We start from the raw sequence: 108,057 nt of genomic DNA on the forward strand, positions 1-108,057 counted from the left end.
TAACTCTAAACAAAACCTGTGCATTTACGTGAGCAGAAATGTGTGCTTTTTGCTTGCTCTCTGGGCTGGCTGCGAGGGGGTGGCCAACACACTCACATATAAGGCTCTGAACTTCCTCCTCTGCCAGTAGTTTTTTACACGTGCCAAAACCAAGCGTAAAAGGTCCAGGGTTGTCCCTACAGCCGCGTCCCACTGCCAAAGGAGACACGCAAGCTGCTGAGCAAAGGGAGTTGCTTTTCAATAACTCTGCCTGGTGCCAGCAATACGTGAAGCAAAATATGTACAAGTCATAACAGCTGTAGGTGATCCAATCCACTGATCAGGAATAATAAACACAGGACACATAACTGGGGCAGAAAAAGAGAGTGATTTAATAAAGGAATGTGACACATTACTGGCAATGGTAGCCTGGGTTTGTTTCTGCTGAAGATTAAGAGAATCGGCATAACAGGAAATTGTTTTCTGCTACAAAAGGAAATCAATTGTCTTTAAGCACATAGTGGTGTAATTAGCAAATCTTACTAATTGCCACAAAACAGAAACACAAGTGTGCGTTGCTGGGCTGGTTAAGCCAAGGAAGTATTGTGAAAAAGATCTGTAGAAGCTCTTAGAAGAGAATATTTTTGTTAAGTACGTCTCCATCCCTGGAGAGCCCCATCGCTGGATGAAATAGCAAGAGTACAACAAAAACATATAATTCCCAATTTTCCCATGTGAAAGAGCATTTAAAAACATCTGTTAGTCAGAGAGCTTCTCCTAGGACATGCACAGAAGAACAGAGTGGATGCACTGACTGCATCTGGCAAATCCACTCGAAGTCCACTGAGCCACGTGAGGCCGATGACTGATGGCAGGATGTCGTCTGACCTGTGGAGTGCTTCCAGCCCAGCATTACTGGAGGCCACGTATGTTGGTTAAAAAGGTCACGGTGCTGTTTGTGTTAATGCACTGATAAAGAGGCAGGGAAACAGAGCTGGAAAATTCTCCAGGCAAGCTCTTGTTCTGATAAAAGGCTCTTTTCAGTAGAAAATGGAGAAAACAAACTATTCCACATTCTTTTGAGCAGGGGTAGGAAAACCAACAGAGCTGTCTGCATCGGTGCAAATCTGCAGCCACTGAAAGGAAGTGTTCTGGCCTGTGCAGTGACAGCAAAGGGAGACCAGTGACTCCAACATTACTGATGGCACCTGTAGAAACTGAGGAGAGGAAGGTGAAGGTTCTTGTCTGCCCCAGAGCAGTAGCTGAGTGCCTGGCACCCAGCTCTGGCCTTCCTCTCAGAGACCGAGCTGCTGCAGCTCCGGGATCTGCAGCTTCTCTCTCTGCTGCTTCCTGGGTTCCTGTTTGGATCTCACTGATTCCCCATGGCTCCTCTAACCTTCCGAAAGTGTGGCCTGCCAGGTAACCCTCCCTGCCTCACTTTACCCACCTGTAGGCAGAGCCCACAGCATCCCAAATGAACTGATGCTGCAGGTGCAGCTATTTAAGAAGGAGCTGCCTCTCCTGAAAGGCAGTGTGGAAAGGTGTCCCTGTACTGCCCTGGCCTTTCTCTCCCATTAGTGTTAATTAATACTCCTAGCATAATTCTCTGCCAGAGATAATACCCTGTGGTAGACACTTGTAGCAGAGCAGGGGTCATCCTGCTCTGGATCCATCCAAAACATCCAAGTCTGGATCCATTTCTGCCCTGATCCCAGGGGCATGGGATGCACCGACCCAGGCTGCATGGTGAGCACCTGGGCTGCCCCCAGTCCCCAGGCTGCCCCTGCAGCTTGGGGTTCAGTGTGCAGGCAGGGCTGGCAGAGCCCTGCAGCAAGGCAGGCTGCAGGCAGGACTGGCGGAGCCGGCTGCAGGCAGGGCAGGCCTCCTGGAGGAATGCCGGGGCCCCTGGGGCAGCCATGAGGAGGAACAACATGTCCCTGCCCTGCCCTGCCACCTTCCTGAAAACCTTTGGGAAGGCAGAGGGTGAGGTTTGGCGTCCCCACCTCTGCAGCGTCCCATCCTGCAGTCCGGCCCCTGGCTTGAGCCCAACCTTCCCACCCACAGAAGCCCCCAGACTCACCTCTGCAGTCACCTTGCTTCATCCCTCCCTCCTCCTCCTCCACCCTCTGATTTGCCCTGCAGTGCTGTGCATCATCTTCCTAGTATAAAGCATCTGGCAGGTGCAGATAAATGGCACATTTAATGAAAACCTCTATTAGAAAGCTGCAAGGAAAGTCCATCATTTCCCCCTGCTATTCAGTCAAGAGTTCAGAGATGCTGTGGCACTGCCTTGCTAGAAGCTGAGAAACACATTTGCTCCTGCAAGAACCAAGCTAGGCTCTATCCTGGAAATACTTCTGCCTTATAAATTGCTCGCTCTGTTTATACTCTAGCACTGAAGCCTTTATTACTTTCTTGCTAAAACACACCAGAGCACGTATCTCAGACCCTGCAGAGTGGTGTGTGTAGTCCTGCAGGAAATGACCTGCCTGGGACAGCCACAGCCCTCTAGAGACAAAGGTACTGGGACCAGCCCTGCACATGTCCACAGACAACCTGGTGGGCTGCCAGCCACTGGCTCCCCACACTCGTTTAGTTGCAAATAGGCAGTGTGAGCATGCAATAGTTACTTTTGGAGAGAGATCTGGCTATAAATTGGCACCCAGACTCCTCCTAATCATGTTTTTCCATATACTATACAGCCGCAGGCTGTTGTCATGCTTTAAAATATGAGGGCGTTTTCTCCCAGATCGAAAAAAGATCAGGGAGGGGGGAGGGCCGGTGAGAGAAACTTGTGAACTTGTAGTGGAGAATATCTTCACATTTTCTCCATCTCTCTGCAATGTGAGCCCAGACACCAACGTGGCAGCGAGAAACAAAGACAGATGATCCCCTTCCTGCTCTCATTGGCGACTTCCCTGTTTAGCCAGGCAGGCAGAGCTGTGCCCCAGCCCGCCGGCCCTGGAGGGCCGTGCTGCCCCAGCACAAGGATGCGGTGACGTGCCCAGCGTTCCCACCGAGGTGGAGCCAAAAGCTGGGAACGCCACTCGGGGCTGCTTCTCCCCAGATCACTGCCTCCCTCCGCCCCACGGGCAGCTGAGATTGCCACGTGGAGCGGGGCTGAGTTACAAGCTGTCAGCATTATTTTGCATGAATAAATGCAGTGTGTAAGCCTTGCCCACAGGAACAAAAACAGATTAAATGAGCAATGTTTTGGTTTGTTGGTTGTTGGTTTTTTTTTTTTTTCTCTTCAAGGGGTAGGGTTTAGAATAAATTAATTCAAATTGGCACATAGATTTTGGTCCTGTGCAACAACAGCAATCGTGGACCCCTTAATTTCTTAATAGGCGTGGGCTGTAAAAGTCACAGGAACTATAAACATGTGGGACCGTATCTAATCACAGCAGAAGGGTCTGCAAGTCAGTGTAGTATTACATCTCCAGTCTAGTAGAAAGTTCAAGTTAATCATCTACTCACTTAAGAATACCCCTAGCCCAAATCTCACAGAAAGAATAAATCCAAGCAGGAAACTTCAAAGGTATTTTGCTGCCTAATGTTCACTGAAAGCGTTGCAAATTTAGCTCCAAAATGCCGTTGAATCGCTTGGCGGTGATCCCCCCTGGAAGGTGCTCGCCATCAAAGTGTCTGCTCATGCATGCGGAGCCTGGAAGGAGGCCAAGCCCAGTGCGAGGGGTTCCCTATCCAAAGGGCTTCAGCAGCCTTTTCCACGTCCTCCGCGTAAGCATTGTTCTGCAGACAGCTGATTTGATCCTCTGGCATAGGAAGGAAATGTACTTTACATAGCTGGTGAAGGTCAGCAGCATCCAGAGCGGCCATTTGGCAAGAAGACTGCTTCCCCCCACTCCTTCCCCCTGCAAAGTGGTGAGCTCCTGCAGGTCGGACTGTAAAAGGACTTACAAATGTTAGATAAAAAGAAACGGCAGAAAATGCATGCATGACCCTAAAAAGAAGGAAAAAAAAAAATACATGATCTGATGGAAGTTAGATTCTTCCTTCGTTTCTGTGATGAAAGCTGAAAATAGAGATATCTATGCCCAAATCCTTCTGCTCTACCAAAGAGTTTGTTTTTTAGAGGGATGGAAGAGCCTCATCTCAGTGTGTTGGAATAAAAAAACTCCAGTAGACACAAGTCTGAGTCTCAGATGTGCTGGATAAGAGCACGGCCTCCCCTGATTAACTTCACATCCTTTGGGGAGAAGGAGGCAAGAAGGTGCACGATGTGTAATTTCCTTCCCAAATGCTCTTTGTCCATATTGCATATTCCTCCGGCAAGTAAAGCAGTGCTGGGGCTCACGCTCCCATCCTTATCTGCCTGATGCTCTGTTTCCTTTCTGTCATTCTCCATACAAATATGAACTCAATATGTGCTTCAGTACCAACTTTGTTGTCACTTACTGTTTTAACATTGAAGCTTGCCCATTTTCATGCTGAAAGCTAAGGATCTCAGCGAAGCCCGTCTCCAAAAGCATTCTGAAGCCAGCGATGAGGAGGAGGCATCCCATGCCTTAGTCACTTGCTGTGGTTCTGCTGGTCAGCCCAGGGTGTTGACAAAAACAGACTTCCAGGAGCCCTTTCTGAAGATGCTCTTTAGACACTGAAACTGTTTTGGCTTTCATTGCCCCAGCTGAGCTTTACCTCAAACTTGACAGTTTTGGTCAAGACCCACAAAAGAGGTAGTCACTCTCACTCTTGGTAACTGGTGGCCTGAGCCTACACCTGATGAAGCTGATGGGAGCCACTGTGGCCTCTCCCAGACACAAAAATGGGAGGCAAACCCCTTCCATTCCAGCCAAAAGAGCCTTGGCACAGGCAGGGGTTTTTTGTCTTTGCACAATGGACATCCAGATGGAGGCTAAACCCTCCTCCTGAACTTGTGGGGCTTGTGCAAAGTGGGGTTTAGCCCCCAGGCACTCAGCTTCTCCCAAAGTGAAACAGGGCTTATGGGGATCAGCCTGAGAGAGCTGTGAGACCCCTCCTTCCCTCATCCCCACAGCAGAGGACAGCTTGGAAAGGTCTGATAGATGCGATTCTTTGATAGTTGGGATGTTTCCCTGATATTGTGAAAAGCTCCAGCATTATCAATCTCTTTTAAAAGTGTCAGGCCATGGTTAGTAGCAATATGTGTTGGGGTGCCACTTCTACAGATCCTGAGGACTGGAACTCCACTGCTGTGCTTCGCTCTGTGCTGGGATTCCCATCCACCTGTCTTCCCTAGAAACCATAAACCCCCTTATCTAAAGCTGTGCTATGGCTGGGCCAACTTTTGTGAGTCCAAGGTTCATAATTTATCAGCTCAAGCTCCAGCCTAAGGCTGTTGCTGCAGGGACAATCCTCCAGCCTCTAAGTCCTGCTCAGGGCCTCTTCGGAGACACTGCAGCAGTTCCAAGTTTGCCTTTTCCAGGGGCTCACAGTGCCATTTTTAAGCACACTGGGCCAAATCTCCCAGGAAGAGGCAGGATATTTTAGGTCTGGCCTCAGCTGCTCAGGACTGTTTTTGTAAGGGAACGGGTCAAAGAGGGGAGGGTTGTTGTTTTTTGTTTTTTTTTTTTTTATTTCTGACATGTTTTGGTCACAGCCCAATTCACCATTATTAAAGGCAGAGAATTTCCACATTCCTTAACATTTGGCCCTCCCTCCTGGAGCCTGGGGGAGAATTACAATAACAAGTTAAGGGAATGCCGGACACGTGCCTGGGCCCGCAGGATCAACCGCACCAGTAAGTTTACTAAGAGGTTCCACAGCTCCCTACCAACCAGCCTCCCACGAGCCCAGCAGAATTCCCACTGCAGCCCTCCAACCTATGGGCAGCCCCAGGCTGTGTTTTGCCGTGAAAATTTTGCAACTGGCCCAGGCTGACAGAGGAGGGAGGCTGGGATGTAAAGCGTAGATCCACATGGGTTAGCCTTTAATCGTGGGCATGAAGTGTCCCAATCACGTTGGGGCATGCTGAATGCAGTTTTACACACAGCTCCTATACCCTTTAAGCATTGGGGAACAACATCATTCACCCAATCCCTATGTATCACACATATGCTACCGAATTCCAAAACAACAATAATTTTAACACATCATGATCCATCTTTCCTGATCAAAATGTCTCTGGAGTTGGTCTTGCTGCAGTTACATGTATGATGCTGGATAATGGGGTGGGGGGTTCCCAAAGGTGTCCAAAAGGCTGGGATGCTGAGGTTATCTTGGGCATCCCGATGTATCCTTTATTCTTCAGGCATGGGGTCATCTTCCTGTGATGATCCAGGGTCCTTTAGTCATGTTTACTTAAGCGAGACTATCCAGCATAGAATGTCTATCTACACTAAGAAAATTCATACAATTTCCTACTATACAGACTAATTGCCCCGGTAGTTATGGAATGAGATTTTCCTCGCAGTTTTTCATGGGGGAGTTTTTGAGGGCTGGTTTTTGGGTTTTTTTTTTCCCCGACGGGCGTCAGTGATTTTTCACAAGGCTTTTACAGGAAGGTTTCCAGGCTGCAGGGTGAAAAAGAGGAATATTACCCAGCGGGGAGACGAGGCAAAACCACCTTCCTTGCATCACCCGGGTGACTTTGACCACCGTGCGCACCCCCTTCCCAGCTCCAGTGCCTGACCCGAACCCTTCCCGAGACTGTTCGGACACCGCGGGACGGCTCCGGAATCGCACGCCACCTTTCCGGACAGATCGCGCGCGCGCCCACTACGGAGCGGGGGCGAGCAGCGCGCGCTGGGCGGGGTGGGCGTGGCTTGAGGCGGGGTCAGCGGGGATAGTATGGGCGTGATTAACTTGGCCACGCCCCCTTCCCGCGCCCGCTGCCACGCCCTCGGGGGGACGGGCGCGGCGGGAGCGCGGCGGGACGGAGCGGCTGCCGCTGCCGGCTTTGCCTTGATCCCGGCGGGAAGGAGGAGAGGAGGAGGAGGAACAACAAGAAAAAGAAGAAGAAGAAGGCAGGGGTCGTCTTCCCGCTAAGCCGGTCAGGATGGACAAGTACGACGATCTGGGTCTGGAAGCCAGCAAGTTCATCGAGGACCTCAACATGTACGAGGCCTCTAAGGACGGTCTCTTTCGGGTGGACAAAGCTGCCGGCAACAACCCCGAGTTCGAGGAGACCAGGCGGGTGTTCGCCACCAAGATGGCCAAGATCCACCTCCAGCAGCAGCAGCAGCAGGAGGAGATGCTGATGGCCGCGATGAACGGAGGGGCTGCCGCCTTCCACCCACCCCGTCCCAGCCCGCCGGTGGCGCGGGGTTCGAAGCCGCCCCCCGCCGCCGAGGGGCCGCGAGCGAGGCCCTGCGAGGGAGGGGAGCGGGACTTCGGAAAGAGCGGCGCACGTGCCGAGGCCCCGGGGAGCCAGGCCGGGCGCCGGGGCTGGGAAGCGGAACCCGGCAGGATCCCTCGAGTGGGGGGCACACAGCTTGGCGTGGGGCGCGGGGAGCAGCAGGATGGGAGCCCCGGCGACCCCCAGCCCTGCCGCGGCGGGCAGGAGAACGGCGGCGAGGGCAGGCGAGGTGTCGGGGGCCGTGACCCGATGCCAGCCGGACAGAGGTCCTCCTCCTTCTCAAACGCCGGGACCCCCTCGGCACCTTCGGTGGGGCCAGAGGAGCCTCCGCTACAGCAGAGGCCCTCATCCTTCTCGGCACCCTCAGCGCAGCCCAGTCGAGGGTTTTCAGGCTCCGCTGAGACCTGCGGTCCCAAAGCCGGAGGAGATGGCAGCCAGCCGTGGTACCAGGGTGTCTCGCTGTCCTTCCCGCCAGGCTCCGCACCTGCTGCTCCCAGTGTGGAATACCAGCACGCCACTGCGTACCCCAGCCCAGCCGGTCACTTCGTGGCCCACGGTCAGAACCACAGGCCTGCCAGCGGCAGCGGGAACCCTGAGCAGGACTCCTCACGCCTGGCCTCGCGAGGAATGGTGGCTCCCAATGCCCAGCAGATGCTTTTCCCGGAGGGCGTGAGCGGGCCGCGGTCAGACTCTGGGCACCTGGATGGCTCCAGCACAGCAAAGGTGAAGCTGCCCTGCCAGACCCTCCTTCCGCAGCCAGAGCAAGGGCCATCGGCGGCTGAGCTGAAGCTGGAGGCGCTGACCCAGCGCCTGGAGCAGGAGATGGATGCTCGGCCAAAGGCCGATTACTTTGGTAAGGAGGCAGTCCGCCCGTGGGCACGAGGAGGGCTCATTGCAAAGTGTCACGGCAGGGTTCAGACCTGCGGGATTGCATTTGCCTGTACATCGCCTTGGTTGTGCTCCGTCAGTTGCCCAGAGCAGGGTTTTTTTTTATTTAACTTTTATTTATCACAGGGATTAGAAGCTCTTCCTCCTGCGACACCTCTTTCTTTAATCCCACCTCTCTAATTTTAAAGCAAAGGTAGTTTAGCAGCTTTGAGGGGGGGTAGTGCTGGGAAGAAGCTGGAACAGCGTATTTTGAAGTGCCCTTCATTGCCAGCAGGGAGGCACTTAACTTTTCTTGACAATGCTCCTGGTTCTGTGTGTCTTACAAGGATGCGTCCCGACCACGTGTGGGTGGGAAGGCAACCATCCAGCCTGCGGAGGAGTCGTGCCTGCATCGGCTGCCGTCATGGAGAAGGGCGCGGGGTTCAGGGAAGAGAGAAGTAGCTTGGAGATGGGGAGGGCGGTGGTTTCCCAAAGTTGCCAGGATTTTCCTCTGCCCCCAGGTGCTGGTTCCCATCAGCAGTGAAATGATCGGTGCATCCTGAAGATGGCAGGAGAGCAGTCAGTCGGCACCTTCTTCCCTTAATCTGGGGTCTGTGACGAGTCCAGACCACCACCAGAGGTTATCACTGGCACTTGGCAGTGGAAAGGAACCACTTACATGTGAGGACTCCCCGTGAGAGTATTGAATGTCCTTCTGGATTAAATTGATTTGCTATCCCAGGATGGCAGGAGGTCAGGGTCAAATTGCGTGTTTCCGCTCCCTGCTGTGCCACTTCACAATTTAACAGCAGATAAGGTAGCTCAGCTTTTGGGAGAGGGAAACCCAGAGTTAGTTGCTGGGAAGGCTGGAAACTCCATGGTTAACTTAAGAAACGATGGGAGCAGGGCAGGTGTATGGATTTTCCTCATGATTTTAGACTTGCAGTCACAGAATTAGAACACGGACAGATTAAACTCTTCAACCTGGTGCTGAAGAAGGGTTTGCATCTCAGTTTGCACAGTTGCTGTTGCAGAGGGTCTTGTGTGGAGGGGTCGGTGGGTGGCTCAGTGGTGCTCTGAGCCACACAAGAGCTTCACACTGAGCTTTGGGGGGACCACCGAGCGCTCAGCTGCAGATTGCATAACTAAATGTGTTTCTTGGCAGCAGGCAGGGGGACTTGCCCGCCGAGGTCTGTGCCGGGGTTGTTTATCTTGGTATCCGAGACTGGATTAAGCCCTGTGGCAGGGCAGGGGCATTTTTTATCCTGTCACAGAAAAGTGATGTGTTCAGCTGCTCTGCTCCCAGTGTTTTGACCTGGAAACAAGTTTTGGCACTTTCCGTCTGGTGCAGGAAGCGCGCGGTTTGAATGAGCACAGGGAGCCTCCTTGGGGGGGTCTGAATGCCGTGACAATGAGCTGATGATAATGGAGATGGGGTTGGGACAGCAGGCTCCTGGGAGATGGTGCTCGAAAATGGGAATGTTTTTCTGGAGGTGACATTCAGCTCCGCTGGAAAGGTGTCAGGGGTTTCTCCAACTGACCCTGCTGTGTCTGCTCCTCGTGGTGTATGTGAACTGGCTGGATCATACCTCATCCAAAGTGTGCCTGGGAATGGGCTTAGGAGACAGAGGGACCCAGTTAATGGCTAGATTACTTTTACATTTTTGTCACAAAATAAGGATGCCAGACAGGATGAGGCTTTTGTCCCATGGGAGATTTATAGTGAAGCAGGAGCATTTTTGGCAGCATGGAGAGCCCGGCTGGTCAGGTGGCTGAGTGAGCCCTAGGGAGGGAGGAGACGGTGAGGTGTTCTGACATCCTCCTGAGTGGAGATTTTGCACCAGGATGTGATGTCTGAGAAATATGGGAAAGAGGAGAGTGAGAGGAAAAAAAAGAAATTATTATTGGCAGAGGGAAAAGTAAAGTTTTGTGGAGCCTCAGTTCAGCAGACAAAGGTTCACCAGATCTGCCCTGCTGAGGATCAAGGAACAGGAAGGAGCAAATGTCGAGGTATTTCAATTCTGGGCCTCCTCCTCCCCCTCCCTTTCTCACTTTTATTTTCATTTTTTGCACAGTTACCTTACTTCCTCTGAAGGAACAAATGACACAGCTGGCCTTCTCAACTATTTTTTGCTATGCCCTACTCTCAAGCTACCAAACTTTAGGATGTAAAATAAACACTTTTATGCAATAGTGATAAAAAGGATCAATAGTTTGTTTGGTTGCAGATTTCTTCCCCAGTGAAGGGAAGTCTGTTGCAGCAGTTTTGAAGTTCATCAGAGCCAGGAAATGAAACCAGGACTAAAGTACAAATGGCCAAAGTATTTTATAAAGAATATTTTCAGTTCTCCTAATTTTGTGTGCTGCTTTTGTAACAAGAGGATGTTTTTGAAGATGGGTCTGTCTGTCAAGTTAACATTCTGTCCTTCAGTCTCAGTCAGGACCAGATGTTTATAAAGAATAATTAATTCTGATCACAGTAAAGGAGCTGCTTTCTTCTTCACTATGTGAAAATGTGTGCTTGTAAGTGAATGCCTCATAAAGGATAAGCCAGGGACTAGGTAAAATACAGGTAGGATGCTGTGCTGAGGAGCAGCAGTCTGATTATCTGTCAGCACCCACTTGCTGTGTAAAATGCTTTTGTTTGCTCAGAGCAGGTATAACAAGTGAAAAGAAAGAAATACACAAAGCCAAGAATTTGCTCTGGGTTTTTTTCCTTTTGTTTTTTTGGAGGTAATGACCTACGTGTGAGCTGCATGGGCTGCACATGTCTCTGGAGGAATTTCAGTTCTCCAAGAGGGCTTTTGAAGTGGTGATTTGATTTATGTGGGCTGTCAAGGAGGACATAGAGAGTCTCAGGTATCACCCAGGTCTTTTGCTTGGGGAAGGAAAAGCTGCAGTTGCTCAGAGAGCAACTGGTTGCTCTCTAGGGAAACTAATTCCCAGGAGAGAAAGTGGTTCTCATGCAGCAGAGAAGGGCCTCCATGTCCCTGGGAGGTGTCGCTGGAAGCCAGCTTAGGATGTATTTAGGTTTTGGTGTATTATTTCCAGAGAACATTTAGGAGTGAGGTGTCCAGATCCCACTGATTTCCCATAGAGTTCCTTTGGGTGCATCAGCCTTCATCTCCTCTTGGTGACAGAAGATTAAATAGGAGTGATCAGAGGAGTTGCAAATCCTTAGGTAGCACCACCCAGATGTTTAGGGTTAGGTGAAGTGACACCATCCTAAAGACTGAAGGTGCCTGATGAGTTTTCAGTTGAGACAGATGCACAACCAAACCAAGCACCTGCCTGCACTGCTTGGGAGTGACTTGGTAGAGGAGGGGCTTGGCTGAAGTGTGCTGGGGTCTTCAGGGAGGTTTGACTATTTGTTTTAGCATGCAGTGCCTTGGTCTGCAGGCACAGATGGGTGCTTCTAGAGGTGTAACATGTAGCATCACATTTTTACCAGTGCTTTTTTCATACAACTAGATGGGAATCTCCATCTGATGAGGATTATCTACACTCTTACCAAGAGCTTTTTATAAAACCATTTTTATGAATGGTTTTCGTCTTATAAATATTTGTTAAGTGTTGTATCCTGGCTTCCTTGTTATTTACAGCAGAGCTTATGAGCTGTGGGTGATTTAGGAGGGCCCTGGGCATCTTGTTTTGCAGTTAAAAGTTGGGATGCTTCCCAGCAGTCAGGCAGAGAATATATCCTAGCACAGTGTGTAGATTTTTTTTCCCCTTGGCATAAGCAGAGCAGTAGGTGAGTCGCTGAGCCCTGTGGAGACCTGGGAGCCCAGCACCTTTGAATGGGTGTGAACAGCTCAAAGGCCAGCAGTGCTCTTTGGCAGTGTAGTGCACTGTGAAATTAGTGTTTCACCACTGCTGGAACCACAATTTAACTTTGGGGCTGTACTCACCCAGGCACTCTACTGAACCCTGCTGATGCTGGGGCACCAGGACACTTTGTGTGCAGCAAAGGTAATCTCAGGGCTGACACGAGGAGAATTTCTGATTAAAATGAAAATTCTTCTGAGTCTGTATTCTCTGTGGGTGATGATGACAGTGCCATTTCCACTGGGAATAAGCAGAGGCATCCTTTACTGCCTTCTCTTGGGAGAGTACCAAAGTTGAAAGGAGACACCTGCCTGCAGCAGAGAGGACGGGGAGACAGGGAGAGACAGGTCCTGGTAGAAGAAGGAAAGCTAGAAGGATCACTTGGAGTAGTGGGTGTGTACAGATTGCAAAGCTTATCTCATTGCAAGAAACCAAGCAAATAAGTATTGGCCTGGAATATGGCTCTTCAAGATTACCACAGTATGTGCTTCTCCTCCCTTCCTCTTGGGAGCTCAGCTGGGTTTACAAGCTAAGGAAAAATCTACCGAAAGCAAAGAAAAAGCAAAGAGTTGAGGCAGAGGAGCAATCAGTGTTTCAGGCAGAATACAGTAAGAGTGGGACTGAAAGAAATAAGAAGCTTCATTCATGTGGCATGGGAGTTATCATAATCTCTGATGTCACTATAAGGTACTTAAAATGTCACTGACGTGAGTTTGATGGCATTTTCGTCCTTCACTGGCAGTGTGTACGTGAAGGTCTGCAGCAAGGTCGGGGGTCAAGATTGTGGCCTGAAAAAGGGAACAGAAAACTTGTGTTTACCAACTCTGTGGTTCTCTGGGCAGGGAGTACTTGTCCATTTTTGTACAGACAACCCAGTCACTCTGTGATGAATAGAACCAATCTGCCAGGTTTTCCAGGGACTCAGTCTCACCCGGGCCTCCAAATCTCCTTGAAATCACCTCTCCAGCAAGAGTTACTGCTCAGTAATGGATAAGCAGCATAGCAAGGCATGCAATCTGTATAATTTAGAGTTTGATGTAGGAATTACTTGGTTAAAGGTGAGCCATAGGAAGGTGGGTGGGTTCAAGTTCCAGAGAAATTCTAAAGTAAAACCAGGAGAACTGAGCGTCACATTGTGTATGACAGGGTGAAGACTTTTCTCAGCAGACAGTCTTTGAAACACGTGTGTGCAAATGGAGGGCTTGGTTCTCCTGGGATAAATGGGTGGGTTGGAGATATGGCAGCTGCATCTGCACAGGGTCCTCCCTGTCAGAGTGAGTGTCAAGCAGAATTCTGATGGGGTGGACCCTTGTGAAGGTACAACTTCAGCCAAGAGGCATCATGATCTACTGTGTGCATGTGTGGACAGATGGGAATGATGTTACCAGAGGTGCAAAGTCTCTGTGGGGAGTGGTTCTTCTAAGTTCATCTGGGGGTTCTTCAGCATAAATCCAGCCTCCTGTAAATAGGGGGCAAAAACCAGTTACATCTGATGGAGAAGAGTCAATCTGATGGTAGAAATGTACAGAGTATGTGGAAGGAGTAGGACAGACTTGCTGTTTCTGGATTAGCAGATGAGCAGACCCACACCACCGGAATCATCCTGCCCCTGCATTCCTCTTACCTGGGACTAAATTGGCATGGCAAAGAAATCTCACCTCTGAAGCGCTGTCACATTAGGCCCTTCAAAGTGAAGTGACAATATTAGTAAGCCCAGCCAGGAGCATGTGTAGGAAAGCTTGGCTGTGCTGTGTGTTGCTGAGAAGGGAGGTGAAGGTAGAGATGAAGGCTGCTGAAAAGAAGAGGGATGCTGTTGGAAGAACTGTGGTCTTGGTCTGTAGATTGATGTTGTCTGAAATGTGGAAATAAGTCTTAGTCCCAGAAAACGCTGCTGTTCAGCATGGCTTGTGTTGAATTTTTAGTGAGTGGGATACAGTTAGTAACTAAACTCTTTCTGGTGAGTGTGAAATAGCAACACTTGGAAGAAAAAAATGTCTCCAGGGGCTTTGAGTTGGGTGGTAAATGGAAATGGACTTGTTGAATTTTGAGGTTGGGAGTGACATTTGAGCATCGGGGTCGCTTTCATTTCTCACAGCCCTTGAGGTCTTTGTCCAGCCTCTAGGATCATGTGAGCCAAGGCTGATCCTGGTGAGAGCCCTCCTGGTCTGCAGTGCTGAGATGGAGTGTGGCAAGTGCTGGGAAGTGGCTTACAGGGCATGTTTTCGGTCCCAGCTCTGTTCCAAAGGTCCCTTTGTTCAGACTCTCAGCTGTAGCGCGGGCGGTTGCTTGCTGCGTGATGCGAAAGGGAACAGAGATTTCTTTGTTGTCCAGGGACGGCTGCCCTGCCGGCAGAAATTGAACCAAAATCAGCAATTTCCATCCCTTTTCCTTCCCAAGTCTGGCTGCCATTCTGCCTGTGCACTCAGGCATGAATTTAGTGGTGCTGTGCATGTGTGGTTTGTCATCCTGGTGGTAAAGGGAAACCTGTCATTTCTTCTTAATAACATTGTCTAAGGTTAAAAACCGTAATTTCGGAGGGGATGTCTGCTGGGATTGGTGCTTGCATAAACGCTTGTTAGGAGCAGCAAAGTTACTGAGCGCCGGAATCGGGGATCTTGCTGAACTGTGGCTGCTGCTTCACGCTGAGGACAAAAGTTTTTGCTAAAAGCCACTCTATGCCAAGAAAATTACCCAGAACTGCTGACTAGTGTCAGTGGCATGTGAGGCTGGAGTGATGCTGCTGACATTTTAACACCAGCAGCAAGCACAGTCAGCACTGTTTCGGGAAATAGCCGTCGGAGCTGGTGTGGAGCAGGGCGTGGAGCCCGTTCTGCAGCAGGATGGGGATGGAGGTGGCCCCGGTTACGCTGGCTTTGCACACACGCTGCCGTGCTCAGTGACTGGCTGCCGTCTGCAGCAGCTTTTTCCTTGCTTTTTCCTTGCTTAGCCTAAGCCAAAGGATCAGGATCATTGTGACAGCAGGGAGTGAATGGGGAAAAAAAAAGGTGGAAAGGAAAAATCAATAAAAATCACTTTCCCCCATCCCCCCTCTTTCAGGCCAGGTGTGCTGAGTGTCAGAGATGAAGGTTCAAGTATGTTGGTTAAAATACTTCAGAATATTATGTCTGGAAAGAGCAAAGACTTATTTAGAGAGTAATTTCACTTGCTACTGAGATGTAATAGGCTTTCAAGTAAGATTTAGCAGATACCTGTAAGAACATAAACTAGATTCAGATGTGCCATAATGCCATTTTTCAATTGTCAGCCTTGGCACAGGATATGTATGAATATTTATAGCATGTCTGGTTATGACATAGTTGAGTAATTTAGCATATTACAGTTTTTACAAAAAACTTTGTCAATATATTTTAAAAGCCCTTTCACTCCATTACTTTATTTTTCATTTTTAGGGGCATAAATATCAAAAAAAGTGGGTGAAAGGGTTAATCAGGGGGTGAAATGGAGTATGGACTGAAAGGAAGGTGGAAGGGTGGTTGGGAAGTTTGAAGGGTGGAAGGATTTTTTTTGGTACAGATGCAAGAGCCTTGACAGCTCCTGCAGGATCTGTCCTGTTGGGAAGCAAGAGGGGCAGTGCCTGTGCTATGAAGCGTAATGGGATAGACAGAAGATGGCAGAGGCAATTTCTGCCCTCCATAGGGTTTGCTTTAGCCTACTTAATAGTGGCTTATGCCTGCCAGCATCTTTACTGGGCATTGTGCCTGCACTCAGCTGCTGTGCCTTCTGCCTCCTGCTTCTTCTTGCTGCTCATCCACAGTCAGTGTCACCCGGCTGCTTTGTGGAAAGGAGGAAATCGGAGCATGCTGGTGAGATTTTCTGGAGCAGCCATTCATTGGCAGGGGGAAGGGGAAAATGCAGCACTTGCAGTGCAATAAATACGTTGGCTCTGTGGAAAGCTTGGTGGGTGTCATGGAAAATTGGCAGGTTTTCTGCTCTCTAAACTTTCTGCTTGGCATTGCTGTACTCAAGAGGGAATTTTGAGTCGTTAGTTCTTGTGTCAGATCATCGCACAGAAATTCAGGCTGCTGCTGAATGTGTGCATTCCTGGGAGAGCACATCCATTTGAAAAGCCAATTTTTTCTTATCTTTGCCTTGACTTTTTTTTTTTTTTATCCTTTTTCTAATGCCTGTACGATTTATCTTTCTTTAAGTGTTTCTTTCAATAAATGAGATAAACCTGCTCAGTTCAAAAAGAACCAGAAAGTTTTGCTCGCTTGGTGCCAGCCTGAGTGCTGGGATGGGCCCGCAGCCAAGTGAGCATTTCAGTTCGTGTAGCATTTGGACAAAACAGAGTAAGTAATTATTCTTTGCAGCCTTCTCTGCAGGTTTGTGTCAGTGTGGACTCTGGCTCTGAGTGCAGTGGGGCTTGGCGCAGCACTAGGACTTTCAGCGTGCTGGTTGAATGCACGCAGGCAGCTGCAGCATAGAGAGCCAGGTCTGCTCTGCAAAAACCTGGTAAAATCAAGTATCTGCTTTTCAGCAGCCATGTGTGTGCTACTGCAAAGGACTCCTGAGTGGTTTTATCCCTCTAGTGTGGAAACTAACCACCAGGGCTATTGGCTGCAGAAAGAAATTGTTACTCACCCTGGCAGTGCAAGCTTGGTGCTGCCAGAATTGAGTTACTTTTCAGCACTGTTGTAAGCTCAATGGACTTCTTCCTAACTTTCTCCAGACTTTTTCAATTACTCTGTAACTTTCAATGCCCCAAAAGAACTGAAATTTTGTTTACCGTCCTTAGCATAACTAAGGATCTCCAGCAAGATGATGCCATTCCTCCTCCTGGGCCAGTAGGAGTGATGTGTGACTCACAGTCCCAGGGATTTTAAGAGACAGGATTAATAGGTCTGGGTCATGGTGCAAGGTGAAGTCACATCAGAGTCACTACAGACCAGAGACAGAAACACTCTTTTTCCTTCACACTGCCCCTTATTATTCTCTTTGCTTAAACAGAGATACAAGTTTCTCAGAGGTAGTTAAAGGGTGGTGCTGCTTTAAAAACAGCCTGTCACAGTCACTGGGTAGTGCTTGAAGTAAGTAAAACTGGCTTGATGTCCCATTTCTTTGTTAAGAGAGGTAGGTGTCAGGTGGTCTATCTCTGTTTTGTTGAGGAATCATTAGGGCCTTCAGCAGGCACAACTGGGGTCTGGAATGGATGATTTAAAGGAGGTAAGTGAAGAGCTGTGTTTTCCTCACATCAGTTTTGACCAACAAGCGTATCTTATACAATAATTGCCAGAAGCTATTGTCTATGAAGAGCTCTGAGCACCACTTACTGATGATACTCACTGCGTTTGTGAGGGTCCTTAAGCAGGTTTGATGTATATAAAGGTTGTCAGGAAGGATGGGAGAAGGAAGGAGATGTCACTGTACCTGGACAGGACTGTTGTTGTGCAGTGTATTTTTTTGTGAAAGTCTTTCACTGTGGAGGTTTGATGACTGTCATGACTCCTGTTAACAGCATGTCTCAGAGCAGGTGACCATGCTGTCACCTACATGTTGTGGCTTCAGTGAACCACATGGTCCTAAGCTGTTCAGCCACCATGATGAGCTAAATGTGTTGCCACCCAGCCAGTGTCCCCAGCCACCCTGTTGGATCCCACTTATGACCTCTCTTCTCTCCCCCAGGTACCTGCGTGAAGTGCAGCAAGGGCGTTTATGGGGCAAACCAAGCTTGCCAAGCCATGGGCAACCTCTACCATGACAGCTGCTTCACCTGTGGAGCCTGCAGTGAGTATCCCTGGCCTGGTCTGATCCTGGTGCCAGACCCTGCAGCAAACTCTTCAGGCTTAACATTTTTCTGGTGTAAAGGGAGGAGAAAATAAAGCAGTTATTAAACTATCTCCCAGCTGTATTCTGCTGCAGCTCCATGACTTGGAGGTGGTGGTGCTGCTTGTTGTTTGTTTTGAATGGACTGTTGCAAGGAATGTAGAAATGATATTTTGGATTGTGCCAGGCTTCTGCCTTCTGGTATGGGGGATGATTGTTTTCATTCCTCTGCCTCTCTGTTATAGCCACATTTTCTTACAAGAGTATTTTTTCAAAGTGGCAGCGAATATGCCTTAGCTGGCAAGTTTTTTGTCTCAGCAGGCTTTACTTTTCAGATGGAGCTGCTGCAGGGTAAATCCATCCACTGGCAGCGTTTTCTCTGTGTGCATTATCTTCTACTTGCTAAAATCATTTTGCACCTCTGAAATACCTCCAGTTAAAGCATGTAAGTGCATGAATGTCCCAGGATACACATCTTGCTTTCTCTTTCTCCAGGGAAATGCAGCCATGCCCTGAGATAAGGGGCATGTCTCTGCCAGCTTGGTTTATGATTTTTCCAGGGAGGGAACTGGTTACTCTGCAGAGGTGTCGGGCTGGAAGCAGTGCTGATGGGGCCCTATGAAATCACCACAAGAAGCAGAGTTAATAGTTCAGCTGGCCCTGCTGAGCTCCCTGTGGGTCACTTTGTCAGACCCACATCTGGAGTTTGCTGGGGTATACAACAATGTATAGACCCTCCTGAGCAGCTTTTCCAGGAGGTCTGTGATGGAGCTGGAATGAAGAACTGGCCACTTGATTTTAAACTGTGGCTGTGTTTGTAAGACAGTGGTTTTTCTGTTTTGTTGTGTTTAACTCCAGCAGTAGTAGCATATTTTTAGAACTGTAGTTGTATATGTGGTGGCAGAAAAAATAATAATCTTCTGCTGCTTTTGTATATATGAGTTTGGTTTTCCCAGATGAGAGTGAGGGTTTTTCCTCCTGAGTTGTATTTAGAGTTATAAACTCATCAGGACTGCATGTGTTTTATTTGGAGCTGTAAAGTTGGAATAAATATAGAAAGATGTGTATGCTTTTTAATAATAGCTGAGCCTTGAACTATGCCCATTTCCCAGCTGTCCTACACCAGCTGCCCTGCCTCACCTATGTTTTTAGTAGAGTATTTCACCATCATCTGACCGAAAATAGGAAAACTGAAAAGAGAAAGTGGTTTTTGCATGTAATGGCAGTTTCCTAGAGGCTCAGAAGTCAGCTGCTCACTCTTCTGTCCTTTCTTATACATTAATTTGAAATTACTTTATCTTCTCCCATGGAGAAGTTTCCTGGCTGCCGCCAAGGATTTGCTTCAGTTACCTCTCACCCTCTAGGGCGAGGCAGTCTCTGAACTGCCCTTGCGCCCAAAGCTTCTGTTAAAAATAATCCAGCAGCAGGTTTGAGCTGTCTTAAATTTCTAAAATTACTACCATGCAACTGGTGCTTTAGAAAGAAACACTTTTGATCCTCCTTTTAAAATGAATTATACAATCTTTATTTGGAGACCAGTGCTAGAAAAGTAGTTGTGGTTGCAGAAGTATCCGTGGTTACATCTGTTTGTTTGTCTGTGTTTGGTTAAAAATTAACTTAATCCCATTTCTAATGAGGTGGGTTGGTGAGGGTTGAAAGAATAGCTATTTGCTGCTTATTTTAAAAGTCAACCCTTTCCAAACATTTCCAGTGCAAGATGAAAAGGTGTGGATGTCAGGTGAGACTTAAAAGGATGGAAAGAAGCCAAGTTTAGCAAAGTGAAGCCCATTTTCTCTCTTACCCAGGCTGTAACTGAGAAATGTGCTAAGTAGATGTGCTGGGGCAAAGGGTTTCAAACTGAAAGTAAAATTAAAAAACAAGGCTAGTGAAAATTATGGGGAGGCGGGGAAAGAAAGGGATGTGGGAGCAATAATGATATTTCCCTACATAGAAAAGACTGTATTCAAAACAAGATAGAAAAGGAGAATGCAAGTCATAGGCATATAAGTGAGAGTCTAATTCAGCTTGTTATATTTAGGAGAGTAGTCATGAAAGATGAAGCCCTTCCCATTGTGGCAGTGGCCATACTGAAATGGAAACTGAGGCAGTGGCAGCTGGCAGGATGGCATGGATGAATGGAGGGGAAGGTGTGTGGTGGCATGGGATTCCCAGCATTTCAAAAAGAGTGGTGCAAGAGGGAGGCCCCCACAGTGGAGGGTGTTTTCCCTCATGTGCACAGACCTCTACAAGCAGCAAGGTTTGCAAGAAACCCTTCAGTGCAGGGGGTGGTTTCCTGCATTGCCCCTGCTCGCTTGCTCTGGGGCTTTGTGGCCTTACCTGCTGACTTTCTGCTTCATCAAACCTCTGCATTGTGGCTGCCTGGGGAGGTACAGGACATCCTGCCCTGCACTCAGGGAGGAAACCTACTCGAGAGGAATCCCAGCCCCAAAGACCATCAGTTGCTGTGAGGACAAAGGGCACACACTCTGTCATTCATTCAGAGAGGACACAAGCCCTCCTGCAGGCTTTCTGTCACCTGTGTCACTGCAGGAAATGTGATGAGGCCATTTTTGTCTGCCAGAAAAATAAATACTTATTTGGTGTTGTCTTTCTAGTTGCAAAGCACATCCTGAGCAGCCTGTGTGGAAACTCTGGTTTCTAATTGAAAAGTAAGTAGTGCTTTTAAGGTCAAGTGGAGTTCATCTTGGACACCATCCAGTACAAACTTGACTTTGAGAAGTCAAGGTTGCTCCTGATTTCAATCCTAAAATTTCTTCTCTGGTGGAACACTGAATATTCCCCACTCCAATAAATAAAATATACAAAATTACCTATTAACGTAAAGCATATTGTCCTCCAGATATTTATAACCACTGTCCCGCTGTTTTCATTTGAGCAAGGATTTCTAATTTTGCTCCTAGCTGGATTTGTGTCCAAATGTGCATTGGTTTTCCCAACACAGAAAATCAAGAGGGTATAAGAAGCAAGGGGTCAGGTGGGGGGGGGGGTGATACCCCATATAGTGCCAAATTTCCTTCACCCTCAGCTTCCCAATACACATTTGTTCAGAGATAAATGATAGAGCAGTTTGTTGAACAGGGCTGTGCATACACTACAGGGTTCAGTTGGCAGGAAAAAAATGTACTGTCTTATCTGAGCCAGTGGCATGTAATGCAGAAAATTTGGCTTAGAGGTCAAAACAACAGATTTAGAATTATTACTTTGGCATAAATGTCTCGTTTATCTTCTTGTTTGTTACAGGGCAGAGGTACAAACAAGGCAGTCTTTTGCAGAGAGGGAGAGGAAAAATACTTCTGGCTCTTTCTGCAAGATTAGTAATAAATGATATTTGCTTTACAGGAGGGCTATGAAAGTAGGTTAAAAAAAAAAAAAAGGCTTCCAAATGCCTTGAACTGTTTCCTGCAATCTCAAGGTGTCTGTTTCTGCCTTGGGGTTCGGGGTTTTTTTTTGCAGCTTGTTGGACAAAAAGTTGTGGCTATCAAATGGTTTGTTACACATTAACCATTTAAATTAAATCACTAATTTATACCTCCTCAGAAGTATAAAAAATATGTGTCTCCAGATGTTGATATTTACAATTTAGGCAGTAAAGAGACCTTATAAATGATACACTTTTAGCTTGGCTGTATCACTCTAACCCTCTGTGTTAAGTTTTAGTATTTTCTCTTGGATTCAGCCAGGCTTATATCCAAATGCCACAGGTTGCCTGGAAAACAGACCTTTTTGCTCTGCTGGAAATGTAGTTCAGAGCAGAAGAGTCTTGCACTTGAACCACTTGCTCCTCAAGAGGAAATCTGAAAGCTAAAAAAGTGCAAGGGAAATGTTGTAGATGGCTGGGAAGGAAATCAGTAGGCAAGGAAGGAAGTCAGAAAGAAAGAAAGAACTGATTGCAAGGTGATTTGAAGGAGTGTTTGATGTTGAACTACAACACAAGGGCCAAAGTGAGGACCAGATTTTGACTCCTTACTGCAAAGAGTTGGAAGCTTTGCACAGATTACAGAAAATGGTTGCATGGATTACAGAAAAAAATGGCTGGAAGCCCTTACTCGATTACAGAATTCAGTCTTTGACATGTCTACATCACTTCATTACTTGATTTTTCTTTTCTATTTTTGCAAGCTCAGATTAATATTGATGTCAGTGCAGGGGTTAATAGGCTGCTGTTCCAGTGACAGACTCTGAAATCACACAAGCTGGCTGCCTCTTGCCCCCCTCTGACTGTATATATTTTATATTTAATATTTCACAACATAGTTACATGTAGAGGTATCAAGGGTCATTTACTAAACTAGGTAGCTAAGCTATCAAAGCAGTGTTTTCTGCAAGCATAACCCTCTGCTTGGGCTAATTAGTCTTGCTGCAGTGATTATGAAACATGGCTGCTTAGAGCAACACAGCTCTTGGTGTCTTTGGGCTAATTATGTGGAATAAACATGTCCTGTATTGGTATGTAACTCCTAGAAAAAGAAGGCCATGGTTTTTATTGGCACATTTAAATAACTTTACAAGCAGAAAGTCCCCTTTTTCTGCCCATGTCACTTAATCCCAGACAGCAGGACAGTAAGCCTTGCCAAGTGGATTTCTCCTCGGCCACGTGTATGTGTATGGTTATTTTCAGTTGCAGAAACTGCCGTCTCTTCTAGAGGAGGCAGAACTTGGTGCCTGTAATTGGATTAAAACCCACCACACCGATCAACTCGCTTGAGAAAGTGCAAATCTTCAGAGTGGAGAGTGCAAAGCATTGCCAGTGATCTACCCTCAGCATCCCTTCAGTAAAATTATCATGCCAGAGTCTTCATAGTAAACAATATAATTTTTTAGCAAAAATCATATCAGAAGATATTCAGGTGTGCTTGGATTTACAGTTTAGAGGACAAGCAGTTCATCAGTACATTTTTCTGCTTCAGTCTAAATGGCTGTTATGTTCTTGCTGACTTTTTGTCTTCAGTCTCAGCTCATTGGTGAAAAATCCCGTAGTTTGTCACAAGAAGTGCTTGCTATGGATGAGAAAAGTCAGGGTAGCTTTTACAGTAAGGTGACAGTACTTGTTCTTCTCCTGGCCAGATTTCAGGGCAGTAGTGATATGAGGCCTGAACTAGAGGGGCTTTGGCATGGATCAGGTGTCCTCAGTAGATATCCTTGATGGAAAGGTGCAAATGTTCAGCTCTACAAAGGGATGGATGCAGTCAGGGATTTACCAGTGTAATAGTGGTTTCAGTCAATTGCATGTGTTTTAGTGCTGGCTGAAAGTCTGAAATTATTAGGACAATGTGAGGAGGAAAAAAAGGTTAAAATCATTTGTGGAATAAATTGCTAGTCCTTCTACTCTTTCTATTTTATAATGTCATCTTCAAAGTACTGTATTCTGTAAAGAACAGGCATAGGATTAATTTGTGCTGTAAAGGTTTTAATGGGTTTCATAACAATGCTTTAATGATACTGTGACTAATTTTCTGAGTAATGTTTCAGTAAGTAATGAGGCCCCTTCCATAACCAGAGAAATTTAAAAATTACTTTCTCGTGTTGTTTCAGCATGCAGTTAATTCACCGAGGTCACAGAGATTGCCTCCCCCTCCTTCCTCCTTTGAGGCTCTGTGTTTCAGTGAGTCACTGGGTGACAGGGTGGGAAGCCAGCTCTTGACAGCCACCTGGTTTTGCTGCATTTTGGGGAGCTGGGCAGCCATCTCCAGAGTGATGCAGAGTGGCTGAGCACTGGGATGAAAACCAGTTCCTGAGCAGGGACTGTCTGGATCAAAAGCACTGTTTTGTCCCAGGTTGACTGTATTTTACCTCTGAATTTTGATACTTCTAGGGGTTTCCCTAAAATTAAGAACTCATTAATATCTTCTTGCAGTGGTTTGCCTGATGGCAAAGGAGAGGTGTTGCTCAGTTGTGTGGGGTGCTGTGGTTTTGCAGTGTTTCTGTCTGGGGACCATTTCCGCCCTCACCTGTGGTTCTGTTGCCATTAGAGGCAGCTGACCTTTCTTACGTGCGCATGTTTTTGGCTTTCAGGCATCGGATCATTTCCTGAGAGTTTGGAGGAATAAAGCAACACTTTTTTAACAGCAAAAAAACTACAAGTCTTTTGCTTGAGTTTGTTTGGTTTTTTTTCCTACTGCCCCAAATGTATGGTGAGAGCACAGAGCATACAACTGTGTAGTTGAAAGAGATGTGGTAATAGAGTTGCTGTGTCATGGTACAGTTTCTTCTTGCAGATATCCTCCTGCCCATGGTTTCAGCAAGACTTTGGTCTGTCCTGGGATATCTGCCATTTGCCTGATTTGGAGGATCTATAGCCAGTGAAGTGACCCTTTCATGCAGGCTCAGTTCTAGAGCAGATTGGAAATATTGACGCTTCTGTGTCAGCCCGTGTGCTGCATCCAGCTTTAATGGTGGCCAAGAGAAATGGGACAGATGTCAGAAATTTAAGCAGAGCTGCCTGATGCCTGACCTTGTCTGCCGCACATGGTAGGACACCCTACTGCCTGTCAGCAGAGTGTCCACGGAGGGCTCCCAAAACACACATGCTGGCTGAATTTAAAGTGCCATCAGTAATCAAATATCCAAATTTATTTTACAGCTGTGGCACTTGAAAAAGCACTGGTTTTTGTAATGGCAGAGGCCCAGGGCTGTCAGTGTGGAAGGGACCCAGGAGAAGCTGCCAGTCAGCAGTGATTTTTGCCCATCTGCTGTGCAGATACCACAGGGAGTTCCATGGTGCTTAGATAAGTGGTAAGTGAAGCCCGCACACTGCCTCTCCAGCAATGCAGCAATCCTGGTTGTGTATCTCCATAGAGCCCTGGGATCCAGACGTGGCCTTGTTCCATTGTATGCACTGACAAGCTATCTCATCTTTGAACATGGGTATGTGACCCCGTTGTTTTTAATAAATAATGGAAAAGCAACTTCAAAAGAGAAAGTTAAGTCCAAATCCCCAGCAAACAAATGATGCATCTCCCAGGATTCTCCTTGCCAGGGACATTTCAAGTCCCTGGTTAAACTCTCTGTGTAGTCTTCAAAAGGAGAAAGCCATCATTTGAGAAAACAGTGGACAAAAGCACTGGCATCCTGGGAGTGCAGCCTGATGGTATGCCTATTATCAGCTGCTAAGCAAAGTGTGTTTATTTTATCACAAAGGTACTAGTGACTAAGCTTGAAATATTTTTAAATTGGTGCTGAAATGACCTCAAGGTCATCCTGAAGGTCCCACAGCTAAACAGAGTAGACAGACATGTGAGGGATGAGCAATACATAAAAGCTCAGGGCTCAAACTTTCTGTCTAAAGATGAACAAGATACCTTGTAAAAAAAGTGAAGATAGTAAAGTTGAAATGCCAGAGAATTTTAATTGTCTGAATCTTTTCAGGTGTGAGATTACCTAAATACAGGGTGAAGTGAAAGTGAAGTACAGTCAGGAGCCAGCAGCATAAGATGTATGAGAACAATTGATCCTGAAAGCAGCAAACCACACCTTAAATAGTCCTGGGTTTGTCAAAGGATATTTCATCATGATACATATTGAAAATAGGCAGTTATCAATATGTGATTCCTTATATGTCATTTAACTTCTCAGTCTTTCCTTTTGGTGAAAGTAAAACAGCATCTCCATGCTCAAATGAAATCTGTGCCAGCCTCTGCAGGCACAGTCAGAAGCATCACTTTTGAGAGGGACTGGTTTAGTTCAAGGCACTATCCCATGGCAGGGAGCTCAGTGCAGGGACAGAAGTCACTGCCACCCTGCTCTGCACTGTGGGGCAGTCCCAGTGCTGTTCCTTTTGCTGGTGTGGCTGCAGCAAGGACATCCATTTCCCAGCTCCACCAAGACAGTCCCCAGTGCAGCCTCAGAAGTGAGCTTTTCCTGCATCTTGCCTTCCCAATTGTATGATGAGAAAGTGCTTCCTCATCTCTAAGAGACACTGGGAGAAGTCCATCCCAGGAGTGTGCAGGGAGAAGTTGAGAACAGCAGGGAAGAAATGGGCTGTGTTTGCATGAACCACTCCCACAGTGGCTGCAGGAGCACCTGGTTACTCATGGTTTTTGCTAATTTCCTTTTACATTTCTGCCAGGACCTTAAAGAAAGTCATGGAGAACTAAAAATAGTTAAAATGCTTACCTCTTCCCTAACAAAAGTAATTAAATCATCCCTGTCCTGCCTCTAAGTGCTCTTGGTATCAGCAACTCTTCAGGGACTCAAGTAATGCCAATGGCCAAGTTATAAATCCTTTACAAAGGGTTTATCCTTCTGCTGAATGAGCTTACAGCAGAAGCCCAGACGTAGCATGCTGGCTGTGGCACCTTCACTGAAGGTCTGTTGCCATCAATCTTAACCTGCTAATGTCACCGTGTTAAAAATACACTGGGTGCAGAATGGCTGGTAAATGCTTTTTTTGTCACTATGGAAGAATGGCATTGTGGCAGTGATCCAAACCTCATCCCTTCTGTTGGAATGTCTGCTGCTCATGCACCAGGCCTTCATCCAAAGAAGTGTTTCTTTTTGCATGGCCCCATGTGTATGTTTTTCCTCACCACTGTCAGCTTGTCTTTTAGGAGACACATTGCATGCAGGTGGAAAGTCACTTGGGCACTTGCCCGTTGCACTGAACTGAAGCCCTTGCTACCATGTAATTTAAAACCAAAGTTAAATGGTTTTGTTTGTTTTTCATTTTTGGGAGTGCCAAATCCCAGTGTTTCATTTCAATCAGTGGAAGACTTTCAAGAGTACTTCTTGCTGTGCATTAGTTTTATTGTTAACTTGCTTAGGACCACCCTTGACAAAGGTGATGCAGATCTCAGGTATTCCCATGCCTCTCCTGTCCCTCCTCAGAAACTGATTCTAGAGCAGCTGGTGAATATGCCAGGCTTACCTGTGGACAGGCACAGGTGGGGTTTTGCAAATACACACACTGGGTTATCAGTCACAAATATTATATATCCCATATTAGATGCTTTCTATTTTGAACTCTGGGTCCTGTTTTGGTTTCAGCAACCTTGGCAACATAGGGTGGATGAGAAAAATCAAAGTGGGACACTTTCAGGATTGTCAGGTTTTCTTCCATGCCCTGTCCAATGTCTGCATTGATGCAAAGATGGGCTGGTGCCCTGGGTCATCTCTGACCTTCAGGTTACGTGGTTGTCCCTAGGAGGGATTTGAAGAGAATGGTGGACAGTGACTTTGATGAGGCCAAGTGCTTTTGGCTCCTACATTGGTCCAGCAAACACAGAGCTGAGCAATGCCCACAGTTTAACCCCGAAGTTCCTGCACATACAAATCGGGGCTTATTCCTTGAGAAAACACACTGCCCTGTCCTCCACCTGCCCCGCTGCCTGAGACATGCACTGGACACTAAGGGCTACTGATGAAATGCTGGTCTGGCTCAATTCACTGGCAAAACTTTGGAGCTTCCCTGGAGCATCTCCTTTTTGGTAGGTGCTCCACCGGGACAGTTCCCAGTGCAGCTTGGGGAAGTGAGCTTTTCCTGCATCTTGCCTTCCCAATTGTATGATGAGAAAGTGTCTCTTCTTCACCTCGAAGAGACACTGGGAGCAGTCCATCCCAGAAGTGTGCAGGGAGGAGCTGAGAACAGCAGAGGAAGAAACTGGCAGCAGGAGTTGTTTCCCAGCCTGAGGGTGCCCTCTGGCGCATGCAGAAGACTGTAACACTTGTTTCTTGAAAACCCATTTGTTTCTTGGGTTTACTTGGCTTCCTCCTTTCCCTAAAGCCTTGCAGCCAGCGTGGTTCTTCACTGAAGGCTGCCAGGTAGGTGCATACCATAAGGTGACCCCCAGTCCAGTCCCGTATGATCACATCTATACACCCAGCAGCTGACAATCACTTTTTAAATTATACTGGCCACATTCAGCATGTCAAGCAGGAGGCTTCTGGGCCTCAATGTCTCAGACCCAATTTCCTTCCAGCAGTGCCTGGTAGGTGTCCAAAACCAGCCTGCAGCAGGTCCTACTCCAGCTGTGCCCAGGCAGTGCTGCTCCCCCTGCCTTGGGCTTTGTCTTCTGACACATGCTTGGGGCTCCAGTGCAGAACCATTCCAGTGCCAGGCTTGCATTTCAAACCCTGGACTCAGTAGGGAAATCAGGCTGCAAAGAGGTAGGAGCAGCTTTTTATAAACAAACAAAACCTAGCCCTTTTTTCTTGGGAGAAGTTTAGGAGTGGTGGCAGTGTGAGCAAACATTGCCATGATCACATGGAACTGAAAACAGACGGTGAATGGGAGGCATAAACACGAAAGCTGAAGTAAATACAAATCCTCTCCATATGTAGAGTCCTTTCTCAGAAAAACTTTGTCATCTTGTCTTGATTATGACATTTGGATTTTTTTTAATAGTTTCAAAGCTTTTTGTTGGCAGCTACAGTAACAAATGTGCTGGTAGGTAGCAGAGAAGCTTGTTGAGTGCTGTGGTGTTGCACTCTGCTGGGGCAGAGTGAGTGCTCAGGTATTGCAGTGCTTTGTCGGGCACCTGCTGCTCATAGCAAAACCTTAAGGTCATGACAATTTGAGGAATTAAGTCAGGTGTAGGTCACTCTCTGTATGCCCTTTCTTCTTTCCTCTTTGCTTCTTTCCTTGGGTGTTTTCCAGCATGAGTCAGTGCATCTTCCCTCACTCTTCCCAGGGTTACAACACATGGTAATCTGCCAGGAGGTGGTCCAGGCTTGCAAAGATCCTACTTCCTACCCAAAGGTGGGACTTTTGTCCAGATCCACCAACTGGCATTCATCAGCAACCACCAGTGGAAGAGAGTTTGGCAAGCTGGAATCTGGGAAGACCCATGCTGGGGTTAGGTGCTCTTTTCCAGCTGTGTGACATCTGTCCTTGGATGTCTTCATTGTTGTTTGCTTCTCAGCAACCAGGTTTTGATCACCTTATCTCCTTACTATCTTCTGATCTTTTTCTTATCCCTGTGTTTTTTTCCTAAGGTCGAAAGCTGAGAGGAAAAGCCTTTTATTTTGTCAATGGAAAGGTGTTCTGTGAAGAAGACTTCCTGGTAAGCACCCAGTTAACTCTTGTGATGAGACATCTCAGTGTCGCCAGCAGACTCACAGCCTTTCTGCCTGTCAGCATTGCTGGTATTTCACACACTCCTGGTCCAGCATCCTGCCTGGCCCTTCTACTCCAACATTTTCCCAGAGCCAGCCCCAGCCATGGTGGCTGCCCACATGTGGTGCTGGAGGTAGTTGAGTGAGAGGCCCTGTTTTTGTGGCACAGATCCCTAGCTGAAGCCATAACCTGTTGTGATGGCTCCTTCAAAGCATTATCTCTGTGGCCATGCTGAGAAGGCAGGAGTGAAATTACCAGCTACAGAGGAACGAATGGGTGAATTTCCTTTTTCACCTAATGGATATATTAATGGATATCTTTCTTTTGCTGGCAATGGATTTTGTGTGAGTGTACCTAAGCATGAAGCAATCCCACAGTCCTCTCCTTGGCTGGTGCGGATAAAAATCCATACACCCTTCTGCCCTTGAGTCCTGGTAGATGAAGCCTTCCTTGAGACTTGAAAAAATTACATTTGCTTACTTATTGGTGAATCCTAGTGATTTCTGTCAGAGAGAGGTAAGGTCATCTTCTTTGTTCTCCTCAGTATATTCTACATAGGATAAAAATAAAAGGGTTAAATGCACCTAAAACATTTCATTTTCCAAGTCTGCATTTCCTTCATTCAGACAGATGATGCACTGTGCCCAAGGTGCATGTCATGGACATGACAGTCCCTTAGATCTCAGGAAAAACAGCAAAAAAGTTGTAGTGGGACAGACTTGATTGCTATCCTACCAGAGAGCTGGAACAATACCACTGACCTTATGGAACCTTCAACAGAATTATAACCATATAACCAAAGAAAAATTTGGCTTTCCAGGCCTATATATACAGATACTGCAACATAAGTATGTGATAAACACAAGTAGGTTCTTGTCTTGTAGATTCATGTGGTCAAATAAGCATGTAAATAAGTCCTACTAGTAACTGCCTTATTTGCATGTGCATTTATGGTATTTATTTTTATACTTTAAATTAAAGTTAAATTTTGGACTTGGAAGTTACAGGAACTTGTACTCTTTCTAAACCTGGGCATTCAGAAACACATCCACACCTTTATATAATGAAAAAAGCGCTGGAAAATTTAGTTTTTCTGTCTAAGGAGCACAGAAAAAGGACCAATAACAAATATCCATTAACACTCTACAGTACACTGATGTTTACACTTGAGTGGCCTTGTGAATTTTTAAGGGAATTCTTTTCTGTCCTTGCAGTATTCTGGTTTCCAGCAGTCGGCTGACAGGTGTTTCATCTGTGGTCATTTGATAATGGACATGGTAAGTGATAATTGCTTTAGGAGCAAAAAACTCCCGCAGTTTTTTACAAGAATGCATCAAAAGCAAAATATATTCATATCCAATGCTGTCTGTTATCATTTGGTAGTTTGCCTAGTGCGAGACTGCTATCAGAAGGAAAATCCACTGAGCCTTTTGTTGATTTTTTCAAGGAAGTGAATCTGGCACCCTAGTGTATGTCATGCAGAGACACTGCTCTGCCTGTTTTCAGTGGGTGTTGAAAAGCAGAGCCTCCAGGTCTTTCATCCCTTTTTTGTACTTCTCTGGACAGTGTATTTGTAATCCCGTTGATGCTTCCTGCTCAGCAGTGTCGTGGCTCTGCAGTGCTCCCTTGCTGTGAGGCATCAGTGCAGCTCTCTCAGCCTCTCTTTTCTGCAGTCAAGCTGTGGCTTCCCATGTGTATTCTGCATTAAGTCATTTTCTCCTTGTTTTTTGTGGGTACTGATACTCTGGGGAGCAGGTTTGACTCAGGGTGTGTGATCCAGACTGCAGTTTAGATCTGTGAAGCAGGATTAGCCTGCAGCAGGTACCATCCATTCCAGATGTGCATGGGGTGGGGAACACTCAGGGGGTCAGCATTCACTTATAGAAAGTTCAGAGGGAGACTGGTATGGCTGGTGGTGTAAGACTACAGCTGAGGCAAAGAAATTAGGAATTTCTGGTTCACAGCATGCCTCCCAACATTTTCTAATGCTTATCAATAATTATCTTTGTTCGCCTGCTTACACTGGAAAGCATTACAGTTGGAAGCTGTTTCCTACTCAGAAGTCTGATCCTTCTACTGACGGACCATGGTATTCCAGGTAGTGAATTGCAGCTGTTGAGTTCAGCACAGTCTGTGCTGTGTTTCCATAGTCTGTGCTAATTAGAAAGCCAGGCGAGGGAGTACAAAGCCCTTCAAAATGTAAGGAATTATGAAAACCTAGCAATAATACTAGTTTCAACTTCTCATGGAGAATATAAAAGTGTATTTCCTTTGTTCGGTTGGTACATCTTGCCTTGTGATCTTGCTAAGTATTCTCTACTTGTTGACTTCTGAAATTATTATACTTTCCTTTAAATTCTGTCACTTCTATCCTTTGTCATGCTGAACACCTTGACTGAATCTCTAAATTGTTTTCGTACCCATGCTAGTAATTAATATCTCTAGAGCCAGGTGCTATATATTGATTCCAGCTGCCCTTTCCATCCTTGTTAACTGATTTTTCAGATGAGACGGGGAAAAAAGACACAGCCCTGCTGATGAGTGTGCAGCATTATCTGATGTAAAGCTGTATGTTTACTATTTTCACCTTTATTTGCTCTTCATGTGCATTTTTCCTTTCTCTTGCTCTGTTGCAGATCCTGCAAGCTCTAGGGAAATCATATCATCCGGGCTGCTTCCGATGCGTCATCTGCAACGAGTGTCTGGATGGTGTGCCATTCACTGTAGACTCTGAAAACAAAATCTACTGTGTCAGGGATTACCACAAGTAAGGGCAAAATAAACAGCAGTGATGTTCCAAGCAGCAAGCCTCTAATTAAGCTTTTCAGCTAGTTAAGAGTGCAGATTAGTAAAACAGAGACAGGGTTAGAAGTTTTGAGAATAAGGCTAGATCCTAGAAATTCCTCCTCTCTCCTCTTATCCAGCTGTTGATTCTTGTGTAACTCTGATGAAGTCAAATAACCTCTGGGCTTCAGAGCTTCTCTGCCCCTTCTGCAAAGCAGAGAGAGTGAGAAATAGTGCTCCTGAGGTGTTCAGTGATGTACAAAATTAGTCTTCTTTAATGTAGCCTGTGAATGCCTGTGGAAATCAATGTGATTTACTTTTTGAGTAGTTGAAGGGCTGAATTTGACTTTTAAAGAATTGCCACTGAATCTGCAAAGCAAAACTTTTAGCCAGTTCTGAATTAAACAACTGATAAATCCACTTTAAAAATCACTTCTAATTTAGACAGTAAAACAAAATGGCTGTGCTCTTGGCTGGTACTTATGGTATTAGAGCTGCACACATTTTGTGTGTCCTTCTGGCTTGCTTTGGTCCTTGCTCCATTTTCTGAGCAGGGAGAGTATTAAGTGTTGCTCAGGCAGCCCTTGGAACTCTTCTGTGTTGTGCCAAGACTAGAGCTGTTACAATCCTGTTGCCAAGCTTAGTGCCCTTGTATGCCATCATTCTTCAGAAATAATTTATATTTCCTTGCAAATTAATTTAATTAATTTTTGTGTTACAAGACCATAAGAAGCTGTGCAGTCATGTGGTATTTTCTCAGAAGTTTTCTGCCCAGAGGCTGCTGCTTTTTTTAATGTGTTTTTCTGGAGACAGTCCTGCTCAGTTTCTCCTCATTTTCTTTTCCTAATCTCTCAGTAGCAGCCAAGAATTTTATAGGGAAATTTTGTATTTTTTCTGGCACTAAGTGTAAAATATAAAGTCTGTTTTTGGCTAATTGAGCAATGTGTGCCAAGCAGTACTTAAATGCTAAAATGAATTTATGATCTCATGATGCAGAGCTTCCCTGTAGATAAGTAATTTACAGCTGCAACTTTTCATGTTATCACTGAGAACATACAGACCTCTCTTTTTATGCTGATCCATAACTTGCCTTCAATTTCTCGTTGCTCTTCCAGAGTTTTAGCTCCAAAGTGTGCAGCGTGTGGACTTCCCATTCTTCCCTCCGAGGTGAGAGCCTTTTATTCCATATCCCCTTGGGGGAGGAGTGTCAGGCCTTGCTCTCTTTCACACTTGACCATGTGTCAGAACAAACGTGCTTGTGGATGGGGAGAGATGGTCGCTTCCTCCGGAGTGCAACCCTTTGGTCTAAGCTCATGTACTGTTCTTGGGATGTGACCCTTCTTTTGTTTCCTGATGAAGCTTACTCCTGCTCTGCCAGGCTGCTTTTTTCATCTCCTGCTCTGCTGGGCTGCTGCTAGTTTTTTGGTCAGGAGAATTTTCCTTTATGTCAATAGATGCTGGTGGTACTCATGTGTGTGACCACTCTGGGACTAACACATTTTAATACTTGGAGATGAATCTTAGGCAAAACTAATTTGCAATACTGAAAAATGTGATCTATTGAAATAACCAGGTCATTAATTTGTGATTTGTGATAGATGTTACTGTTAAACAGAGAACATTTTTGCACTTCTGGTATCACATTTTAGAGGATATCTGCAGTCAGTCAATGATGAAGCTTTACTGAAAAATTAACTGCAAGTGGCAGGATTTATTTGTGGTCTCCAACCAGCTGCCCAAATGCATTTCCTCAACATTCATTTTATTGCATGAAGCAATCTACAGAGTGCATGTGTCTGATCCTGCTGTAATCCTTTGTAATTTCTGCTTTGCTCAAATGCTCACAGGGGTCTGATGAGACCATTCGGGTTGTGTCCATGGACAAGGATTACCATGTGGAATGTTATCACTGCGAGGTAGGTCAGCAGCTTTCTCAGGGAGTGGGCACTTAATAGTCATAACTGCTCTTATTTTTAGGATGGAAATAAATGTCCTGCCTTACAGCAGCAGTATCTGAGCAATTCAAACCTTGCAGTGTGAAGACCCTTTCTGTCAGTGACTGAGAAGTTTCCAGATTGAGGACAGAAGTTTTTGCAGCAATGCATTTCAGTTCTAATTTTATTTGCTATCTGTAAAGTTAGGGCACCAAATTAATTATTGCTTTTCAAACTTGGCAGTTTATTTGTTAATGCAGGAAACATAGTGACTTAGTAAGGTCTATTGCTGCCTTCCAGAAGCCTCAAGCTCCACATCACATCAGTGTATCTGATTTCCAAGTCAGATTGTTGAAAAATGCTAAGGTGGTGACTGATCCTGTGGGGTGTAAGTTACCTTCACTCTCATGGGAAATGAATGTATCTTTGAGGCTGGAGAAAGGATGTGGCTGCACAATAAAAAATTCCAGGAGATGCTAGTTCTTAAAAACCATTTAGTCTGTGCAGGGTTTCTCAGAAAGCCGCCATACTTCTGCATTGAGAATTAAAATAAATAGTTGTTTTTTCTCACTGTGCTTATGATGCAGTGAAAAGAGGCCCTGACTCCACAATCGGATTTCACATCAGTACAACTGTAATGTGAAGAGGTGAATCTTACCTTGCAGTGTAAGGAGACACAAGGGTATTTAAAATACAGAGAGTTGCACCTCACCACAAGATAAAGCTTATTCAATAAAACTGCTTTAAACAAATTTGTACAAGGCTGCCCATCAAAATGCCTGTGTCATATGTTTTTTTTCTTGTGGTACATGCTGCACCTATTAGGAAGGAGCTGTTGGCTGGGTGTTGTGTGTCCTTGTCACACAATAACTCTCCTAGAAGCCAGACCCCAGCTGACCCTGGGAGATGGGCAGAAGCTCTAATAATTTGCTCGGCCTCTCTTTGCAGGACTGTGGGATGGAACTGAACGACGAAGACGGACATCGCTGCTACCCACTGGATGAACATTTGCTTTGTCACTCCTGTCACCTGAAACACATAGAGAATGGCACAACCCCAGCAGCTGCCTACCAGCACCACTACTAGTCAGCGTGGCCAGCGTTGGAAAGCCGGGACAGAAGAGTTGTTACATGATCCCCCTCTCCCCACCTTCAGCTGATTTCCTGTGCATGTTTTTTGCCAATGTTCCTCTCAAAGGATATGAGAGATTTTTGCTGGATTCACCAAGTTTGTATGCTTGTGGGTTTCAGCTGCATCAAACCATGTCTACTTGACCAAGAATGTGGCATGTCACCTGAACTGATCAGTTTACTTTTACATGTCTTTTTCTGCTGCCTGGAGATTCCTCTGGGCTCATTTTGGAAGATTCTTCAGTGAAAGCATGATTTGCTCTCGTGCCTATGAACTCAGATCATGCCATGCACAATTAAAAAGCCAGAGGCTGGCTTGCCTGCCTGCCTGCCAGGGACATCCCATCAGTTTACTGCTCCTTGAAAGCACATTTCACCAGGTTCTTTGAAGGACACCAACCTATTAGTACCAACTTTTTAGACTGTCTCTGTTTTTATTAATTCTTTAGGAAAACAAAAGAAAGGAGTCTGTGCAAAATGGCACACTCAGACCTTTCAGGTAATTCCCTGAACTCCAGTATCAAATCTGGCTGTAAGAGTACCAACTCTCCAAGCACAAACCAGGCAATGCTGTCTGGCAACTGGAGGCCAACATCCCATTTCAAACAGGACAAAAAACTGGAACAAGCTAGGCTAAGCTACTGCAATGACTTGGGGCCCAGGCTTGTGTGTCAGCATGACACATAGGGGCCAGTCTGCTGTGTCAGAGTCTGAATAGTGGATCATATTTGGAAAGGAAAGGTCAGGATGCTGAAAGTGTGGACATGCGGAAAATCCACCCTCATTCTTGCTTGCAGAGCTTGCTTTGGAAAAAAGCTCTCCATACACAGACAGTTGTCTGAGTTTTCCAGTTCGTCCTCACAGCTCAGCCCTCAGCCTGGCTATTCTTTTTCATGGTGTTTACCCAGCACAAAGCCATTTCATAGTGGTGCTTATTCAGAGCTTGGGGAGTGAACTTGAGATTGTTATGAAGGCTTTGTCACGCAGGGATTTAGAGCCCAGCTCCACAACCTGAACTCAGATGAGTATGTTGGCATAAACAGATTTGCTCCTATGAATAATAACAGCTTATCTGAGCAAGGGGTTAGAGAGTTTGGCCCTTACTTTCCCTTCTGTTGAGAAAGCAGGAAGGCAGATTGTTTCTTTTCTTGACCCTCCCACTCCCCCGCTCCCTGCTTTGTAGTCAAAGAAATCTGTTCCCCTTGTATGTGCTACATTTATGATAGGTGTGCCTGCAGTGCATGTTCTGTACCTACCAAAGCTGTGCAGCCCCTTATGTACTGGTACTTTTGTTTAACAAAAAGTTCTTAATTTAAAGCCTCAGATGCAGTTGGGGATCTTAACTGCTCTTTCTTTGTGTGGAAAGTTAGTTAAATCCTCATGTATCTATGCTGAAGTTGTAAATTTGATTCTGACTGGCAAAGGATGGGATGACATTCTTGGAGATCTTTTCAGTGGGGAAATGACAATAAATTAGCTGAGCTGTGGCACTGGGACTCCCAAAATGTTCCCATGCTGAAAACCCATTACAGTTCAACCAAACCTCTTTTGCAATAGCACGGATGTAGCTTGAACTCCACTTGATGTAGTCAGACAGCAACGTGTGCCCATCTGGAGCAGCACAGGTGTCAGGTAGCAGCAAGTTGCCTGTCTCTGCCTATACTAGTAAATCATCTTCCTGTGACTGAAATGTGAAACTGCCCCAGCCTCAGGAGCTTGGTGGGCCTGGCATGGAATTTGATGGTGCCAACTGACCATCTAGCCTTCTGCCCCATCCAGCTGCAAGTGCCTCTGCCTGTTTCCACTGCTCTTCAGGATGGGGATGGCAGTTTGGGGCTGGAGGCTGGTCCTGCCTGGGAGCCATCCAGAGCTTTGGTGTAGCTTGGCTCAGCAGCACCATTTTTTCTGGAGACATGAATCCCTTCAGTGAGTGACTGAAAGCTCAAGGGAGGGCATTATAGCACTGTGAAATATATCTTCTGAGAGTTTCACCTATGATTTTAGAGGAGGTAAAATTGACCCCAAATATGTGAGCCCTCCTAGAGCCTTAAATTTAGCCTCCAAATGCTGGTTAGGTAGGGGATGGGAGCTGACACGAAATGTAAGCAGTGCTGCATCCAGGCAGGGTGGATTGAGGGCAACAACAGCCAGGGCAGATCCCATAGTGCTCTCACCCCAGTGCATCCCATCAGCTTTTGTCCTGCAGCACAGCTAGGCTGGAGCAGGGAGAGGGTGTTCCAGGTGTGACTGTGATCTTAGGACTGTCTGAAGGGACTGAGGTGGAAAATAACACCAGCTCACAATCCCTGGTAAATAATTCAAATGGTCCTGGGCAAGTGGTTCTGTGCCCTGGGCTGCTTTTGGCAGTGAAGGCAACGAGATACCAAAGTGGTTTTTTGAAGTGTGCTGGAAACACTAGCCTTGGTCATCTGTTGCTGCCTCTGAAAGACCAGCTGCTATGTAGTTCATGCTTTTTCTACCTTTGATTTTTAAATCAAGCCCTTCTGCACATTTTTTGGCCTTCATTTGTAAAGATCTGAAAATACTAGTGGGACTGGTATTTTGTTTTTAAACTGCAGCTTAAACTTCTGTCTTAGCCTTGCAGTCTTCCCCAAAACCTCAGAATAAGCAGGAGAGAAGGGAATGGGAAGAAGGATAATTTTCCTTCATGGAAAGCCTCAAGGGCAGCATTGCATTACCAGAGAGTCTGGCCTCTGCTCTCACGTAGTGTCTTCTTACTCCTGTCAGCCATCCTGTATCCCTCAGCGCTGGGGAAATGAAGGCTGCCCTACTTCCAGTTTTAAGGTCCCCTATAAATTATTAAGTGTTAACACTCTCTTTTCCTGTATTTACAAAGAGCTGGAAGTGACAGTGTAAAGCTCTTGAAAAAGGAGCCTGTGAGCTTGTGATTTTGAAGCTAAAGCATCAACTGCACTGCCCTGCACCCCTGTGTGTGCTAATTTGCACTGCATCTGTCTCTGGGAGTTTGAATACCTTTAAGCTCAGTATTTTTTCTCCTAGGCTGTGAGTATCTGAGTCCCTGTTGATTTTCCCCAGCTTCTCCCCAGCTCTGCAGCTGCCTGACAGTGTGTCTAGCACAGGGGGAGGCAGGGGCATCCTGCACAGGGGGGAGCCTTCTCCTCCTCCTGACCCTCCACCAGGCATCTGTGGAGCTGCAAGCCCTCCCTGCCTGCCTTCAGGCAGCTCCCCCAAAGGGAGAAATAGCTCTGGAGCTGGAGGTGTGACACTTTGTGTCCTCTTCAGAAGAATTTTAAAAAACATGTTAAATTTCACTTATCTCCTGGCTGATATACATTGGGTTTTGCTGTTCACATGAATTTTGTTGCTCTTTAATTTATTAAGAAGCTATGAAAACATGCTATGAAAAGTTAGTCTTGGTTCCTCCCCCAGCAAGTTCTTTTGACTGGCTTTAAAGTAAGGGATCCTTCGAAGTCCCATTGTGCGGTTAATGAGTAACTCTCATGCAAATAGTTATTCAAGTGAATTCCCTGAAGCCTGCTTTCAGGAATCAGAGCTTCAAAGATTTTTTCATTCAGATCGTGCTGTTAAATTTCTATTGCTTAAAACACAGAAACTCATTTAAATAGGGATTTTTGCATAAAAGCCGGGGGAGGGGGGGAAGCCCCAGCTACAGAAGCAGCAAACATTTTTGTGTAATTTCAAGTGTAAGAAGCACCTGTGATCAAACCGATTTGGGAAACTGCCCTGATGTTAAAACACAGGGAGCAGCAGTTTCTAACACACTGGTAAGGAGCATTTGAAAAGATCTGAGGCTCTTCAGTTTCTGAATTTCATTTGGGGGCTTTTGAAACATTTTCCCAGTCTTTCAAGATTTAAATGGTTTTTTGGGTTTTTTTTGTAGATCTTTTTACTACGAAGTGAATAGCTGCTTAGTCTGTAAATGATGGTGTTTCATCAGCAATCAGGTGTGATGTGGCAGCCTCGAAAGGGGGAAACTGGGCTTCCAAGAGCTGGCATGGGTCTGGCTGGCCATTCCCAAGAAAGGATTATCTTTTTTTTTTTTGGAAAAAAAATCCCATGTGGGCCTTGACCACTTGCTGTGTGCTCTTTCTTGGGGTGCTGTGTGCAGTTGTGTCCATGCACATGATGTGTGGCAGGTGCTGCCCATGCCACACCTGCCTTTCACACCACTGGGCCCATGCCACATGCTTGTAGGTGCCTTTTAAGCAACTTTCTGTGCATGAATGTAATGCAAAGTTGACTCAGGCTTCATGACTGGGCTGTACCCCTGGAGTCAGTACCTGCAGGCAGGGAAGGGCCATGACCAGATACACATCCCTTTCCCCCATCCTGTGAGTGCCACTGGGAGAAGCTGGGAGGGGCTTTGAATCTCTCATCATGGCACAGCATTTGTGCGTTCATTTTTCTTTTCCAATTCTGAGTCCTGCTGCTCGCTGGCTGCAGTGGCTCTGGCTGTCCTCACTGAAGCTGACTGGGCGGACATCTTCCTGTCACGAGCCCAGAGAGAGCTTGGAACTGCTCACCCACCCTTTTCCTAAGGAGAAGCAAAGCTTTCCTGAGCAATAAAAATCCTTACCCTGCTTTCTTCCAGGGCAGCCAGAAGTTGGTGTGGCAATGCATCTGCGACCTACTCAGACATGACAGGAGAGGGGAAGAAACTGTCCCCACGTGCAAATCCATGGCAAAGAGTCCTGTAAAGGCAGGAAAGCCCTGCGGCCCTGGTGGAGGGATGACTGGGCTGTAGTTGCCAGCCCAACCCTCCTCCCCACGCAGCAGGTCTGCGGAGCAGGGCCAGGCAGGGACCCAGGCACACCCCCAGGCTCTGCCTTTCTGGATCCAGAAAGCAAATCCAGAGCCTGCCTAACAATACTGAATGGTACTAGTTATTTTATGTTTCCTTCAAAGCTCAGCTCCAGGAGAGAGTATTTTAGGATTTGTGCTGGTGTAACTAACCTTAGCCTCCTGTGAGCACAGCCCTCTTTTCTTCTGTGCTGTTAAGTATTTATAAAGAATGGAGACCGGTAGCAGAATGAAGCCACTGGCCTGTTGTGATTTCATTGATTAAAGACAGTATCTTAAGCAATACTCAGAGTCAAGTCTTTCCTAAACTTACAATGACTGTCATTGCCCAGAGTCCGTGGTGGGGGGAGCTATGCTGTGAAATGATGGTTTCCCGACCTCTTCCTTACTCCTCTCTCTCCCCGCCGCCAGTGGCTGAGGGTGGGGAGAGCCACCTCAGTGGGGTTCACTGGGAATTTCCAGTCCTTTGCAGGCAGCTGGTATTTGCTGCAGCTCCGTTGGAGGCTGTCTTGCTCTGGCATCCTTCTGGTGAGACCCAGATCACAGGCTGAGGATCTGGGGAGGGATGTGCTGCATGTGGGAGCAGGCTCTGACCCCAGCATGGAAGTCTCCTTTGCAGCATTGGTGGGGATGGTTCCTTGAGGTTTTTGGGTGGTGTTCACATGGTGCCCCTGCTATCAGCTACCAGATGCCTCATGCCGGAAGACTGTATGTTGGCCAAGCAGCACCACAGCAGTTTGGAGCTGTCAGCTAACATGAAGCAAATACATAGGAATAACTAATTATAGTTCCCCATCCTTGGGTCAAGAGCTGCCCAAACCTGGGGCATAACACCCAGAGAGCTGGATCCGGTGGGAAGCTGGCCAGCAGGTGCCCCAGGTTTGCTCCTTGCCAAACTCCATATCCTGCAGGATCTGCAAAGATGGCCAGGTGGACAGCAGCTGTGCCTGAGCTGGGGGGCTGCCAAGGGCAGGAAGCCCTGGTACACCACTCAACCCTGGGAGGCTTGGAGACCCCCACATTGAGGGCACGGAGGTGGCAGCGGTGGGCACGTACAAAAGTGGGGGGCCCTCTAGGCAGCATCCTCAGCTAAAAGCATAAAGGAAAAGAAAAATAATGAGACGGGGTGAAAAAAAGAGCAGCCGAGCCAGCCAGGAGTCGAACCTAGAATCTTCTGATCCGTAGTCAGACGCGTTATCCATTGCGCCACTGGCCCTGCTCTGGAACTCTTGGCTGCCCCCGCGCAGTTAACCATAATTTGCTCGCGCTGCTTCAGCCAATGGCGGCGCTGGCGAGTTCGCCTGGCCCCGCCCTCTCCTGCCATAGGCGGTGCCCCGCCCTGGGCTCGCCAGCGCGCCCGCGGAGGTTTGTCCCGAGCGAGGCCCCGTCGCTCCGGCCCAGGGACGCGTCAGTCGGGCAGAGAGGGAGCGGCCGGGTCGGAGCGCAGCCGGCGGCTGGGGACAGCCCGAGGGGACGGATGGCGACGGCGGCACCGGTGGGAACCACGGCAGCGGCGGCCTACGCCAGCCTGAAGCTGTGAGTGACCCGTTGGGACGTGGGTGGTGCGGCTCTGGTACCTGCCGAAGAGGAGGGAAAGGGAAGGGAGGAGCCGCCCGTGGAGCGACGGTCACCCGTCCCCTGCTGTCCCCTGCCCTCTCCCGGCCTGTCCTCTGCCCTTTCTGCCCTTCTCGGCCCCTCGCTCCCGCGGGTGACCGCGAAGGGCTTGGCCTGAGGCAGCGGCTGCGTGCGGGAGGAGGACGGAGAGGGAGGACTTTGGCCGCGGACACGGGTCCCCTGTCGCCGTCCATCCCGCAGCGCTGTGGGCGGGCGGCTCCCGTGTCTGTCTCGCTGCCCTCCCGCGTGTCCGGGAGGTCAATGCCTGCGGGGCTTCCCTTGGCGTGAGGAGCCTGGGCTGCCTGCTGCTTGTGGAGGCTCCGTTTCTGGAGCCATTCCAAACCCACCTGGCCGCGTTCCTGTGTCACCTGCTCTGGGTGACCCTGCTTCGGCAGGGGCATTGGGCCAGGTGATCTCCGGAGATGCTTCCAGCCCTGACAGCTCTGCCATTCTGCCTTCCTGCTGCTCTAGGGGCTCGGGCGCTGCTGTAAGGCTGTGGGTGTGCAGCGCCGTTTGCCAGCAGAAGGTTCCCTAGGCGTGATTGTCCATCGCTCTCTCGTGACACACATGGGCTTTTTTTGTGGTATGTGATGGTTTTGATGCCAGTCGATGACTGAACTTTGAGGGCTTTGAACTTTCGGGACTTTCTTGTGCAGTGCCCGCTGTGACTTCTCCAGATAAATTCTTCTAACTACCCAGTGTAATTCTGTTATTAAAACAATTTTTTTTATGGGAGACTGTAACCCTTTGAACGTGTGTGTATGCCAGATGTTTGTTTGCTGCCTTTAATACAGCAGCAGAAGTTGCATAACCGAAAGCAGTGCAAAGTTAACATTGCAAGAGGCATCTCCATTATAAACCCTCACACCGGTTCAAACTCCCGAGGATATTGCTCTGAGCATGAGACTCTTCATGACTGTCTGAAGCCAAAACTGAAGTGTCTTTGTGTGTCCTAAAGGTATTCCCAGGCTTTTGACCTCTAAACAGTAGCCGGGAACTCCATGATTGAGTTACCGATGCCATTTTCAGGCAGCAATATCTGAAAGTGACTCTTAAGCCTGATTTAACTGTACTTTATGCTCTGTTAAGTTTCATTTGACAGTCATCTTTTGGATTCAGAGCAAACGGATCCTTTGGAGGTCTGTATAAACAGTTTGCCATAATTCTGTTATGTGTTTCAAAGTCACCAGACTTCTCATTTTGGTTAGGTAAGTATGTGATGGTACACCGACCCTGGAGATAATTGAGTGTTGCTGAAGAGTATCATCATCAGTGATGGCAGAAAGACTTTACTTGGCAGAAAGCTTTCTTTTTTTTTTTTTCCCTCCTCTTGTCACATTAGCAGTATTTGTCTTTCTTTACGCTGATCTTGTGATCTCTTTGGCTGCAGAGGAACAAAGGTGAGTTGTATGAGTAGCAGTTGTGTGACTTATAGTGCACAGTTGTTCTTACTGAGAATTTTTTCAAGTAAAAACACTTTTCTAGATGCAGGCTAGTAAAGAATTCTCTCATTCAAAGTTTAATCTTGGCTGAAAGTAAGCTTTGATCTTTTTAGAACAAGGCTGTCTCAAATGTAGTTTAACATGAGTTTTTTCATCAGCATGAAAACAGAATTGTTTTGTGCTCTGAAAAATGAGATTATTTTCTTTTCTTGTCATTACACTAAGTTGTGATAGTGACTGCAGCCTTTTTACCAAGCTTTTGAAGATAAAGGACCATAACTTGGGTGATGAGTCAAACCTACCAGCTTGTCAAGGTCAAAGGATAGTGTTCTCATGAAAAATCCAGGCTAGACTTCAGTTTGGAGATTCAGTGGTGGCAGTGTTTGGGTTTGGATTTTTAACTGATTACTCACTCTCAAGATGAAAAGGTCAGATTCTGCAACTGTACCTTTTCTGGGTAGTCTGCTTCCCTGATTGCCATGCTCTGCAGGGCCCCGTTCTGTACATCTAGCCACAGGTCCTAGCTCTCCACCTTATCAAAAGCAGTGGTTCACACCCTTTGTGCTTTGACCAGTGCCATCAGTCAAGTTCAGGTGGTAGCAGTAAAAGTGCTGATGTCTGGCATTTGTGCTGCTTGTGGAACTTACTGAGTTGCACCAACAGTTATTGGGAAAACTATGAACCTGAAAACTGCTATCCATAGTTGTCACCTCTGGCATTGCTATATTTAATTAACTTCTTCTGGTAGCCTCAGGAATAAATTGTAAAATTCAAACAGCTGTTGCAGGTATTGCATCTATAACAGGCAGTGGAGTTGCCAGTCCAGTTAATACATAAAACTGATTGCTAAAGGTGTCTGCAGAATAGAGAAAATTCTGTTGTTTTGGCTCAGTTAAAATCACTTTTTTTTTCTTTGTGTTTGGATGAAGATTTACCTTGCTGAGAGCCTTCTCAGTATCCTATGGGTCTATGACACTAGCTGTGTTTCAGATTTAACTCTTCCTGCCCATAGTCATGTTGCCTCAGATGCTTTGTGAAAGTACTTGTCAGTCTTTGGTAGCCACTGCACTTGAACACAGTGCCTTCCACTCGTGTGTGTGTTTGGGGGGAGGTCTAAAAGGGTATTTGGGTTTGAGTAACACTTCCTGAAAGGACACCTACAAATCCCTTTCTTCCTGTTCCATCAAAGTAGCTGTCATGGTAAAGCTCAGGGATGTTGGTTGAGCAGGACATTATCTTATACAGTAAATTATTTTCATCTAGAGTGAAACTTCTGTGGAAATAGACACTATGTAGCTAGGCCTTTAATTCATGCCTTTTCTTTGTTGTTTTTAAATGGTATTTCCATTAGTTTTCCAAATCCTGGAGGTTTTCTTCCTGCAGCAATTACTGCTGTATGGGAGATGTTCTAATTCCTTGAGCTGTTTCTGCTCAAGGAGTAATATTTATGGGAGACATATAATTAGCACACCTGCTCACCTAGAAAATCTGGTATCTCTTGGAGTGCTGAAACCACCAGTGTGTTAGCTCTGTTACTTAACATGCTGTTGGGACTCTGTGTAAACTAACATCTTGTATCTCACTGCAGAGCAGTTTGCTGTGCTCAAGATCCTAAATGCATCTCTGTGCAGTACAGGGTGTGCTTCTGGGTTCCTTTATTACAGTATTCAGAGGCTGACATCAAAGAGTTTCCTGCATTAGAGCAATGTTAAGTATTTATGGTGAAATAATCAATTACTGAAGTCAGGATTTGGCTGTTGAGGCCTAGAAGGCTTAAGTGATATTGAGTGAAGTACTGTCTTTAGTGGCCATTAGAGCATGCTGGGTCCTCTTTCATGCTGCATCTGAGCACAGGAATATTCCTGTGTGTAAGATCAGCCTAATTAAAATGTGGCTTGCAACTGTACATCATCTGTATGATACACAATGCTGCTTTATAACGTAACTAAGGAAGTGAAACCTCACAAGAAATATATAAACAAAAGCAATACTATCTCACAACTGTAAATGAGTCTGACTTTACATTTGATATAAGCAAGCAGTGGTTAGTTCTTTATTGGGGTTTTTTTTATGTTTCTGTTATGTTAGGAATCAATACTTTTTCCCTGCAACTTTGAATTGTAGGAATGAAATCTACTGAGATGCATTACCTCTAGCATCAACCTACACCGTTTCAGTTGCAGAAGACTATCAAAATGAAATTCAAGTCACCTTCAGTAATATTTGAAATGGGAATTTGGTTTTTGCAGTTCTTCAATACTTCCTCTCTTTAGTAATGTGAGTTATAGTAAAAATGTAAAATATTTGTGCTTATCACATCCTTTCTTCTTTAGCAGTACTGAGAAATAGTTCATTATAATGGTGGTCAGTTTTCCTTTAATTAAAGAAAAAAAGAAAATAGGAGGACTCAAATTTTGTGAAGATTTGACATGCTGTTAAGTTCTAAGGGAAGCAAGATGGTGATGAAGCAAGGTGGTGAGAGCTCTTGATGTGTTGTATGGTTCTAGACAGCAGTGACAATGTGGCTGAAGAGAAGGCAGGCTCCACTGTCACATGTGAAGTTTATACAAAACCAGAATGTGGCTGGGTGTATGAAAACCAGTTCTAAGCAGAACTACAGACACTGTGGGCTTCTATAAAATACTGCTTTCCTGATTGTTATTTTTTATACAATCCTGTCACTTGGACTGTCATCTATCCTTATTTCATTAAAAGAATAGAATGAATATGCAGTTTCTAGTTGTGAATGATCCTTTCTTCACCATTTACTATCTCCCTGTCAGATGATTAAAATTAGCATGTGTGCTGTCTAAACTTCTGATAGACATACAGGCTTGCTGGTGAGTACAGTTTGGAGATGAACTTATTCTTGCATGCAATGTTCATCATTTTCCTTTCTGAAAGACAAGTGAGAGGAAATCATCTTGACTCCAGCAATTTTACAACAGAAAAGTTAATTTAAGTGTGAATGAGACTACTAGCTAGCTATGGTAATTGGTGAAGTTGTAAATCAGCACTTGGGCTAGAACTGCTTGGAGTCTTTGCCTCTTCCTCAACTATATTTTAGGAAATGTTGAACTTCTTGCACAAATGAGGCAAGGACTAAGTGAATCATCTTTCTGTTGAATATTTTGTAGAGCACTAATTATCCCACTTCTTCTGAAGCACAAATTCAATATCTTGCAGGTCCTTAGGCTTTCCAGTTTGTGTTGCACAGCTTTATTTAAGGCAGTTTTTAAAGATGACCCCAAGAGTGTAGTATTTGTTCAGGTTCTGTCAACTTTGTAGACTGGTAACTTCATTTCCTCTTACCCTGATCCCCCTCTCACTCAAGAGTCAACATTTCTGTTTCAGACTGCTGCAAGCTGCTGAAGCCTTTTTGGTCCATTGAGCTGAAACCAGGGATGACTTGCCTTACATTCTCCATGACGCTTTTATCACCAAACTTGGTTCTGGAGGGAATCATGGGAAGAGGACTTTGAATAAATGTGAAACATAAATTTCTAGTTTCGCTTAAACTATAGACATTGTGTAAAAAGAAATGAAGATTATAAAGTTGTTAAAAGCAATGGTAGTGTCAGGAAATAGCATGGTCTAGGATTTGAGAGAGAAATTCTGGGATGTGATCTAGCAAAGCAGGCCATATGACACACATTGAGAGACCAGCATCATTTGCAGTTGCAGCCCTAATTCTCTCTGTTTTCTTTTGGGGATATTGAGATAAAAGACTTCTTGTTGTTCAGGGAGAAATTGTTATTCTTGTATGTGATAAAGAAAACATTTGTAATATGACAATTATTTGAGATTTGTAAGCTTCTCAGTTGGTTAAAAACAGGCTTTAACCAATATGCATGTGAATCTCTGTTCTGAGACTGTAATAGTGTCATGGCCATGTTGCACTTTATAATGTAAGGAACAGCTTTTTAAAATATTATCATGAATGGAAATGATTTTTGCGCTCTGTACAGTCAGCACAGATGTCTTGTCTGTGTTGTGCTCTTCATACAGAGTATTCAAAAACTTAAACTGTAGTTCTCAACACTTTGTTTATGACCTGATAAGTTAATGTGTTTTTTCAACTTACTTTGCTTAAGATGCTCAGATGAGTAAGAGTCCATAAGAATCTGTGTTAATGGCACAACAGATCCAATGTTAAACTTCATAGAGTCTCTTCCCAGTTGTTGTTTTCGTTGGAATCTTGTGTGTCAACTGGCATCCCAGAGAAAGATGAGCATTCAGCTAAACCAATAAGCTGCAACTTTCTCTTGTGGAAAAAGGAAAAAAATGTTTCCTGCTGCCTCCTGCCAGTTAGCAGTAGGTTTCTGACTGCATCTTAAATAAACAAACCCAAAGTAAGTTCTGCTAAACTAATTACTTTTTCCTCTTTCTTCCCATAAAGGCATATAACACCAGAGAAGTTCTATGTGGAAGCCTGTGATGATGGAGCAGATGATGTGCTTGCTATTGACAGAGTCTCCACAGAAGTCACTCTTACAGGTGACTCTCCTCACCAGTATTTCTCAATCCAGTCTTCTCTGTCCTTTTTGACTGTTTTGCTATAGGAGTCCAAGAAGATCTTCAGGACATTACTGAGATAATACTGACATAATTGTTTTTATTTTGTTACTGTTTAAAACAATGCTTTGTATTCTGTTCTGCAGGACTTTGTTGCAAATGTGTTTTGGCTGTGGGTTTGATGCTGTGGGTTCCCAGGGTGATAGTGCTTGCCTGTTCTTTGGTAAGATTGTCCATCACAACAGGGGAAGCTGACTCATTCAGGCTATTTGGGGTTGGTGCTAGAAGTTCAAGATCAAACAGGGAAAAGACTGAACACTGGTGTTCTTCAGCTTTTGCAAATTGTCCCAGTGCTGTCTTTTGTATAAAACTGAAACCTGACTTTTCATAAAGCCTCCAGAAATAGCAACAGTAAAAAATTTTCTTATGAGAAATTTTCGTTCTGTGTTGCAAATACAGATTCAAATGCCAGTGGGAAAAGTCTTAAGCCTGTTGATGTCTTGATAATTTTAGTTACATTTTTAAAAGAGTATGAAACAAAGAACTTTGATTAAATAACAGTAAAATGAAGGCACATTCATGGGAGACTTCCCTTTTGATACTTCAGGAGTTTGGTAGCACAGTATTACTGATCTCCAAACAGACAGAAATGCTACAGTAATAGTAACATAAAAGGAGTCATTCCCCCTCTTTTATTAGGCTTCTTGTATACTTCATGGAAGAGCAATGTGCCCATCCCACTAAATCTTTTGGTATCATAGTAAATTATTTCTATTTCTCCTTCAAAACTGTCCTTTAGAAACTGTCAGGATAGTTATACCAAGTCTTTTGTCAGTCTACATCTCTCTTACTGATGCTCTTTTATCAGATGAACCTGCAAGGTGTTTAAAGCAAAAGATGACTCCAGGGTTACCTTTCTCAGTTTTCTGAGTTCTGGAAAAATTCTTCATTCTGGGGGATGGTTTGAGTTTCGGTATCTCTAAAATCCCTTCTGTTGTTTTAGAAATGTAGATAGATTAAATTTACACATGGTAAGACTTTTAATTGATATTTGGATACTTTTTGGATCTCTTGGTGTATTGTTTGGAGTACTGTATCCTTTGCCACATGTATGCTGCTGTTGGTAGTTTTGCAGAGACAGCTAGGTCTTCTGAGACAGAAATTGACGAAGGCTCAGAAGATGCAAACAGACCTGGGAGGCACAAGCACTTGTGGTTTGGTTATCCTTTATGTCTTGATGGCTTCAAAACAAAGCTTCTGGAAGCTGGCAGGACAATACATTATTGAGGAGTCTGCTTGCTTATGCTATTATGAAAATAAGCTTGAATTTATTCAAGTTGAATGACTACTTTGATTAAACATGAGAAATTGGTTAGAAGGTGGGTTAGAATCCCAGATCCTCCTCCCAAAGTTCCATCAGGCTTTGAAATTCTGCTGCTTTGTTTCTTATACTTAAATATACTTGTATACTTACAGATATACTGTAGCAAAACTTGATTTGACAAGGAAGTCTGGAGAAACCTAGTTCTAATTGTGTTCCAGTACAGTCATGAAAGAAGCAGTCTGAAATTCTGATGTTATTTTCTTCTGCTTTTCAGTTAAAAAAGATGTTCCCCCTTCAGCTGTTACAAGGCCTATATTTGGTATTTTGGGAACAATCAGATTGGTGGCAGGTAAGGAGAACGGAACTCTGTTTTTTAAAAATACTTGGACAAAATAGATTGCTGAAGAAGCTTTAAAGGCAAAAATAGTGTTTGCAAGTATCTAAGGATGCACTTTCATCAGTATGATAGGCTTTCCTTGTGGCTTCTAGAGGATGGATGCATCCAAATCTACTTTATCATGAATGTGTGTGTAAGTCTTAAACTAGGAGGTACTCTAAAGGTAGGGTTAACTGATAGTTCTTTGTGCAAAGCTCATCTACTTATTCTTTGTAACTATTTTCATCTGAGCTGAAGGATTTGATGTAACAGTCAAGTGTTGTGTTGTGAAGCTTGATCAATACTCATGGTACACAAATAGCTGAGAGTGACTGGAGGATAGACAAGTAGATGCAGCTGTTCAAGTAATGATTGAGTTGCAGCTGTCCTACAAATACAAAGAAAATCCAGCGTGAAAAGGACAAGGGCAGACTAGAACAATTCTAAGTTTAGAGAGTTTTAGGATAATGTTAGAATAAGTTGTCCAGTTTTTCTAAGTGTCTCAGTGGTCAGGTCTAAGCAGCCAGTGTCATGAATACACCTGATGCATAAAGTGTAAGCTTTTGGGAAAGTAAGCATTGCTGCTCCAATAATGCTTTTTGTAGAATTTGGTAGAGTTTGAGACTGGAAACACTCTGAAAAATGATGTAATAAGCAGCATACATACTGAATAAAATCCCCATATGTAGAAAGGATTAAGGATCACTCACTGCAGTATTCCCAGTTGAGGCAAAGGGTCATTGTGTTGAATGCAGTGACTTCTACAGGATCTTAAAACTGCTGAACTTTCTATGCCCATATTCTAAAGAATTGTGGCTCTTGCAGAGTAAGAGCAATGCAATGGATACATGTGTCTTAGGGACTCAGCAAGTGCTGACTTTAAAAGCTGAACTGCCCCAAAGGGGAATTGTCACTGCTTACAGGCTTGTGAATGACTACTTTTCATCTGCCTGAATATTAAATAAAATATAGAATATGTTAAGTCTCTTAAAAGCTTGGGTTTTTTCATACTGTTCCCCAGAGCTTTGCACTGAGTGTGAGCACACAGCTGTCAAAGAAAAGATGTTATTAGTTAAATTAAATGTTCAGCTAAGTGTTATTAGGCAGTTCACCACTGTGAACTGTAAAAAAAAAAAGTGTTATTAGGCAGTTCACCACTGGCCCTGTGTCTAGCAATGCAGCATCTTTAACAAATATAAATATTCTTTGCCTATTGCAGTATTAAGAGTAAAATTTTTCTACAAAAACAAGATGATACTAAAATAGGCTGTGCTTAGAAATATGGTTGTGTTGTGTTCACCAGCAAGTGTAAATTAATTGCTCTGAGTGAACTGTCCATGATTTATGGGTTTTTTGCTTTATTACTCATGCAACCAGGGAAACAGCACGCTTCCTGTCTTAAATAGGTAAAAGAACCCCAAATCTTTGTACTGTTTTGAATCTGTTAGGAGGAATATTTTTTTCATGATAAATTGAATAGTCTTTTTGGCTTTTGAAGCATACTTCCTTTCATGTATTTTGGACTTACTCTGTGCTTTTCAAACCACATTCAAGAGCATTGGCCTCTTTCTGAGCTGGCAAACCTGAAGATTTTCAGACTGTCACTGATCACAAGTAAGAGTAGGTGACACTTTATGTTGTCCACTTCTTTTTAAGTTCCTTAAACTTAGTGAGCAGCTCAAGATCTCTGAGCATAGAGAATTGGGTAGATTAGAAAGTACATTTTGCTTTTGCTCCAGCCCTGTGTGTTTTGCTACACTTAAGAACACAAAGTCCTGTTGGTTTCCATTTTTTGATATGGGTATAGGCCGCTTTTCTTAATACATGCGGGTTTTTGGGTTTTTTTAACTTTGTTCTTTCTGATTTATAGGCACATATCTTCTTGTAATAACAAAAAAGAAAAAAGTGGGTGAGATTTTTGGTCATGCAATCTGGAAAGCAACAGACTTTGACATCCTTTCCTACAAAAAGACCATGCTGCACTTAACTGATATTCAGGTACGTACATTGATTAGCAGAGTGTGGAGGAATGTTTAATGCTCATTGCCACAGGACCTAATTTGAGGAAGCTATGAATTCTTTTTTTAAGAAGCTCTTTGAACAATACCTCTTTTCTGTTTTGTTCATGTTACTAGAATGGCTGTAATATTTGTGTATAGATGTATATAAAATCAAGGTGATAAAAAGTATATAAAATTCAAGGTGATAAACTCACATGGTACAACTTAGAATATCATTGCAGTTTATGGATGTGCATTTTTGCTTCTATTAAGATGGTACACCCTTCCTAATGCTTCTGTTAAGTCTTTCTCAGAGATTTACTCTTCTGACAGGCCCTACAATAAACTGCATAGCTGTCATCTTATCTGTCTTGCTTTCTTTATGGAATTATTTAATTACGTAGTTACTCAGCAGGGAAAAAATTGACTTTTACTTTTTTGAGGGAGGGATAGGTGGAAGATTTTTTTAAAACAGATGTGTAGTGGATTGATAAAGAGCAGGTCAGGGTATGTAACCAATGGAGCTGGAAGGGAATTTGTTGCTTTTTCAGGAAAGGAATGAGGTTGAACCAGAACATAGATTATAACTTTTCTTTTGTCTTACCATCTTGGTTTTTGGTGTTTTTTTTGACTGAATAGTTTTCAGGGAAACTAACAGCTTCCCTTTTGCTTGGAAGTTGTTAGAATTCATTTAATATCAGTAGCTATTTGCCTCACAGGAATACTGTTCTCTGCTCTCCACTGTTGTTGCAGAATTTGGTTGCAGTATGCTAGCTGCAAGTTACCAGTGAACTGGTATCAGAATTGCACTCTCATGCTTTCCTTCTTGTGTGGTAATCTCTGGATGATGTCATGTATTGCTAGAATACTAGCAAAATTCATCTCATCACTTCAAAAAGTAGTGGTAGCTTACAAAAGTAAAATATTTTGATAGCATTATATGACAGATTTTCTGTTCTTTCCTCATCTCAACAGTTGCAGGACAATAAAGTATTTTTATCAATGCTTAACCATGTCTTGACCGTGGACGGGTTTTACTTCTCAACAACCTATGACCTAACACACACCCTGCAGCGGCTGGCCAACACAAGTCCAGAGTTCCAGGAGATGAGCCTTCTAGAGAGGGTAAGCATTTGAGTTTGCTTCGTGTCTGTGTCTTGCAAATTGTCAGTCAGTTTGATGCAGACAGAAGTTGGAAGTACTTCCTAAAGTGTACTTTAAATGGATTTTGAAAAATCCAAAAGAAACTAAATTTTGCCTCTCATATTGAACACTTTTAATTACAAGAAGAAGGAGCTAAGCATTTTGGGCAATTGAGAGAAAACAAGTAATTCCTTTGAGTAGGGGGAAGGAATCCAGAGTGGAATAAGTTGTACTTGTGTTCATATTCTTTTCCAGGATAACTTGGAATAGATCTGCAGGTTTTATGGCTGTCTTGGGATATTGTATTCTTTCTAAAGTATTCCAATTCTTTGTGTGAAGCATGAATTTAGTGTGCTGCTTTTGTCTTAAAGACAGCAGCCAAATGCAATTTGAACTTGAAATTCTTTTGTGTCTGTATTGATGGGTTTTTGGTATTGGTTTGATTTTTTAATATTGGAAAAACTGTTTACGTTTGGAGATTGTTTTGCATCATCAAATGCTGCTTAGGCAGTGCTCTTGCCAGGGAGAGCAAGGACACAAAAGGATTGGTTTGCCTTAAAATTGGGTCACTTCAGAAGGTTGTTTGAAAGGCAAAGTACAGTAAAAAACATCAGTTACAAGTAAATTCAGATATCATATTGTTAATTGCAGTGTAATTTCATATGTCGGTGGCTGCAGTATAATAGCTTATCAAAAGGATGATGGCAATTTTGAACATCTCCAGTTTTCTTCTGCAAGAGAAGTCTGGTTTGTGTTTGGAGCGTGGGTGTTTTTGTTTGTTATTTCTGTTTGTTGTTTTTTATAACAGTACTGGTAGAAGGAAACAACAGCAGCGTAGGGACGCCAATGCCTTATTTTGCAGCTCAGTTGTCAGTGGTTTATAAGTGTCATTCAACACCCTTAAGAGTAGTTAAAAGAATAGCTCTCTATTTTTATTTAGATTTCTAGTTGAGGATATGAAGGCTGCTGATGAAAGAAGGGAACTTCATCTCCATTTGTACCCGTTCACGTAAACTTACATGATGCTATGGATGCTATTGTACTGCCTTTATGTTGAATTAAACAGAACTGACAGTCTATAAAAGCATGCTGGCTTTTTTTTTCTTGCTGCAGGCAGATCCCCGGTTTGTATGGAATGGACACCTTCTGAGAGAATTTATTGCTCAACCAGAGGTAAGCACTTAATAATGATTCTGTTAATAGAGAACAAATAGACTTTTGCTATAATTATGCAATATCTTTTTGTGATTCTGTCTCTTTCAGACAGCCAGAATCTAGTATAACATGGCTAATCATCATCTAGTTTAGCACAGTGAGTCTTCTGCTTTCAAACTTCCAACTTTGTCAACGTCCTCAGTAGTACTTTTAGAAAGCTACTTTTTTGGAAGTGTCAGGATTTGAAGATACTGTGCTGTGAAGATTGCTGCTCCTATAAACCAAAGGGGATGTTACACTGCACAGTGTAGGTTTTTAAAGCATTTTGAGGTTTAGCTACTTATTTATCTTTGGGTATAGGCAAGGTCCAGTTCCTCACTTTTTTTCCTAAGACTGTCTTACATCATTCTCTATGAGTGCAGTTTAAATTCCATTTTGCTAGTGAACAGATCATAAAGCTGGTAATCGAGAGTAAGACTGACAATTTAGATTCTTCCAGTTTATTTCAAATGAAGACTAGCACAGTGTAACCTTTGAATTTACTTAGTCCAGCAAATACAAGTGCATGACCATGAGCCTCAGCTGTGGCACCTTAATGGCCAGAGTGTCTAAGCTCCTTCCTGCCAGAGACCTCCAGTGTCTGTTCAACTGCTTGGATTGCCTGCACTACAGCAGCCTCCTCTCTCCACCAGTGCTTTGCATTTATCAAAGCAAGTGGCGCACGGCTTCTATTTCTGCCTCGGTAACCTGTGAAGATGTGCTGTTACATTAGACAGCGCTGTTCCAAAAGGCTGGATTGTGCAGTGCTTCTGGAATGTGAAGATAGGAATTAGAGAAGGGCTGTTGTGCATATTCCAGGGGCATATTACTGGGTGTACAGTTTGCATAGTGCTATGCAAATAAAGCTTGGGAAATGAGAGAGAAGCTGTGGTGGGAACAGTGAAGGAAACCCAAGTGTGGCTGCCTAGTGAAAACAGACCTAGGGGGCAAAACACAGAAGCTGAAAAGGGAGATAACTGATATTTTTAGGCCATGCTTCCCCTCACATTGATTACTGGTGACTTGATGCAGGAACAGTTTTAGATAATGTGAAGTGTGGAAATTCTGACTTCTAATATTGAACTTTAAAGTTTTCTTTAAAGATTCAGTTATTCAGGAATGGCAAGATAGGAAAAACCCTGGAACAAGCATTTTGAGCATTAATCACATAAAAATACATCTTACTGAAGGCTTCTGTAACTACTGTCTCTGCATATGTCTTTCTGTGAGGTAAAGCAAATACACCATGTCGAAAGATTTTCAGCAAGTATTGCTTTATATCTGGTGTGCTTGTAGGAGAGTAAATGCTGTGTATAGGGAGGACAAAGCAGCTTGCTTTTTGTCCAGGCTGCTTAATGAGGATTAGACTTTTACTTTTTTCTCCCTGCTGATAAGGATTGCATATGTTGCTGTTTTCCCTGAACTTCTTTTCTCAGAAAGGAATGTTTCACCCTAAACAAAAAGTAAATGAAATCAAGTATATGAAACTACCACAAAATCCTTAGGCAAAGCACAGTTACTTACTTACCTTTTTTGGCTACTAGTGTTTAATATTTTTCACATGTATTTGTGTTTTTCAGATCCATAGGTTTGCTACACCAGTGATGCATGGATGTATCCTTTTGTGCTGTAAAACTGTGTACTGGATATGGGTAGTCCAGTAGCAAAATGGCTGCTGTGAGGCTGCTCTTGTTACACCGGCAATTATAACAATAGAACTATTGTCAGAAATAGGTTGTAGTTTGCTCATATTTGATGTTACATATTGTTTGGTAGTCCTGTCATGTGTTAACTGCATTGAATATTCTGCTTTGAGGGCTTAATGTATTTGATTTTACAGTCATGGTTTGCATAACTGTTCTTTAGTGGGAAGGTTAAGATTAATATGGAAAATACTCTTCCATCCACTTTAGTACTTTTGTATCTTGCTATAAGGATGCATTTAATTTAGATACAAAATAAGGGAGAACAGTTTTGACTTGAAAGAGTGCTTATGGATGTTGATGACTAAAAGGATATGTTCTGCTGAAGGCTCCTGGAATGCTTTTCCTGGGCAGCTGCTTTTCTTGCACCAACACTTTGAGAAGCAGCCTTTTTAGCAAAGCAGTCATGAGTTTATTTTTGAGAAGGGATGAATGCTGCAAGGAAGCTGAACACTTTCTCGAGGCAGTGTGTGATAAACAATAAGTCCCAGGTAGTTGTTCCTGGACTGACAGTATGAAAAAGACTGGCAAGACTGGACAGAGCAACTCATGCCATGTTCTGCTTTGTTCATCTATTGCAAAGGCCCCTCAGGTGTGTGCAGGGAATGGTTTCCAGACGGAATCAGTTGATCTGATAGGACTGTCAGCAGCTGGCAGATCTCCAGGCTTTTCCTGTGACTTCATTTAATGGAAAATGTTGGGGGAGTAGGCAAAGAGACAAAGGAAAGATAGCAAAAGGGAACCATTGAAACACCCTAATCCTTATCCTGCTGGTTCTGGGTAAATTGCAATTAACAACTGTCAGACTGCAATTAATACCTTCCTCAGCCTGTTTTTTCACTGTATAAAAAATTAGCATAAGTAGTGTTTGTTTAAAACAGAATTAGGTCAAAACCTTAGAGAGCTCAGGAATTTGAAGAAACAGGATTTCTAGCAGTAAAAATGCTAGCAAGACCTTGCAGCAGAATTGTTACAGTGTCACTAGTAGATATTTCAATAATATCAAAAGTTCTTCCCCCCCGCCCCCCATAAACCCAGATACATTTTTTCAACTACGTGTGCTGGGCTTCTAATCTTGCAGTGATGAGAAGTAATGGACTTGGATAGTTGAGATTTTGATCACCTGAAGCCCTAAACTACATTTAGTATTTACCTTGCTAAACCAAAGCCATTCTAAAGAACAGTAAATTCTGTCTGGTCCTTATCTGTATATGTGGAAGTTGCTAATAGCAAGTTGTCATTTTCAGTGAGCACAGATTGCCAACAGAAAATAGGCTGACAATAGCTAGGCAGCTAAGGTTAGAGGTAACCTTTCTTGCAGAATACTGTTTGCTGTACAAATGTTGAATTAATGGGTGGAGGACCTGGCAGTAATTTTCCAGGGAAACAGAGGAATGGGTATTTGTCACCCTTAATTTATGAATTGAGAGAACGTTCTGGATGGGAACAATTTGTATTATATTTTTGGGGTTGTTTCCAAACAGTATTGGCATAAATACAAACAGAAATCAAGATGACTCATGTATGAAATCAGTGTGTTCTTTAACAGAGCTGAAGTGTTCATGTGTGACACAGCTGCTTTATGTCCCATTTGAATCATAGATACAGAGCCTAAATTTCACTTGAGATGAGGTATCTAGATTCCTCCAAGAGAAGACTGCAGTAGACTAATTTAAAAATTGACCATTTTGATCTTTTGCTTGCTTTAAAGTGATAGGTTTCAGTTTTTAGGGGCAAAGCATGCAAGCTGGTGAATGGAGAAATTTTTCGTGAGTGCTGGTCTCTATTAGACTTGGTAGCTTACTGCAGTTCCAAATAAGTGCCACTATAAGTAGCACAAAACAAGACTAAAGCTGAAATTAGTTGCCATTGCCCGTTTGTTGGTTAGTCCCAGTGCATTTGGCACTTTGGGTATGTAGCCCGGGCTACAGGAAACCATTCTTATGTGAGAAGTTCACACTGGAGTCTTGATGTGTGTTCATTCTCTTTCTTCACATGGATTTGAAAGCCAGTCTATTTTACTGCTAGTTCTGGCATTTGTATGTGACGTATGTTGCACTTATGGGTGCAAAATGTATACCCCAAGTTATTTACTCTTCTAAAAGCCTAGAAAAAATTTTGAAGAGGTATTTTTGAAGTAGTTGTTAATTTTTAAAAGCATTAGGGGCAAGAAACTGTTAAGGTAGTCTAGTGAAATTATGGATGAGATGCATTCCTAATTTTTAATTAAGACCATAAGATCCAGAACAGATTTCTTTAGAATTACGATTTCTCAAAATTACAGCAGTTTTAATGATTGTTCATCAGTGACATCACTGTAGAGTGGTGTTTTGCAATGTGCATATTGATCCTAATATTGTTACTGTCTCTCCAGTTAAGTGTTCAACTGTTGCTGGAGTGACAAATGTTTACAGATTTATTTGAATGTAGTCTCTTGGTTCCTTGAAGTTTCCTACCTCTTGATGTGTAAAAATATCCTAATGGAATGTTGAGGTTTTTCCTGAGTGTTGTTCATCAGTTATCACTATGCACTCTTGTTCTATTAATGGGAAGTGTTTTGACTGGCTGCTTATTTCCAGGAGAAGTTGTTTCAGGGCTGGCGTACGCTACTATGTAAGAGGTAAAAGAAAAAACTGATTTATTCAAAAAATAATATGTGTTCCATCTGCACAAGTGAGTTACCTTTAAAAGTAAATGAAAAAACAGTGCTTAGTTTGTCTTGGGCTTCTTCCTCCAAAGAAAATATTAGGAACGGAAGCAATTTTTTTGTATTTATTTAAACTGACTCTTCTTCATGTCTTTAAGACATAACTGCAAAAGTTTTGTAGTGATTTTTAGCAGATGGCTATTTTCATTGGTGCTAAATGCAAGTGTGTAATACCCTTTTAGTCTAGCAGTAAATCCAGCTAAGAGCATCACTGGTGCTGGCAGGGGATTCCTGAGTGATGTTCTCTAATTGTTTCAAGTTAAAAAGTAAACAGGGAAATTAATTTAAATTACTTTTTCTGTTCTTAGTTTTCTTCAAAAACATACATGCTTTTGAAGAAATTTGTCCATTTCTGCAGTACCATTGTTACAGAATTGAATATTTTGGTGTCAGAGCACTGGTTTTTTTTTTCATATTCAATGATAATCTGTAGTGCTAGAAATATCAAAATGTGTTAACTTGAAGAAGCACAGTTCTGCTTAAATTTGGTGCTGATCATATTAAACTTTTACCAAGGTTGTGTTTAATTTTATGTTTTCAGGCAGCTCTGTGCTTCCTGTGAGGGCTTAAAAGGGAGGGGAAGGAAGCCTTTTGGTGATGTGCTGTCACTGTTTTGCAGGCAGGCTGAGCCAGCTAACATGGTCTTTTTCCTGCACAGGTATTGATTCAGAAGGGCACGCTGCTAACTTTGTTGAGACAGAACAAATTGTGCATTACAAGGGGAGCAAAGCATCGTTTGTTCAGGTAAAGTCACTGTAAGAAACATAGATACATAGATAGCTCTGTCTTGTTTGCATATCTTATATGCAGTCTATATTTAAAAGCATAAACTAAACAAACAGACTGAATTAGTTTAACAAAATAAACCTGTCTGCTTTATTTTTAAATGTCAGGTGGGTTTTGTAAATTCTGCTGTTTAAAACCATTACCATTCTTTTGCAGACCCGTGGATCTATTCCTTTTTTCTGGTCTCAAAGACCAAACCTCAAGTATAAACCAAAGCCACAGATCAGCAAGTCAGTAAACCATGTATGTGAGTGTTTGTGTCTTGGGGTTTTCACATGTTACTGGGCTCATGTTTGTGTGATAGGGTTGCAAACTGTAATCAGAAGAATAAAAAGCAGATTGAGCATTATTTTTTAAAAGTAATAGCAAGAAACCTTGTACTTATAGTGAACTCAAAGGTCGAAAAAAATGCAGGCATCAGTGGGAGTAATTTCTTTTTGGATCCACTTTGCAGCAGTTTTAGTAGATGGACAATACACCTTATCTGTAGCATGTTTAATGAGGAGAACTGAATGGACTGGGAGGAGAAAAGTGGGAATATTTTGGCACAATAAAGAATATCAAACAGTTATAAGAATAATCAAAAATATTATAATGGCGGCTCCTTGTAAAGCACAGATCTTAATAGTAGTGTACATCTGTCAACTCATTTCCTTTCTCTTCTAGATGGATGGCTTCCAAAGACATTTTGACTCACAAATAATTAGCTATGGAAAGCAAATGATTGTCAACTTGGTATGCTTTCACTTGTTCTTCTTGAAAAAGTTGTTGTTCTTTTAAGCAGGCTTCTGAGTAATTGTGTCTCTGTTTTCCCTTTTCCCAGGTTAACCAAAAAGGCTCAGAGAAGCCTCTTGAGCAAACCTTTTCAAAAATGGTGAACAACATGGCAAATGGAATGGTCAGGTACATGTGACATGAAATGATACATTTTGTGTTACAAGTTAAGCATTCCCTCTGAGACTCAGAGTGGTCAGCTCTTCAGGGGCCTTTACCAAACAATTAACAATTTGTTTGCATTTTATGTTTAGGAAGTAACTTGCTAAGAGAAGACACAGGCAGAATAAGGAAGGAAATTAGGAGGCAATGGTAATGCCAGTATTGGAGTCATAGTATGCAATGGAGGTCTTCTGTATTTTAGGAAAAAGAAGATCAGGCCTGTAGAACTGGCTTCTGGCAAAAGGGCTTGGTTACATTGTTAACTTAGTGAAGGAGTGCTGAGTGTTAGCAAAACTGGATGGAACAGTAAGGGGAACAAACCTTAAATGCCTGGACCTCAGTGTAACAATGGGCCAAGAGTGGAGAATCCAGTTGGATTATGAGAAATTCCATCTCTTTGGGGGAATAAAGAGTGCAGTACACAATTTTATGACCTGTGCTTGCTTTTGTTAATTTCTGGAGGGAGGGCTTGTATCCAACTCACACAGATAATTGCCCTTCTACCTTATCCTTGAAATTACTGTGCATGTTTTTTTTATTCTGTATGTATTTGCTATAAAGTCATCTGGTGGAAAACAAGATGAGAAATTATTGTGAAGGTGCATTTTGGTGATGTACTGATGTTCAAAAGTGGTGTTTGGCAGCCCTATTTTACTGCTTGCTATCAAAATCCACTTTCTTGGTTAATTGTTTTTCATGGTGTTGACCTGCCAGAGTCAAACTTGAGACTTCAGGTACTTGTTGCAGTGTGTATAGACCATCTTTCGTCATGCATAGTCCTGAAATCTCATCAACTAACTTCTGGGTTATGAATGCTTGAGGGGAGGAGTCTAATGCCCTGTAATTCACAGCAAACATATACACACAAATGTTTAATTAATCAAGTACCACTCATTTAGAGTACTTCTTGCCAGAAATCAGCTGTTAAAATTTTGTTCCAAGTCAGTAGCTGCTTAATTTTCTTATAACAGTTAGGTTAGCTGCTTAAACAGAACCTGTCTCAAGTTCCTAGAGTTATCAAGGGAATTATGTTAGCAAAAAATGTTGGATTTCAACACCAGTGTTTAGTTCAAAGTGAACAGAGAACAAAATAATCCTGGTGGAGGAAAAAAAAAGACATTAAGATTTGTATCCCTTCTGTACTTTCTGGAGGAAAAATATTAGCCAAAACATCGAATGGAACATACACAGAACTTAGAACACAAGGTGTGCTTCCCCAGACTAATGGCATTTTGTAAAGAATTTTAAATATTGTCACCATTCACACTAAGGATGCTGCATCAGGAAGACTACAGAACACTGACAAAATCTGCAGTTGTGCTGAAAGTCATCTCTAAAGAAAAACAAATCCTCTTTTTATAGATCAGCCTTTTGCTGTAGGATTTTCTGTAACCTTCACTGCAGTACATATGTAATCTGAAAAACCGCTTCTCTCTCTGAACAGATACGTGGCATTTGACTTCCATAAAGAGTGCAGTCGGATGAGGTGGGATCGGCTTCAGATTTTGATGGATCAACTGGCAGACCAGCAAGATGAGTTCAGGTAAGGCTCTGCAGTTCTTTCACCTCTGTGCTGTTAAAATGAGACCACTTCCTCATAGTTTCTATTGTCTTGCATTAAGGCACAGTAATACAGACCTCCTGCAGTCATCTATGAAGCAGATGTATTTGTGTGCATTAGTGTGTCCATATCTCTGGTGTCTTGCTGACACCATGTGCAAGGTTAGACACCTGGTTGGGGGCTAGGATGTAAAGCCTATATTGCCTCTCCGTAAAGTGGGTCTGAGAATTGCAGCAACCCTGAGTTGTGACAAAAGAGCTGCCTTTGTAAGGTTGGGTGAAAGGTTAGATAAAGAAATCAATGTGTATACAACTGGAGCTATTTAAAAGCAACTCTCTTTAGATTATATTTGTTTTCATCCATAGTAGTAATTCCAGGTTGCATTGACAGCAAGCTGTTCTGCCTCGTAGTGTAAAACACTGGGTGTTCCTTCCACAGGCATTTGTAAAAGTGTTTTCTCTAACACAAATTGTTGTGGCTCCAAATTTTGCATTGGCATTGGTTGTTAGCCCTTGCTAATATAACTAACCCACAGGGAAACGAATTCTCATTTTCTGTAGTCATATCAAAATACACAAAATGTCCAAATCAATTTAAATCTTTAGTCGCACAAGTGGGTTTTTGGTCATAGCTACTTGTAGACCTGTAGATTGCTAGGGAAATAGTTTACTTTGTTCTGCTTTTCTGATTGCTTCCTTCCTGTTCCTGAAGCCTTGTGACTAAAGCACAAAGGAGATTAGCTAAAACATTACAAAACTAGCAGTAGTATAGTCTGTTCTAAAAAATAAAATGAGGTAAGGCATGGACTAGAACAAGTCTTGTTAATAAAGTCTCTTGCCTGGAGTGATGGCTACGGGAATCATATAAATCAATCAGCTTATAGTTAATATTCTCTGTCTACCACAAAAAAAACGCCTGAACTCATAAAGACCTAATGAATAAATTGACTTTGAGCCCCTCAAATAAGGAGAAATAAGATTGTTGTTTTTTCCTATATAGCAAGGATCCTTTATTCTTAGAATTAATACTGAATCCTTTAACTTGTTTACTGTCAGCTGCCACTGGAGGCATAGAAAATAACCAGATTTTCTTGAAATGAAAATTTTAAAAAAGCCGTCTTTAAAACAAGATATAAAATCGAAGACTCATTCTCAAGATAAGGCTGGCTCTAACTTAACTTGTTTTATTTTATTTGTAACGACTGTTGCTTAAAAAGGAACAGAAAGTCTGAGTTCTAATCTTCACAGAAAATAGTTTTGCAACCCCTAGGGAGGTAAACAATTCTTATTTTCTGTAGGCTAAATCCAGTTGTGGAAGATCTGTCAGAAAGGAGAGCTGGTTTTGTGGAGGTGTACTTTGTTAGTTTTTAAATTTTTTAGAGCAGCTATAGGAGATGCAGCATTTAAGAACAGACTTTTCTTGTTAATTAGAATAATAAGAAACTATCTTATCTTAATATCAGTTGTAGCCAAACCCTGAGGGGAAAAGGAAGATTTCACAGGTATTATTGTTGTTGTAGTCTTCAACAATGTGAAACATGGTTTAACAAAATCATCTCAAGAATGATGAAAATTACACTTAAAAAGAAAAAACAAGGTTAATCAAAGTAAATTCATGTGTTTCTAAGACTCCTGATAAAAATGCAGAGGCTCTTGATAAAAATGCTCTACAGTAGCAGTGGATTGTATGCCAGAGTTCATAATTACATATTGGAGTAACTTAATCTATGGATTATAATCTGTAAACCTGTAGAAAACTGGAAGCTTCGTGCTGTGGCAGGACAGGCATAGTTCTGTCCCATTCACACATCTAGCTAATAAGTAGGTGGGAATATTTGTTTTGTTGGAATGCATGTCTGCAATTCAGTATTTAAAATGAGCTGTTTGTTATCAACTACTGGAAACACCTGGTTTAGTGGATTTAAAGATGGAGGTAATAATTAGCCGATGCAAGCATATCTGGTCCCCCCCATGTTCACATAATGGAGAGGATGGCATGTGACAATAGCAGATTTTTCCATATTTTGCAAGCACCCTTAAAAAATCTGAATACCTTCCTGGAAGAAATGTGGCTGACAACTTAGATGACTTTTTATGCATTGGCGACTGGGTTGAACTGCTTACCAACAGATCTGGTTATTTCTACTGCTAGGCTCTGCTACTGATTTTCATATCTGTGGAGCTGGGACACTAAAATAACTGGAAAAAAAAACCCACAAGTCCCTGATTTTGCACCAGAAGTTGCTCTTCCCAGTTGCATATAACTCAATATTGCTGATTGACTTTCTGAATGGTAGGAGTGAATACTGCCCTGAGATTGCTAAATGTTCCATTGGTGCTGGTTTTCAGCATGTCAAGAATTCAGGGAGACATCAAAGTTTGAAGACCTGGCTGAGCACTCGTCAGATGCTCAGGACAATTGTGGTTGGGTTGCTAGGATATTTACTTGTGAAAACATGTGGTTTATATGTTATTTCTAAATATGTGAATTGTGTGTGTTAGTTACTTTCTAGTTGACTCGGAGGGTAAAACTGTGACTCAGCAGGAAGGAACGTTCCGCAGTAACTGCATGGACTGCCTGGATCGGACTAACGTGATCCAGAGCTTGTTGGCACGCCGGTCTCTGCAGGCCCAGCTTCAGGTAAATGTTTTACTCTTCTTTGACAAGCTGGAAGAGGAGAGAGGCTTTCCATTTGGAATGGAAATGTCATTTGAATGCTCCAGTAAGAGCTTGCATAGTGGAGTTACTGTACTATTTACCTGAGCTGCATTTACTAGACTCAAGTTTAATAAATACAGGTTTTTTTGAAGGCAAATCCTAATTTTTCTATCAAAATCCTAGCAAGCCTCAATGTGCTTTTTATTCCAGAGACTTGGCGTTCTGCATGTGGGACAGAGAATCGAAGAGCAGGCAGACTTTGAGAAAATCTACAAAAATGGTAGGCTGTTTATAGAGTTCAAACAATGACTTTTTCTCTGTAGAGAGTATATAACTTCCTTAATATTTCTTATCATTTTCCTATTCACAGCGTGGGCTGATAATGCTAATGCTTGTGCCAAACAATATGCTGGAACTGGTGCCTTAAAGACGGATTACACAAGGCAAGTCAGCATTTCTTGTAAGGGCCTTCTGAGTTTTTGAGCACGTTTAGGATTTTCTTCAAGTTCTTATACCTGAGAAGGTTATTAATCTGGGGCTTAGGCTATAAATGAGTTTTTTGCAGCGCTTTAATGGGTAAAAAGTCAGACTAAAATCTCCAGATTCCATGCTGTGTTTATATGAAGGTAAAGGCTATCTGAAAATGAAAACCAAGGCAGTGTGCCATGAAGATGTGTCATTTTATTTTATAATTTTGTTACAAGTATGTGTGGCAATAATGCAGAGGCAGCACTAGATAAATGTATTCCTGTGCAGGTGTTCATTTAATGTGATACACATCCAGATAATGACAGAATGTAAATCTGAAATTATAGTCCTGAATTCTTACATGTATTTTAAATATTGTTCACAATTTCTTTTTGCAGAACTGGGAAGAGAACTCAGTGGGGCTTAATAATGGATGGCTGGAACTCATTAATACGTTACTACAAAAACAACTTTTCTGATGGATTTAGACAAGTAAGTAAATCTTTTAACCATGGGGGAAGTGTATTTAATAAACATTATTGTGCTTTCTGACTCTTGCCCTCCCTTTCTCTTCCAGGATGCAATTGATCTTTTTCTTGGAAATTATTCAGTGGATGAAGTAGAACCTGCTAGTCCTTTACATGACAAGAAAGATTGGAAGTTCTTAGCTGTGAGTATGGAGACTTTATTTGTAATAAGAACAGCACAACAATTCAGTCACTAGCTTCATTATGCCTGAGTAGGACTTGTCTGTTAGTCATGAAGCGTCCCTGTAATCTGGTAATGTTTCCATGATACCTGCTTATAGGATTAAACCCAGACTGTTCCCTTGACAGAAAATGAAGTGTCCTTGAGGTATTGGAAAAACTGCTGCTTGCTTTTTTTTCAAATATGCTTCACCAGGTGGAAGTGGGAAAATTCTGCTAGTCACTATCAATGACTGTTTCCTTCTGCAGAGGAATCTTGTGGACTTCTTTTCTCACACTTCAGGCAGAAGCATAGATTGTAACACAAAACCCCCATTCTTTCACTTTTCTCACCCTTCCCTTTCTATTTTGAAATGGGATTTGGCAACATAATGGGTTAACTGGTGTATTTATTTGTTTTTTAAACAAAGCATAAACCTCAACTCTCTTTTAATGCATAGGAAGTGTATTTCAATCCTAAACATAATTATTGAATACAGTCTTCCAGATTTTGCAACTATCCAAACTTTTATTTGTACCTGAATGCACGTGAATTGAGAAGCAAAGCAAGTAAATAGCTTTACAGTTCAACCCATCTTAAAAGAAATTAAGGAATAAGTAAGAAATTAAGTACATACTGCTGTATCAAGTGATTATTCTGTTCCTCTTTCCTCAGTTGCCTATTATTATGGTGGTTGCTTTCTCCATGTGCATTATTTGTTTGCTGATGGCTGGTAAGTGACTGTTGAGTTTAATTTTATAAAACTGGCTTATTTCTCTGTGAATTTTGTGTAAATGGTTACCAGTAACTGTTCAGTGTAGAATTGCTTCTCAGTCATTCTAAAGGGTGCTTGAACATGGCTCTGGAGACTGAGGTTTAGCACTGATTCATTAGTGTGGAAAAAATGGAGATGCTATAGAAAACAATATTAAAATTCATGTAGAAGTCAAGTAAGGCACAGTAATTATCTCCAAATTTAGATTCACCTGTAGCTTTATTGTAGGCTGGATGAAGCCCCAGAGGAATCCCTGTCTGACTTCGGGCAGAAAGACAATTCAGAGCTGTCAGATGCAGGCATAAGCCTGGTTCTGATGTATTTCCCTCTAATCTAAATCTGTGTTGGGAGTGGTGAAGGTTTTTGCCTTGAATTTTCTAACATTGTTGCCAGTTGAGTCCTTGGCTGACTTCCATAGATCTCTATTCAGTGTATTCCAAGAACTGTGATGCAAATACAAATATTCCAAGGTAAGGAAACAGAAAAAGATCTGTGAAAGACTTCTGATTTCATTTGACAACAAATCTCTGAGGGAGAGCTTTAAATATTTGCATTTGTCCTAAAGTAAAACTGTCTGCTAATTGGAGATAATGAGCTAAAAGGTTTATCTGACTCTTCTTCTCAGGTGATACATGGACTGAGACACTGGCCTATGTGCTTTTCTGGGGAAGTGCCAGCTTTGGAACTTTTGCTATCATCCTTTACAATGGCAAGGATTTCGTGGATGCACCCAAGCTGGTCCAGAAGGAGAAGATGGACTGAATTTGTGTGTGTGGAAAGCGGCTTGGTACTGAGGATTCTTCAAGCCACACTTGGAGTCTCTACTGACCTGCTTTCCACACCGAAAAATGCTCTTATGAACATTCTTCCTTCGCAGTGGGGGGGGTCGGGGTAAGGAAATGGTGTCCTGTGGTGGCGGTAGCTTTCAACTGAGACCTGACTTGACAGTCTTAGTTGCAATGGTCTTTGGAATATTGCATTAGTGGACAGGGCTCCACTCTTACTGGAGTAATGCAAAGACAAAAGCCAGCTTTTTGGTGTCTGGAATGGTTTTGGAGCTTAAGTGGACTGCTTAAGCTCATGCTCCACCTGGGTTGTTCCAGCTGGTTTTTTGGCCTTGACAGGAGAGAGCTTTGATGCTGTTCATGTCTCAAAATACCCAAATGTTGAAGCATTATTAATGGAACATCTGATAGGGATCTCTGAACAAATATGGCTTCTTACCAATAAAAAGTCTTGGTCCAGACTTACAGCTAGATTACGTTCATTGTGATAAAGTCTGTGTTAAGGAGTCCTTCGTGCATATTCGTGTGTGGATTCTTTTCACTAAATATGAAAGATTTTTGAATCCTAATGCTATTCTAAAATGAGGTTTTTGTCCTGTCTTGTTTATCTAGAACTGATGCAATATTCTGCTAATCATTGTTTGGGTGAAAGGGCAGTGTAATTGGATGTTCCTGAAGTTGCAAATGTCTTGCACTGTTTCAATACTACAGTCTCCATATGAAAATCCAGTAGTTAGCGAGTTAAAATATAGAATTTTCTTTCTGAAGATGTAAACAAAATCAAAGAATGTAAAAGTCCTTTGCAGTGTTTATTCAACCTTCCTTATGCTAAAGTTCCAAAGTACTTCATTACTTTAAGAATGGGTCACAACGTAAAAGATGAACTTCATATTGTTTTGCTAGTCAGGTGCTTCTATCCTTGGTTATGTTGAAATAATTTATGAAAGAAGGAATAACAGCCTGAGAAGAAAGCAGTAAATCCAAACTCCGTATTTCTACTTGGGAGCAGCAGCTTGCTTTTCATGCATGATACTGTAACACACTCTTTTAAGAAAAAAAACCAACTGCTGACTAATTTGTGCTGGTTAATGTGTGTCTTTAAATTTAGTGCTTCCAAGCTGTATAAAAATAAGGACCAATTTTAAACTATTTTGTCACTTATTTTATATGGTTTGTTCAAAACCAGACATGGAACTTGCTTAAGGCGCTGTGCATTGTTTAATATTTCCTGTAAGTACAGCTGTATATTCAGATTGCGAGTATAAAATTTAAATGGGGGGAAGGGACAAACATGTAGAATACTACTAGGGCTAGCACAGGTGTCACTATTGAAGCTAGAACACAAAACACTGATACTCCAGTGTTCCTTTGTGTTATGACTGAAAATATGTACAGATTCTTCTTTTTTTTTCTTTTTTCTTTTATTTTTTTTTTCCTTTTGCAACTGTTAATTTTAACCTTGAATGTTTCTGGAGGCCTCTCTGGGTTTTGTATAAACATAACCTGTTCATGAGCACTAGTACTTGCAAGGTATCCATTTGCTTCTAGATGCTGTAATGGAAAAATACCAGTTGGTGGCTAACTGGAAAATCCTCCTAACTTAAAGTTTTCAAAGGTGAACTCCCTCATGGGCTCAAAGTACAAGAACATCATAGACTCAATATTTGAAAGCAGTGGTTCTGGTGGCTCACTGGCAGGTGGAGTTTGAAACTTGGCGCAGTTGTCTTGCAGTCTAGAACTAAGTTGTTGCATCTTTGGTGAAGAACTTGTTGCAGCAAAGACCAAACTTGAATTGCTAATATAAAAGGTTTGTAAGACATAGAATAATGTAGGTTTTAGAATTCGGAAGGCACCTGTGTTTCAGTGCTTTGCAAAGAGTCTGTATTTCTAAAATCACAAATGGTGTACTACTCTTAAATGACAATAAAATGTTCAGCTTTTCTAGATGTGCTGTCTGCAGTGCATTTTGTGCTTTGGAACAGACTGTTCCCAAATCATTCCTTAGGAGCTGTTTCGCACCTGAAGGCTGCTTCAGTTTTGTGTGTGCTCATTGCAGGTGGGGAATCACCACTCAAACAGTGCTGATCTCAGGCAGAGCCTGATATCAGTCTGTACTGTGAGGTGTTCTGCTCCTCTCAGCCATGCTGGATCTCTGTCTGGAGCACCTGTGGCTGGAGTGCTCCAGTGCTGCATCCCCAGTGTCACCTCTGCTCAGGGCCGATGGCTCTTTGCCTCTTCCCTCACAAGGGCACCCTTATTGACCATACCAATAGGTGAAAATTCTAAGTGTGTTCCTCCTTTCCCTTTTACCTTCACTAGGGGAAGAGACCGACACGCACAGAGAAAATTCTTGCTATTACAGTTCTGGATCCTGAAGCCATAACTTTTTTTCACAATAAATTAGTGCTTTACACGTTCTAGGCCTTGGATTTTTTCCTATTTGTAAACCACAAAGCAGGTTTAAAACAAAGTAGGGATTTTTTTTTTCGTTTTTCTAACATTTATTTGTAATTAAGGAAGGCTAGCTGGTAGGTGTAAAACCTTACGAACAGCCAGGCTTTTATAGACCAAGTCCCCTCACTCCTATTCACATCTCCATTTTCCCCCCGATCCCTCTTTTCCCTCCTCTCACCCTTTCCCCGCCCTCTCCCCCCACAGGCGGGACCGAGCGCTGCCCGGCGCTCGCGGGTCCGCCCGCCCGCTAGGGGGCGCTGTCGCGCCAGCGTCCTGGCGCGCGCGGCCCGGTGCGGCCTGAGCGAGAGTCGCCTCCGCCCCACCGTGCTCGGGGCTCCGCTCGCCCGGGGCTCCCCGCCCGCCGCCGCTTCGCGCCCGGGGCCGCCCTCCAGCCGCCATGAAGCTCGTCAGGTGAGCGGGTGGGCGCGGATGGGGATGGATGGAGGCGGATTGCCCGCGCCCGGCCGCGGCGGCAGCGCCGGGCGAGCCCGCGCCCTCAGGGCCGCCCCGCGCTCTCCCCCTCACCGCGGGCGGGAGCGGCCCGGGATGGGTTGGGCCGGGCGGGAACCCCGCTGTGCCGGGCCGCGCTCCCGCCCCGGGGCCTGCGCGGGTCGCTCAGCAAAGCCCCCGTCCCACTTTTTGGATGGAAACCCCCCGGAGTGGGTTGGAGTTGCCTTCCCGCGATTGTAACGATTTTTAAAATGGTTCCTTCTTTGTACAATTATGGCCGTTTCGCCTGGAAGTAGATGCTAGATCCGGCAGTGTGTTACTCGAGCGTCCCAGCTCCCGGTGGGTGGGCAGGACGTGGAGTGTGCCACTGAACATCCCCAGCAGAATCCGTGAGCTCCGTCTGTGGGAGCTCAGGATGCGGAACTGCTGGGCGCTGCCTGTCGAACACGTACGGCTTTATGTGGAAGTGAACGGGCTGGGGTTTTTTAAAATGCGTTTTTAATTTCCAGGTTTCTAATGAAGCTGAGCCATGAGACTGTGACCATTGAGCTGAAGAATGGGACGCAGGTACATGGAACGATCACAGGTATGGGAGGATGCAGTAAAGTACTCCCCGTTGCCTTTCAACAGACAATTGGCATTCGCGGCTTGAATGAGTTTTTTATCCTGTGCTCCCTCTTGCGGGGACCGGCGCAGGGAAATGCAGGAGATGGGCTTTGTAATTCTTACCTTCGTGTGCAAGCGCGAAGTGTGTTTGTGTTGTGGAAGTGTCTGGATATTGTCGGGAGTTGCTGGGAACAGTGGGGAGCTGTGACCAGCCAGCTCTCCATAGGCAACCACGAAAGTACTTGGGAATTTCACTGGGTCGCAGATTGTCTTTGATGTGTAGTAGTGGGTGAGTCCATCCGTGGTGAGAGATCTGTTTTAAAGGTTCTGCTGGGAGCTGTAAATTCATTGTAGCACTGGGACCTCTGAGCCCAGCTGCGGCTTTGCCGGCAGACAGGCTCGGGGCAGGGGGGAAGGAAGCAAACTCTTCCAAACCTTGCTCGGTAGTCGCTTGGAATTTTAGTAGCACAGTCACAGAGTCACAAAATGGTTTGGGTTGGAAGAGACATTAAAGATTATCCGGTTCTAACCCTCTGCCATGCACAGGGACACCCTCCAGTAGACCAGGTTGCTCAAAGCCCCATCCAGCCTGGCCTGGAACACTTCCAGGGATGGGATATCCACAGCTTCTCTGGGCAACCTTTTCCAGCTGATGTGGGCTTAAATTGGTTACATTTTGCACGTAGACTAAAAGAGAATTATTCCTGTTGAGCATGTTTTTTGTTAAGGCAAGTCTAGATGGAAGTGCATATTTGCATATGTTTGATTGTGTGAGAGGCGGGTTTGAAACAGCAGAGCTGGGTGTGGGATACAGGGCAAAGAGGAATCCTGGCCAAGAGAATCTGCTCCCCCTCTGCTGCCAGAGGTCTGTTCCGTGGGTCCATGGGGGTTCCTGATTAGCAGATGTTTCTTTATATCACTGAGCTGAAAGTTGCAGGGAATTCTGCAGGGCTCATTCAGTGTTTCTCAGGTATTAAAACGTGTGCAAGCTTTTGTCTGCTTTGATAACCTCAGTGAGGGACGTTGCTCTCAGTGTTCCCATGACCTGCACTTAGAGCAGGTGGGATGTAGGTGGGGCACGGTGTGTTTAATGAGGCAAACCCTCAGGGCTGAGCTGAGGAAGCTGCTGCATCTCCCTTCCTAAACTCACCCCCAGGTGGCTTTCAGAGCTCTTCTGCCCAGGCACTCATGGAAAAAAAAAAAAAAAGATACAACTCTTGTTAAGTTTGAGTTTTATCCTGGAGGATTGTTGAGGTGCTTTTTTGGCCAGCAGCAATCTGTGGGGATTTGGCAGAGTTCAAAACTGGCATTATTTTGCAGCCAGGTCCATCAGCTTTGACTAAGAGCTGAGGGAGCCACCTTGGTGCCCGATTGCAGCACGCTCTGCTGAACCCAGCCAGATGGAAAGCAAACACTCTGCTGGGCTCCTGACCTCACTGCTCTTTCAGGCTTAATTGCTGAGCAAAGCCTCTCTCATTTTCTGGTAAGAATCTGCAAAAACATTGCACAATGTCCTCTTCCTCCCAGCTCCAGGGAAGGAGCAGGGATGAAAGGGGCAGGTTTTGTGTAATGCCCCTCACACCAGCCAAGGGACTGGGTCAAGTGGAGCTGTGTAAAATCTAGAGGGAAAGGACAGAAAAATAAAATCAAAATCACTTGTCATTTTGATCTTAATAACTGGAGATCAGATCCCACCTAAAGCTCTGGTTATGCAAAATAAAAACTCCTGGAGTTTTTTAATTGCTTCTCATGGCTGTTACACAGTACATGCATCCAGCTCAGATGTTTTTTACAGTTAGGAATTGTGCATAACACAGCAGAGTGTGCACAGTACTGATTCCATACAATTCTTGTGTACTGGCTGTTCTCAGAGTTTGTAACCACAGTGGTTGTTCCTTGCAGTGGGGTATTTTATGTACTGTCATAGAGAATTCACTCTGGTGTTGAATGTATTTTGTCAGGAGGTAAATGTTGCTAAAGTAATTCATGAGTGGTAGAAGCAGGTGTTGATGAGCAGGATAAATCTCATTTCATGTGTGTACTTAAAAACAGGCAACAAGAGACCTTATCCCTGAAATGAGGCTTGTGTTGTTTCAGGAGTGGATGTCAGTATGAACACACATCTGAAAGCAGTGAAAATGACACTGAAGAACAGAGAGCCCGTACAGCTGGAGACACTGAGTATTCGAGGGAACAACATCCGCTACTTCATTCTGCCAGACAGTTTGCCTCTGGATACTTTGCTAGTGGATGTTGAACCAAAAGTCAAATCCAAGAAAAGAGAAGCAGGTGAGTTTGTGCTTTCCTAGTCTGTGTTTGTTCTGCCTTTGTGTGCATTTTAGTACTGTGTGTCTGATTAGAGTCTGTCAATGTCTGCATTTGGCATTGAATTCCTTCATCCCTGAGGGTTTGACACGGCACTGGCTCAGTCTGCCTTGCCCACCTCCTTGGCATCTGCAGAGCTTCATTCACAGGAAGTTGTGTTATGGCTTTTCATGCATCTGTTTTTAAAAGTGTAAATGTTTATCAGCTTGAGTAAGTCTTAACCTATCTGAGTCTTACAGTTGGTGCCCAAAGAGATTTACTTCCTCTTCTCCAGGTGTCTGTGTTTCCTCAGTTTGTATGGGGAGCTTCACACAGATAGTAAGTGCAGGACTGTATCTCAGATGGTGTTGAATGGTTCACTGGAATTGGTGGGGGATAAAAATGGTATCTCTGGATTTGATAGACTTGAGAACCTGAGGGAATCAAGGCTATATTCCAGTGAGCACATCTCCAGTTTTGGCTCCCGGTAGTGTTCTAGTCTCAGCTCTTCTGCTCTTCCTGGAACTTTTTTATTCAAAGTGCTGCTGAATAAAAATCTTTCTCTTTGGAAGCCTAACAGTATAGACTGTAACTCAAGTTTAATCCACACTATTGAAGAGTCCCCAGTAAACCCCAGGAAATCAGCAGCAGTATATATTTTGCCCACCAGTTAATCTGTGTGTTTTAAAAACAGTGATCTGTAAGTGAAAGCTAATTGTGCTCTAAAATCATGTTGTACCATTTCTCCTGTAATTAGTGTTGAAGTATGTGGGCGTGCAGGGTGTTCTGCATTGGTGAACCTCAGCTGTGCAGCACAGAGTGTGAGCGCTGCAGCTGCTGCCTCAGTGGGGAATAAGGATAAATGTCATGGAGGGGCTTTGCTCCTCTTGAGTTCATTAAAAACAATCTGACCACGTGGAGAAATGAGTGTGGATGGGTTGCTTTTTCCTGAACCTCACGTTGTGGTGTGAACAAGAGCATCCCTACCTGTGTCAGCTTTGGGGAAAGCAGCCCTGATAGCTCCTACCTCCACTTGATGCTCCCTGTATGCCCAGAGTGCGGAAGCGCTCTCAGACCAAAGCTGTGCTGTGCTTTGCCTTAATCCTTAAATGCCCGTGGGCTTCAGAAGTGTAAAACCCCTGATTCTGTACTGAGCAAGTGGTCAGGAAAGGGCAGGACTCAAGGCACACGCTGGCTGGGGTGTGTGTGCCACGTGTGCCTTGAGTCCAAGCGTGCTGGCACTTGGTGAGCACAGCTACCCGCTGATGCTGTCATCCTCCACCTGGGGTTGATGCTTCCATAGATTTTACAGGGTCAGTGTATTAGCAGCAATATAATGGACCTTGCTTAGGTCAAATTTGTCCTGTGTCTCTGCTTCTTCTGTCTCTTCTGAATTTCTAACCTACAGCCCAGAATAATTGTCACTGCCTGCTCCTTGAATGTGGGTGCCAGTGGTTGTCTCTTAGAGAGCCACCTGCTGCTGCAGTTTTTAGTATCTTTTTGAGGCCTGCGCTCACAAACACGTTTGAAATGAACCAATAATCTAAAGTTTGCAGAATGTCCTTGCAACCTGGTGGGTCACACATTTCTTTGGGGGAGAGAGAGATGCAAAGGCACATTATCACTTTATGGATTGTATGACATTCAGGAGTTGCTTGTGGCCTGCACTGTCCTATGATTCTGTCTTCCCTTTACAATTAAATAGCAGTAATTAAAACTGGGAGCACACAGTCAAGACCTTTGCCTTAGAATCACATCTGCAATTGGCAGAGGCATTACTGAGACCAGTAGGAGCTGGTGGATGCTGAGATCCTTTCAAAATGCTGACCTTCCACATGGTGCCTGAGACAGGATGGATTTGGGAATCTCACAGCATATCAAAATTCGCATTTCTCTCTTAAAAAAACTAGACTGTATATATATATATAGGGAAAAAATGAATCCTGGTTTCCTGTCAGATTACCAAGTCATTTGGGAGCAGCCAACTATTTTATGCCCTTGTTTTCTGCAGTGAAGCCAAGGACAGACAGTAGTCTGTGGAAGTTGTATACTGGAAGAATTAACACAAAAGATGAAAATATTGCCTGAAACTTACTGAGCATTAACAGACTTAATACCTAATGTAATGTCTTATCACAGGGAAGCAGTGTGGTGATTATGCTCAATACAGAATGTTTTAATCAAAAAGAAAGTATTCCTTAGTCTCACCTTATTTTCTCTTTTTCTTTTATTGCCAAGTTGCTGGAAGAGGCCGTGGAAGAGGCCGTGGCAGAGGCCGAGGTCGTGGAAGAGGAAGAGGAGGCCCAAGACGATAACTTCTCATATTCTGGGCAATTTCTGGGCAATTCTGGGCAATTACCATATTCTAGGCAATTTCAGGTTTATTTTGTACAGGTCTTGTTTATGGTATCCATTTTTAATAAACTGAAATGTGAAAAGGTGTCTTTCCTTTGTTAGCAAAGCCTGGGGAGGGAGGCAGATGTGTCCTGTTTCTAGGGCTGTTGCAGACTACACAGATCTTGGTTGTCACTGTCGTGATTTTGCCCACCCCGGGGGCTGTACAATTCCTCTTGCTTTTTGCCCCAGAACGTGAGACTTGTGTTGTGCTTTAACAGTGTTTGAAATTAATCCCTCTTTTCTAAGGCACTTGCCATCTTCTAATGGTTACGTAGTTAAGATGCTGTATTAAGAACCCCTGTCCTGTGAGTGTGTCTCTAATACTGTTCTTCAAAGCAGCCTTTTCTAAAGTTCGTAGATATAATTTTAATGTTTTCTATTACATGAAGCTTGCAATTTAAACATGTTGCTGTCTTTATAAAACATTTGCACAGAGAAATTAACCAGGTCCATGGAACTGCTGGATTGTTACATCTGATGATTAAAGAATACCTGGATATGAACTTTGTCAAAGCTAATTATATGGCATACTGTTGTTGGGTGGGGCTCGTAAAGCAGCTTTGTCATAGATATCTTCCAGTGTACCTAAAGTACATCCCTAGAAAATACAAAGTACAGCACAGCGCACAGTTGCATGCTGGAAGTGGAAGCTTATTTCTGGAGGTGGGAGAACTTGTGCAGCTCACACATATGTGCCCATATATATAGATATATGCAAATATAAATATATATATTCACTGCTTTGCTGGACACAAGTAAGAAAGAAGCCACATTGGCCACATTTATCTCCCATTGCCATCCTGCTGATTATTCCTGTGTAGGAAAGCAATTGTCACATTCTCATTGCCAGACTTCAGCAGTTTCACCTGTTTATGAAATACAGATGTCATTTCAAACAATGAGTATGCTTAAATGTCTTGAATGGTTTGGGGGCATTTGCTGGTAAATTGGTGCAGGAACATGCTTGGTTGTTAATGTTTGCACACAGGCAGTGCTACAACAGTGAAAAAGAATCACCTAATGTTGTGTAATGGGCAGATGTGCTGGTTAATTTGTGCTGGCTGGCATTTTGTGAGCTGCTCTTCTCCTTCTCACCTCTTACAGAGGCCACTTTACAGCTTCATCTTGTTACAGAAGAGCTTTTTTTCCCCAAACCATTGTGGAGCCTCCCAAGAGCACTTTTTGGTCGATATAGCACCCACCATTCTCAACTCTATAAGTAGCTGCTACAAATAATGGTTGCTGCTGTCTTCCAGAAGTGCCCAGTCGCTGGTGATGGGGGTAAGGTCTTCCCAAATCCAGCTGTCAGCTTTCATGCAACAGTTGAAACTCGTTCCCTCTTCAGTCTCTTCCTTATAAAAGTCATTAGTGCTCCCAGCGGTATGCACATGGTAGATGATGCCACCAGCAGCCCGATCACCGCCAGGGCATAGCCTGGGTAATCCTTGGTCACCAGCTGGCCCTGCAAGGGAGAAAAGCAGTGCAGGATCAGTGGGATCTGTCCCAGAGTTGGGCCAGGAGCAAAGCTGTGTATATGGATCTAAGCAGGACCTCTGAGAAGCATTTTCAGTCTGTGGCAGCCCACAGCTGCCCTCGGTGTTCTCTGTCCAGCCACACAATGAAAACTGACAAGAGCAGAGCTGCTGACAACAGGATTGAGGGAAACTTCTGCAGGCTTTGGTAAAGAGCAGATTTGGGCTTGATTTGTGTTTCTTAATGAGGTGGCCGGGCCCTGACCTCTGTCAGGGCGCTGTTCCTCTCCTGGAGTCATGGGCTCATGCTGACACCCAGTCAACAGGCCAGGCCTGCCATGAGTCCTAAATTGGCCATGACATGAAAACAATTATGTGCTTTGTTCCTGCATGATGGAAACATTTCCACAAAACGTTACGAAACCAGTGATTATTTATCCATTAGTAATTGCTCTGTGATAAATGCACAGTCTAGTATTCTTAAGAAAGTGTCCTGGCCATGAAGAAAAATGTGTATGGAAATTATGAAAACTATTCTAGCAGCAGCTCAGCTCTCTTAAAAGTATCACTAATTTTGCTCAAAGTAAATACACTTTAAAAGTAGGGAGTTTTTAAGAGTATTTTTAAAGATGATATTTGGGTCTTCAACATGAATGAAATTTAATTCTATGAAGAGTTGATTAAGAATCATAGAGGGAAATTAGTTGATTTTACAGAATCATTGCATCATCACTAAGTTTTCCTGGTTTTCCTTTCCACAAAATTAAGGGGTTGCCCTGACTCCAGCTACTCGCTTTCAGAATGCCATTTTGTGGAAGAGTGTAGTTAGAAGCTTGTATCCTTGCAAGAACTAAGGAAGGTTTAAAACAGGAAAAAAGCCCAGACCCAAAACTCTTACCTGTGTGGCATCCCATGCTTGGTATTGCAATGTTCCTGTGAGGATGTAGTCGGTGAGGTAAAAAATAAATAGGCTTATAATAAGCAGTGGACTAACAAAAGCCCACATAATTTTCCAATACCAGTTTGGCTTGCATCCAATCATGGTGTAAAGATCTTTCTCAAATCTGTTCAAAAGAAAACCAAACATTTTTGTGAAGAAAACCAAACACATATTTTTGAGACTGGCTACAGATACTTGATGAATACCTTGTTCTGAGTTACTTCAAAAACCAGGTACAGAATTGAGGATGTCAGATTAGAGAGTACAGTTTGACCACAAATGACAGAGAATTATTGTCTGAAAAGCTGGCTCACCAGAACTACAATGAGGGGCAAATCAACAAAGACAGTGAGGCTTCCAAGAGAATCCCAAGTTGCAGAGAGTAGCTAGAAATAGCTACAGCAAGTTCTGCCTGAAGTATAAGCTCGGGCAGTTACTGGTGTCAGCTGACAGAGAGAAGGCATGATGCTGAAGTACTGTGGAGAAAACAGCTGGGTTTGTGTAGCTGAGTGTTCTCTGTGCTGTTACCTGACTGTCTTTGAGGAACACTGACCCTGGGAATGGTACCTAAAATCTCACTGGAGACCTGGATCTGACTTGAAGCCTTTGAACTCATCAGGGAGGAAGTACCCACATATGTGCCTGGACACCCTCTGTGTTGGCAGACTAACAAAGCAAATGCTGAAGCCTTTCCTTTCAGCTATTTTCAAACACCTTTGCTGTTCAAAACTTCTCCTGACTCCAGAACTTCCTTTTTACCCACAAGGATTGACTTGGGAGACAAACAATGTGCGAGGTGACCACTTTTGAAACCAGACTTACTGGCACTCTTGTGCTCATGGTGAATTCCTGTCATGGGAAGAGCAGAATTTTGGCAGTTGTTCCTGATACCAAAGACAAGAGCAGGGAGTTGTGTGTACAGCTCCTTAGTACTGCCCTGCCAGCAGAGATGGTGTCAGCCCAGCCTGGCCCCTCACAGTCCTGAGCCAAGGCCCCAGAAGGGGTCTGCAGGGCAGGGGAGACCCCCATCCCCTTGCTGATCCTATAGCACAGGAGAAATATTTATCCCAAGGCAGTATTTTTATTCCTGGCCCGTGGCTGCTCCCCCAGCTGCCAGACTATGAAGGAAGCAGGGCTCCAGCTTTTACCTCCTTATCCCATAGATGTAACACACAGCGATGGTTTCCACCAGCACGATGAGCAGCAGCGAGAGGGTGGCTGCGTAGTCATTGAAGATGTCAAACCAGTAATTTCCAGCCTCCATGGTGAAGATCAGGCCAATTATACAATTCATGAAACACACAACACCTGTGTGGATAAAACAGGGATCCTGCCGTTACACCTAGAAGTTTGTGTAGGGAAAATGTCACACTTGAGACTAACAAGCTGGTGGGATTTCTGCTGAGCAGCTCTCTCTGAGGAGAAGGATTTTCTTTTCCCGTTTGGAAAAGACCTGCCCCTTAGCATGTGTGACTGTCATTGAACTGCTTCTCCTTAGACCTGCACAGTCACAGCATATCACCCCAGAGATGGCCAGGACAACCAAGTCTTGGCTACAGCCTTGTCACACACACATGCAGCATCTGCTGTTGCCACTGGGCATCCAGCTAAAACAAGTTTTTTAAAACTGATTTCCTTGCCCAGACAGGAGCACATATTTCTTTTGACCAATGACTGAGGTGGTTCATAGTTGGGATACTGGCAATGTGACTGAACAGCTGCTTGCTGCAACTGTGCTGCCATTTGTACCCTCCCTTTGAGCTTCACCGGTCAGGAGACACAAGTCTGAAGGAGCTGGGGTGTGTTGGGAAGCCTGGAAATACACAGCTTCAACTGCCCTGGGCTTTGAGAGCTCCCAAGGGAAAGGGCTGCACAGGATGGGCAGGATTTCACAAGGGCAGACAAACCCTTCCATTAGCAGATTTGCTATGGAAGGTTGCTATTATTCCCTGCTCCAGCCCCGGTCAGAGAGTGGAATGGCACTTCACTCAACAGCAGTGGTGGACACCACAGCTTCTGCACACACACACACACACACACACAGTCCCTGTGTGCCCTGTGCTTACCTGAGATCACTTCCTTGGGAAAGCGGGAGGCAATGACCCTGCTGTCGGTCAGTGGCGTGAGGATGGCAGCCGTGTTCCCCAGCATGCTGCCAATGCCCAGCATCAGCAGCATGAAGAAGTAGAGCACAGAGTACAGCTGGGGCACCTCCATGTTTTTGATCGCTTCCGAATAGACTATAAATGCCAGTCCCGTCCCCTGGACAGCCTGATAGAGACAAAGGGAGTAAACTGAGTTACAGGCAGCTCTTCAGCTCAATAAAGGACTTAAGACAAAAGAGAGTGACTTTGTGTCATGACAATACACCTGAGGTGTGGCTTTGCCACAGCAAAGGCGGGTGAGGTCTTCACCAGTTTATCCCGACTGCACAGACACTGGATGCTAATGACCCTAGTGAGCCCCTGCCCCATCCTGAGGTGTAGAAATGATCCCCAGCCCTGGCCAGGCACCTCCTGGGCTCAATGGGAGCAAAGGAGGCACCACAAAGTGGCAACTCACCGTGTCTAGCTCAGCTTCCAAGCTGCAGTTTTTAATCTGTGGTGCTAATTGGGCATATTCCTGTGGGTAGGTGGCCATGAGGTAATCTTTCATCTCATTGAGGTTGTCTGCTGTTAAAGAGCCTTCCTCCAGGTCAAAAGCATTCAGCAGCAGCAGGATCACCCTGGGAAGGATTACAGGAATTTAATGGCTTTCAGGCCCAGGGCATCTCATCCCTTTTCTCCATCAGCCCGGGGGGAATGCTTTGCTGGTCCCAGGGCTTCAGTGTCCCTGGGTGAGAGCACCACTTCCAGCACAATGTCGTGGCACCGGCAACCTTCTGCGCATTTGTGCCTTGGAAGGACCAGCTCCTGTGCCCACACTGCTGCTCCCAGGCAGGTATCTTGGGTGCTGGCCAGTGCTGCCTGGTGTCTCTTCCCCTTTGCCCTGCAGTCTGACGTCCACACCCCATCAACTTTAAAGTCTTTTGTCAACAAGCAAGGACTAGCAGCTTGGTTTCCTCTCTGATCCACAGATGGATAGAAAGCTCTAAAAATATGAGTAAATGTGTAACTGCCATGGGCCCTGTGCCAGGGACTGCATGCAAGCTTGCAGCTACAGGATACAATCCTGCAGGATGCTGGGCACTTGCAGAGCATCACAGCCAAGGAGGCTGACCTTATGGAACTGAAGGGCTTAGCCTTATAAAAGGGGATCTGAGCTTATTAATCAGCTCCCCCACACTCCCTGGAGCACAGGCCAGGACAAGAACACAGGGGAAAGTGCCTCTATGACTTGCCCAAGCAAACTCACCCTCGACCAGGCCTGTGCCTGGAAGCAGCACTCAGGTGTCAAATGGCAAAGCTCTCTGACCTTTCGTCTCAGGCTTCATCGCTTTGAATAGCTCCTTTAGCTTTATTAGAGCAGTATCAGCTCTGGTCTTGGGGCAGTGCTGGCTGCGCTGCGTGCTGTTATTTATTTACCTCCCCCCTCACCTGCCCCCGAACAACGTGCAGTGAAAACCAGTGAAACAGCAGGCTCTTACTTGTTGATACAACTCTCATAGTTAAAGGTCGCCTTGAAGCCGTAGATGGAGAAAGTGACGATGCTGGCAAATATGGAGGTGGTGCTGTTGATGAGGGATACGATGATGGCGTGTCTCTGGCAGTTGTTGGAGGGCTCGTTGTAGCTGGCAAAGGCGATGAGGCTGCCAAAGCCAAGGCCCAGTGAGAAGAAGATCTGCGTGGCAGCGCTGATCCAGGTCTTGGGGTTCGACAGCTGCTCCAGCTGCAAAAGCCAGACGAGAGAGCAAGACCATGAAGTTCCACTAAGTGCTCAGCACTGCCCCTTCCATCCTGCAGGGATGGGGCTCTTTGTGCACTCATTACAGGTCAGGGGTGGCTTTGGGCAGGGTTACTGCTCTGACTGGAAGCAGTGGGTTATGCTAATGGGAAGGTCTTTTTCTGCAGGAAAAAGCAAGCTGCTTATGGGCACCATGGCAGCCTCCAGCCATTCCCAGCTGAGGTTTCCAGCTGCCAGACCTATGTTACTGCAGCAAAAATACAGTATAAAAAAAAGGAGGACCAAGACCTTTTAAAAATTTACGTGCCCGGTATCGATAACATTTCCTGAAAAATTCAACACAGTTTTTCTATACCTTTGGTGTGAACATGTAGATGAGCCCATTCACAGCTCCATGAAGTGTTAATCCTCTGATGAGGTATATGATGAGAACACAGTATGGCAAAGAGGCTGTCACATAGACGACCTGGAGAAAGAGGGTAAAGACCTTGGTCTAAAGAATATGTAAGACAAAACTAATCTACTATGCCAGTCTCACTTCACATAAATAATTTCCATTAATGTGTTTGTAATCCTGTATTAATCTTTAAAGAAATATTATCAGACAAATCTAACTTTAGATTTACATTTTAGGGAAACAAGTTTTTAATAATCCTGAAGCACTGGGCTACTATTCCAAGTGTCTTCTCTTAGACTGGAAATCAAACAAAAATCTAAAATATTTGCAGCATTTGCAAACTCAGTTCTACATCGTTTAGTGACATAACACCAGTTCACAGCCATCTATCAAAAACTCAATAGGTAAAGGTGATCATCACATCATCATCATCATCATGTTTGCTCTACAAGGAAGGCAAGCAGAACTCATAAAAGGTCAAAATCAAACTTGAATTTAATCAAATTGAATCAAAATTGAATTGAATCAGTTGCAGCAAGTTTAAGAGGTTATTCCTAGTTTACAGTCTCTTGGCTTTCTGTATTTGGCTAAGACGATTTGGGGATTACAGCCCTCAGCTTGCTGCTTAGTGCAGGCTCAGCCAGGACACTGGGGTTTTTCTCCCCACTTCCTCATAACTTCTGCTGTGAATAAAAAGCAAGCAAAAAATGCCCAGTAGATGTCTTGTTTTTCTTGCAAAGACCAAGGAATAGATGTCTCCTGACACGGCTCTGCTGGGGCAGACAGCTTTCCTCATGGCCAGCAGCCTGACAACTGGCCATGAGAGAGAGCTGGCTGTGTTTAAAGGACTCCCCTGGGTTATTTTTTCAGTATCACTCAGCGTTTTGATTGATCCTGCTTCACCTGCAACTTGGCAGGGCAGCAGAGGCAGCAGAGCTCGGTGCTCCGGGGGTATACCGTGGCCCCAAGGAGCAGCAGCCATTCCTCAGTGCCTGTCAGCGCTCCGCCCGTCCCGCCCGGGCTCGGCGGGGCTTTGCCCGCTCTCACCTTGCCGGTGGAGGCGGTGCCGCGGAGGATGCAGAGGTAAACCACGAGCCAGGCCAGCGTCAGGCACAGCGCCTGCTCCCACTGCACGCTGCCGCTGGCCTCCAGCGCCGGGGAGATGTTCAGGGTCTGCCGGTACCAGAAGTACTGCGTGGACGATGTCTTCTCGCACTCCTCCTCGTAGCCCGTGCGGTTGCTGTTGAGGGGGCAGGTGGCCCATGGCAGGGGGTCCTGCGAGGAAGGGCCATGGAGTGCATGGCAGGGAGAGACGAGGTGCCAGTGGGGAACAGGGAGAATGATGGCAAGCGCGGCTTTCCTCCCGGGCTTGCTTCTCTCTGCAGGGTGCTGCCGAGGCTGGGGATGACCCTCTCCCCTGGGGATGATCTCTTTTGACAATCTCCCTTGGCAATGACCCTCGCCCCAAGGACTGATGTTTTTTGATCCTCTCCCCTGGGGATGACCCTTTCTGAACCCCCTACCCAAGGACAGATCAGCTCTGTCCCTCTTGAGGATGACCAGACTGGTTCTCTCCCCAAGGACTGAGCCTCTTTAATCCTCTCCCCTGGAGGTGACACTCTCCAAGCCTCTACCTTGGGACCAAACATCTCCCCGACATCAGACAGGCCCATCCCAGGATGCAGGGTACCCTGGCACCAAGGCACATGTGACCAAGGTGTCACAAGCCTGGCCTTGACCTGAATTCCATGGTGAGGAGAAGACAACAGCCAATGTCTTTTGAAGGACCATGGAGGAGGACATCACTGTTTGACTTTTCCCTGCAACAAAGCCCTGGGTTTCTGAAGCTTTTGACATCCCTCCACCTCCCCATTCCCAGTTGACAATGGTGCCATGCAACATCCAGCACCAAGGAAAAGCCACTGTGACCCTCCACAGGCACAGTGGGGCCAAGCTGGGCTGCTGGAAGCTCACACACCTGGAAGGAGTGGAAGAGGTACCAGAAGGCCCAGGCATTTATCACATTGTAGTACATGGAGAGGAAGAAGGAGACGACAACACTGGCAACTCCTGTGGGTGTGGAGGGAGACACTTGGTCAGCAGAAAACCCCAAAATTCCCAGGGCTCCACAACATCTGTGGGATGCGGGAGCAGCACTGCCATGGCTGACACAGGAGAGGCTTTGTCCCTGCACAGCCAGGTGCACAGGGCACGTCCCTGCTGGGTTTAGCACTGGCCTCCACAACATGATTTTGGCAGTCTGCCTGAGGCCAGGGGGACTCACACCTCTGAATCCAGACACAACACAGCAAGCTGGCCACCCCAGTGGCCAACAAGGGACAGGATAAAGGCATGGCATGAGGTGTCTGGCTTTGCTCAGCCTGGTGAGACCCAGTAAAACCTGAGCTCCCACCTGGGTTTTTTCTGAAAGACAAAGCTCTCCAATCTAAAATCACCCACGTTCCCTGCATGCTGGAAAATAAAGATGGGAACTGAGAACATACCAACACCGCAGAGGTAGGGACTTATTATTTTCCAGGCGCCGATGCTGCCCTGCCGCATGCGCTGCCCCACAGCCAGCTCCAAGTACAGCAGGGGCATCCCCTCGGCAATCAGCATGATGAGGTATGGGATCAAAAAGCCACCTGGGAGAACAAACCCAACAGCCAGCCTTCAGCAGATCAGCAGCACAATAAACACCACTTTGCCCTATCTGTGTTCAAGTCATGCTGTCAGTGCCCCAGAGGCTGGCTGGATCTGGGTCCTGGTCCTGTCCAGGTACCTGGAGTACTGAGGGCACGGCCCAATCCCAAAGGACATCTGACAGAGGTTTCAGGCAGAGTCCCAGAGGCTGGTGGGCGCTGACTGCCTGGGCGCAGGGAATTTTCCGCAGGGACTTGGCAGGGCTGGGATTTCTGCTGTTAAACTGTGTTGGTCTTCACTGCTGTGTGGCAGCGCTGCCCAGATGCATCCAGGCGGTTTGAGCACTGCTGGGGGCTGGGGCTGTTAAAGGGTAACCAGCCACCTGCCAAACCCTGTAACCCATAATGAGACAAAGAGGACAAGGGAAAGATTTATTTACTTCAGTGTGGGGTGTTCTGCTGCACAGACAAAGTGCTCAAAGAAAAGGTAATAGCAACGTCTGTGTTAAACAGAGAGTTTTGAGTTACATGTTGAAGACTGGCCTTGCTTAAAAATAAAAAACAAACAACCAAAAAACCAAACTAAAAAGCTCCCAAATTCCTATCCTGAGCCCAAAAGCACCAGCAAATGAATGAAGGCTTTTTCCCCAGGGCCTTTCCTCCCAGCCTGGGAGCACACCCTGGGACACAGGCATTGAGACTCCTGCATGGGACTGCTCATCCCTGCTTCCCTGCACATGGAGAGTCACAGAGATGCTCCTGTGGAAGAGGAACAACAGGAATGGGAAGGTTGACAGCAAGGAAAGGAAAAGGACCTTCCCGCCTGGCAACCAGGATGTGCTTTGGCTTAAATTTCTGCCAGAAAAAAACAAAATCCTTGTATTCGACCTGGGGCTCACTTCAGAAAGAGCTGCTGACTGAGTCAAAAGCTGGATTTTTGTGAAGGCTTCCCTGCTTCCCTTTTTACAGCAAGCCAAAATATTTACGTAAATATCTCTTATTTAGGATTTAATCTGTGGCATTAACATTCCTTGCAATGGGCTCTGCGCAGCGCTGTGAAGGAATGAACTCCATGCAGCGACTGAGGCAAAGACCTGGAAATAAACACAGAGCAATAATCCGTTTTTTTCTGGGAATTAATTTCCCACCTCCCAGCTCTCTTGTTATTAACAACCCCTTTGTTATTCTGTTAGATAACTTCCTATGCCGCAAGGGAGCCGTCGGAGGTTTAAGAGCTCCCGCAGCCGCTCGGTGCCGGCGGGGTGCGAGCTGCCCCAGCAGCCACTGAGGCAGTGCTGCCATGTACCGCAGGGGAATCAGCATTAGGCCCTTGCAAAGGTTTTCCACCCTCCCAGCAGCGCTGCCACTTGTTTGGCATTGACTGTGCCAACTGGCAAGGAGGAGAAATGCCTTCAGGCTTGTTCTTCACCTCAATGTCCCTCCGCAGCTGGGGGTGGCAGTGCTAAGCCCCTGCCCCTTGCTCTGCATCCTGTTTGCACACAGATCTTGCTCCTAGTGCTACTCTTCCCAAAGAGGAGAACCAAAAGGCTTCCCACAAGTGACTCTGGGCAGCCGATAAACCAGCTCCTTGTCAGCTCTCAGTCAGCTCCACTCAACTCCCCGCTCATTGACACCGGGCTCCCTCCGGTGCCAGCTGTCTGCACAAACCAGCCCCCAGGCCAGATCCCTGTCGTTGGCAAAACGTGCGGAGTGTGCCCTGGCTCTGCTCAAGGCACTGGGCTTGGCCAGTGGCAGCCTCGCCCCTGCTCAGGCTCCTGCCTGGTGCTCGGGGGCTTCCTCGCCCAGGGCTGAGCGCTGCTGAGCGCCAGCCCCGCTGCAGACCCAGCCCAGCCTCGTTTGCCGCTCAGGGACAGAGGAACTGCACCTACGAGGTTTGAATGCGCCCTGCTCTGCTCCGGACATGCTCTCAGCAGGAAAGCAAGGAGAAGGAGGAGAAGAAGGGAAACTGCTGATGGACAGAATGACAGGTCACAAAGTCTGCAAATACTCAGGTTACAAATACTCAGCATCATCTGCCATAAGGGCCCTATTGCCCTGCTGGGCAGGACAGGGACTGGCTCCGTGCTTTACTACAAGGAAGATGCCAAACAAACTGGCGTGCCCCTAATTAATCCCAGTGCCTGAAATATCCAGCTTTTAAGTTCCTGAAACGATGTTCTTCATGCACGGGTTTTGTGAAACCCTGGAAAGCCAGAGAATCCTCTTTAAGAGGGCAGTGGATAAAACAATTAAGAACAGCAAAACCTCCTGTCAGGAGTTTTAATTTCACAGTAGAAAGAGCTGCCTTTCCCCACATAAATACAAGTGGTAAAGAGAAAAACAATGGAAAATATAATGAAAAATAATGGAAAAACATTCTTATAAAACATGCTTTTTAAAAAATTCTTGGGTGTATCATAGAATAGCTTGAGTTGGAAGGCACCTTTTAAAGATCATCTAATCCAAAGCCCTTGCAATGAACAGGGAATCTTATTTAAGCTTCCATTCATTTAAGCTTCCATTCTGTTTAACCAAATGTTCCAGTTTTGGTTACATTTCAGATAATTTTTACCACCTTTCAGAGAATTTTACCACAATACAGACGGCTGGTTAAAAGAATGACACAAAGCCCCCAAAAAGTCAGAGTTTTGCTGTCCTTCAGGATGCCTGCCATGATGGGCTGCTAGAGAACTGATCACATGCAGTTTGACTGTGTACAGGAACACATTTTAAGCCTTGTGCTAGAGTTCAGTGTCAGACATGAAGTCTTTACCCTTAAAGCATGTGAAGGGGAATACACGCAAATTTACAGCACATCTATCATTTCTGCTATCTGAACTGTCTAAGAAACCTTCAGCCACTGCAGCATCTATCTTCTACTGACACTTCACCACCATATTATCTGGATTTTTCTGACCTGATCCCACAGGACAACTCTCATGCAGTCTCAGCACTGAGATGGCTTTTCAAACAGCAGCATGAACCAACTGCTACCACCACAAGTGTATTCAGAAGTAAGCTACAAGCCAACAAAATTAGCATAAAAGCTGTTTAACATCTCAGTGTTTCTTTCTGAAAGCAAGAAAAGGCAGAAGGAGACCAGAAGAAGATGAGGCAGATGCTCATCATGTCCCTTAACGCAAGATTGAGATGGGTCCCCAGCCATGTCAACAGTTGAAGTATAAAGTATTAAAAAAACTTGGTTGTCTTATAGAGAGCCTGTTTCTAAAGATTCTTCAAAAATGGGGTAGCTGTATACTAGAGGAGATTATTAATAATCTTTAATTAATTAATCTAATTTACTGATTTTCATTTCTAAGGAAGAACAGCTGTGGCTCATATATGCCACAAATATCATCTTCCTTCAGTTTGGACCTAGGAGGTCCAAACTTTTAAAGAGGGTTTTGCGGTCTTTTTGGCTGGTTTATTTATTTTTGGAGGACAAATCAATTTATTCCTTATTTCCAAAGGTTCCTGGGAGGCTGTAGCTATGAAACTCCTGTTGATTAAGGAATTTCAGCCAACTTCAAGGCAGATTTGCAGTCAAAGAAAGGCTTTGTATAAAAGATAAGATATTAATTACAGGTGCTTGAAATAATACAGCTGATCTTTAAGTTAAATCAGTATAATCATTTCCCCTTCTCAATATTTTCTGAGTCCCCATAGGTGAATGTACAAGAACATGAACCAGTTTCTGACAATTTCAAAGTGATTCAGTGGGGCAAAAATATAATAAATGAATACTATGTGGATCTATATTTCTCACTCTGCCTCAGTATTTTTAGAAAACAAGGACCTTTCCACTGTTTCATTGCACTTACAGGAAACAATGCCACTATACTGGGGCAGCTGTCAGGTAAAAGTCTAATGCTAAAGATTACATAAAATAAAGCCACAATAAAACAGATTGCACAACAACAGAAAGCCAGACCTCCTCTCTGCCCTGGACCTTGCTGGGTGGACAGAGCATGAACAACATATTTTTGCACGTAAAGCTTGCCCCACTCCTCCTTGAGGGAGGCAAGAAAATGTAAACCACACTTACCTCCTCCGTACATCTGACATAAGTATGGAAACCTCCACACATTTCCCAGCCCCACAGCATAGGAAATGCAGGCGAAAACAAACTGCAGGGGATTGTCCCATAAGGGTCTGGATTTCTCCATTGCTTTCTTGCAGGCAGAGGTTGCAGCAGAGCCTCCTGCCTTCACTCCCTCAGGTACTCTGCCAACCGTGCCTCACACTGCACGCCAGTCCGGCTCGGAGGGGAGGGAAAGGCGGAGGAGCTATGCTTGCCAATTCCTATCAAGCTTTTTAATTACTAATCTTATTAACAGGCACATACTGAAATAGGAATGCTGGTAAATAGATTATAGACACACACAGAACTATAAAATTGGTACTTTGGGTGAATAGCTGCTTGGGTTTTGACTGGCATTTCTGGGAAGGATGTGAGCTGAAGGATTTTTAGTGACTCACATGCCAACTGGAAGCTGTGAGAAAGTAACATTGAGGCTGAAGTTTGGTTTTGGAAATGCAACACTCCTTTCCCACAGGGCTCCCTTCCTACTGAGTGGCATTCATGTGCATGAGGCACCAGCTTGAATTCGATTGCCCAGAAGAGGGGTTCCCACACAGTTAGGACTGGTTCTAGAGACTGTCAGTGCTTTTAGGGTAAGAAAGAATAAGAATAAAGAATAAACAGAATCCTCAGATATCTTCTCACTGTGCCCTGGTGCTCACCTCAACCAACCCAGCACACTCCCCAGTTCCAAAAGTGGCCTTGAAACAGGTCCTGTCAGCCCCGCAGGTCCCCACCCTGCTGCACACTTGACAACACTCAAGTTTGACCCTCCTGGAATAATGCTTTCCCTCTACATACTCGGCATGTGTGTGACAGTGTGAAACAACCAGTCTCTTTCCACTCACCCTCATGCTCAAACCCCACTGCTACAGATGAACTTTTCTGAGAGGTTGCTGTTCTAAAATACTTTCAAGCAGCAGAGACCAAACACAAAGGCCAGTAGGAAAAGGTGTCTGTGACCATTGTGGAGGCAGAAGGATCTAGGGGGCCTTTGGGTCATCTGAAGGCACACTGAGGTGCCATGTCTGAACATGAACCCTGTGCGTTTGGGCCCCTGCCAAGGTACACTTTTGAGCTCAACACCTTTGGACAGGTCTCCCAGCGAAGGAGGCTGCCAGCAGAGACTGCAGCAATAAAAAGTAGCTGAGCAACTCCAGGGACTCAGCTTCCTTCCTCTGCTTAAATGTTTTTTCTCCAGGGCACCTTTCAGGATCATTTTACAAGTATGACTCACTCAGCTGCTGTCAGTATTATTCCTCCAGCACCAGGAATTTGGTCACAGCCAGTTCTGGGCGTGCTGATCCAGCATCCCATTGGAACTGGCTAAGCCAGAGCCTCCAGCTGTGGGTATGGGTGAGAACTCCAGCCTGGGGGCCTCTGGACAGGAGCCTGAACTGCAGAGTGTCATGCAGTGCTGCTGAGCCCAGCAGCAGCACTCAGGACGACCTGCTGAGCAGCCACCTGTATTACCAAAGTCACAAAGCGGGACATCGCTTTTCTATCCGCTAAAGCAGGTGAAGGCAAGAGGTTTACACATCTCCTGTACGTGCATCTATTCTTCAGGGTGTGTTTTAGTGGTGCAAGAGAGGTAAACTCTCACTGGAAAACATCAGGGTTTGCCAAAGCTGCCTGTAGTACAGTTTTGAGGGAATTTGTGGTTTTTTTTTGCAGTAGCCATGCAGTTCTTGTCTTGTCTGCAGAACTGCAACATGCCAGCTAGCCCTGGCAAAATGTTTCATGGGTATAACCCAGAGTTCTGGTGGAAGGAATAACCCAAACTAATTTTAAATCCATAAGCTGTTAAACTGAAAGAAACACACAGAGAATGTGAGTTGTCCCCCATCATGAAAACTTTCACAAATTATTAAAAAGTCAAATGCCTGTCTCTGGCAGCGGGATTTATTACAAATTATGTCTATAAATAGCTTACAGTATTGAATAATTTGCTGATGGGACAGCCTTAAAAAATAGCACATCACTACCACTTGGGTTGCTTCTGTGTGAATAGATTACTCCTACTGATGAGCATCATCAAGTTAAAGATTTCCTTGGCTCTGTACCTCCTTCCCATTACATTTCAAACTAGTTTACTAATGGACTGGAGGAGATTGTGCAGGCAGAGAGGTGTGATGTCCTCATGTCAGGTTAGGCCAGATCAGGAAGTTCGGGTGGAATGAGACGAATCCTTGCCTCTCTCACCAATGTCAGTCTCATCAGTAGCCTGGATCACAGACTACTGTGGTCACGCACACAGGCACCCAGCAAAGTGCCTGTCATCTACTGGCTCCTTAGGACACACACTTAAAATATATTTAAATGTATTTAAACAGGCAACACGCAGGAATTCTTGCTGTGGGACTTTCTATACCTACCTCAGATTACCAATATGCTATTTCTGATGTTGTTCATGATTTTATCTCCTTTGAGCTGCTTTCATTTGGGTTAAGGAAGGGCTTGGGCTTCATCTTTAGGGACAAAAATAAGCCTCTAATAGACATATGCAAGAAATTTTGATCATATCATTGCTCATATAAAGAAAGATTAAAAAGAATTTTTTCTCCCAGTACCTAACAAATTTGAGATGTGGGGTTTGGCAGAGTGGTTGAGAAGGGAAGTGGCTCATCTGCACAGCAGACCAGGGACTGATTGGACTGCCTAGGAGAACTGCCCTATGTAAACCAAGTCAGAAGCTGGTAAACAAAGCAAAGAATCCCATTTCTCACTGAAGCAAAACCTCAAGTACTTAGGTGAAGGTATTAACTAAAACCTTTGTCTTGTGTCTCCAAATGCCTCTCCCAGCTACCTAAAATGCAGACAAAAAGGGAATCTGGGGTCCTAACAACAGGTTGGGGACCATCATTTCAGGGTTGGAGAGAAGCTCAATAGTTTGATTGGCAAAAGTCATGGAAACAAGGAAAGAAATTCTATCAGGTATCCTGGACCTTTATTATGCTACCTCTCCAACATATATCACTATACTCCTTAGATTTAAAAATAAACCCTCTGGGCTTTCATTGATGAGCCAGGCATGTGGAAGAGGAATAAAGTGTCAGCAGCTCTTGTGTTTATTACCTTCAGTTCCTGAAGGAACTCACTTCCAAATGCAAACACTGCTAGTGTGTATCTGCTAGTGTGTCAGATGACAACCAAAGCAAAGGCATGGAGTGTCTGCAGCCTCTGCATGTATCTGCTGATTCTGTCATGGGAAGCAGATATGCAGACAAGGGAGTAGCAGCTTCCACATATGGGTTTTCTGTTGGGATTCACTGTTGATAACTGCTACCCTAAGATGCCTATTTCCTTACCTTAGGAGAAAGAAAGAATCCATCTGGATTTTTGACAACTCATAGGCCATGACAACTATTGGGCAATTGCTCTATGTGTAATTGGAGGTTAAAGTTACTCCTCTAAGCAGTTACTAGGATTACAATTATTCCTTCCAGTTTATCACTACTACTTGCTGCTTAGTTCCAAACTGTAGATGATGCCTTTAAAGTCTGTACACTGAAGTTATTTCCAGCCTGTCAATCACCCTTAAAATGGTTTAATTCTACCTGAACCTCCCAAGAAAAGCATGCCTGAAAACAGTCTCTATATTTTCCTTAGCATCACAGCTCTATCCATCTTCTGACTGTGTGATTTTTAGGGTACTCACTCAATAAAGTTTGGATTCATAGAATTGTACCTAATTCACACAGACTTCAAAACTGACCTATGTCAAATGAGAGTAAGAAACTGGCATGTCACTAAAAGACAGCTGGATTACTCAGTCAGCTCTTCTGCTTGTCACCTGCCAGTTGCCACTTTCTCTGTCAAAGCTTGCCTGCACTCTGTGAAGGTCTCTGGGCAGCTCTCTTATTCACCAGCAGCTGTCAGTCGTGAGCTGCTCTGCCACAGTCCTGGACACTCCAAGGCACTACATCAACAAGTTCCTAAAAAGAATTTTAAAATAATTAACAAACAAAACTTTCTGTTGAAACAGAGTGACATGTACCTACCCACCTTTATTTGGAGAAGAGCTGACTCTAAAGAAGCTGACTAATGTGTCAGGATATGTCCAAGAGGAGACCCTGATAAGGAGGGCACATCTAGACATCTTCAGCGAGAGTCTGTGGGCAGCCAGAGCAGGGCAGGAATCCTGGGATAACACCTTCCCTGGGATGTTGTCAAAATAAGCAATCACAGGGTAACTCCCGAGGCACATTCTCTGCTCAAAGTCAGTTACCAAAATAACTATGGTAACAATTACAATAACAATTATTACCTGCTCATATACAAACTTACCTTCAAATTACTTCACAATGTTTTAGAAGGCACATCCTTCTAGACCAGATCAAACCTTTTAAGCTTAATCCATTCAGCCACCTGATACCCCATAATGATTCACATTTGCTTCCTGAGGCAGTAAAGATTTCACTGTGGTTTCACAGCATTTCATGTCACACAGAAGTAAAGACCTGTCCTTTATAATGCCAGAAGAGGGAAATCAAACTAAGGAATCTTACAAACGTTTTGGCTGGACTGAAATCTAAGCTCCTGGCAGATGACTGGTTTTCCCAAAAGCAAGGTATGTGGGAAATGTCCAAATTTCAGCTGTTCAAGATATCACTCTCAATATCAAACAAATGTCCAAATTTCAGCTGTTCAAGTTATCAGTCTCAATATCAAACAAAAAGGTGCACTTGCAGGTTAAGTGTCAATGCAGGTACTAGTACTCAGCTTAGGGCATTTTTAAATGGCTATTAGGCACAAGAGAAAAATAGGTTAATGAGTACTTTATAAACAGTTAAAGATCATTGGTTAATATATGGTCTCATTAAGATGGCAACATGGAGGACCCGTGTCTCATTTATTAACAACCACTGAAGTCAGTGTTGGAGCATAGGGCTGTTTGTTGGCTGTCAGAGTCAGTACTAGCAAAGCTGAGATGCCTAGATTTCATTCCCTTATTCTTCAGCCTGCAAGAAAAAAACAAAACAAAACCAAAAACCAAACCCCAACCAGCCTGAAAGAGATCTGATTTCTGCAGACCAGCTAGTCATACAGGAATTTTCGTAATAAACATTCCTTTCAGGCATACCTAGGGAATTAACATCTGAAATGGAAGAAATGGATAAAGTCTATTTGAGCAGTACAAGGAACAAAGGCTGCTAAAAGGAGTATTAGAATTTACACCTCAGGAAAAGAAGTGAAGTTTTAGAAACATCAGGCACTGTCAGATGTCATTTCCATCTTCAAAATATTGTACCTATCTCAAGAAAAAAAAGTCACAACTGTATAATGCTCCAGGTTTTCTTTGACAGGTACATCACCTGTCAAAGATGATGTATTTTTCACCAAGAGCTCCACACAAGACTTTTAATTAGCCATTCTGCAGCACAAAAAGCGAGCATCTCAGTGATCCCACACTCACTAAACTGGCAATCTGCAAGGCAGGAAAGCAAAGTCTGAGTTTCAATTTTGCACTGCATAGTTCTTTACAAGATTTGCCCTACTCATTTGAGGACATAACAAGGTGTGTAGCAATGCTTGTCTAAGCCAACTTATTTCACTGAGACCTAGCCATATACTGAAGCTGACAGTGAACTTTCTTGCTGAGATGGTGTCTATGCAGATAATTAAGGCTTATCACAGTCTAGAGTCAAAGACTGATGAGAAGACCAGCAGGAGTCATGAGAATCTCTGGCTTTTCTCACCCTTTACCTGCTATTTTAGAAATAGTAATGGATTTCATTAAAGTGAGTGTTATTATGAAGAAAAAACGCACAACATTCATCCAGACAAGTACTTGTGCTGTTCTGAGAAAACAGAGGCCAAAAAGCTCTTTGGTACATTCCTATTAAGAACTTAACATTTTAGTGACTGTATGAGGGGCAAAAGCATACCTTTCATTATCTCAACTGTCACTGCATGAGGAGGATGCCACCCCATAACTCTCTACTATTGTGCTACAGCAATAATATCCTGCCACAGGCATGGGACTTCATCTCAAACCAACCTCTTACCAACCAACCAACTTAACCAGTGGGAGGAAAAAGACAGGAGAACTTACAGAAAACATGAAAACTTAAATTTAGAGAAAAAAGAAGAACTCAGACTGCAAGTGTATGGCAGATTTGAGTTAAGCAACTTTAACAGCTTTGCTTGTTAAAGAAATAATGAGGAAAAAAGATCCATTTCAGTTCAAACAGCTCCTGAGAAAAACATTGTTAAATGCCAGTTTCTGTAACACAAACACCCTCAGCCCTGTCAGTGGTACTCTCTTTTACAGCTGTTTGATGTGACGTGGCTTTGAGCAGGAATCTGTAATTTACATGTTTTCATTTCTAGCAAGATTCTTTACTGATCTCCCACCCAGTCCTACAGATATTAAAAAAAAACCTATACAAAACATTCCTATTAAAAAAATCCAGCTCCTTAAAGATCAAATGTTTGAAAACATAATATTTTATTTGAAGTAACATACAAGATACATATGAACAAGGACAGAGGAACAAGTAGAATGCACTATTAGGTGACTGACAAACAAATGCAAGGCAGAGAATTACTAGTAGAAGACTCAAGAGAAGTAAGCTGTTTTCTGGTGAGGTTACATTAAGAAAGGAGATGAAAACATCTAAAATAGCTTTTCTACCAAAAATGTTCCTCCACTAACTTTCCTATGCATATTTATATTATCATCTCAATATTTCGAATACTGGCAAAATCAGAATCTGTCTTCTGATGTTCAAATTTGCTTTAAATCAATTACAGTGAAAAAGCACAACTTTATTTGAAAGGGTCCAGCACTCTGGCTATAAAGCATATTTATCTCATTATGTAATGAACACCCTCTAGAAAAATGCTACTGACCACACTTTGCTGAGCTATGACATGTTCAGTGTGAAGTAACATTACAAAATCAGCATTTCTTTTTTATTCTTCCTAGTCTTTCACTGATGGAATTTTTACATATAATGCTACTTCATAACTACATTAACTACACAAAAGTAACAACTGGAGTTTCCACCTTGAAGACATCAAAAACTCTAATGCATATATTTTTGGTCTTTTTCCCCCCTTTTTTTAACAAAAATAAACTGCTTTTTTCGTAGGGAATGTTCTCAGTTCTTCAACAAGGTCCTGTTTGCTATTTCTCAAGGAATGTCAATGGTTAACCATTAAAAACATGACTGCAGAAACTAATAGTTATAAATTGTAGGTTTACAAGGAAGTAAGGTAAGAGTTTCAGTGTGAAATTAATATTAATAAAGAGTTATTTTAAACATTAGAAGCAAAGAATACCCATTCAAAACAAAAATTATTGAAAAATAAAACAAGCCTACATTTTCTTTCCTTGACAACTTCTGATAGATCAGATGCTTTTTGGTATTTCAGTCCTCTGACTCATATCTGAGGATTAAAAAAGAATAAATAGAAAAATAATTAAAACATACTAGAAAATTCTCCAAAGACATTTTGTCTCTAAAGAGACCAAAGCAATAAATTACACCCAAGAGTGACACATTTCTGTCAACGTTTACAGTATGACTTAAGCCACAGACAAATGCACAGACTGTTTTCTCCTTTTAAAACTGGCCAGTTTACCAAATAGTAAAATGAAGGAATGACCTACCCACAAACCCAAACAATTGCCACCTGGAGTATCTCCCATCTGCATCTCTCTGTGTGAAGCACCTGAGGCCTTACCTGCCATAGCCATGAATATCCTGTATGCTCTCCACACTAAATTCTCTCATTACTTGCTATATGGCAGCTGCTGTTGTACTGCCATGTAGCAAGTATGCTATATGGCAGCCAGCCCTAACCACACCAAACATCCATTCAAGGGACTGGTCTGTCAAAAATCAAAGCATAGCCTATTAGAAGTTCTTTTTAAGGGAAAATGTATAGACTGTTTTAGAGACAAAATAGGAGCAGAACATGGATCCAAAACAAGGATCTTGTTGAGACAGACAGGGCAGCACGACTTACTTGGAAAGTCTTCTACGGAGATCCTTTATCTGCTCATTCTTCTTGGTGAGAATCTCTTTCATGTTGCGATAGGCAGCTGTTTGCTGAAATTTCTTCTCCAGTTCCTACATAATAACATCAACAAATTTTTTACATATTATGAAGACTAGCCAAAATTATTTAAAAAAAAAAAAAAAATTTGCTTTTCCTCCTCAAGTTTGACAATACTAGTTTTCTGTTACTTACTCAAATTTAGATAAAGTCAGTTGGTAGATTCAAAGGAGATTACTGGGGCAGCTATAGATACCCCAACTTCATTTTCTAACAAAATCAAGCTAAAAGTCTTCAGAAGACTGGGAATATGCTTTTCATTTAAAAATTTCCATTGAGACAAATAGTCAATTTTTAAATATTCTTCTATTATAACCATGCAGTTAGTTCTGGGTTTGCTATTTTACGCTTAATGTGTTTTGCCATTGAAATAACAAAAATACAAGGGCAAAAGTGTAGGCTGGTAAACTCTGCATCCTGTAGCTTATGCTTGTTAAATCACTAATCAGTTAAAATGTGAGTAAGGAATGCATTTTCACATTACAATAAAATGCTAACCTTTTCAGCTGTGGATAGCTGATCCTGAACCTTCAGTAAGTCATGTTTTGTTGTCACCAAGTCTTCTTCCAAGAATTTTTGGTTTGCAGTAGTGTCATTCAAAGTCTTCTCAAACTGGGATTTCAAAGCTGCCACTTTATTCTCCAGTTCAGTGATATCCTGGTTTGCATTATGCTTCAACAGAAGAAATATTGAAAACATTCAAATTCAAGAGAAGAAATAATTAAAATTTTAAGTGCAAAATTCCACACAAAGTAGGTATGTCTTCACTTTTAATAATAATGTCTAAGTTACTCCTATAAAGCCTAAATGAGAAGTGCTTCAACTAAAAGAGGAGCTAGAGCAGAAACTGATTAATAAATTAGGAACTTATTAATAAATGCTTTTTAAAGATGGCTGGAATGTCTTCTCAGCGAAGATGAGACTTTAAGTTCCTGAACTTCTTTAGGAATAAGTTAGAGCCAGAGGATGAATCATATTAGAAGAAGTTGTTTACTATACAGAAACAGTAAATTACCATTTAAGATCTGAATGTGTACGCTACAATGTGTTTTTGAAACATTTCCAAAGCTGTTAGTGTGGGACAGGTAGGAGAGGCTGAAAGTGTTAAGGCTCACACTCTCAGCCAGGTACCAACATCGTGCTGTTCTCAGGAGTCTTACACAAAGAGGCTCCAAGTTGCAAAGCAACTTTCTTGTTTCCTTATGAGAAGAATCAACTGAAACTTTCCTGAACAGCAGTTCTGAGTCATGAAACAAAATAATCGTGTAACTGTTTTATGAATTTTCATTATAATAAAAGCAAAAAAACAAACACAAAACATTCTCAGGTTTTAAAGCTCAATTTCAAACTCTAAAGTGTCATGACTCAGGATGAGGCTGAACTAGAAGCACCTTAAACAACAAAAACTAAAACCTAAGAAAGCCTTGTTCCTTTTTCTATCTGGAACATAAGACTTGAGAACAGGATAGTAGTACCTGTAAAGATGAAAAGCTTATTTTGAATTCTGAGACACAGTCCAAGGCTGCAGTGTTGAAAAGCACTACATCCATTTTGTACATTTGAACTGTTATTTTCTAACCATGACATAAGTCAATTATGCAAAAATTCTAAATCTTCAAATTAAACTGAACCAACAGAGCAGTTACTCCCAGTTACGGTAACTCACACTTTCTATGTGAAGCTATCTATTAACTATTATTTAAAAAAAAAAAAAATCAATCTGATGAGTTTATCCTTAAGAACCAGTTGTGGTTTGACAGTCATTTATTTGTTCAAAGAGTTTGAAATCTACTGCTTTATGAACAACTGAGAGAAAGTGACAGATTACAGAGGGCTAATTAGGACATGAAAGCTGAAGATACTCAGCAGCCCTGACACTGAGGCCAATTCATATTTAACCAGAAAAGCAGGATGAGATTTGGTTCCAATCTTTTAACATTACAAACAGTATACCCCTTTAATATTTTAAACATTTAATAATTTAAAGTTTAACATAACAGTGAAAGAAAATATTTGCCATGACTGATTAATCAAGTTCCCTATTAAAAATATGATTTGATACAATTTTGTAAACTAAAAGGTAAACTTTTGACATATTTAGAAAACCAAGTACATACCATAAACCAGGTAGAAAGCAAAATAAAAAGAAATCAGGATTAAAATATGAAAATTAAAATAGAAATGTTCTATTATCTTGAACCTTACTTCCTAATCTGTAAATATTGCAGGTATTACGCAAAATAACTGGATTAAAGTCTTCTAATTTTATTGAAAGACTGAACTGAGATGTTTTAAATTTAAGACACAATTACAATATGAACAAACTTTGTAAAATTCTAATTATTGACAAATAAAGGCAGAAACTTAGAAAAATACTCAGGTGACCTGAAGAGATTTATTTGTGTCAACACGACTTGAGGCTTCTTACAATTTTTTGCCATCAGCAACTCACCATGCTGGAGTCCTCATTTACAAAACAGATTAGGAACCTCAAGTAATAAAAATTAAAAATGAAACATTTTTAACAGTATGCTGATATAGGGAGAACTACAAAACATCAAAGAAGCACTAAGTCTGGCTTGTTTCTGTCAACAACAAGCGACAAATGTGTGAAAGAATTAGTGTTTTATTGTTGCTCTAAAAACCAGGTTAGGTATCTGTGGAAGGGGTTAACAGCGGGCTTGTTAGTTAAAGGAGAGAGAAGAAGCTGAGAAGCAAGAAGAAGCTGATAAGGAGTTTTCTTCAAGGCTGTAACTAAGGAGACCAAGAGAAGTGAGGAATTGAAAAAAGATAAGAAGAGAACTTTGTAGCTGGACAAAGTATTTTTACAAAGTTAGCTGAAGTCACTGTAACTTTTTACTAATAGTGTTATGTTGATTTATTGTAGCTGATAGTTAGGACAGAAGAAGCATAAACAATTAGAAAGTATCTAAAAGGTCAGCCATGTTCAATAATAAAGAGTTGCCATCTGTGACTGCTTGTGGTCTCTGCTTTGTGTCGTGACCACCTCGACAATGACAGGTATCACTCCTAAACATGAAGAAACAGACAGACACAGATATGTGTCTGTTAATACAAATATCAGCCCTGGGAATATGACTTCTGGAATACTACTTCCTGATAGTTCCTGAATACATGTCATAACATCAACTAATGTTATGGATTACCTGCTGACTGACAGACCAGCAGGAACAGACAATGTCAGCAGGAACAACAATAACTTAAACTCTTGCATTTGCCAGAAAAGGAACACACCATACAGACCAACATTTTGGATGTGCTGGCAACAGTTGTGTTAAATGGGAGCAGAGGGATATAATTATATTTACCTTCTGATCTCCTTGGATCATCTGTAAATCCCTCAGTGACTTCTCCAGCTTGGACTTCTCATCTAGGGCAGCAGTAGCCTGAATTACATTGAAAATTTAAAACCTCAGAAATGTATTTTAACTGAAAACATAATAACCATGCAATTCTTATTTAGATATTTTAAAATATGTAACCAACATTAAGCATCCAAGATTACAGGGAATTTACCTGTGTTTCTATGGTCCTGAGTCTGGTCTTCAATTTTTCATTTTCTTCTTGGAGATGAGCAACTGTCTTTGGGTTAAAGAACAAGAAAATGTTTGTGAACACCCTGGCACCATTCCAGATTTTTCAAATATTTCAGAGAAGAAAACGCACTTCATAACTTAGGAAAGCAAAAGAGATTCTAAATGCTTTTATAAATGGCCTTCATAAGAAATCAATAATTCATTAATTTATTGTGGTTTTTTGCCTCAGTGAGAAAGTAATTTAAGTCTCCAATTCTACTGTAACATATAGGGCCGTTCACTTAAACACACGCTTTACTGCATTTACTGCAAAAGTGATTAGTATCTTATTAGTAACAAGATTCTTGATTAAAAATTGCATGTTCAGGGATGCAAACCTCATTGTTGTTTATAATTCATATTTTCAATCAACAGGCAAGGAAGAATTAATCTGCAGTTCCTTTTCAAAAGAGACAAATACCAAGTTACTGCATCTCCTGTTCTGTGTAAATACCCATGTATTATCTGTCAGAGTAAATTCACCACATGAACTTTGAATGATTTGGGGGGGAAAAAAAAGACAAGAGATGTACATATTCAAGAAAAACTGTTATGATTTTGAAATTATTTTTGAAAGAGAACTACATTAACCTATAAGCAAAACACAAGTCTGAATTCTTTGAATGCTTTAATTATTGCAGTGAATAACAACAATTTGAGACAAACATTGTACTCAACACATCATTTGGAAATACAGGACAGAAAATATAACTCCTTTTTAATTATCTTGATTATCCAAAACTTAAAAGGGTACTATAAGAAGTGTGATATTTTAGAAAAGTACAGGTGAATGAAATGAGTATAATATCCCATAAAAACTACTGATATTATTAAGTACTAGAAAGTGTTTTGTAATTCTGAAAATGTTTAGCAAGTGAGAAATCAAATGTTTTCAAAACCAGTACATTCCAAATTCTTTAAGTGCCTTTTTCTTCAGGAGGGATTTAACCAATTTACAAAACAAAAAAGAATGGATGTAATAAGATTGACTTCAAGTGATACAGAAAATGTTCAATAACCTGGTCATTTCAGCCAGCTGCATATTTTAATTTACTTCTTTGTTGAAGCACCAGCTAGCTGTATGGAACTAATTTACTATTTTACGCCATTAAATGGAAAAATAAATTACTACAAAGACCAAAATGTTTTTGCAAAAGAAGGGTTGATACTACGATACATGTTAGAGATTACAAGTGTACAATAAATTTCTGATGCTTTATAATTTTTATTAATTTACTAGTATTTTACTTTACATTTTGGGATATATTACCATGATGTCTGTATAATGACCGACAAATTATACAAATATTAGAGTACAGTTATTCAGTTCATTTGCATAAGCAGAATGATCATTGACCACAACTGCCTGAACAGTCAAGTTCTTACCTTGTTTAGCAGCTCTGATCCACCTTCATTTAATGGAGCAAGTTTTGGTTTAATGGGATCTGCAGTGGACTAAAGAAATAATAATGGTGAAAAAATTAAATTATACGTATTTCTAGGGGGGAGAAAAGCCCCTAGCCTGTAAATCAACTACTGATAGTCAATTCAGCTTTCTTTTAAAAAGCAAATGAACAACCTTTGATTTAAAGCTCATTTTTTACTGCTTGCTTGGCTCCTAAGTTATGGACTTCACTTTGAGATTAAGTTAAACAAAGATACTGCACAGAGACATAAAAGTATTGCAAACACAATTCTACAGAAGACTGACAATCCTGCAGCAACTAAAATAAAAAAGGAGTAAAGAGAACATAATATTTGAGTGATTGTAAGAGTAAAAAGTATTTACAAAGCTCCAAATAATTTTCTCATTTAAGGTATTAAAAATAACATATATTACATATATACTAAAACAATACAATATATATAAATACACCTTTATGCTACAAACCAAATAAGGTTCAACCATATTCATGCAAGACAAGCTAGAGTGACAACTGTACTGTGCAATCTTCTCAGCTCTTGGGTCCATGTTGGGACAAGCAAATGTCTCAGTCTCAGCCCAGGTACCAGAAGCAGACACTGCCACATATCCCTGGTCTGGCTGACCTTAGGATGAGGTGTGTGAGGCACACCCCAGAAGTGCAGAACAGGCACTCTGGAAACAGCCAAGGCACATCAGAGGGAGCCTTGATGCCAAAATGCAAAATGTGACTTTTTTTTTTTTTTTTTTTGAGAGAGTTTCAGAGACTGTTTTGAAAAAAAAAAAAGGGTGGGGTTTTGGTTCTGGTTTTCTCCTAAGCACAGAGAGTCAATACTAAGCATTTTAAACATCTGTCATGACTCCACATGACGTTTGATTATGATTTGATTAAAATAAAATTCTACCTTTTTGCTTGAAGATGTATATTCTGACTTTTCAAACTCAGCAACCTGGTCCAATAATTCTCTTGGAAAAAAAATAAAGATACATTTATTTACCAAAGAAAAATATAAGGAGGCATTTCTTTACTAAGAGCAACACTATGAAACACATTTTACCAGGCTGCTGCTATGCATTTTCTTCCATGCAAAATTCTTGTTAGAAGTACAGAATGAAGTCCTACACAAATACCATAAATGTAACAGATCATGTCATGTAATGGCATGATATATGCATTATAATAGATTTAGCATCCTTAATCAAAATATAATCTAACCAGACAACAAAAGTTTTTAATTGAGTCCAGTCACTCGCTCCTAAAAGATTAATTCAAGTAAGAATATTAATAATAAAACATCTTGCTCACAATTTGGAAATTATTTTGTATCTTGCTATTTCACAGATGGAAACATTGAAGCTAACCTATCACTGATACAATAGTAAAAGAATAGGTTTCTATGGTTAGGAAAAGAATGCAAATAGTCAACACTTTGATGTTTTCTTATTGTTACAAGTACAGTCCAGCAGCTGTTACCGATTCTCCAAGTCAGAGACGTCTGTCTGTAACTTCAGGTACCATTTCTCAGCCTGTGAGAAGAGCTGCCTCAGAAGTAAAACGTTGGTGTAAGTTGTGTTTATGAGCTCTGACTCCACTTCACTGTGTACAACACTCTGCAGTCCATCCAGCATGTCTATCACCTCGTCAACTGTGAAAGTCTCTTCAACAAGTCTAAACAGAGAAGTCAAGATGAGTCAGGCGTGATAAAGGTAATAATTCTGCCTTGTTATGAGATCTCACTACACAGGCACCACTCATATAATGCAATGTTTCCTAAAAACATCCACTGTCAGTCGTTATTAGATGACCACAGCATTACTAATTGGTTATTTTATTTGAATTTTCTCTTTAAATCTTTAAAATCACAAATATTAATTCAGCTACAGCCTTGAATTGAATTTACATATCAGAAGCAAGATATGAAGCAATGTCATGCTGTCAATATCTCTATTAATTCCTAAGAATTTGACGAGCTTGGGTTTAAAAGCATCTGACTTGTAACTTCTGGAAAATACAAGAACATAAAAACCTAAATGAACAAAAGTCACCTCACAAAGTACTCAAACCTGCCGCTGCTGCTAGGATATTTTGCTTTTTTCTTGCTTAGCACCACCCCACCCAGCACCTGCTGTCCTTGAGGTCCTGGAAACAAGAATCCACTGTTTTGAGACACATGCCACGCTTGAAACGAGCGAAACGCATGTAGCTGACCACTTCATTCTGGTGGTGCTCATTAACACCCAGCTCTGCCTGCAGAGGAAGATACAAGCACAAACATAAGGAAAATTGAGCATGACTACTGTGAATACTTGCCTTCTGACTAGTTTCTGTGACTGCTTTCACAGGGTTAGCATGCAAACTAGCATGGTGAAAAACAACCACATTTTAGTACATTAAGTCCCTATGCAAGTCTCATAAGTGGGTGAGAAAGCTCCAGTACTTGGAAGCAAGGGCTCAAGTAACCTCCAAAAAGTCATGCAAAATCAGAGAGACAAAGGCAATCAGAACCAGAAAGACTGTTCAGGAGATGAAGCTCTTGGATAAATATATCTTGGTACTACATTACACATGCATAATGTAGCTGAATGATGTATCTTTCATAGATGTACTAACAAAAGCCCAGAGGAAAGTATGTTATGTTTGTTACTTTTTATGTAAATTTTTGAGACTTTTCACAGAATCATAGAATGCTTGTGTTGGAAGGGACCTTAAAGACTATCTAGTTTCAACTCCCTGCCACAGGCAGGTACACCTCCCACTAGACCAGCTTACTCAGAGCTCCATCCAACACCTGGCTTTGAACACTGCTAGGGATTGGGCATCCAGAATTTCTCTGGGCAACCTGTTGCAGTGCCTCACCACCCTCACAATACAGATTTTTTTCAGTATATCTAATCTAAACCTACTCTCTTTCAATTAGTGCCCATTACTCCCTATCCTATCACTGCAGTTCCTATGAAGAGTCCCTCTCTGGCATCCCTGTAGGCCTCCTCCAGTTACTGGAAGTTTGCTATGAGGTCTCTCCACAACCTTTTCTTCTCCAGGCTAAACACCACCAAACTTGTCTATTTTCACAGGGGAAGTGCTCCAGTGCTCTTGTCAGCTTCATGTTCTTCCTCTGGACTTGCTCCAACACCTCCATGTCCTTCCTAAGTTGGAAACACCAGACCTGTATGCAGATGGGGTCTCATGACAGCAGAGGGGGAATCACTTCCTTCCACCTGCTGGCCATGCTGGTTTTGATGAAGAAGGAGATCTTAAGCGATAATCTGAATTTGTTTCTCAACAGCCCTAAACCAGGACACCCAGAAACAAATAATTGCCAGGGCAAATTAAGAAGGAAGTAATTTTAGACCTGGCTAAGTAGCCCTTTTATGCGTGCCTCTATTTCAAAGAATTATTGGTATGGGCAATCACATCACAGCTCATGTAGGTAGCATGAGTGACAAAGAGGCACAACAGGGCACAAGTGGGAGTTTGTCAGACAGTCCCTGGAGAGCTGATGCAAAGGCAAATCCATTTCATTTACCCCAATGTACTTTGTTAGCCTGGCTGATGTTGGGGAGAGGTAGCAATGAAGTAACTCAGACAAAACAGTTCATCTGATCACCTTGTCCTTAGGGAAGCTCCAGTGACAATGCTAACCTGGGATACCTGGATGAACAATCAATACTCTGGAAACTAAATGCAGCCGAGGAAGCAGCACCAGCACTAAATAAACCAGCTTTTAGAGTGTGGCTGCAAGACCGATTTTGCCCACAAAGTCCCATATATTGCAGATGAGAGATCATAAGGAAAGCTAAATTAATGTCTTTGCTGTTGCTGGAGGGTTTTTTAGTTGAAAGCTTCTATTCATTACAGAGACAGAAACGAAATTACACTAGTAAATAAACACATAAGCACAGGCCACTCGTGACCACCGAGTCAGCCACGCTGATACGCAGATAAGCCACCTGGCCACCGGATCCCGCAAAAACCCCAAGCCCTGGGAGTCTCCGCACGGATGGCAGGGATGCCCAGGAGGGCAGGTGGGGGCCGCAGCTGCCCCGAGCGACTCCCGCATGACGACAGGTCGCACTCCTGCCCCCGCTGCGGGCCGGCCGCCCGGGGAGGAGCGCCTCCGCGCCGGGATGAAGCGGGAATGCCGGGCGGGCCCCCTCCCGCTACTCACCATGGCGGCCGCTCCGCCGGCGCTCGGACGGCTGCGGGCCCCTCGTTGCCATGGAGACCGAAGCCTCGCGAGCGGCTGCGGCGCGCTCCGATTGGCGGCGGCGCGCCCACGTGACCCGCGCGCCGCGGAACCAGCTACGGCAGATATTTTATTTTATTTTTTAACTTTACCTTCGTATTTCCTACGTGCTCAGGTGCCGTTTTGAAAACTGCACTGTGTAGCAGTGAGCTGCTGAAGCGGTAGGGGCAGTTAGGCACAATGGGGAATTTTCCACGTTTATTTACACCACCTAAGATTTTTTTCCTAAAGGCTTTTTCACTAAACTCGGATTTTTGCAAAGCATTAGGATGTCAGCAGGACAGCTCAGAACCATAGAATGGTTTGGGTTGACAGGGACCTTAAAGATCATCTAGTTCCACCCCCAGTGGCATGGGCAGGGACACTTTTCACTGGACCAGATTACTCAAAGCCCCATCCAGCTTTGAACACTCCCTGGATTTGGGCATCACTATTCTCTCTTCCACAACTTCTTTGGGCAACCCGTTCCAGTGCCTCACCACCCTCACATAGAAGAATATTTTCCTAATAACTAATCTAAAAATACTCTTTTAGTTTGTACTTGGTCTTTGAAATAAACAGTGCAGGAAATACTCCTCCTTTTTAATGCCTTTATTAAAAGTGATCAGCTCAAAATGGGCGTTAGGCAGGTCTACGGGTTCCTGCCGCCGCTCCCAGCGGAGACTCAGAAGAGGAGGATTATGCAGCTCCGTCCCCTAGGGAGCAGAGCCAGGATTCCAGTCCTCGCAAGGGCAGTGGGTATTTACTCTGGGTTCAGCTGTCTTGCCGGTCCAGGGGGTCCTGGGTCCGCCTGAGACAGATGTTTACAGCATCTCTGCCAGCTTTAGACCTCGCTCCTGCTGTGCAAACACCACCCTGACCTCTCAATTCTGCTTTGGCTCGTCTCTTTTGGGGTATTTTCCAGGATTTGGTGGGGTTCTTGTCCCAATGCAGTCTGGGTTTTGAGGAAAATTTGCATGTCCCCTGAGATGCAAATTCTCCTTCTCTCCCAGCCGTCCGGGGGTGGTGTCATCTTCTTGGCAGCAGGCAAGGGTGGTAGTGAAAAAGAAGAATTCCCCACAATGGAGAGTTAAACGATACTCAACAATACTCAACAGGTGATTACAACATTTAATTAACAAAAGAACTCTTGGCCAGCGATTAGTTCCCAGCTTAACTTTAAACTCTGCAGCTCCTTCTCTTAAAAAAACGGGTAACTTTTTACTCATAACAGTCCCCCCTCTTTTTCTTTGATCGAGCTTGAACCTAAGCTCGCATCAACTTTAATTTTTTGTATTGATTATAAATTTCTTGAGCACTCTGGTAATTATAGTTACTTAACTTTGTTACTTTCCTTAGTTTCTTCAGGTTAAATATTTTTGAGATCTTTAGGTTGGTCTGCGTGGCATGTACCACTATTCTAATGAAGCAGGGACATAAGGACAGTAAAAAGCAATCCCCCAAGTATATACACAGTGGGGAAAGTCACTTTTTCCCATAAATCCGTTTTGAAAGTCCATAGGTTATCCCACCAACTGGAATCAAGTGTAGGAGTCTGTTCTTTGTTGTTTACATATGCTAGTTTTTTTATCTCGTTTGAGATGTTTCTAATGATTGCATTCTTTATCTCTAATACTGCCTAGAGCCTGATGATTCTATTTAACATAGATATCAGGGTCTGAACTTGGCCCTTACAATTTTGGCTTCTTTTAATTTCTATTGTACTTCGCTTTTCTGTATGGTTTCTCTTAAATCTTTATATATAGGAACTCCTAAACTTGATCCAGATTCTTTGGATAATAAAGAGAAATCTGGTCTTATTATTCCAGTAGTACAACTACCAGACCAGTCTCCTGACAATTTAGTGTATGCTGTAGTACCAGAGATCAAAACCAGGGGTTTAGGGCTCTCCCAACATTTACACAGTTCTTTCGTTTTCCAAAAGGGGTTTACATCTTTTTCAGTAGACTCATAAAGTTCATATACTTCATAGTAGATACACTTGTCCCTTTCTTTTTTCTTAACAGATTTAACTGCTAAATACCATTTACAAACCACTTTTCTTTTCTACAACCACTTTTACCATGTCTTGTCTTTTTACCAGATTTACCAAGCTTGCTTCAGTAACATCACGTTCAAAGCTCAAACCAGCTTCTCCTACAGGGCACTCTCCCAGGAGATGCTGCATAAATGTGGCAGTATTATGGGCCATCCATTCTTTCTCATCCTTTTCACAAAAGACCAATTGGGAGAGGCTAACACAATTAGGGCTAAAACCTGTATGGACTCTCGACAAGGAGCTTATTTCTCCCTCCTCGAGGGGTTGGTAGCACTCACAGCACGGCTCTCCTGGGCTCCCCAGAGCACCAGCAATTAAAGCCATCATTACTACCCTTCCCAAGAGTTCGGTATGGGTCATCTTACACAGCCTGCCCCCATCCGGTCTTGCCTCTTGGGGATATCACTTAGACGAAGTTTTTAAGCCCTTTAAGAGTCCTTTTTTTTTTACCTGCTTCTCTGGTTACCTCTCTTGGTCTGTCCTTAGTAATTTTTGTTTCTCCTAGGGAGGGTACTCTGTAGAAGATTAACTTGGAGTATTTGATTTTAAGTTGGGGAGATTACCCAGAATTTTTACCAGAATTACTTATTAACAGTTTTTTTAACGTTTTACAAACCTCATTTAAACACAAAACTGTCTTACAACACTTTTAGATATGTTATGATTCTGATACCAAACTCTTTCTATACAGTTCAGTCTTTTTGACTCTTCCTTCTGAGAGTCAATTATAAGTCATTTGGTCCTTTTATAACAGTATACTCAGGTGAATCAACTCGTGATGTAGTTGTATCTTGTGCAGTGCCTGGAGATGGGAGTGGTGTGGAATCTGATCCCGTTCCGGGGGTGAGAGTGGCCCTTTTATCCTCGTAATGTGAGTCCAACCTTTTTCTCTGGTCCACACAGCTGAATTAGTGATGAGGAGTACCTGGAAGGGGTCTTCAAATTTAGGCATTAA

General features: G+C 43.5%; 5 protein-coding genes and 1 non-coding gene across 8 annotated transcripts; 3 read left to right on the forward strand and 3 right to left on the reverse strand.

Annotated features, from left to right (window-relative positions):
- Positions 1-6,814: 6,814 nt before the first annotated feature.
- LIMD1 (LIM domain containing 1) lies at positions 6,815-39,756 on the forward strand. Its single transcript, XM_009086395.4, has 8 exons — positions 6,815-8,126; positions 17,609-17,710; positions 28,700-28,767; positions 30,035-30,097; positions 31,457-31,587; positions 32,720-32,771; positions 33,452-33,520; positions 34,487-39,756. The coding sequence occupies exons 1-8, from the start codon at positions 6,974-6,976 to the stop codon at positions 34,622-34,624; spliced, it is 1,776 nt and encodes a 591-aa protein (XP_009084643.1). The 5' UTR covers positions 6,815-6,973; the 3' UTR covers positions 34,625-39,756.
- An 858-nt stretch (positions 39,757-40,614) lies between these two features.
- TRNAR-ACG (transfer RNA arginine (anticodon ACG)) lies at positions 40,615-40,687 on the reverse strand. Its single transcript has one exon. It is a non-coding gene; the product is annotated as a tRNA-Arg (tRNA).
- A 154-nt stretch (positions 40,688-40,841) lies between these two features.
- Positions 40,842-68,091, forward strand: SACM1L (SAC1 like phosphatidylinositide phosphatase). 2 transcript variants are annotated; one of them, XM_009086216.4, is made up of 20 exons: positions 40,842-41,007; positions 46,927-47,024; positions 48,641-48,715; positions 50,613-50,740; positions 51,718-51,867; positions 52,999-53,058; positions 54,660-54,693; positions 57,301-57,402; positions 58,148-58,233; positions 58,432-58,518; positions 58,942-59,010; positions 59,099-59,178; positions 60,656-60,754; positions 63,274-63,412; positions 63,641-63,710; positions 63,801-63,873; positions 64,297-64,390; positions 64,476-64,568; positions 65,261-65,318; positions 65,986-68,091. In XM_009086216.4, exons 1-20 carry the CDS (start codon positions 40,949-40,951, stop codon positions 66,120-66,122), a joined length of 1,791 nt encoding a protein of 596 aa, XP_009084464.1. In that variant the 5' UTR covers positions 40,842-40,948; the 3' UTR covers positions 66,123-68,091. The 2 variants fall into 2 exon arrangements, with proteins under 2 accessions (XP_009084464.1, XP_018765251.1); XM_018909706.3 differs by lacking the exons at positions 40,842-41,007; positions 50,613-50,740 and having other exon boundaries at positions 46,950-47,024.
- Positions 68,092-68,862: 771 nt separating this feature from the next.
- SNRPD1 (small nuclear ribonucleoprotein D1 polypeptide) lies at positions 68,863-74,859 on the forward strand. 2 transcript variants are annotated; one of them, XM_009086218.4, is made up of 4 exons: positions 68,863-69,010; positions 69,559-69,635; positions 71,753-71,944; positions 74,198-74,859. In XM_009086218.4, the coding sequence occupies exons 1-4, from the start codon at positions 68,997-68,999 to the stop codon at positions 74,272-74,274; spliced, it is 360 nt and encodes a 119-aa protein (XP_009084466.1). In that variant the 5' UTR covers positions 68,863-68,996; the 3' UTR covers positions 74,275-74,859. The 2 variants fall into 2 exon arrangements, with proteins under 2 accessions (XP_009084466.1, XP_018765252.1); XM_018909707.3 differs by lacking the exon at positions 68,863-69,010 and adding an exon at positions 69,242-69,388.
- A 709-nt stretch (positions 74,860-75,568) lies between these two features.
- Positions 75,569-87,848, reverse strand: SLC6A20 (solute carrier family 6 member 20). The gene is made up of 11 exons (XM_009086217.4): positions 87,696-87,848; positions 83,513-83,653; positions 82,987-83,078; positions 82,056-82,283; positions 80,967-81,077; positions 80,355-80,596; positions 79,331-79,493; positions 78,835-79,039; positions 77,917-78,076; positions 76,727-76,892; positions 75,569-75,818 (listed from the first exon to the last, which is right to left on the reverse strand). Exons 1-11 carry the CDS (start codon positions 87,814-87,816, stop codon positions 75,669-75,671), a joined length of 1,779 nt encoding a protein of 592 aa, XP_009084465.1. The 5' UTR covers positions 87,817-87,848; the 3' UTR covers positions 75,569-75,668.
- Positions 87,849-94,158: 6,310 nt separating this feature from the next.
- On the reverse strand, positions 94,159-105,057 carry LZTFL1 (leucine zipper transcription factor like 1). The gene is made up of 10 exons (XM_009086220.4): positions 104,987-105,057; positions 102,941-103,065; positions 102,292-102,486; positions 101,723-101,783; positions 100,781-100,849; positions 99,336-99,401; positions 99,128-99,205; positions 96,297-96,470; positions 95,709-95,812; positions 94,159-95,126 (listed from the first exon to the last, which is right to left on the reverse strand). The coding sequence occupies exons 1-10, from the start codon at positions 104,987-104,989 to the stop codon at positions 95,108-95,110; spliced, it is 894 nt and encodes a 297-aa protein (XP_009084468.1). The 5' UTR covers positions 104,990-105,057; the 3' UTR covers positions 94,159-95,107.
- Between the last annotated feature and the right edge of the window lie 3,000 nt (positions 105,058-108,057).

Source organism: Serinus canaria, chromosome 2, assembly GCF_022539315.1.
Source record: "Serinus canaria isolate serCan28SL12 chromosome 2, serCan2020, whole genome shotgun sequence".
Lineage (NCBI taxonomy): Eukaryota > Metazoa > Chordata > Aves > Passeriformes > Fringillidae > Serinus > Serinus canaria.

What these genes read in the sequence shown, in the direction of transcription:
- LIMD1 (XM_009086395.4), top strand. Translation starts at nt 6,974, where the DNA reads ATGGACAAGTACGACGATCTGGGTCTGGAAGCCAGCAAGTTCATCGAG. An exon ending in GCCAAAGGCCGATTACTTTG is followed by an intron (nt 8,127 to 17,608) that starts GTAAGGAGGCAG and finishes TCTCTCCCCCAG; the next exon opens with GTACCTGCGTGAAGTGCAGC. An exon ending in CTTCACCTGTGGAGCCTGCA is followed by an intron (nt 17,711 to 28,699) that starts GTGAGTATCCCT and finishes TTTTTTCCTAAG; the next exon opens with GTCGAAAGCTGAGAGGAAAA.
- SACM1L (XM_009086216.4), top strand. Translation starts at nt 40,949, where the DNA reads ATGGCGACGGCGGCACCGGTGGGAACCACGGCAGCGGCGGCCTACGCC. An exon ending in AGATGAGCCTTCTAGAGAGG is followed by an intron (nt 51,868 to 52,998) that starts GTAAGCATTTGA and finishes TTCTTGCTGCAG; the next exon opens with GCAGATCCCCGGTTTGTATG. An exon ending in AATTTATTGCTCAACCAGAG is followed by an intron (nt 53,059 to 54,659) that starts GTAAGCACTTAA and finishes TGTGTTTTTCAG; the next exon opens with ATCCATAGGTTTGCTACACC.
- SNRPD1 (XM_009086218.4), top strand. An exon ending in GGTACATGGAACGATCACAG is followed by an intron (nt 69,636 to 71,752) that starts GTATGGGAGGAT and finishes GTGTTGTTTCAG; the next exon opens with GAGTGGATGTCAGTATGAAC. An exon ending in ATCCAAGAAAAGAGAAGCAG is followed by an intron (nt 71,945 to 74,197) that starts GTGAGTTTGTGC and finishes TTTATTGCCAAG; the next exon opens with TTGCTGGAAGAGGCCGTGGA.
- SLC6A20 (XM_009086217.4), bottom strand. Translation starts at nt 87,816, where the DNA reads ATGGAGAAATCCAGACCCTTATGGGACAATCCCCTGCAGTTTGTTTTC. An exon ending in TCCCTACCTCTGCGGTGTTG is followed by an intron (nt 83,079 to 83,512) that starts GTATGTTCTCAG and finishes CCACACCCACAG; the next exon opens with GAGTTGCCAGTGTTGTCGTC. An exon ending in TGGAAGCTGAGCTAGACACG is followed by an intron (nt 79,040 to 79,330) that starts GTGAGTTGCCAC and finishes TGTCTCTATCAG; the next exon opens with GCTGTCCAGGGGACGGGACT.
- LZTFL1 (XM_009086220.4), bottom strand. An exon ending in ATACATCTTCAAGCAAAAAG is followed by an intron (nt 100,850 to 101,722) that starts GTAGAATTTTAT and finishes TTATTTCTTTAG; the next exon opens with TCCACTGCAGATCCCATTAA. An exon ending in GATCAGAGCTGCTAAACAAG is followed by an intron (nt 99,402 to 100,780) that starts GTAAGAACTTGA and finishes TTTAACCCAAAG; the next exon opens with ACAGTTGCTCATCTCCAAGA.